Source organism: Barbatula barbatula, assembly GCF_947034865.1.
Source record: "Barbatula barbatula genome assembly, chromosome: 1".
NCBI classification, from domain to species: Eukaryota; Metazoa; Chordata; class Actinopteri; order Cypriniformes; family Nemacheilidae; genus Barbatula; species Barbatula barbatula.
The window spans coordinates 29,725,023-29,869,201 of NC_136766.1; the positions used below are offsets into that span (position 1 = coordinate 29,725,023).

The 144,179-nt window shown below is 39.3% G+C and overlaps 3 protein-coding genes across 4 annotated transcripts; 2 read left to right on the forward strand and 1 right to left on the reverse strand.

Annotated features, from left to right (window-relative positions):
- Positions 1-41,873: 41,873 nt before the first annotated feature.
- On the forward strand, positions 41,874-96,526 carry slc12a10.3 (solute carrier family 12 member 10, tandem duplicate 3). 2 transcript variants are annotated; one of them, XM_079464629.1, is made up of 26 exons: positions 41,874-42,333; positions 52,532-52,621; positions 60,372-60,447; positions 60,530-60,625; positions 64,338-64,477; positions 64,827-64,937; positions 65,054-65,165; positions 68,127-68,257; positions 73,633-73,717; positions 73,802-73,959; positions 77,204-77,311; positions 81,953-82,076; positions 82,177-82,278; positions 82,677-82,832; positions 83,074-83,173; positions 83,262-83,373; positions 88,530-88,664; positions 88,777-88,883; positions 88,966-89,048; positions 89,141-89,224; positions 91,163-91,261; positions 93,194-93,305; positions 93,406-93,492; positions 93,591-93,723; positions 93,938-94,005; positions 95,332-96,526. In XM_079464629.1, exons 1-26 carry the CDS (start codon positions 42,094-42,096, stop codon positions 95,468-95,470), a joined length of 2,988 nt encoding a protein of 995 aa, XP_079320755.1. In that variant the 5' UTR covers positions 41,874-42,093; the 3' UTR covers positions 95,471-96,526. The 2 variants fall into 2 exon arrangements, with proteins under 2 accessions (XP_079320755.1, XP_079320754.1); XM_079464628.1 differs by having other exon boundaries at positions 41,914-42,333; positions 89,135-89,224; positions 95,332-96,525.
- On the forward strand, positions 48,578-50,723 carry LOC306898826 (uncharacterized protein). The gene is made up of 2 exons (XM_079464647.1): positions 48,578-50,153; positions 50,541-50,723. Exon 1 carries the CDS (start codon positions 48,890-48,892, stop codon positions 49,937-49,939), a length of 1,050 nt encoding a protein of 349 aa, XP_079320773.1. The 5' UTR covers positions 48,578-48,889; the 3' UTR covers positions 49,940-50,153; positions 50,541-50,723.
- Positions 96,527-97,977: 1,451 nt separating the features above from the next.
- Positions 97,978-114,528, reverse strand: slc12a10.1 (solute carrier family 12 member 10, tandem duplicate 1; the record flags this gene model as incomplete). The annotated part of the gene is made up of 26 exons (XM_079469580.1): positions 97,978-98,116; positions 98,316-98,383; positions 98,470-98,605; positions 99,562-99,648; positions 100,250-100,361; positions 100,489-100,593; positions 100,675-100,740; positions 101,220-101,287; positions 101,383-101,489; positions 103,489-103,611; positions 103,684-103,795; positions 103,880-103,979; positions 105,797-105,952; positions 106,338-106,439; positions 106,925-107,048; positions 107,164-107,271; positions 109,220-109,377; positions 110,255-110,339; positions 110,654-110,784; positions 112,133-112,244; positions 112,387-112,497; positions 112,587-112,726; positions 113,411-113,506; positions 113,808-113,883; positions 113,969-114,112; positions 114,211-114,528. 26 exons carry the CDS (start codon positions 114,526-114,528, stop codon positions 97,978-97,980), a joined length of 3,084 nt encoding a protein of 1,027 aa, XP_079325706.1.
- Positions 114,529-144,179: the final 29,651 nt, after the last annotated feature.

A 144,179-nucleotide genomic window follows, 5' to 3' on the forward strand; every position in this document is an offset into this window, starting at 1 on the left:
CGGTTATGGCAGGTGCCCCTAGTGGTGTTAAGCAAATAATGGAAAATAACCCTGACATTCCAATTGCTAGTAACGAAATATGGGAAAGGCATTTAGTCCACCACACAGATAGGGCTGTAGAGAAAACAGGAAAAGAGGAAGAACAATTAGAAAAGATAAAAATAGAGTTGCTAAAACTACAGTTAGAACAAGCAAAAAATGAGGGAGGGACAAAAAAGAGTAAGCAAATGCCACAACAACCCTATCAGCCACCCCCTTACCAATATAACGGCCCACCCTATGGTACAGACGCCCATGCAGCAGGTGGGAGGGGAAATAGACAAAGGAGCAATTGGAGGGGTAGTAATAGAGGGAGGGGGTCTTATGGAGGGAGGCAGCAGGGCGGGGGAAATTGTTACGTGTGTGGTGAGGCAGGCCACTGGATGAGAGAGTGTCCACAGCTTTCAGGTCAGTTTAACGGACCACCTGCGGAGGGATGGGGTCCTCGAAGAGGTGGTGCCGGTGGTCGCGGCAGGGAACCACAAACCCCATACAACCCGGGGCAATACCCTCCACCACCCTCCAACCTACAGGTGCCGATGTTCCCGCCATCGGGCCCGGAGGATGGCGCGAGCGTTTATTGAAGGGGCCCCCAGAGAACCGAAATGAGGGCTAGGGCCGAACCTCTCATTTCGTTAATGGTAAACAACAAACCATTAAAAGCTCTGGTGGACACCGGAGCCACCTATTCGACTGTCACAGGCGGCATAAAACAATCTGATCTGAGTGACAAAATTGTGACAATAATCGGGTTCTCTGGGGGAAGTGAAAGCTTGAAAATGACACAACCATTCAAAGTAGAAGTGGCAAATCAATGTTTATCACACTCGTTCCTTTTCTCCAGCAATGCTCCCATTCCTCTTTTGGGTAGAGATTTATTAATAAAATTAGGGGCTAGCATTCTGTGCTCAGCAGAAGGGGTAATAGTTACATTTCCAGATGGTACAACCATTAACTGTTCCCTATCAGGTAATACGACAGACAGCCAGTGGATGCTGACCTCGTGTGGGGAGGAGGAGGCAGCTGATCTATACTGGGTAAAATTAGATGATGATACACAGTGGGGCACAGCAATGGAACTGTATAACAAATACCGTTCATGGATTTCAAATTTAGATATCTATTTACCCCCCATAGACCCATTGCATTGTACATTGTTTTATGACAGAAATGACATAACCATTTATGAAGACATGTTTCAGGAAGTGGAGGGAGACAGATGGGTGTTGGAGGGAGCTGGAATTTTTGTGAGTAAAGAAGGAGTGATGGCTCCAGTGAAGCTGACAGAAGAGCAGTTGAAGTGGTATGAGATGGCAGACACAGCAGCACCTCACATATCGTTAGCCTTACACCCAAGCCATGAAGCCAGGGAGCTAGGTAAGATTACAAAAACACTGTTAGCCACCCAGGATTGGGAGCCCACGGAAAAATCAGATGTTAAATATTCACCTAAACACAAAGCCTATTGGATAGAAGGTGCCACACGAGACACTGGAGCTCTAGAGCATGTGCAGGTTTCTAGATTCCATGGCAGGGAGCTGTCAGATAGTGTGGGAGCACCAGACATCATAAAAAATTTACCTGAGGATCTTTGGTCTCAGGGCCCAACAGATGTAGGTTTTTGTAACATGTCTCCAGTTTACTTTCAGTTAAGCACACCTGACCCCATCTGGATTCCACAATACCGCAACAAACCTGAGGCGGACGAGGGTGTGGCCGTAACAGTAAAAGGTCTCCTAGAGAGGGGTGTTATTACACCATACAAATCTAGGTGGAACACACCTATTTTTCCGGTGCCGAAACCAGGCACGAATAAGTACAGGTTGGTACATGATTTGAGAGCAATCAATGCTGTTGTGGCTACACCATCGTTAACAGTGCCTAATCCGTATACTGCACTCTCTGTGATAACACCTGAGCACAATTGGTTTACATGTATTGATTTGGCTAACGCATTTTTCTGTATCCCTTTAGCAGAGGAATGCAAGGCGTATGTGGCTTTTACATACAAAGGTTGTCAATATTCTTACAACAGATTACCCCAGGGGTTTGTTTTATCACCAGGAATTTTTAACCATGCATTAAAACAACAATTACAGGACTGTAGTTTGCCTGGAGACTGTGTGTTGATCATGTATGTTGATGACCTCCTTTTGGCAGCCAAAACAGAGCAAGGATGCCTGGAGGGGAGCGAAGCTGTGTTAAGACAATTACACAAAAGTGGCTTCAAGGTAAGCAAGGAAAAGCTGCAATTTTGCAGACCTTGTGTTACATTTCTAGGTCGCATGATCACCCCAGAGGGCTCCACGCTAACTGTAGCCCATAGACGAGGAATTTTGAGTCATCCAAAACCAACCACGGTTAAAGAGATGTTGTCATTTCTAGGCCTAACAGGGTATAGTAGACACTATATTCCAATGTATGTTTCATTAACAGCCCCTTTGAGAGATCTTGTAAAACAACAGGGTATGAAGAATTTGAGAGCAGACATTGAGTGGACACAGGAAGCTGAACGGACGTTCATTAACCTGAAACAACAGATGGCACATGCAGCTAATCTCAGCAGTGCTGATTACAGATCACCATTTCACTTAGACGTCTCTGAGACAGGGTCAAGTGCACATGGGGTACTTTATCAAAAAGACCAGGGGGGCAGAAAAGTGTTGATGTATGTTAGCATGTTGTTGGACAGTGTAGAACAAAGACAGCCACCATGCAGCAGGTTTGTCGCAGGATTGGCAAAGATAGTGAAGAAAGTGTCTCACATTGTTATGGGCCACCACCTAATTGTTTTAACAACGCATTCAATCGCATCTTTTGTTAATTCTGAATCATTCACATTTTCCCCTTTACGACAGCGACGCATTGCAGCAATTTTGCTCGCCGACCATATCATATATACACATGAGGGCATTAACATGGCAGATTTGGTGGAGGAGGGAGAACCACACGACTGTGCACCGATCACAGAGAGGGCATCGGTGGTCAGACCAGGTTTGTTTGCAAAACCATTGACTGGCCCTGAGCCAGTCATGATTTTGTTCACTGACGGGTGCTGTTTCAGGGCGGAGGACGGAAGTTTGAAAGCGGCTTATGCAGTGGTAGAGCAGGTAGGACATGAGATGATTACGAGGGATGCAGCAAGGTTAGAGGGGAAGCAGTCAGCACAGAGGGCAGAAATGATAGCAGTGATCAAAGCCTTGCGACATACTGGTGGACACCGTGTAAACATATATACTGACTCTGCTTATGTTGTTACAGCTGTACACGTAGAAATGCCGTTGTGGAAACGTTGTGGCTTTATCACTTCGTCAGGTCGACCAATAACACATGCATGTGAAGCCAGAGACCTTTTAGAGGCTCTGATGATCCCCTCAGAGGTGGCAGTGATTAAATGCGCTGGTCACTCTAAGGTGGATAGCTCTTTGAGCAGAGGCAATGACGCAGCAGACTTGGCGGCAAAAGCTGCTGCTGGTTATGTGTCCTCGCAGATGATGTGCACATCAGAAAGAACATCTAACGATTTATTGCCGAGATTCACAAGGGAATACCTTTGTAAAGAGCATCAGCGCTGTACCCCCGAAGAAGTCTCTGTGTGGGCACAACATGGAGCTGTTCGTGCCTCTGACGGACTGTGGCAAGCTCCGGATGGACGTCCGGCGCTCCCAGCGAGTCTGTGTCATTCCATCATGGTAGAGGTTCATGGAGTGAGCCATGTCGGGGACAAACAGATGATGAGAGCGCTTGAATATTGGTGGCATCCTTTTTTAAAAGCTATGGTCTCAGCACATGTGAGCACGTGTGAAGTTTGTCAGGGATATAACGTTAAACCCACGATTAAACCAACAAGGGGTTCGTTTCCTTTGACCGGTGGTCCAGGGGACGAAATCGTGATTGATTTCACAGATATGATCACGAGGATACAGGGTAAGCGTTATCTTCTGGTAATCGTAGACTATTTCACTGGATGGCCTGAAGCTTATCCTGTAGGCAGAGAAGACAGTACGGCGGTGATAAAATGTTTAATTAACCATTATATTCCGCGCTATGGTTTCGCCCGGCGTTTACGATCAGATAATGGCAGTCATTTCAAGAATGAACATTTGCGAGTCGTTGAAAAGGCCCTAGGCCTCAAACATGCATTTGGTGCAGTCTGGCATCCTGCCAGCCAAGGTAAGGTTGAACGAATGAATCTCACACTAAAACTCAAATTGGCTAAAATCTGTGCACAGACAAAACTAAATTGGTTGTCAGCTTTGCCATTGGCCTTAATGTCAGTAAGATCATCTGTTAACCGAATCACAGGATTCACCCCTTTTGAATTGTTTACAGGTCGGCAGTTTCCAGGGCCACGGAATGCACTGTCGGATGCCATTGTGACACCATTATCTCACACTGTCTATTTTGATAAACTGACTGCTCTCATTAAGACTTTTTCATGCCAGGTCAATCCATCTCCAGCAGCCGACCCCCCTCCAACGACGGTACAGTGGGTGAGGCTGAGGACGTTCAGGAGAAAGTGGAATGAGCCGAGGTGGTCGAAACCCTATAGGGTGACAGCGAGGACATCACATTGTGTTCGATTGCAGGGCAAGGGTGACACTTGGTTTCATTTAACTTCATGTGTAGCTTGTGACCCCCCCTCAAGGGATCTTGCAGAGACACGGGTGGACCTGCGTAGACAGGTCCAAGAGAGGGAAGGAGAATCGGAGGCTGAAGAAGCCACAGGTGAAATCACAACACCACCAGTACAATAACAATTGCAAATCATTCACAAGACAGGTGTTCCAGGTGAATGTGCTGTGACCAAAGAGAAGGACAGTAGAATCATTTTCCAGTGCAATAAATTTTGAGTGAATACTCACGGAGGTGGAAATACGTATTACCATATATTTTTTATAACCATATTATATATTGTTCTTATTGTGATTCTCATATTTATTATTTTCATATATCTATTGTTTTTCATATTTTTTTATATTTACTATTTTTTATACCTTTATATTGCTATTGTGATTTTTATATTGTCATTCTTTATCTTCTTTACCATTTTATTTTGTGTGATTTTAACCATATATATTTTTCCTTAATTGCATATTCCCATTAAGTATACTGTGTGTTTAACCATTTTAATTTCCAAGAGTGTGTTTATTATTCCTTTAAAGTCCAAGAGAGGGCAACAAAATGAAGCTGTGGGAAAACTGTAAGCTGTCGGGGATCCTATTAATAATTTCAGGAGTTATAGTAGGAATAATTTTTAGCCTAACTAAGGGTCAGGAAGGCAACAACACCATATCAAAATCGAGACACAAAAAAGCCATAGCCGATACGAGGTTACCGTGTGAACAACTCGTAATTAATTATGTTTGGGGTAAGACTACATCATTTACTTTCGACCTATGCGCTGTCATAAATTGTGGGGGAAAAAATAGTTCATGGAGGGGGTACAATATATATATATGCATGGATGGGAATATGGATAGTGTTTGTAAGGTGTCCCAGTCTAGGCAAACCTATAGGGGTGAATGGTGTCCATCATGGAATAAGGTAATCGCATATACAGGTGCTTGGACTCCGGAACAACCTAGCCTTTGGACCCGTACCTCGGCAAAATTTGATTTAAAAATGCAGAGAGATTACAGTGCAAGTCAAAATCCACTCACCCTTTCAATATCCACCAGAACGGGATCAGCCAATTATACAGGGGAGTTTTTCCTTATAATGGGGGTGCACAGCCCAGGAACAGATAAAAAAGCAGTAATAAAATTTGTTATAGACAGTTCACCTGAGGAGGAAAGAAATGAGACAATAGCTGAGCCATTATCGGTAGGACAAAAGAATGTAGTGGTGGAAATAGATTACACCATGTTAAAACCAGAAGATATGATAGAGAGAGCTACAGGATATGGGGAAAATAATTTGTGGCTGGAATGGATAATTACCACAGCCAGAGAACAGAGGTTAGATGATTGTGTTGGATGTGCTAATGCAAGACCTCATTTATATATTGAACCAGCCCCGTTGTACCAAAATGATACGTGGGGCTATGAGTGTATGCTGGCATTGACACGGATGGCCAGTCCAAAAAACTGTACCACATTGGCAGCAATATTCCCACCAATAACTAACCTTTCACGGGCAGGTCCATTTACACCAAAGAAAGCAAATTATACCTGTTTTGATATTAAACGTCTATCACCAACCAGCAACCTGGGGGAGATAAATAAGGAGTGGTGTGATCACATCATAGTGGATAATGGGACTGAAATAGGTACGTGGGCTAGAGCAGGTTTGTATTATTATTGTGGAGATCGAAGATTGTTTACTAGGATACCTGAGAAGGCAAAGGGAGTGTGTGCTTTGGTAAGACTGGGAGCCCCAATAACTCTGATAGGTGACAGAGCAGTCAGAACGGAAACCATAAATTCAGCAACATTGACAAGAAGACGTAGGAGACACATCATAAAACGGAGAGCAATAGGTTCAAGTGTAGATTTATCATTGAATAGTCCAACGTATATCGACGCGATTGGGATTCCACGAGGTGTGCCGGATGAGTATAAACTAGCAAACCAAGTGGCAGCAGGTTTTGAGAATATACCCATAATAGCTGCCCTTTTTCCAGTCACCCCAAACAAGAATGTAGATAGGATTAATTATGTGCATTATAATGTGATGAGGTTAGCGAATATGACAAGGGATGCCGTAGATGGTTTAGCGGAGCAGCTAGCACCAACTTCACTGATGGCTATACAGAACCGTATGGCTCTGGACATGCTGTTGGCAGAGAAGGGAGGAGTATGTGTAATGTTTGGTGATCTTTGTTGTACGTACATTCCCAATAATACTGCCCCAGATGGATCAGTGACGAGGGCATTGGAAGGTTTGAAAACTTTGTCTACAGAGATGAAGGAACATTCAGGAGTAAATAATCCTATTGGAGATTGGCTAGACAAAACATTGGGAAGATGGCAAGCAATAGTAATGTCTGTTGTGATGTCCATAGGGGTATTTGTAGCGATTTTGATTACGTGTGGTTGTTGTTGCATTCCTTGCCTTAGATCACTGTGTAATCGTTTAATAGTTTCAGCTATTGAGAGACCGGAAAGCCCCAAACCATTTAATATGCCATTGTTATCCAGCTATACTGACGACACGGAGGACCAAGAATTTTGACCTCTGTCGAGGTCAAGAGAGGGATTATTGGGATTATGATGTTTTATGTATTATAAATTCATGTTTACTGTTCTTTTACTGTTAAATATAATGATATGAGTATGTCCATGCTGTGCTGGGTTCTTTGTCTTGAAAGCTAGCTGGCAGAAGTGTGTAACATGAGCTCTGAGGAATGCAGAAGCAGGGTCTCAGATAACAAGTGTGTGAGTGTATGTGTGTGTGCGTCAATCGCATCTCTCGGCAGGACCGGCTATTTTCAAAATGTTTTGCAGGAGCCAATAGTTGGGGGAGAATGGAGTCAGATTTACATGTCCCGAGGTGATTGGTTCCGGAGGATTCAACGCCCGCCCGATGAAGGGGAGGAGCCCGAAGATAGAATCGACGTCACATACTTTATAAATACTTGTAACCCAGAAGTGTGGGTTCTGTTGTTTTGTCTCATATGTATGTTGAGAGAACAGCCCCAGCTGGAAGAAGCTTTTACATCTGATAATAAATTCTACTTAAACTTATTGGGAAAAACGATCTCTTTGACTTTTCTTCAAATTTTGAACACGCAGGACTCGAGATTCAAAAGTCCGATAATGAAGACCTGAAAAGTGGAGTGACAGGAGTGTCAGAAAAAATAAAATATGCCCACATGCTTTGTTTAACGCAAAAGAATGATTACATTTTTAAGACAAACACCTTCTGATTGAGACGAAGCTTCACTTCACTCCGCCTGAATCGGTTTGTTGTATCACTGCACTTGCACTTTCTTTAATATTAATGTAAGATCTTAAACAAAAAAACTCAGTGCCGTTAGCATAGCATACGCGTGCTAGCGGGCATTTTGTTAGATATCATACACTGCTAAATATCATATCGCCTTCTAGTTGTCTTGTGTGCTAACGGTTTTAAGCGTATATACTCAGATTCATCAAGCAACATTGGTAAGTTTGAATTACTCTTCAAACCCGGTGAGTTATGGCTTCTTCTCTTATTATTGTTACTTGCACCTCATGTCAAATGTTTAGCTTAGCCTTCTCTGTCAGCGGCGAGGGCTTTACATGCGATAAATGCAGGGAAATAGCTAGGCTGACAGAGAAGATCTCAGAATTAGAGTCTCACATCCAATCTTTATCTGAGGATACTAAGAGTGTAAGGACCTTAGAAAACACTTTTAGAAAAATGCGTGCAATATTAGCGTGCACAGTTCGGTTCCGGTTGAACAACCCCCGCAGCTGGGAAACTTTGTGACTGTGAGACGGCGTAGTCGCAGACCAAAACATCACTCAACCGTTCTAACTACAGTCTCGAACAGGTTTGCCCCACTCAGTGATGCACCGACTGAGAAACCTGCTGAAAGTGCCCTAGTTATCAGTGATTCTATTGTTCGGAACGTTAACATAGAGGCACCAGCCACCATAGTCAAAAGTGGGAGCCAGAGAGCCTGACATCAAGTCAAATTTAAATGTGCTGGCTAAGGCTAATCGTAAATTCGGTAAGATTGTTATTCACGTCGGCACAAATGATGTTCGACTCTGTCAATCGGAGATCACAAAAGATAATATTAAAGAGGTGTGTGAGCTCGCAAGCACGATGTCAGACACTGTAATATTCTCTGGCCCCTCCCTGCTTACCGTTGTGATGGAATACATAGCAGATTATCATATCTAAATGGCTGGTTGTCTGAGTGGTGCCTGCAGAATTATATTGTTTTTATAAATAACTGGAAGAGTTTTGAGGGCAGACCAAGGGCCTCATTTATAAACGTAGGGTACGCACAAAAGAAGGTGTACGCCGCTCTCTACGCAATAATTGGAATTTATAAAAAGCAAACTTGACGGGAAAATGTGCGTTCCTTCACGCAAGCTCTGACCTAGGCGTACGCACAAAAACGGGTGAAATGAGAAATGATGACACCGTCGGCAGATGGAAGAAACGTGTGAAAGTGTGTGAAACTGTAGACCGTTGTGTAAAAGAAATGCCAATACTGCCTCTCATAAATAACATGAAGACTTCACAAAGCAAGTCTTACAATTAACAGCCTACACGAACACCCGTTTGATCGATCTGCAGTGTAAAACAAACAAAATCAAACGAAAATTACAACAGAAATGCAAATTAACACATATTTGCGAAAAGAAAAGTGAAATATGTTCTGCAATAATCTTGGCATGTTATGCAATTCATCATCATATATAATATGGTAAACAGAACGAAATCATGTACAAAACTGATATTCTTGTCATTTGTCCATCTGGCGGAGCAGAGAGATTAATAGATAGACAGCCCACAGATAGATGTATTAATTGTCCACTGGGGAAAGTTGTTTTCATAGTAAAAATTTCTTCATCATCTACAGAATCATGGTATTCATGCATATGCCTTTAGTTTGTTTTATTTTTGATAAATAATGTATGACGTATGTCTCAACCATTCAGAAAGCTGCAAGAAATTACATTTGCACTTAACTCTTTCCCATTTCCCCCACCCGTGGCAGACATAATCTGGCGATGGAACGCTAGACACTTTTTTGCCTCGACTTTGATGTCCGACCATTTCTTTTTTATTTCGGCCACTGTTAGATTTATTTTTCCCATAGATTAATAAGTCCACATAAATGAATGACTAAGTGTAACCAGCTGCCTAAATGTGGAGGAAGGGAATTTATTCTTAACTAGAAACATTCATTGTCTGACATGCTGTTTTCTATACCTTGTTGGGTTGTAGCAGGTGTCTTAGTGTGCACTATATAAAGATGTTTCTTCCCTGAAATAAATGAGTTCAAAAGCTTGATGCCTCTCTGTGTCTTGTTTTTGTGCTCCCAGATCTGCAGAAGAATTCTCTTACAACATCCAACGTATTTATGATTTGAGATTTTAATGGTGATCCAAAACACAGAAAGTGTTAATGAGATTTAGTGTTCGAAAGGAACCTGAAATTTTACAGCCACGGTCCGAGGTTGTGAGGCTACAGCATTTACGGCGTCTGCAACCTTTTGCCACTCAAGTGCATTAGTAATGCCAACACTGTGCCCTCCAAACAACAGTTTTCTCCTCTTTTCCACCTCGCCAACGATAACTTCTACTTCACATTGATTGAAGTTAAGTTTTTTTAATTTCCTCTCTGTGTTTGCCATGATTTCGCAATCGATGAATATTAACTTGTGGGCGTTTCACTGACTATTTATGGGCAACTATGGGCGTGACATGAAGCCGCAAAAGCTGCGCTACATTTAGAATTGATTGTGATTTTTTTAAGGGAAAACTATGTAGGATGTGCGTGCGCACGGTTTTATAAATCTGAATATTTCCCTGCTTACGGACGTCCTATGTTTAATCCGTACGCCACTTCTGATGCGAATCCTACGCAAAGTTTTATAAATGAGGCCCCTGAAAAGTGACGGTTTCCACCCCTCCTGGGCTGGAGCTTTTCTTCTGTCTAGAAATATGGTGTTGCTACACTTTACTGTAACTCTTTTAGCATTTCCCAGAATCTAATCCTAAATACAATTCTTTTGAAGTCCTGGTACTTCATGTATCAACACCTAATACTAAGGATAAAACATCTTTAAAATGTATTCTGGTTATTGTATATAGGACTCCAGGTCCCCACACAGATTTTATTAAAGAATTTGGTGTTTGTTGTTGGTGACTTTAACATTCATGTAGATAATGATACAGATGCTTTAGGAATGGCTTTTAAAGACACTTTTAACTCCATGGGCATTAGAAATTTACATTTATTCATTTGGCAGAGGCTTTTATTCAAAGCAACTTACATTTACATTTATTCATTTGGGAGACACTTTTATCGAAAGCGACTTACAAGTTGTTTTTTGTTACAGTGGCACATTAGTGGAGAGCAATCATGGGTTAGGTGCCTTACTCAAGGGACCTTCAGTCATGACCTGCTGGCACTGAGATTAGAACCGGCAACCTTCTGATCACGAGCCCAACACTCTAACCATTAGACCACAGTTGATGTGGGTGCGAAGATACACAATTGTGCTCCACTCCTTACGCGTCTCATTGGTTAATGGGAGGGGTAATATTAAGGGCGGCTCTATGTGTCGTCTCACTCTGACCTCGCCTTATTGGTCAACGCAAGTAATGACGCTGATTCCTCAGTATGCATCACTTCCGCTATATCTAGCCTCACGGTGTGTATACGGTCTGTATTTGGGTAGTTTTTCAATAAGGTTTAACCATATAATGTATAATGAACTTGTTATTGATAAACAATTGAAGAGTTCAGATGCAAAACCCCCTTACAGTTTTTTTATTCGCTTTGGTACTATTTTCACAATTATGTGGTAAAACCTCACAACTGTTAGTACAAAACTCAAAGCAGATCATCAAAAAGTCTGTTTTTTCAAACATGTAATCACATGTTCAATTGACAAAGTACAATGCACAAAATGACACAATCACTTTTTCACCACACCTAATCAGTGTGTCATCAAAGAACTACCTTTCATTTGAAGTAATTGTCTTTCACAATGCAATGCCCATGATACTTTTGATATGCTTCTCATCTAATTTGGGTAAATACATTTGTCCAACACTTAATCCAACTGATCTAAATGGTTAATCACTGAACCGTTTGGTAAACCTATATATTTTCATTTCAGCAATAAACAGTATATCGATTTTGAGAACTTTTTTTTGTACAAATATATAAATTAAACACACATGATGAATACTCGTTATTGCTCATTGATTTCAGATAGGGGTAACCACAATTGGTCATTAGCTATAAAAGTGGGGGTGTAAACACTGGCCATTTCTTTCAACATGGAGCAGGATAGACAACAAGGAATAGGAAGAGCTCGTGGACAAGGGCTCCGTCAGAGAGGTGGGCATGGGCACCAACAGAGAGGTCAGAGAGGCGGGCATGGGGACCAACAGAGAGGTCAGAGAGGCGGGCATGGGCACCAACAGAGAGGTCAGAGAGGCGGGCATGGGCTCCAACAGAGAGGTCAAAGAGGTGGGCATGGGGCCCATCAAAGGGTTGGTCATGAGAGAGGGGGAGGCAGAACTGTTGTCTCTAATGAAGTCCGGGCCATCATCGTTGATCATGTGGTGAACCGAGGCCTTACTATGGCAGAAGCTGGCAGATTAGTTGATCCAAATCTAAAAAGATCAACCGTCAATTCTATCATCCGAACCTTTCGCCAAGAAAACCGGTAAGTGTGGAGGATGTATCATATTACATTCACAATCAATTGTATTGCATGTAAATTCATCAGACATGTTACAGTATTTATACAGTATGATCTATTGACAGTATACTCTGTTCTATGCTTAGAATTGACAGAAAACCCCATAGTGGTGGCCGTGGCCGTGTGCTGACCGACCAGCAAGAGTTGGCAGTGGTGGAAATGGTGAGGGCCAGGAATGATATACGGCTGTCAGAAATAAAGCAGGCAATTGAGGAGAACAATGACACCTTTGCCAATGTGGCATCCATCAGCCTACCAACAGTAGCCCGCCTTTTAAAGAGGCACCAGGTATCAATGAAACACATTTACCTGGTGCCTTTTGAGAGAAACAATGACCGGTGAAAAGACTAAGGGCTGAGTATGTTCAGGTACAGCACTATATATTGTATTACTGCTATTATTTGATGCATCACTTATGTCATGTATATTGGAACAGCACTGTAAAAGGAACTAACCAAAATATATTTTTTAGAGGGTTATGGTGCTTGACGCTGATGTGAACCATCATAAGTACATTTTTGTTGATGAAGCGGGCTTTAACCTTGCCAAAACTCGTCGCCGTGGACGGAACATCATCGGCCAACGGGCCACTGTCCAAGTGCCTGGACAACGTGGAGGAAACATCTCCATGTGCGCAGCTATCTCTGAAGATGGTGTCGTAGGACGTAGGCCATTACTTGGCTCCTATAATGCTGCACATCTTATTGAGTTTCTCAATGAAATTGAGCCGGCCTGTCAAGGTGAAGGGGTCACCTATGTAATTGTGTGGGACAATGTCAGCTTTCACCACGCAGAGGTAGTTCAAGCATGGTTTCAGGCACATCCTCGATTCATGACTCTCTACCTGCCTCCATACTCTCCTTTCCTCAACCCTATTGAGGAATTTTTTTCAGCCTGGAGGTGGAAGGTCTATGATCGCCAACCCCTTGAGCGTGCCACCCTCCTTCAGGCCATGGATGATGCATGTGATGACATCAATGTAGACCAATGTCAAGCATGGATTCGTCATGCAAAAAGGTTTTTTCCAAGGTGCTTGAACAATGATAACATTCATTGTGATGTGGATGAGAATCTATGGCCAAATGCTCAAGACAGGCTTGATCCAAATTAATGTAATGTGTGCACTAAATGTTTATGTTTTGTTCTCATTTTGTTACATTATAGAAAGTATACCTATGTTACAATTCTATCTGAAAAATAAAAACAAATTTGTACAAAAGATTGTAGAGGATGTGTTCATTGATCCTTCACTTGATTACACATAGGATGGATATTTTGGAAATTATAGATTATGTAAATGCAATATCAGTGTATTGCCTAATGTGAAACTGTGTAATCAGTTTTTTATAGTACTGTAGCATATTAATTTCAGCACTTCTAAGGATGATTTGAAACCTGTATCTTGCATTGTTTGCTGTTGGATGAACTGATTGTTAAAAGTACTAAACTGAAAGAAGATCATACTGTTGTGTTTCGGTGATTAAAACAAATGTTCCCATTACATATTACAATAATCTCGTGTTTGAAACCATGATTATGTGGACTGAAAACATGTGCAACTGACTGAAAGCATTCCATCAGGTTTTGAAAGAATGACTAGCTGCGTTACAAGTGTGAGAAGTTTGGATTTTTGTACTAAGAGTTTTGAAAATGTACACCTTACTTGTGAAAATAGTACCAAAGCGAATAAAAAAAACTGTAATGTCACATCAATTACTTGTGAGGCTTAATTATGGGTTCCCTTTGAAGTTAAGGAATGCAGCAAGTGCAACATTTTATTATTATTGTTGGCAATGGAAAACGGGATGACCTGCAAGGTTTTTATGACAGCATATAGAGGTTCCAGACAGCTGTTTTGTGTGTGTGTGTGATCGAAAACAAGTATACATACAAGAAAATGTATTTTATGTTGCTGACATATTGTTGTAGTGTATTTTAGGATAGCATTGTGTATGTAAATAAGTAGTATATATTTTTTTGTCTGTGAACAATATACATGCATTTACAATAATTAATAATTTGTTGTTATTGGAATAAAGTGAAACCATTTAAATATTTTCTTAGAAATGTTTTTTCTTCACTTAGAAAGAAAAATAACACATTTATATGAGACAGTAGTCATTTTTCTTTTATCTTTATATTTCTCTAAAATGTTCTCTTAGAACCTTCTGGTTCTAAAAATCCCCGGATTACACAACAGTAATAAAAGAAGTAGGCTAATAAATGATACATTAATTTTAATAATGATGCAATTATTAAATAAAGATGAACATACTACAGCAAAATTTCACCAAAACTGCAATTTCAATAATATAAACTGAGGTAAAAGCACTGAGTGGGCTCTCTTAACCCAGCCAGTTTACATAACATTATAAACACTACCTTGGCATTTGCGTTTCCACACATTCTGTGATCCGCTGTGTCCGTTTAAACTTGAAAACGCAGAGTGGATAGGTAACAAATGTGATTTGGTGGGTCGTTTTGGTGTTGCCTTGATACCTCAACTGTATAGTTAGAATAGTCGCAGAAAGGATACATTTATCGGCACAAACAGAACACAAACGATTGAGCCAATTTTGGATGAGTTTGGAACATGTCGGTGGGCTGAAGAGGTCATCGCCTATAATTTAATATCTAATATCTAAAAAATTAAAGCAGCAAAAACGCAACTTTTCGCAGCACAAACAAGAGGGACTATTTGCAGTGATTTTGGAGCATGTCAGGGTGACCTCCGAATAACCTATCATTATTCTTCTGTTATCTGAAAAACTCAAGCAGCGAATAATTCTTTTTTTACAGCACAAACCAGCTCAAACAATTGAGGCTATTTTGCAAATGTTTTGCATTGGGTGGGGGGTCAACTTCAAGGAGGTCAAACACCCGCAGGTGTGAGAGGATGTAGTCAAGACTGTTGGAAATGGTTTTGCGTGTCCTATTTGAGATGTATTTTCGCAAAGGGCTTGTATTGCGCGCACAGAAGATCTCTTTGCGTGTGCGAGGGTTTCAAATGTATGGAAAGCCGTTTGGGTCATATTTAGCCATCAATCAGACGCCTGGTGTTCAGAAGATGCCTGGTTTTACGGCGTTTAAACTATACAGACGCCCGCAAAGTACAGAGTTTTGTAGTGCATGCACCGTCAATAACTGCGTTTTTACTGTAGAAACAGTGTTTTAAATGCAATGTGAAATGCCGTTCATTTCGCCGTTTGGACTTCCATGGTACACTGTAAACGACGGCGCTTCAAGTGTAACAAAAACGCAGTAAAAAGCAGCGTTTTGTATAATATTCAAATCAGTCCCGCCTTTTCTACACAGTCCAGCTCCTCCAATGAACAGAAAGACCTGTGTAGTAGAATGTCGATCTGAATAACGTTTCCTGTTTTTAACTTTATTGCTAATGATGCTTAGACTTTCATTGTGATATTTTTCCATTTAGCACGTTTATCCTCCTTTTCGTTTATCATATGTTCACAAACGGCATATTTTTTAGTGTGTACATTCATGACGCTGTGCTCGTTTATGTTTTTAAAATGCACTGACTTCAGTTTTGCAAGTGTCAGCCTCAAAAGGATAAAAAAAGGATAGCTTATAGACTACGCATGGCCATCTTAAGCTAAATTGTCAAACAAAATTAAATAAATAAATTGATTAGGCTGTTTATTGCAAAATTTTCACATACAGTCGGCTACGTATATGCAACACAAAAGCACTGGATATTTAGGTTATAATACACTCTTCTGTTCAGGCCGGCTGCAGAGAAACGTGCTCCTCTGAGGCCTAACAAATACTGCCTTCTTTTAGAGGTTTCTTAGCGATCATGTTTGTTGAAACGTTTTGTATTTTGGGATCGTTATTTTGACGAGGCAGGCGAGGCCGCATTCACTTATCTCACACTGTGAAAAATGTTTTTAGCTATGGCTGCCAGTAAAATTCCATATAAAATACGGGAAAAGAACGTAAACAGCTTTGCAGTTAAAAACGTCAGGGCAAACACTTCAAACTAGGGATTTTCATTTCGGATAATTTTCTTAACCAACAACCGACACTCGTTAACCGAACATTAACGTTAACTGAGATTTTTATATAAATCGGAGTTTATTATGAAAGTGCAAACAGTAGCGTACAAAACGGATCAACAACGGTCACAAGATAACCTTGATAACAACGAACAAACATAATATTATTCACAATATAAATGAAGAATATAATTTAGAAAATAAATAAACTCTAAATAAACCTAAACTGAAAAAAAATCACATAAATTAAATAGTTAACAAATTAAGATTTTTAAATATTTAAAAAAGGAGCATATCCACATGCTGCAGGGATAATCTGGACCGCAGCCTGTTAACTGCTATGCCCGCGCTTGCGCAGCCGCATCATCCGACAGCGCTTGTTCATCTTCTGTAGTGGCCATTGCCAAAGATACACACATTTCTGTCGAAATGCTCTCACACATTACTTTTTTTCGCTCGCTTCATTTTGCGTTCTCAATGAAATGTCTGTTGGCACGTGTGGCTTCACGCACCGACGTCTTTCACGTGTTGACGTAAATTAACAAGTATTAGCACATCTTTCGTTGTCATGCAAAAAACATGAAAATCTATTATTTATTATCTGCATTGCAAAATTTTTTCTCTATTAAAAGAAATTAAACCGTTTAACTGATAGTAGAAGTCGGCGGAATGGTCAAAAATCTATTTCACGGAATGAGAAAATTATTTTACGGTAACAACACATTCATGAAATCTCGCTTTATAATGCTATATTTTACACCGAATGTTTCTTAGATTGATTTAACAAATTTATTTATTACAGTTTATTTAAATGCTCACCATAGTTCAAATGTAGGCAAGTTATGAAAATGTACTGAAGATATCAAATTAAGTTCTGACAATCAGATGTATTATTTATTCATATTTATATCATATCTATACAGTAGGAAGATAGACAGCATGTATAATAATGAAGTTTTAATATGCACAAACAATGAGAGTACAGTATTTGACTCGTGTTATAAACTGGTGTTCATGCGGTCTGTCCTGTAGGTGTTTATCGTTTTCACTCTCTATTAGATGAGCAATATTCGTGTTTTGCTCTCTGTCTTTAAGTTTGTTTATTCACTATGTTTACTCCTCACGCGTCTCCAAAAACTGGATGCGGCGATTTCAATGCAAGTTTCACCAATTTTATTAAAGCTATTAACAGCTTTACAAAACAACCTGACTTCTGCAATACGTGTTGAGAATGAGCTTTTTTCTATGCTGGAGCAGATCCGTGCATAGAAGAATCGCCGGACTGGAGCGGATCACTAAACTACAGACTGAAAGAAGGTCAAAAGAATGTTTGATAGGTAAAATTTTTTACGGGTGGATTAATTAATTTGTTTTTTCAGAATAGAGCCCAATTTGAAGAGCGGCGAGTTAAACACGCCCACTTATTTACATTCCGCGGAATACACGGAATAGAAAAATCTCGGAACAGAATATTCTGCCCAGCCCTAACTGATAATAGTAATCGGTCATAGGGTTTTACTATCGGTCAACGGTTAAACGATTAATATGAACATCCCTACTTCAAACTGTGTATTAACTTAATACATTTGAGTCTTTTATATTAAGAGTACTTAAGAAAACCCACATTGGACCCATCTACTACCGACAGTTACAGACCTGTCCCATTTATTGCTTAAACGCTTGAAAGGGCAGTTTTCAAACAGGTGTCTTCCTTCCTATCCCAGAACAAACTACTGGATGACAAGCAGTCTGGCTTCAAAACAAACCACTCCACTGAGACGGCACTGCTATCAGTAATAGAAGCACTAGCCGCTACCCAAGGCGGAATCTAAATCATCGGTCCTGATTCTGCTAGACCTATCTTCAGTGTTTGACACTGTCAATCACCAGATACTGCTAGCAACCCTGTCATCTCTAGGAATCTCAGGCTCCACTCTCCACTATCCTATCTCTCCTGCGGATCCTTCAGGGTGTCATGGAGGGGCTCACTGTCAACTGCTCACCAGTGAGCAGTGTTAGAAAACACCCACGGTGCAAACAATACCACTATCACTCTTTCCAAAACAGCCAGGAACCTCAGGGTCATATTTGATGAACAGCTGTCCTTCAATGATCACATTGCAAAGACACCGCGATCCTGCCAATATGCCTTATTCAACATTCGCAAGGTTAGAACCTATCTCAATGAGTAAGCAGCACCACTCCTTGTCCAGGCCCTGGTAATCTCAAGGTTGGACTACTGCAATGCTCTCCTTGCCGGACGTCATGCAAAGGCTATCAAACCACTCCAGCTAGTTCAAAACGAGCAGCGTCTTGTATTGCCTTCTCATAAGGGCAGTAAATCGCTTTCCCGCTCATTCTCCTTCACAACTCTTTCCTGATGGAACTTTCCTGGTGAAACAGTAATCGTCAAACTTGGAAACCTAGGCATCAACAACCCTACCTGCAACTGGATTATGGACTTCCTGACGAACAGGCCTCAGCTTGTTAGGTTAGGCCCCATCTGCTCCACCACCGCCACCCTCAACACTGGTGTACCACAGGGCTGCGTACTGAGCCCCTTTCTCTACTCCCTTTTCACACTCGACTGCAGGCCTGTGAACGGATCTTACTCCTTCATCAAGTTTGCAGATGATACAACAGTGATTGGTCTCATCAGCAACAATGATGAGACTGCATACAGGGAGGAGGTCCGGCACCTGGCCACATGGTGTGATGGCTGTTGAACGTGTTTCCAGTTTTAAGTTCCTGGGGACTCACATTTCGGAGGACCTGTCCTGGACCACCAACACCTCATGCCTGGTCAAGAAAGCTCACCAGCGTCTCTTCTTTCTGAGGACACTGAAGAAGAGCCAACTGTCTTCAACTATTCTGGTGAACTTCTATCGCTGCACGATAGAGAGCATCCTGACCAACTGTGTCACAGTCTGGTACGGGAACTGTTCTGTTGCTGAGCGCAAGGCACTGCAGCGGGTGGTGAAAACAGCCCAGCGCATCACAGGGACTACACTTTCTGCCATTGAGGACATCCAGAAGAAACGCTGTTTGCGTTGAGCTCGCAGCATTCTCAAGGACTCCTCTCACCCTGCTCATAAACTGTTTACTCTCCTGCCTTCCGGTAGGCGCTTCCGGTGCCTCCGGACAAGAACCAGCAGACTAAGAAACAGCTTTTTTCCCAGAGCTGTTTCATTATTGAACTCTGCCCCCCACTGACTCCACTACCTCTCTTACCTTTAACTCCAATGCTGCTATAACATTGTTTACATTGCACTACAGGGCTGCATGCATGACTGAACTGTACACACCAGTACTTCATGTTATCTGCTCTACTGGACTGTTTACACACACACAGCATCAGTGGCACTCTGTACTGCTCACTTGCACACCAGGAATATTTAACTGAATGCTCATTTGCACTAAGGGACCACTTCCATAACTGCACTAACCTATCTACTGCACTGTAATTCTATTAACTGCATCTACTCATCTATTGCACGGTAACTTTAATAACTCCATTAACTAATCTACTGCACGGTAACTATTAACTGCATCTACTCATCTATTGCACTGTAACCTCAATAACTGCATTAACTAATCTACTGCTCTGTAACCTATAAATTGCATTAACTCATCTTCTGGACTGCAAACTATTAACTGCATTATATCGTTATTGCACCGTAACTTTAATAACTGCATTAACTTCAACTACTGCATTAACTCACCTATTGCACTGCAATAATCTATGCATACCTTAGTCACTTGCACTATTTTAGTCTAAATTATTATCTGTTCATAGCCACCTGTACATTAATGTTCATAGTATATAGCCATCTGTATATATTGTTCATAGTATATACCTACTGTCATATTTTCATAGAAAATTCCTACTGCAAAATATTTTTATAGTCCATGCCCACTGTATTATTTTCTCCCATATTGTATTCTGTATTTATTCTAACTGTATATCCTGCACTTGCTAACTGCACTTCTGGTTAGACCTAAACTACATTTCGTTACACTGTACTTGTATATGTGTAATGACAATAAAGTTGAATCTAATCTAATCTAATTCTTCCTAATTTGGTCCGGTCAACCACATCTCTTACAACCTACCAAAAACTAGTTAAAACCCACCTCTTCTGTGAATACTTGACAGACAAATGAAAAAAAAAACTAACCCTCTCTCTTTCTCTCAACAGGTAGTGGTCTAGCTTTTGTTGAAACTACTAACTTTGTATTATCACCTAGTGCACCTATTGTATTACCGGCATTTGTGGTTGACATCCTGTTTTTATTCGTCCAATCAATTCACAGTGGAAAACATGAGCCACTCCCACTATTCATCTTGGAAATATGTCAAAATACTGAAGACAATCAACACTTCTGCTTCACAGGGACTGCAGCATAACATCCATGACTTGATGTTTTATAGTCACCATTATTGTGATCAGTGTTTGCCTTAGTTGGGCTCTTTCATCCTTCATTTGCTAAACAGTGAATATAGTTATTGTAGCAAATAAAAAAATAAAATTTTGAAAGATTCTTTATCAGTCACTCATCTGATGTTAATTAGTGTCTTATTAATATGGTCTGATTAAGCTTTCACTGGTGACTCGCACTTCTGTTATATCTTGTAAAAGGTCTGCATTTAATTTTGACTCAGACATCAGAATGTATATCTGAATAGTGTATTAATCTCAACAGAGGTGACCAACAAATGAAATACTTACTGCCGCAATGCATGCTTTTTTGGTTGTCACCCTTGTTGAGACGAACAGTTTTATTCTTAATGTCTGCTAGTCCATGTTTTTCATGTGAAAGATGTGTTGTTAAAGAAATAATTACACTGTAAAACTTTTCCCTGTAAATTTACAGTAAAATACTGGCAGCTGGGTTGCCAGCCACATTCTGTATTTTACAGAACCACAACTGTAAACAATATTTGCAGTGTTGTACTGTAGTTGCCAGATACAGTATCATGCTGTAATTGTATTTTTTTACAGTGTGCTGTAAATATTTACACTTTTAATTTACATTCTTTCAGCTGGGTTGCCAGCAAATTACTGTATTTTTACAGAACTATGACTGTATTAAGTATTATACTGTTATGCCATTTAATTTGACATATTACAAGGTGTTATATATTGCAATAAATTTTTTTCTACACAGAATATATTTTTCCTTAAATCAAGAATTAAATTTATTTTACTTCCATATCAGTAGTCTCAAATGGAAATAGAAAACAATAGTCTTATAATATAAAATGTTTATTTCTGATGCAAAGGCCAGAGAAATCCCATTTAAACACATTTTGGCTGAAATGTCAGCTGTACGAAATAAATTGACAGACCGTTTACAATTAGCAGAGCATTATCAATCAAGGTCATGCTACTATTTTTGTATTGCAATTAACAGTACATCATTAACAATGCCTTACTTCCTTTTAGTCCAATTACAGTGGATAGTGGAAGTGTCTAAACAAAGTTCCATTTAAAGTCTGTAAGTTCTCAGAAGAGAGGAAACCTGTGGGTGCACAGTAGTGTCCTTTTTTTGCACAACTTGGCCAGTCTTCTTCTAAGTCACTTTCCCCTTTTTTGGCTTTTGATCCACGCTCCGGGTTGATGTCAAGAAAGCGTCTACAAGAAAGAACAGAAACAAATTATTATGATGATTATGCCTATTTCTAGATATCTCGGTCTCTCTCGTTCTCAATCCGATGTCTTTCAAGAAATTGTCTGGATAATGTAATCACTCCAAAAGTAACAAGCTGCATGTGGTCAATTCCTGACCTGCAGTGAGGCAACAGGTTTCCAAGTGTCTTGTAAACAGCAAGAATTATGTGCTTTTTTTTGCCAGATCCAAGTGGGTTTAAAGTTAAAGCATTACCTATTAATTGCTCAGCAGATGTATTTGTGTCCCTCTTTTTGTGATCCCTGATCGAGCCTTAAAAGCAGCAAACTTTTTGAATCTTCTGGGGAAACCAGGAATACCACATTTATAATTAGCATTAGGAGCATGACTATGTATTTTCATGTGATGGCAGTATGATAAGATCGATTCAAATGGACAATCACAGAACTGACACCACATCATTGTTGTGAACAAGTGAATTATAACTTTAAGGCTAAGAACTTACGTTAGCACTCAGTGGATTTTCATCAGATGACTCCTGAAATTAAAAATGAATCGAAAATCAAACGCAGGTCGTGCGAATGGCATGATACATGTTTACCTTTCAAAATATTTCTCAAAGTTCATTGGTGAATAATTGAGAACAGATTGAACTATTCACTCGTGTTTTAACCTACGTGTAACGTTACATGGCTAAGCTAAATTGAATCACATCGCGCCGAATGACAGCAATTTATCTTGGGCGTTATAATTTCGATATCTTATGTTCAATCGTCAAAAGGATTAAAACAGGATTAACACACCGATACAAAATATTCTTGATTAATGTAACACTTTTGTTCCCAAAATCAGTCCACTCGTGCTAACAGTTCAGAAATCAAATCGAATAAAACAACTGTCTTACCGTGTCAATGCTCAGTCAAGGAATTATCCATCTGCTGCAACTTCATTTCTCTTCGACACAGACTAAATGTATTTTCCCCGTCTTCTTGCGGCATTATCCTCTCATTTTCACCGGTAGTCTCTCAAAGTTGTAATGTCACAGGCAGCTATAGATTAAAAGGCGAACTCGCTGATCAAATAAGAAAAAAGAATCACGACGAAACGACTAGCATGTATTCATACAGCAGCCTATGTAGCGTTAAGCTTATGTTGTTCATATGAATATCCCACTTACAAATTAAGTGCTTCAGCGGCAACAGATGTGTGCTCACATTTAAAAAAATTGAGCGCGAAGGAAATCAATTCCACAATGCAAAGCATTCACACTGTACATGATACTGTATTAAGAATTTTGCGTGCTGAAAACTGAATAATACTGTACAGTTACAGCCATTCTGTTAAATATACAGTCTCAAACTGTTTTATATAAATACAGTACAATACTGTTAGAAATTGCCTGTAAATTTACAGAAAAGTTTTACAGTGTAAGTTTTATAATGTTACATTAATGAGGATGACAAAATAACTTTATATCTGTGCCTAAACTCTAAAACATGTAATGACACTTCCAACAAAAATGAAGTAACATCAATTTAGCTTTTTTCCACCTGTTTTGGTGTCTGTTTCAACACAAACTAGAGAAAGTCTTGACATAAAAAGCAAAGGGTCAAGATCCCAACTAAAGCAAACACTCATCACCATAATTTTGACTCAACAAAAATCATAAACATGCAAACTTGTGTTAATTCTCAATTAGAACTTTTGAAGACGTTAAACAGAAATTAAGTGACAGTGGTGTCTAAGTGAAGGTGGTAAGTGTGGAGTTGAAAAACAATTTGTAAAAACAATGGAATTTCGCTGTTAATTTTACAGACAATTTTACAGTGTTTTCCGTATTTTTACGGCCGTTTTCTGACAAAAGTTTTTTTTCTGTGAAACCTACAGAATTTCACTGTTAATTTTACAGTGCGCTATACTTTTATCATGAAGGGAAAAACTTTTCGTTCCAATTGCACCATTGTTCTGTATTTACCAATAAATAAGTTATAAAAACAGGCCTTTTCCTTTAAAAATGGCTTATCTTGTCATCTTAAAAAATCTATATAATAGTAAGGCAACAATAGCTATTTTTGTCAGCATTTCCCTTATTGTTTATGTGAACAGTCTCCATAATTTTTAGATCGTCAAAAGCTTTTAGCGGATTATACCGAATGGAAGTCAGCATGTACAGTCTATATGTAAATAGAAAAACAAACGCGTTCGTATATGGGAAATAAACGGCTGGCTTGTTAATAAGCATTTCTTGTCATTTAAAAGTGTCCCAACATTTAAAAACATGACCCAATAAAAAAAATCAAAAGGAACGAAGAATATGGTCGGACCATGGAGTTGAACTCCTGTCATTAAAAGTTGTAGGCCTACTGTACTGCTCAAGCGCAAGCTGTCCACTACACGGGCGAGGCTGAGTGCCCAATGGAAAAATATCACATAGTGAAAGTCTAAGCATTATTTGCAATAACTTTAAAAACAGGAAAGGTTTTTCAGATCAACATTCTACAACACATGTCTTTCTGTTCATTGGAGGGGCGGAAGCCCAAACAGCAAAATGAGCTGTGTTTCGCACTGCATTTAAAAGCTTTTTTTAACGCCATTTTTACAGCTAAAATGCTGCATGTGCTACAAAATTTTGTACTTTGTCTGTATGGTCTATAAATGCCATAAAAAGCAGGTGCCTTCTGACCACCAGGTGCCTGGTTGATGGAGAAATATGACCCATTTGATACAAATTAGCGCTCGGAGCTCCAGTTTCATCGCATGTAGGTCAGTTATCTTAACGCGAAAGTAATCTGCTGTACACTCGGTTCTTATTGGCATTAAAATGCCATCATACGCTAGCTTCCTAATTTCTATGTTTACATGACCCATCATAATGTGATTAATGGCCTTACATTTGACAATATAAAGCCCTAAAGGCCAAATAGTCAACAATGTCAACATGCTTACTTACAACAATAAACATTATCATGTCTATAAAGTAATTTGACCTCTCTTAGCTTCTGTGGAAAAAGGTCGGATTACAGATTTCTGTCTAAACAAAAGGAAACTAAATGGTCCCTGCAATAATGTTTTGGATTACCCATCATATAGCATACCTAACTAAAATTAACACCTGCACTATAGATGAAACATTATTGCGTTTTAAGCTGACGTTTTAAATGTAATGCATCTTTAAATATAAATGATATAGAATATGAAATGTCATAAAAGCATGTAAATGTAACCTTTTTATACATGGCTACACATCATTACAACACTAATTTCCTTTTTTTTATTATATATAAATTGTTTGTGTTGCTTAAAAACTGTATTGCTTCAACCAGAATCAGGTTCTTATGGTGGCCCACTGTTGCACAACACAACGAAAATTAAAAAGCAAATATAAGTTCACAATGTAATAAAGCTTCATACAGCACACATTAAATGACTGATGACCAGCGCCGCCGCTCCCACCACGCGAATCACGCGCTGTGCGTAGGGCACCAAGTGCTGAGGGGGCACCAAAAATAGCCTAATGGAAAAAAAAATTAATCTAATATTATTTCATTAGGCTATAGAAAAATTATTAGGCAGGCACATTTTAGCCATGTATATGTAAAAAAAAAAAACGGCCGGACAATCCCATATCCACACCACCACCCGCCCGTGTACGGTCCGCGCGGCAGTGCCGGTTGATCGCGCGTGCGCCTGACGCAGTTTGGCAGACGGTAGCCTAGGCAACTTATTTGGAAATGGCCCCGAAAAGACAGCAGGAGTCAGAATAAGAGAAAAGAAAGAAGAAGAAACTGCGAGATGATGCCCGTGCATCACTTGCAGGTAAGTCCATGTTTAATCAATGATGTGCTGCTACTGATCGTAATGCGCGTTGAACTTGTGTAATGGAGGCCAGCTAGTGAAAAGCTATGCAGTGTGTAAACCTCACTCGCCCACCAACAGAGACGCTTTAGCCTCCTTGTTAGAGCGCCCGTCTCCCATCTGGACCGACGTTGGTTCGAAGCCTGTGCAGAGCGGGGCGAGTAACTTTAATTTCGGTGCAGCTTGCAATCTGAATTAAGATTTTACTGTTAAACATTGATAGTTTTTTGTTTTGCTATTCTGTTTACTGAAGAAAAGTTTGCACCTTTAAGGGGGGGGGGGGGGAATCATAATGGAATTATGTTTAGGGCACCAAAATGGCTAGTAGCAGCCCTGCTGATGACAATTGGACTTTCTGCTAAACCAACAAATCTATTGATGTACTGATATGCTGTAGATGAGCAAGCTTTGCATTATTTTCCCGTTGTGTTAGTCATAAAACCGCAATGCTCAATGCTCACGTTTTTTTTAATGCTTTAATTGTTTAGAGGTTATGCATGCATAATAAAGGTTAAATAAATTGGTAATGAAAACAATATTTAATAGAGTAATCTATTATTCCTAAAAGTAAAAATACCAATGCAGTTTTGCACAGACTAAGTCCAGAGCTTGCAAACATTTAAAGTTGAAAATTACCTAAATCAAAATAATTGTAAAAAATACAACGCATTTTGATCGCTTGATCAAAACATGATCGCTTAGCTATCTTTAAAAGAGTATGTTCTTCTGTACCCTTACACACACACATCGTAAACGATAGCTTTTATTATCGAATAAAAATTTATATTTAAGATGTCTTCAGAATCATGAAGAAAAACATTTTGTTCTATTTGCACCTGCTGCTTTGTACTTTTCTGCTTTTATAAATAAAAAAGCCTGTATTTTCCTCGAAAACAGTGGTAAGTTTTGTTGACCTAACAAATAGAAAACAAATACAGACATTTAAGATTGAAGATTTGCAAGTTAAAATACATGATACATGCAAAATGTCAAAGTAAACTGTGCCTAACATGAGCGTCATTAGTATTATTCATTTGACTGCATATTTAAAATATACATAAACTTAAGGCAGCTTATTGACCTTGAACGTCTGCCCAGAGACAAAACATTCAACACCCAGCAAAACATGCACCTCATACCTGGCATGACATAGCTTTTTTCATGCCGATAGTGCTCTCAGTGGTCGGTAACATTTCCGTTGTGTTGTGACATGATTCCATTGTGTTATGACTCGATCTGTTGTGTTCCATTGCTTGATTGCGTTGTGAACTTATATTTGCTTTTAAATTTTGTGTCCACAAGTGGGCCACCATAGGTTCTATCTGCGTTTGACCTATTCCAAAAAGTTCTTTACCTTTGGACAAAAAACACCTTGGGTGTCTCTTATCTATGTCGATATATTGTTGTTGTTTTTAATTACTTTGAGATGTTCTAAGAACAAGCTCATCCAAACTTGTTAAGTGTTGAAAGACACGTTCAATACATGAAAAATAATGCAACAGTAAGATGTCAGAGAGTTCCTTGAAACTTGTTGCATAAACTGTGGGAAAAGTTTGTTGTTTTCATTTGGCCTGTTTTAATTGTTTATTCAAGTTCTTTTTCAAATCTCAATTCTAAGAACAGATAGAAGCACTGGTTAACTAATCCCCTTTAAATTACATGCCCTTAGGCCACCCATGTTTTGCCCTTATCAAATGTTTTATGATACCAGTAAACACGACCTGCATACTGTAGATCTGATTGGTTAAAAGGTTGATGTGGGTGTGTTTACAAAATACCAATCTATGGAGTACTAGGAACAATAGAAAGAAAAGCTAGTGCATTTTCACACAGAGCATTCCTGTCAACTAATCATTTAATGTTGCCCATGCACTCACAAATTAAAAATATCAGACAAAAAGTCCCAAACATTAAAGGTGAGACTCTTTTTTCACTCAACTTAAAATCTGTTGACAGTTTGTCACTTTGTATAAATGGGGGTTAAACAGGCTAATGGTAAGTAAGAGCTGGCAGTGGGTTATGGAGAACAATGCAAAACCTGCTAAAACAATAAATAAATAAATATGTGTATAAATGCACATATTGCTGTTAAAATACATATAAAAAATATGTGTAAAAAGCTAACCAATAAAAGTAACCCTTTTCCCTTAATCGTTCATTTATTAACTTTAATGTAGTTTCGTATTTATTTTTCCTTAAAACAATATGCTAATGTTGTTTTGAGGACATCGATCATATATTGTCAGGCGGGTATTTCCTGTGCATGCACATTAACTAAAAAACGTCAAAAGTAGCTGTTCACTGTCCTAATTTGTGTAAACATGTATTAACTCTAAACAAAGCATACACATTCATCAAACCCAAGTTAATGTTCAACGCACAAGACCTGCCTACTGATGCATGATCAACACCTTCTTATTAGCCTGTTGCACTAAGGAAAAACAAACAAATGATTAAGGAAAGTAGTTATTATGAGTTTTACATAGTGTTAAATATTTTTATCAATTCCCCGACCATTTATAAAATTTCTTTAAATTATTTTTTTTACATTCAATTATTTTTATATGTATTTTCACAGATGTATACACATATTTATGTTTTTATTTCCACATTTATTTATTTATTGTTTTTTCAGGTTTGTCCTCCATAGTGGGTGTGACAAGAGTTCATAAATTATGAGATAAGCATTGCACACTGGGGACAGGGAGTGTGTTAATCTTAATGCTAATTGTGGTTCTGGAAAAAAGAGAATATTTTATATCAGGCCAAACGCTGCATCATGACTAAATAGGAAGTCTGTATTTAGTCTTATTTAAAACTGAGTCAGTCTCTAAATCACAAACATTGTCAAAAGGGTAATTCCAAAGACTGTAATTAAATACCCTACACCGAAAAGTTATTAAGTAGGATTTACTTGAAAAAAGCTTGGAAACAATATTCACCCAGAAAATGATACATTTACAAACATTTGCCAAATGCACCTTTCAAATCTATCGTGGTGAACCACTCCTCTGATCTGATTCTGGCCACCATAATAGGCACAGTGAGCATCTTGACTTTGAATATTTTCAGAGATATGTTGAGATGTCTCAGATCTAAATGGGCCACAGCTCTCCATCCTTCGGCACTCTGAACCCAGCAAGAACAAATTTGTTCCTCAGATGTTCATTAGATGTTTCTTAGACCACTCCAGTCCACCTGCCTTCCCACACAGAATGTTTTGGATGTCTCCCGAAATAACACATTAATAAGTTAATGAGTTAAATCAGGCTGAGTTAAGGAATAAATCATCACTTCGTTGTCATATTAATGATGAAGACCTGCTGTTAACAACTACAATCATTGAACTAAATCATGTTTATTTGAACAATAAGAAGTCACCCTAATAGTGTTTAGTGTTTCCTTTATTTGATCTCTAATGTTAAAGAATGTGCCGAATGCCTGTGATAGTGTAATTTATTTTAGCTGGAACTAGATGACGTTATCCTTATCTGTAAGATTGCTTGTTTCGGATTTGTTTGCAGTACAAGTAGTTTAATTTTGGTTACTCTTAACTGAATGTATTATTTACACTGTAAAAATCGAATTAGTTAACCTTACTTAAAAAAGAATGCAAACCATCCATTATGAATCAAACGTTCCAATAATCACATGTATAATTACACATAAATGAGTGACACGGTTCAATATTCCATTTAGATTTTTTTTAATTCTGTAAAACATTTACAGCCAAATTGTTTGCTGTTTTATAAACATAAAAGTATAAGTACAATTGTGAAGATTTCACAAAACCCTCAGTAATGTGTGGGTTAAGTTTATATTATTTTGTTTACATGTTTGTGTGGTTAATTTATTTGAAATGTTTTCTGTTCTTTTTCTAGTCTAAGGTGCACATTAGATTGGAAGAAAGACACCAGTCATTTTCATCTCTTTATTTAGAAGTTGTGTTAATTCTCATACCTTTGACTCTGGGTCAACATTATGACCAAACTTACAGACTAAACAACAGGTTGACAAGTGCAACAGATAACTCTGGCACACCTGTATTGTAAATAAAATAGCAGCATATATGGCCTGTAACACTTTTAGCAATATTACATTTGTCAGCTTGTTGGTTTTAAAGGTATAGTTCACCCAAAATTTAAAATTTAAAGTCATCATTCACTTGCCCCAAGTTGTTCCAAATTTGTATAAATGACTTGTTCTGTTGAACACGAAGAAAGATGTTAGCTATTTTCAGTTCCAGGATATCATTCACTACCATAGTAGAAATTCTGTATGTTTTCTATATGGTAGTGAATAATATGCCAGAACTGAAAATAGCTAATGTTCTTCAAAATATCTTCCTTTATTTTCAGCAGAGAAAAGTAATATAAACAGGATTTTAACAACTTGAGGGTGAGTAAATGACGACAGAATTTTCATTTTAGGGTGAATTAGCCTTTTAAATTAACCAAAAAACCTGAATCCACTGCCATAAACAGGAAGGAACTAATGCCAAACATTCTCACTCTTTTGCACATACTTTTTTCCCTCAACTTAACAAGAGATTTTTAAGAGATTACAGTTGTGGTGGTAGTTTGTTCTGTCCCAAGTCAAGCATCACTTTTTGAATACAATTTAAAGTGTTCTTCATGGTATTTGGAAAATCCATATGACAGCCCAAACAAAATGCACATTGCTTCAGGTTAGGAAGATAGTCCATTACAATACTTCCCTCAATAATTATGGCAGTAGACATAGGCTCTAGACAGTGAAGATTTGCGCAGAGGCTATTTGCATATGTCATGGAAACCCTGCCTCCAGAAACAAAGAGGTGTTGGATTGTACTATACCGTCGCTCTACGTTTTAAAGCTTCGTTTTACACCAAAATGCAGTACGAAAGTGCAATTCGCCTGGACTATGCGGAGCCCTTAACTGCTGATTGCCACCATTGTGGAGTTTAATACAGTGATTCTTGATGTCTGTGTTTCTCAACAAATCTTTTAATAACTTTATTTCATGTAATGGGTTAAGAAGTAGTTCTAAACATATCATCTTCCCCAACACTGCTCAGCCTCAAACTGCAAAATTGTGTAAAAATTGTAACCAGATCTAAAATCTGGATGTCTAGTTTCTGTAAGTGGGTTGTCACAGTATAAGAATGGTGTGACATCACTGTGATCATTACATTAACTCACATGTTAACTGGGCTTCATCGTATCAGGGCCACTTCCTATCTACCAACAAGGGAATGAAAAGTTCAGTAGACTATTTTCACTTAATCAATGGTTGATGTCATGGTGTATTGAACAGAAGCTGCTCTTTGTTAATAATTTTGATCTGTCTGGGAGCGACCTAGGCTCTTCCGCCCCCGACGGCCTGCATCACAGCAGCATCAGAGCGGATCTCCTGTCTGACAACATCTCAAAGGCGTTATGCACAAAGTCAAAACTTTAACCATGGTCTGTGTTCCTCCCACTCAACTGCTATAAATGTTTCTGGTTCCAAATAAATAGAGACTGTATCTGTCCCCCGAATAATACTACAAAATAATAATTTTGGCAAAAGTCAGAGAAAAAATCTGATTGTGATTAAACCTGGAGACAATGTAATAAACAACCAAAACCAATTCATAAAGTTCAGCCTACTTAATATTTGATCACTAAATTCAAAGGCAGTTATTGTAAATGAAATTATAACATTTGGCAGATGCTTTTATCCAAAGCGACTTACAAATAGTTTTTTTTACAGTGGCAGATTACTGCAGAGCAATAAGGGGTAAGGTACCTTGCTCAAGCACACATCAGTCATGACCTGTTGGCACTGAGATTCGAACTGGCAACCTTCTGATCACGAGCCCAACGCTGAAACCACTAGGCCTCATCTTTTACATTGAAATAGGAAACTATAGACCGATTTCAATTATCCCTTACCTGTCAAAAATACTAGAATGGTAGTGTCCACACTTTCTTAAAAGAAATAACATACACAAAAAAATTCAATCAGGTTTTACGCTGCATCATAGTATGAACTGCTCTCATTAAAATTAGTGGTTGTCCTGCATCGTCAATAAACAAACTACAACTAGTTCAGAATGCAGCTGCCAGAGTTCTAACCAGGTCCAGATAATACGATCACATAACCCCAATGTTATCAACCCTTCACTGGCTACCCATTAAGTATTGTATTGACTTTAAAGTATTTAAATCACTATTAAAGCTTTAACCGGTTTAGCCCCTACCTACATAAAAGAGTTTCTATCCCTCTACAACCCATCACACTCTCTAAAAACTATCTCAAAACTCAGGATTTTTGATAAAACATAGAACAGGGGTGCCCAAGACGTCAATTACAAGCTACCGGTCGACCGCAAAGGTAGTGTGGGTAGATCGCATGGCATTAACAAAGTAGACGTCAGCCCATCATCCGTCCTCACTATGAAATGGTGTTTACTGATCTGATTGCAAAAGAGGAGCCTTAAACAGTACTGCCCATGAAAGAACACATGCGAGGAGAGGACATATTTAAGTCTTTCAAAAAACTTTAAAGACAAAACCCAGCTATGAGATTTGGATTAGGTTGTAAAGGGGTATTCTTTTCAATGAAAATATACTTTGCCTTTGCATGAATTTTTTCATGCAATATAGTTTATAAGCAAACACACAATAATCATACAAATTTAAATGTATTCTTCTCAAAGAAAATATGCTTTGCATGAATATATTATCAAACACAAAATAATAATATGTAACTTTCTTTGATTTGATTTCATTTTCATTATTTCCACAAAAAAATCTATTTTTTATGTAAATAATAAAGAAAGCATACACTGTTAGCCCTTCCCAACCATTTCTACAGTAATATATTGGAAACACTGTTGCCAGCTAGTTACTGTGGGTGTTTTACATTAAGCCACTGCAATGATTGTTTGATAATACATCATTAAAATTCTATCATCATTTTAGTCCTGCTGAGTCTCTGCTCCTGGAGAGTTAAGCTTCAACCCACATCAAACACACCTGAAGCAGCTAATCAAGACTTTCAGGACCAGGGGTTTTCAACTCCAGTGCTCTGGTCCCCCCTGACAGAATGTTTTCGATGTGTCTCTATATCAAACACCTGATTCAACTCATCAGTCTGCTGACAGACAGTTTAAAATGTCTCCATAATGAACTAACTAACAAGCTGATGAGTTAAAAATAACAAGCTGATGAGGTGTTTCACATACACTGAAAACAATGTGGAGTAGGATTTATTACATTTTCACTCAGAAAATGAGAGTTTATTTTGAAGGACTAGAGCCAAACACAATGGGGCAGTTTCCCGGACAATGCTTAATACTTGTCCTAGACTAAAATAAATGTTAGAGCTGTTTAAACTAAAAACAGTTAGTAGTGGCACATCTTAAAATACATCAGTGCCTTTGTTTTGCACTAAAATGTTGTTTTTTGTAAGGCATGTTTGTAGAAATGACTTTCTACAAGAGTAGGCTGCGAGACGATGGCAATACTCCCCAAACACAGCTGGACCGGTAAGTCTGAGGATGTTAAATGTGGTAGTCTGAAAAACTTACAAACTAGTCCTATGTTTGGTAATAATAGGCAGTCAGGATGTGTTACCAGGTACAACAGATGGCCTATTATTATATGTCATGCATGCGGCCAAATGAGGCATAAAAAAGCTGATGAAACATGCAAATCCATGCCAGCAGGCATAGTAATGTGGGGCCCAGATGGGTTTGATTGCAGGCTGTGTATCTGGGTCTCAGCGGGTGTTGTCCGGCTCAGCCTGTGTTGTCTGGGGGTTCCATGTAGGCCCCACATGGGTTGGCCCAGATGAAATGAATAGTGTCCATACTACAGGCTTCTAAATGTGACATTGAATGTTAAAGATAATGAAGTGATAGCAAGCAGAATCAATGATGGACACAGAAACAACTACAACTGACTTCAACCACAGCTTTAGAAGGAATCAACTAAAGAAAAATAAAACATGAAATCTCTCGCCACATTAAACCCCACAAACATTTGGTCATCTTTAACTCTTAAAATTATTGAGAATCAATTTTTTTATTGTTAACGTTTTGTTGAAAATAATTGTCAGGTTTCACGTCACCAATATGGTGATCACTGTTTGCTCTAGTTGGGCAGTTTGACTTTTTAAACTTATTTTCTCTTGATAAGAAAATCAGGAGAAAATATGATTGATGCAGTTGATTGTTTGATACGTATCCAATCATCAGCTAGTTAGTTACATTGATACAATTTATAGTTTTTAAAAATTACAGTTTAGCTATATTATTATGAGTCTGGACAGAACTGCATGTAAAAGGAACAAGTTTAAAGTACATTAGAATCCTTTTACACTTGCTAGTGATGTTTCATTCTTGAACGAATCGTTCTTTTTGAACAAATCTTTAAAGTGAACGAATCGTATCCGTTCACTAAAGGCAATGACTCATAATTCTCGTTCATTGAAATCTCGCTCATTGGCATAAAAGAGTGTAACAAACCTAACAATTTATTATTTCAATAAAACTTCAAAAAATTCTGCTTAATCCAAATATTATAAAGAAGTAAAAATTATAATAGTGTTTGTGGACTTGTTGTGGCCAAAGTCAGTTGTGGTTCTTCTGTTTCTTTTCATTCGGTTCTTGTTATTTCTGTGTCCATCACTGATTCTGCTTGTTATCACTTCATTTTATCATTCACTCCAACATTCAATGTCACATTTAGCAGCCTGTAGGATCCAAACTGAGCAGTGTTAATTTCATCTGGGCTAACATAGGTGGGACCTACATGGAACCCGTGGACAATAGTTTCTGGGACCCAGATGACAACCCAGATCAAACCCATCTCTAACCCACATGACTTTGCTGGCAGGGATCGCTAATACACGCTTGTGTTATGAGATAAGAACATCAGGGAAATTAAACGAGATTGAACTGAATACCAATACAGTGATTGATGTGAAGATAAGAAGCACATTGTTTAAAGCATTGGTAGTTTCAGGTTTAAGTCAGATGTTGGTAAGACCAGGATGTTTGGAATGATTGAATATGCTTAGTGACAGCAAGTTAACAGTCTGTTGCATACATGGTGATGAAAAAGAGTACTCGAAAGCTGAAGTTGTGATTGCAATTAGAGGCCAGGCCTACAGTTTGACGGTCGGTTTTATCGACAAGTCACCTTATCCGGTGATACTGGGCAGAGATGTACCTTTGTTAGCGCATTTGTTACGTCGCTGAGGTGATGATTGTAACTCGAGCACAGGCAAAGCAGGAAGATGGCAATAAGTAATGTTTAAAAAACTTATAGTGTAATGTTGTGTCAAAAGACAGAAAGTCTAAGAGGCAGAAACTTTATGATAAAATGGTAGGTACACAAGTAATCGAAATGGTACCCAAACCGGTAGAAGATGATCTTGAACTAATTCCACATGATATCGTAGAGTTGCAAAGGCAAGATGAAAGCCTTAAAGCACTGTTTGAGAAATCTATGTCCAAGAACACAATGTCGACATTAGTCCTGAAAGATCGTTTGATGATTAAAGAGGATAAATTGTACCTGGTTAGTACTGAAAACGAGTGCTATAGATAGGGTCATTCAGTACCATAGGCAGGACAATTAGGCCAACAATTATTGTACTCTATACTGATGTAGTGGATTTTTGTAAATCATGCCCAGAATGTCAGTTGGTTAAACCATCTAAACCCTTGGTAAGCTTACCTATTCTTGACATAGCCTTTATCGCATTGCATTGGATATTGTAGGCCCATTGGAAAGTAATAGATCTGCTAATAGGTACGTTTTGATATTTGCTGATTATACCCTGAAGTTTTTCCTCTCTGAAACATTAAGACAATGCAGGTGATGAGTGGATTGATTAAACTATTCTCTAGAGTAGGTTTGCCGAGGGAACCTTTACCTCTAGGTTAATGAAAGTTTCCTCAATGTTATATATACATCCGAAACAGACCACCCCTTTCCACCCTCAGACCGATGGTATGGTGGAGAGATTTAATCAGACATTGATGTCAATGCTAAACATGTTTGTGTCTGATTCAGGTTCAGATTGGGACCAGTGGTTACCATATTTGATGTTCACATACCGAGAGGTTCCCCAGTCTTCAACTGGTTTCTCACCATTCAAATTGCTCTACGGACGACAAGTTAGGGGGCCTTCGGATGTTCTAAAGGAGGCATGGGAAGGAGGTTATGCACATGAGCAACACACATCTTGTCATATGTGATGAAGATACAAGAAAAGTTCAGTGTAATGACAGACCTGGAGAAGGATAATATGACAAAAGCCCAACAACAGCAGAAACTGTAGTATGATCAGTCGAGTAGGAAGAGTATGCTGACTGTAGGTTTGAAAGTGCTTTTGTCACTTCCTACATCTGAAAGTTCACTTTCTTTTGGCTAAGTGGCAAGGGCCATACGAAGTGCTTAGAAAGTTCCACAAATTATGAGACTTCTATGCCTGATCGTAGGAAAAAGACTCTGAACAGTCTGAACAGTTATGGGCAAGAACCGTGGAGGACGAAGAGGAATTGGAGGAACAATAAAGTCTACCTTCCCCGTAATTGATACCCTGTCTCCAGAACAGCAAAAAGACTTCCATGAAGTAGTACCAGATGGTCTCTTTTCTGATAAACCAGGAAAAACCAACCTGTTGTGTCATAATATTCATTTACAGGCATCAGAGCTGATTAGACAAACTCATTGTAGAATTCCAGCACCTATAATTCCATCGTTGAAAGGGGAGGTGCAAATGATGCTAGAAGCAGACATTATAGAACCATCAATAAGTGAATGGTGCAGTCCAGTAGTACTAGTGCCTAAGAAAGATGGTTCGTTAAGATTCTATGTGGACTTTTCAAAACTGAATGCAGTATCTGCTTTTGACCCTTAACCAAGTAGACAAGTTGATCAAACGGCTGGGCAAATCTAGGTACCTTATAACTTTAATTCTTTGTAAAGTGCCATTGACTGAGTCAGTGAATAACTTATCTGCTTTCCATGTCCCTTCAGGATTGTACCATTTCAAGTATATGCCATTCGGACTACACAGAGCAGTGGCGATCTTCTAACGCTTGGTGGAGTAAATGCTACAAGGTCTGGACAACTGTGCAGCAGCAGCATATCGATGATATCGTCATCTTCAGTGAGACATTTGATCAGCATCTAGTATAGCTGGCGGAGGTATTTAAAAGAATTCAATGAGCCGGACTGGTGGTGAATGCGAAAAAGTGTCAAATTGCCAAACAGGAAGTTTCTTTATTTTGTCATGTGTTGTCCCTTCAACGAAGAAAAGTGTCAGGTCATTTCTTGGTCTGATAGGCTGGTATAGAAGGTTCATACCAAACATTTCCAGCAGAGCGGCACCCTTGACCGATCTCACAAAGAAAATGAATTCATCCAAAGTTAAATGAACTGTTGAATATGATCAAGCTTTTCAGGACCTCAAGTCCTGTTTGTGTAAGGATCCGGTGTTACGGAGCCCAAACTTTGATCTTCCTTTTCTGGTGCAAACGGCCGCTTCTGAACAAGGACTAGGTGCTGTACTATTACAGGGTTCAGGAGAAAATTCCCATCCTGTACACTAGGGATGTGCACATCGATGCTATAGTATCGATATATCGATACTCGAAAGCTACTGTTTAGGTATAGATATTTCATAAAAAGTATCGATATCTTAATTAAGGCATGATAAAAAGGTAATCAAAGCTGTGCAGTGTTTACGTCAATCGGTGACGATATTTATAATGTTAAAACTTTCCAGCCGGCTGTGCGTGCGTGCAGTCTGTAGCGCGATGACGTAGTGGACTTTACCCATACGTAATGGATGTTATCCCGCAAGCACTGCGGGTGTATTTTGATGGTGCAGCGCGAGTTGTGTGGTCACGTGGACGACGCATTCATTTTAAACAGAGCGTCACGATGGCAGAGAGGAAACGTACAGTGGTGTGGTGCTATTTTTCTACATTTGAAAAGAGTATTGCACGATGCAATATATGTGATAAAAAAGTGGCACACAGCAATAATACTCGCAACCTTTTTAAACATTTACAAACGACACACCCTGAAACTTATAAAGAGGTTGAAAGAAACCAAGCTGCCCGTGCCCAGTCTTCCTCTGCCCAGTCTTCATCTGTCCGACAAAAGACGTTACAGGAGACTTTCCAGGGAGGCAAAAATTATCCAGGTACAAAGAGCTGGTCATTAGTTAACCTATTACGTCTAATCCCTTGTCACTTGGTACAAACAGGCAAATAAAAATAAGTGTGTTTGTGCGCGAACACAAATGAAAGTTTGCAATAGGAAACTTCAGTACAGTACAGTAATAGTTCTGTACAGTAAGTGTAACAGTTCAAGAAAAATGGCCTGTTTAAAATGACAGTGAAAAAATGCACAGTTAATGTTTTTAGGATTTACGTTATTTCATCATAATTTTTGGAAGAATGTGGTTTAAACATTTTTATTTTTTGTTAAATTAACCTTTTGTAATAAATATGTTATTAATGGCCAGTACAAGTCGTAATTTGTCTTTAATTGTAATTATATTCGATTATAAAAATGAAAAATTCTCGTACACTTTAAAAATGATAGCAGTGTCGGTATCGGTATCAGTATCGCTTAAATTTAAAGACAAAATATCGGTATCGTATCGCATCAAAAAAATGTTGTATCGCCCATCCCTACTGTACACTACATAAGCAGAAATATTTTCCCCCGATAGACTAAGTACTGCACTATTGAGAAAGAGGCTCTAGCCATCAAATGGGCCTTGGACACATTGTTCTTGAAACTTAGAGCTTTGCAATGGCTCAATAGAATTAGAGACACTAATGCTTGAATAACATGTTGGTATTTGTCCCTTCAACCTTTTAAATTTGAGATCAGGTATAGAGCAGGGGGTTTAAATGTTATGGCAGACTTCTTGTCACATCACTCCTGATGTTGTGACTAGTTAGAGGGAGGAGGGTAAGTGTGAAGATGAGCACAGATGTCATCATCACGTGAACGTTAGTTCACAGTACTAATGTACAGATATGTGTATGTGTAACTGAACTAAATGTACACTCTTTGTTAAAGAGTCATGAATGAGTTTTGTACTACGGTGATACCCAGCATGCATTGCAGCATGAAGCTTTCTTTTTTGTTGATTGTCACCATTATTGAGTTTCATATGCTGATTCTTCATATCTTAATTGGTTTAGGTGCAACTTCACAATATTGCCTTACAAGTAATGTTTTCCAACACAGATTAATTTTCATTCTGTATTTTACACAATTTTTAATTGAATGAATTCACAAACTCAAGCAACAATTCCGTTTGATAATGATTTAGAATCCCTAATAATATCGGAAACTTATTACATATCAGCATTCTTTGACTCATCAAATGTACATTAACATTTTCTTGAAAGAGTCAAAGAGCCCAACTAAATCTAGCACTGATCACAAAAATGTGTTTTTTCATGGTGGTTGCTTTCTATCAGGCTTACAAATGAAGAGTGAGTTAAAGTTACTTGAAATGTCAAAGTAATCTTTACCTGAGAATTTCTAATTATCATTTCAAAATGAACTCTTTGAAAGATTGAGTAAATCCTAAATAAAGTTAAATGATTCAACTCATCAGCTTGTTAGTTAGGTCATTACTCTGCAGGAGCAGAGACTCTGCAGGGGCGATTTTTGAAAACAAAAAGGAACCTTTCTTCCTCAATAAGCGCTTTTGTAGATGTGTGACCTACAGTAACTAGCTGTGTTGAAGATTACAGAACGGTAATGGCGTGTGCCAAAAAACAAATAAATCTTCTTTCATTTTGGCAGAAGACGAAGAAAGCGAACTTTAGTGTGCGAGAACATGCACGCAGATGGAAATGTATACCTAGGCGTAACTGATGATATAAAAATCCGGATTATCACAAACATGCCAGCACAGTTTTTTCGTGATTCTGCTATTTCTCCTCCTTCTCGGAACGTTGCTCTAATGTTAGTTTCTGGTTCCCAGAAAGGTTTTTAAGGTAGGTCTGCTGACCTCACACTGTTATTTTTTATGTTGTCGAGTAGCTCAGCTGGATGGTGATGTTCTACGATAGGTTGAAATCAGTCACGTGATATGTGTGTATATGTGTGTGTGTCAGACTTGGAGCGTTTTGGAGAGAAGCTGCAGTCAGTATCATGTACAACAGCATCAGCAACAAATTCTAAACAAACATTTTTTTCTTTCCTGTTATTAAATTTCCAGGCCAAAGCATTCAGGGCTAGCTGATAGGGATCGGTGGATCGATCCTAAAGTATCGATACTTTCGATACTAGCATTGTATCAAAAAGATCGATTCTCAATTAGAAGTATCGATCCTATCTGTTTTTTTGGGGGGATTTTGTGATACTTTAATAACAGTAGTACGCCGTATATTATTGAAATATTTACTTAAATAGGAACTGCAATGGGAACTACTTCCGTTGTATCTCCGCTTGTCAAGACAGTGTTCTGTTCGCTCACTCTGTTTAAGGCAAGCAAGCCTGTGTGACGCGAAGTTAAAGAGTGCGTGGCTACGGTCATCATGACTGAAAGAAAAAGAAGCATAATCTGGAGATCATAATCATAATCATAATCATAATCATAATCATAATCTAACCCTAACCCTAACCCTAAACAGGATGAAGAGGAATGTCAACATTTACTTGTTTCATCTCTAAAACCTATAAAGGGTAGAAAAAAGTTTGTGTGACGTGAATTTGTTATATAGCCTACAGTGTTATCTTTGTTTATTTAATTAATAATGTTCAGTATTTTTTAATAAATGTAAAAAAATGTCCATTGCAGTTTATTTAATATGAATGATGGCTATAAAACAACTATATAAAATCACTCACATAAAAACATTTCATTCTAGTATCGGTATCGACATCGACGATACTTGTCTTGTAAGTACTTGGTATCGGATCGGAAAGAAAATAATTGGTATCGCCCATCCCTACTAGCTGAGTAACAATCAGGGCAAGAGCTCATAAATAATAGTGCAAGCTACCCATGCACAGTACTATAAATTGTTACCAACAAACAAGTGTCAAAACGTAATAGTACAGATCCCAACTAAATGAAACACTGTTCACCATAATGGTGACTTCAAACAAAACATTTTTAATAAAATATAAACCTGTTAACTGTCAACAAGATCTTTTGTACACATATGAAATAATGTGAAGGTGGTGTCGGTAATAAGTGAAGATGTTAATGATATTTGTGTTTAATTCTCCTGAAATCGTGATAGATTTAATGTGTTCATCTGTTATTTACACTTGTTGTTTATCTAAAGCTGTGTGACTAAGTCAGTTGCAGATGTAGAACATTAAGCATTGTTTATTTACTCTGTAACTTAACTCAATCAAAGAACAAGATTCATCTTTTAAAAAGATTTGAAAGAGTCAAGTTGAGGGAACAAATCTTTTTCACAGTTCAGTTTCTCCTTTTATTCTCACAAAATGGGAAGTCATTCAATAATCTCTGGGCCCAATCCGGGCCATATACATTTTTCTACTCACAATAAATAACTGTGGCGGTGGACCAGATCTTGAGCAGGGACCTGGGCATTAAATTTAGCCACAACTGCACTCTGCTAATTGGGAAATGTCTATAATACAAGGTGAAAAAATAAATATAAGTTTTTAGGGCAAATACGAATTTAGTTGTGTTCTTGGTAGCGTGGGAATTATACAGGTTATTTAAATGGAATCAATGTCTCTATGTAATGAGACTTCTTTAAAAATCTCAGCAGGATGATTTTAAAAACCTTTCCGCCAATATTTCCAAACAAGATTTCTAAAATAGCTTATAAGAACACAATACAAAGAATTGCTAGTCATGGTTCTGCAAAAATGTTTGTGTACGCCTAATAATGGGTGCTTCTGCATACATGTGTATATGTACAGTTGTGTGGGTGTGTTTGTGTAGGCTCAATTAAAGTATAAATAAAAGGCTGCTCATTTCTTGACACCGAAGGACAGTCACTTCATATCTACACCAGTTATTGGCTTGGCAACACTGAATTTATAGAATACTAAGGGGGGTTGTGTGTCCATTATACTGTCTATGATTATTTGGATGTTGCAGATTTGTAGCTAATCACTTTTAAGTTTTAATTTCAGCGATCTACATTACTGATCAGAAAAATGTCAAAAATATCCACTTTATTTGCACGTCTAAAAAATAGAATTACAGGCAAGAGTGATTCTCCACCTCAAGATGTTACTGTAGAGACAGGAGATGACAATTATGGGAAGCAGGAAAAGAAAAAAATGTCTTTTTTCAACCCACTGGACCCGGCGCCAAAGTATGATTTTTATGCCAAGGACACATGGACGGGACGTGTGAAAAGTACCAGGCCATCTTTAGATGTTTTGCGCAAACCAGTAAGTAAAGCCTTTGTTTAATGAAAAACCGATATAAATTTTATTGACATTGAATCAAATGAACTGATTTTTGACAGTTTTTTGTTGATTGTTTAGGTGGCAGGATTTTGGATAAAAAACTTTTTTGCTCAATTTATAGGAACAAATCACTTTTATTTAACATGATTGTATCGGTTTCTAGCTCAAACTGAATAAGCTCTTTGGTTGGACATGATTAAATCTTGGACATTGGTTCCACATGTTTGAATCGTGTTTCTTAACATGAAATTGACATATCTTAAGAACATGAATGAACTCCTAAAAGAAACGTCACTAAAACTAGTTAAAATGCCAAGACAACAGAATACAAAACTCCAATAGTCTGATAGCAACATTTAATCAATGTTAATAATTATTGATTTTTATAATCGTTAAAATTTGCACTTGCAACTAATGTTGAGAAAATGTTGAAATTATGAAAACGATACAATGCTGCATACTTGTTTTCTTTCGCTTGCAGCTTGATTTACACCATTACAGAACTTTTTTGCAATTGCAAACTTATTTTATGCTTGCAATGTCATGTACGCTTTTACAAATGTTATCCTCCACAGGTAAATCTTTTAGGCATGATTTTACCTAAAAGTCTATTCACAGATCTTCACTCAGAGCGAGTTAACTCATCAAGCTCATTGCCTCACTCAGCAGATGGACAAGAGTTACAAGGTTTAGGCGTAAAAGACAAACGCTGTCTACAATATAAAAATGGCAAGAACTAAAATCCACAGGCCACTAATAATTATATAAAATTTTACCCATAAATACATAATTTAATCTAACGAGGGTTTAAATTTAAATTTGTTCTATGCATTCAATCAATGCTTTATTCCGTTTGAATCATTTTCAATATATAAGGAGTGTATGGATAGTTGTGGATTTTTAAATTTATTGCTGGGCTGCATACAAAGCTTTAATGTTTGTATTCGCTCTGTGTTTTGTGCAAATTGAGAAACACAGTGAGTAAGATTAGAGTGCCTGCATAGGCAAAACTTGTGTTTGCTCGTGTGTTTTGCGTCATTCATAAAAAACGGCAAACCCCAACTCTAACATAATTTTGCTTTATTTCCTTTAAAACCAAATGTGCTCTATAATATCGTAATTAGCATATATCCCCCATCAGGGCTGGACTGAGACAAAAAAAGGGCCCTGGCATTTTTACTCAGACCGGCCCACCACAATGGGTCGGACACAACCAACCAGTACACCATCCTTGCGGTCCCTGTAGATATGCATATCTACTGTTCCATTCCCCTAAAAACCCACAAAGCTGAGAACTAAGTGCCATGGACCAGTGTACCAGTGCAAGTGGACCAGTGTACTCACTCACTCACTCACTCACTCACTCACTCACTCACTCACTCACTCACTCACTCTCTTGACTGACTCCCTGGTGATAGACCTATACCTACTTGTGGTGTGATTCGCGCAAATTGAGCTTTGGTAAGGGAAGCCAAACAATCCAATAGTGGGATGAGACAATGGGGCATTACAGAGCTCGCGCCACGCTGACATGTCATCTGCGCGATTCAATTTCCTATCGCCAACCGATGGGCAGCGTGGCACCAACCAATCCGCTGCACTGACCACTTAAAACATATACAATGTTCATTTGGCGCCACTCATTTACATTTTACCCATAAACCTCTGCTATTATTAACATAAATAGTTGAGGTAAAATGGCTAAGCGCAAAACGTACTACAATAATAAAATAAATTACCTGAACATGTAAACTGTCCTATATAATTTCCAGGAGGTTGGCGTGCTCCTCAAGACTATGATATTGGAAGTCATTGAAGTTTCTGCTTTGTAAAGGTCTTTCCGTAGCCTCTATAGTATAGAGTCTATACGTATGTGTAGTTCTTCAAAGTATCGATGCAAAACACTACCGTTTACTTGTACACTATTAAAGATAATAATGTGTAAACGTAAACAAATGTAAATGTTTTTAAGGAATGAGGGGTTTCTTTATTGTACATTTGAGTGTACAGTTTGCGCTGTTTAAATAACGTGTGCGCTGACGAGGAGTCGGTTGGCTCAGCGATTGAATCGCGCAGATGACATGTCAGCGCGGCGCGAGCTCTGTAATACCCGCTGTCTCGTCCCACTTTTGAATTATTTGGCTTCCCATAGTTCGCGAAAGTTGAAAAATCTGATTTTTTGCGAAAATTTGCGCCACGTTTACGAACCAGGAGCTTGCTCTAGTAGGGACGTGATTATGACATAGCGAGCGGAGGCAGGAATCAGAAACAACAATGAAGTAAGGATTTGATGGACCCAGACATGGCGCAGAACGAGTCTACGTCGTTCTTCAGCCTTCCATAGCACATAATGCGCAGCTATCCTCTCAACTAAATCCATGTCCGCTATTTCGCAATTAGACAGGTGCCGCCTGACAGAAGCCCCTCCATGACGCGAATGAAGCGAGTAAAAGCAAAATGTTCAAGCGTCCAACTAGACGCTAATAGCACGATTTACTGCGTTTGGTGTGAACACTCTATAAGACACTGACTGCATCTGACACGAGAAACTGGGGGGGTGGAGTCTGTTAAGAGATGATTGGGCCAGCCCAGTGTCAGCATGGAAAATGAACCAATGGGCCGCTGTCCCTGCTTTATGGGCCGGTCGTTGGCCGATTAAAAAAATATAATATTATATTATATCGGCCCCCAAGTGCGTCGGCCAGATTACCAGTCCAGCACTGTCCCCCATGATATAAATAACACTGCCAACACAGCTGGGTTTGTCCAATGTTAACCCATGATTAAGCTTTAAACATTCACATAGGCCTATAAATATTGGTAGGCTACTTTCACATGCATTGGGGATATGGTGCCATAAATCAAGAAATGTCTCTGCTGTAAGCTTTTTCAAAGTTATTTTAAATGTGGCAGCTGCAGCTAGTGCATGTTCAGAGACAAGCCCCATTCACAAATTGCATTGTCCTGAAAGCATGGTCTATCAAAACATTAAAAATGAAACTATTAATCCATTTTACCAAATTGAAGCATGTTGTGAAATATATGCATTAAACAGGACGTGATGAGATCTTGGAACCGTGGGTTACATAGACATTGAAGAAATATTGTTCCCTATCGATACTTCACTCGTACTGCGTAGCAGGACGCTATGGGGAAAACTCCTTTTTCTCCGATGACTGAAGCAATTCAAAAGCGCAGTGAGAACTGCACGGCGATTGGTTGGAAAAAAGTAAAACTTTAAACCAATCATAGCGGAGCTGCCGGACCAATGGCGATGGCACCCGCCAAAATGGGCGGGGCTTATGGCTATATAAGCAGACACATCGCCACTGGTTCTTCAGATCTCTTCTCCTTCAGCGACGACCTGGTCTTCGCTTCCCGAGACTGACTGCTTCGCCGTCGAGAGAGCACCTGCAGCGGATTCGACCTCCTGCTCAGCGCCTTCGCTTCAGCGGATTCGTCAGCGGCTTCGCTCCGGCGGATTCTGTGGGCGGCTTCGCTAGCGAACGGTTCTCGCTTCAGCACGGTCTTTTCCCTGCCGCTATCCGGCGACGCTGAAAGAGCATAATTTCACACACACACTTTCTTTTCAGAGAGTGTTAGAGCAAATTTCCTGCGGTATTCGTGCAGATTTCACTGCGCTACAATGCCGCGTCGTCCCTGTCGCTCGTGTGGGGTTTTCCTACACGCTGTTGACGGGCACGACGAGTGCGTCTCATGTCTGGGTCTCTCCCACGCAGAGGACGCGCTTAAAGAGACGGAATGCTCTCACTGCGAGAGTATGAGTCTCTCCTCTCTGCGCTCGCGGATATCTTTCTTTTCAGAGAGTGACTCCGCCCCTCGATCCCCCCCCGCCTCTGCGCGCACAGGACTCTGTGCGAGCGAAGCAGTGGGGAAGAGGAGTAAAGCGCTCGGGGAAGCGCGAGCTCACGCCGGCTCGCCGTGCCTCGCCTTCCCCGCAGAGAGATGTTTCCCCGGTCTGTTTCACCCGGACAGATCAGCGTCCACTGGCGGCCGCCTGTGACATGATCTCGTTCGGTGGAAATGAACCGGAGGATGACGACGCCATGTCGTTAGCGGCTTCAGACGGGGAGGAGTTAGCGGGCTCTCTGGATGACCCCGCCCCCTCGCCGTCTCCAGAACCCAGCGGACACGCCCCCAGTGCGGACTCCGAGCTCTTCCGGGTCCTCACGAAGGCGGTTAACGAGCTGGGTTTAGAGTGGTCTCCCCCAGAGGAACCCACTCGCAGCCGCTTGGACGAGTGGTTCTTGCCGGCACCCCGTCAGAGAAACTCACCGTTCTTCCCAGAAGTTCACGGCGAACTCACGAAGTTGTGGCGCGCCCCCTATTCGGCCCGTCTTCGACCTTCTTCCTCCTCTGCGCTCACCTTCGTGGACGGTGCAGAGGAAAAAGGGTACGAGAAGCTACCCCCCCTCGATGAGTCTGTGGCCGCACATCTGTGTCCGCCCGCCGCCATCGGATGGAGGGCTAAAGCGTCTCATCCTTCAAAGCCGTGCAGGACCACCTCGGCCCTCGCTGGACGCGCATACTCGTCCTCAGGCCAGGCGGCTTCAGCGCTTCACTCCATGGCAGTGCTCCAGGTCTACCAGGCAAAGCTCCTCCAAGGCATGGATGAGTCCGACCCTGACCCTGCGCTCTTCAGAGAGCTACGGAGCGCGACGGATCTTGCTCTACGCGCCACCAAGGCCACGGCCCAGGCGATAGGCAGATCCATGGCCAGCTTAGTGGTGCTCGAGCGTCATCTATGGCTGACGCTGACGGAGATCAAGGATGCGGATAAGGTCCCCTTCCTGGATGCTCCTTTTTCCACGACCGGCCTCTTCGGACCGGCGGTGGAGGGTTTTGCAGAACGCTTCACGGCAGCGCAGAAGTCTTCGCAAGCCATGAGGCACTTTCTGCCTAAGAGACCCGGGTCTCGGCCGGCGGCGACCCATCCGAAGCCAGCCTCGACGCAACAGCCGGTAAGAACCCCTGCTGCTCAGAAGGCTCCGGGAGCTGACAGCCGTCAACGCTCGCGATCCGGACGGCGCTTCCCGCATCCTCAGCGACAAGGTCCCCGGCCTAAGATCACGCTGGACCCTGCGCCTCAGGCTCCGTCCTGAGCCCGATGCAAGGAAGAGGAAGGCTACAGGGCCCGTTCCAGCCGGCCCTCCTTCAAAGACTGCTCTCATGTCTGCCAGGTCACCCCGTTCAATTCCGGGTGCTGGCAAAAATGTCTTGATGATGTGCAATGTTGTAAGTGCGGGGCCTTTTCTAACGCCCACACCACATTCTGCAAAATGTTTAATAAAACTCAAACATTGTCAAAAAAAGAGCAAGCTTCCTCTTCCATTATCCTTGGGAGTCAAGCCCCCAAAAGGCGGCGTACCTCCTCTTTGCACCCAAACCCTTGCCGCCCGGGCCAAGGCCTGGAGGGCCATCCCCGGGGTGTCAGATTGGGTTCTGGAAATAATATCCCGAGGATATTCACTCCAGTTTGCTCGTCGACCCCCGCGCTTCCGCGGGGTCGTCCCCACCCGAGTGCAGGACTCAAATTCTCACGTTCTGCGCACGGAGTTGAGGAATTTACTGGGAAAAAGAGCCATAGAAATGGTTCCCCCAGATCAAATCGAGTCAGGCTTCTACAGCCTTCGGATGCGCCCCCTCCAGTACTGGCTGAAGCCCAGAGTTCCTCCACACGCTTGGCGTCTTGGACAACTGCGTGTTCTGGTGAATCAAGCCTGCATAACCGCCCTAGCCTCGTGGAAAGATCCCCTTTGGCTAGAGCAGGGTATGCCCATGGGCTCCACATCCAGCCGGAAAGTGGTCACAACAGACGCCTCCAACACGGGTTGGGGGGCTCTGTGCGATGGCGAACCGGCCTTCGGCCTCTGGTCGAACCAGGAAAGAAGCCTCCATATCAACTACCTCGAGATGCAGGCAGTATGGTTGGCTCTCCGCTACTTCCTACCGGTGCTAAAAGATTGTCACGTCTTAGTCCGATCAGACAGCATGACGGTGGTATCCTACATAAATCATCAGGGAGGCCTCTCCTCAAGACGCCTTTTTTCCCTAGTATCTCACCTCTTGGAATGGGCCCAGTCCAATCTGTGCTCACTGAGGGCAACTCATCTTCCAGGCAAACTGAACCGGGGAGCAGATATGCTATCTCGAGCAATGTTCCTTTGGACGAATGGACGCTCCACCCCATGTCGGTTCAGCAAATCTGGCAAATCTTCGGCAAGGCGGAAGTCGACCTTTTCGCCTCAGAAGACAATAATCATTGCCCGACGTACTTCTCGAAGGGCAAGGACGCCTTGGCCCACGCTTGGCCCAACCGGCTCCTCTATGCTTTTCCCCCAATCGCGCTCTTGCAGCAGACGATCAGGAGAATCAGGGATCAAGCGCACCAAGTGCTATTGGTAGCCCCCTTGTGGACGAACCAGCCTTGGGTCGCGGATCTCTCCCAGCTGCTAGTAGCAGCCCCGTGGCCCATTCCCCTGAGGCGGGACCTCCTCTCTCAGGCAGGGAACACGATATGGCACCCCCAGCCAGAGCTGTGGGCTCTGCACCTTTGGCCTCTCGACGGGAGCCTACGGACCTCCCAGAGAGCGTACTGAACACCATATCTCAGGCTAGAGCCCCGTCCACTAGACGTCTCTACGCCCTCAAATGGTCTGTCTTCGCCTCCTGGTGTGCAACACGTGGCGCTGACCCAGTGTCCTGTGACATATCGCTGATACTGTCATTTTTACAAGAGTTGTTGGATAACGGCCGTGCCCCGTCCACACTCAAAGTCTATGTGGCGGCTATTTCAGCCTCACATACCCTCATCGGAGGACAAGGAGTGGGCAAGAACGATCTTATCGTTCGTTTCCTGAAGGGCTCTAGGCGGCTACACCCCCCTCGCCCTCTTACAGTTCCCACGTGGGATCTGCCCACGGTCCTGAGGGCTTTAAAGGGTCCTCCCTTTGAGCCACTGCTATCTGCGGACCTCCGTTCATTAACGCTCAAGACCGCTCTGCTTCTCGCTTTAGCATCGGTGAAGCGTGTGGGGGACCTCCAGGCTCTCTCTGTGAGCCCATCCTGTCTGGAATTTGGGCCGAACGACGCCAGAGTCGTCCTCAAACCAAGGCATGGCTATGTACCTAAGGTGCTCTCTACTCTGTTCAGAGCACAGGTCATTTCGCTCTCTGCTCTCCCCTCCTCCGAGCGGGACCCAGAGCTTAGTCTGCTCTGCCCAGTCAGAGCATTAAAAATATACATTGAGCGCTCCGCCCTATTCAGACGGTCGGAACAGCTCTTTGTGTGCTTCGGCGACCGCACCAAAGGGTCCTCGGTCTCGAAACATAGACTATCGAAGTGGATAGTTGAGGCTATATCGCTGGCTTACTCTTCCTTGGGCCTTCAATGTCCCACGAGAGTTAGAGCCCATTCCACTAGAGGCGTTGCCTCTTCCTGGGCATGGTATAGTGGTGTCTCTATAAAAGATATCTGTGCGGCGGCCTGCTGGGCTTCGCCGTCCACTTTTACAAGATTTTACAATCTGGACGTTCCGGCCCTTCAGGCCCGGGTCCTTTCTGCTTGAATTAGGTCGCTGAGCCATGGCTTTGGCCACGCCAGCACTTAATTACTTTGGGACGATAACTGGTCTAGGCCACCTTCTAGCTTGGCCTTCGCCGCTTTCAGGGTTTCCCTGCTTTACCCCGTCTCCGAGCCAAGGCTCCGAGACTATCTATGTTTTTCGTTCCATCTGTAGCACGGCGTGATTATACTGGTTCCCCATAGCGTCCTGCTATGCAGTACGAGTGAAGTATCGATAGGGAACGTACTCGGTTACTTACGTAACCTCGGTTCCCTGAGATACGGGAACGAGTACTGCGTTCCTTGCCGTGCTACGAGCTGCATGGTCGTCGCTTCAGTCAAAGTAACCTGAAGAACCAGTGGCGATGTGTCTGCTTATATAGCCATAAGCCCCGCCCATTTTGGCGGGTGCCATCGCCATTGGTCCGGCAGCTCCGCTATGATTGGTTTAAAGTTTTACTTTTTTCCAACCAATCGCCGTGCAGTTCTCACTGCGCTTTTGAATTGCTTCAGTCATCGGAGAAAAAGGAGTTTTCCCCATAGCGTCCTGCTACACAGTACTCGTTCCCGTATCTCAGGGAACCGAGGTTACGTAAGTAACCGAGTACGTTCCTTTCTTTCTTTGTTTGAAGCCTTATGATTCTTATCATTCGTTTCACATTCAAAAATCATCTCTTTGGTTTAACATGATTCAATCATGGACAGTGGTTCCACATGTTTGAGTCATGTTTTCTCAACATGAAATTAACATGCAGTAAGAACATAAATGAATTAAGTAACCTCAACATAAAATAAACATGAAAAAGAAAAAGAAAAGAAATCACAATTATTGTGATCAGTGTTTGCTTTAGTTTGGCTCTTGACTCCTATTTTAATCCAAGATCATATTTTATATTTATTGCGGCAAAAAAACGTGCATTGCAGTTGACCTGTTTGTCAGAAATAGTTTGATGATTGCCACCATTGTTGAGGTTTGTGTGATTAGTGTTAAACGTTTTGATAGACTTTGGATTACTTTGTCCCTGAAATTGTGCATTTTTGTGACCACATTTACATTTAGTCATTTAGCAGATGCTTTTATCCAAAGCGACTTACAAAGTGTTTGGGGAGCAATAAGTGATATGTCATACAGTAACCAGAACATGTCAATCAATCATTAACCACATATCACTTAGTAAAAACTTAATGATGTTTTGTTGGCATTTTAAAGTGTTTTTGTGACATCTGTTTTAGGAGTTGTGCAGAAGAGCATCTTGTTGGGTTTACTTGATTCGGTCATGTTCACTTAACATGTTAATTCCATGTTGAGTTTACCTGATTCATGTTCTTACTGTATGTTAATTTCATGTTGAGAAAACATGACACAAACATGTGGAACCACTGATTGAATCATGTTAAACCAAAGAGCTTATTTTTTGTGCAAGCTTGAGCTAGAAACCTATACAAAAGCAGTGGTGGACAGTAACAAAGTAAATGTAATTCGTTACTGTTCTTAAGTAGTTCTTTTGTGTATCTGTACTTTACTCAAGTATTTCAATTTTGGGGCACTTTTACTTATTACTCTACTACATTTTCAAAATCAGTCGTTCCTTTTTATTTATAAGTCAGTAAAACTTAACTGGTAAAACGAGCCACCAATTACAGTACATCGCGTGCTTTGTTTTGAACTTGTTTTGTTTTGCCTCTGTTGTCGCCTTGGTAACGTTATCTACTTAGCACGAACATACGATTCAACATCACAAAAGATTCAGTGCAACTGTCTGCAACAGCATAACATTTTGACCGGCAATATCTTTATAGGTTAAATCATGGAAGAAACTACCGAATCTAACTTGCCACAACACCCATGGCCTTACGCAATTTTTTGGAAATTGTTGAAAAGAATAACGAGTCTTTCATTTGCCTTCTCTGAGTGAAAAGAATGAGAGAGGAGGAATATACCTGTCTCATTTATCAGGAATGAAGATGGGCTAGATACTTACATAACCAACAGTCTGCTTTCAAGAATTAAAGTTGGAGAAATGTCTAATTACTTAGGGAGAATGTGCTGTAATACGGTTCGGTGAATCCACTTAGATAAATACATATTTGTTTTTAAGATCCTTTTGTTCCATTGCAAGTTTAAATTTAAATAAAAACAGCTTACTGATTACTGTTACAAATAAATGTTAAACCTTGTTGCCTGCTCTCAAGTTGTGTTATTTAATTTTGTTCTAAAGGAAATTATTTGGCTTCAAGGTTTTGGGCATATGAAAATTTAAATAGACATCAGTGTCTGTCTGACTAATTAATGTAATTGTATTAATAGATTGGTGACATTAGAGTCTTGTGCCTAAAACACAAATGAAGAGCCCAACTAAAGAAAACACTGATCACAATTATGGTGATTTGATCTTCTACATGTTAATTTCATGTTCCACATCAAATATGTGGAACTACTGTCCATTATTGAATCATGTTCAACAAAAGTGCTATTTTTTTAGGGTACGGATTTGATTGTACAAAAGTATAATTCCTATCTGACACCAATGACAGCTTGTTAATTTTTATTTTACACCTTGTAAAATGTATATACCATGTCTTTTTGTTAACACAGCCAGGTGAAGAAGATCTCCCCCCCCCACCGGAGGATGATGGCAGACCTAATGTCAAACTTGTTCGCTTTGGATGGGTTCTGGGAGTTATGGTAAGATATATACAGACATATAGCAACAGTAAAGAAAAAACTACAATTTATCTATCGTATTGATTAAATAAATAGAAAGCAAATGACTAAAAGACCACTGTTATCTTTGCGTGTGAAGTTTGTTGTGACATATCAACTATGTCTTGTGCGAAGCAAGATGCCCAAGTCTTAAATTAATAGCAATTTTTATGTAAGCTTTGCCGACCACCACAATTTGTTTTACCAATGGCACAACTACTGTACTCCTGCTTCATAAAGACCATTCCAAGTTACCTTTGAAACTGGTAACCACACCATTTATTCGTAATGTATAGATCATTTTTTATTTATCCTACATAATTCTAGGAGGAACATCTGAAATAAAATATATGCGAAACTCTAAAACCAACAAGTTTTGAATAGGTAGCCACTAAAAAGTGTGTCTCAAATGGACACATCACTGTAATCAGGGGTTAAATTGGGATTTGTTATAGGATACAACTGTATCGGGCTCGACGTGGCCCGATAGAAACCTAGGTCCCTGGCCCAGACATGGTCCACACGCCATTGTTTGATTGTGAGTAGAAAAATGAATGTGGCCCGGATATGGCCCAGAGATTATTGAATGAAGAAGGACTTTGGCCCAGATGTGGCCCACTTTGTGAGTATTTAAGGAGAAACTGAACTGTGAAAAAGATTTGCTCACTCAATTTGACTCTGTTAAATAATCTGAGTTATCTTGATTCTTTGACTGAGTTAAGTTACAGAGTAAATGAACAATGCTCAATGTTCCACATCTACAACTGACTGAAAGTCAGACAGCTTTAGAATAACATCAGGTGTAAATAACAGATGAACACATTAAATGTGTCACAATCTCACCAGAGGTGAATTAAACACTAATAACGTTAGCAAATTCACCTATTAGAGGTACCATCTCCACTTTATTACATTTGTGCATAGAAAATCTTATTGAGAATTAACAGGTTTTGTTTTAAGTCATTATATACGCTCAGCTAAAGGATTATTAGGAACACCTGGTCAATTTCTCATTAATGCAATTATCTAATCAACCAATCACATGGCAGTTGCATCAAATTCATTTAGGGGTGTGGTCCTGGTCAAGACAATCTCCTTAACTCCAAACTGAATGTCAGAATGGGAAAGAAAGGTGATTTAAGCAATTTTGAGCGTGGCATGGTTGTTGGTGCCAGACGGGCAGGTCTGAGTATTTCACAATCTGCTCAGTTACTGGAATTTTCATGCACAACCATTTCTAGGGTTTACAAAGAATGGTGTGAAAAGGGAAAAACATCCAGTATGCCGCAGTCCTGTGGGCGAAAATGCCTTGTTGATGCTAGAGGTCAGAGGAGAATGGGCCGACTGATTCAAGCTGATAGAAGAGCAACTTTGACTGAAATATCCACTCGTTACAACCTAGGTATGCAGCAAAGTATTTGTGAAGCCACAACATGCACAACCTTGAGGCGGATGGGCTACAACAGCAGAAGACCCCACCGGGTACCACTCATCTCCACTTCAAATAGGAAAAAGAGGCTACAATTTGCACGAGCTCACCAAAATTGACATGGCTCCATCATGCCTTGTTACCACTGTGCTGGCTGGCTGGTGGTGTATTGGTGTGGGGGATGTGTTCTTGGTTTCGGCCTACCTGAGCTTTGTTTCTGACCATGTCCATCCCTTTATGACCACCATGTACCCGTCCTATGATGTCTACTTCCAGCAGGATAATGCACCATATCACAAAGCTCGAATCATTTCAAATTGGTTTCTTGAGTTCATGAGTTCACTGTATTAAAATGGCCCCCACGGTCACCAGATCTCATCTTTGGGATGTGGTGGAACGGGAGCTTTGTGCCCTGGATGTGCATCCCACAAATCTCCATCAACTGCAAGATGCTATCCTATCAATATGGGCCAACATTTCTAAAGAATGCTTTCAGCACCTTGTTGAATCAATGCCACGTAGAATTAAGGCAGTTCCGAAGGCAAAAGGGGGTCAAACACAGTATTAGTATGGTGTTCCTAATAATCCTTTAGGTGAGTGTATGTACATAGATAAATATCTCGATCTCACCACAGCCTTTGACGCCGTGAATTATGATGTCCTTTTTGGGCGTCTAGACCATTTCATTGAAAAATACCACTGTAGCAGCTCGCAAAACATCCTGCCTAGATGACATCTCAGCTTGGATGAAAGAGCATCACCTGCAGCTGAACCCGGCCAAGACAAAACTACTCGTGTTTCCGGCACACCCCACGGTCCAACACAATCTCACTATCCAGCTTTGCAAGTCCACTATCACTCCCTCCGAATCAGCCAGGTCATATTTGATAAGCAGCGGTCCTTCAATTATCACATTGCAAAGACAACGCGATCATGCCGATATGCCTTATTCCTTATTTCTATGCCTTAACATTCGCAAGGTTACACTGAACATGCGGCACAACTCCTTGTCCAGGCCCTGGTCATCTCAAGGTTTACTGCAATGCTCTCCTTGCTGGTCTTCCTGCAAAGGCTATCAAACCACTTAAGCTGGTTCAAAACACATTTCATCTCTCTCCACTGGCTACCGGTTGAAGCCCAGATCAGATTCAAGTCACTGATGTTTGCATACAGGACTATCACTGGATCTGCACCGGCATACTTTCACACCCTACCACACTCCATCAGCCCATCAAGAACCCTGCGTTCAGCAAACGAGCGGCGCCTTGTAATGCCTTCTCAGAAGGGCACTAAATCCCTTTCCCGCTCATTCTCCTTCACAACTCCTTCCTGGTGGAACATTCTTCCCAATGTGTTCCGGTCAACCACATCTCTCACAACCTTCAAAAAACTACTTAAAACACACCTCTTCGGCAAAAACTTGACAGAATACTTGACAGAATCTGATACGGGCTTCAAACGGTAGCCAGTGGAGACAGATGAAAAGGGGTGTCACATGAGCCTTTTTGTAAGACGAGGCGTGCTGCTGCGTTTTGAACCAGCTGAAGTGGAAAGTTAAAGTTTTAACCTTTATATGCGTCCACCGGGCAATATAAAGAGGAAACATAATGATTTGTATTAAGGAGCTTGGCAATAATTTCCGACTCAGTTTATTCCTATGTAAGAGACTTTTGTGTTATTTTAGACTCAGAATTGTTCCTAAGTAAAAAAATGACCTCTGCTGTTATTAAGACTTTTTATTAATTACGGACCATTTCTAAAATAATAACATTTCTGAAGAAGGTTTTTCATGCTTTTATTGACTCTCGATTAGACTATTGCAATTCACTGTACATGGGTCTCCCAGTCATCTTTAGGACGACTCTAGATGGTTCAAAATTCGGGGCAAGGCTATTGACCAGGGCAAGGAAATATGATCACACCACCCCTATTTAAGATTACCTCCTTTGCAGGGGTGTAGCTACATGGTGGACATGGGTGGCCACGGCTACCCCTGAGTGATGGATGGCCACCTTTCTGGCCACCTCTGTTGTGCGAATCAGTTTTAAGATGTGTGTCTGAGTTTACAGAGTGCTGCAGCGCAGATCATTTAGCATATGCAGTGAATTACTGTGAGACATTATCTCGTGTTAACATGATGTCATACGATGAACAAGTGATACACACAGTCTGAGTGCTATAGCTGAACAGTTTCTAATCGTTTAATCGTTAGTTACCACGTACCAGGGAGGTTCATTGTGAACCGAAGGATCAGGTCAGAAAAATCTGTCTTTTTAACTTGATCAACAAACTATGTTAATTGAAGAATTGGTGTAAATTAAAGTTGAAGTTAAATAATTTCTATCTGTAAGGATCTTTTGGTCACCCCAATAACATTGCTGGGTCTTACCTGGCCCCCTCTAAAAAAAAGTATTGGCTACGCCCCGGCTCCATTGGCTTCCGGTCCAGTTTAGGGTTCAGTTTAAGATTTAATTGTTTGTTTTAAAGCTCTTAATTATCAGGCTCCATCTTATCTTAAGGACCTTCTGAATCCACTGACATCCACTCGACATTTAAGATCCTCTGACAAGGCTCTCTTATCTGTCCCTCACTCCCGCCTTTTCGGTTGCTGCCCCATGTCTTTGGAATCAGCTGCCTCTGGACATCTGCCTTGCATCTTCCGTTCCAGCTTTTAAATCCAAACTGAAAACTCACCTTTACTCCCTGTTTTTTTTATTTATATATATATATATATATATATATATATATTGTTTTGCTATTTTATTTCTATATTCTTTTGATCTTAAGGCTTACTGTTTTCTGTGAATTCATTTTCTCATGTGTATAGTTGTTGTTGTTTTAGTTGACTCTGTGAAGCACTTTGGACAGCTCTGCTGTATATTTGATTTTTTTGATTTGATTCAATTTATTGTCATTACACACATACAAGTACAGTGCAACGAAATGTATTTTTAGAAGAAGATAAAGCATAACATGGGGAAGGTGGGGAGAAAAACATGTACACAATACACCAAAGACAAGACTTGCAACAGGGATAGGTAATCCAGTTCCGACAAGCAGCATCTGATTCTGCTGCCATGATGGCGCCGCATGCAGACCCACTTGTCAGGCTGGCGGGTCAAAGCGACGAAGGCATTGGATCTGGGTGTGAGTGGCCGCCCTCGAGTGCGGCCTATGTTTGTGTCTGTGTGGAAAAGTCTGTGTGTAATAGTCTATGCAGGTGTTTCAGTAGAAATTAGGGAGGGACAAGAGCGTCTCTCCGTACTGCTCTCCTCAGGGTTGAATTTCAGCAGCAGCCTTGGCCAAGGCTGATACGGGGGAGTCGAAAGAGATAAGATTGAATGTTTGGTCTTTGGGCGAGCAACCGCATTCCATTTAGACGGCTACTCTCTTTGTCCAAAATGGTCTCCAAGAGTATCAATTTTCCTTTGCAAAGTCGTGAGCTTCTCCGTGATAGAATCCATATTGCGGTTAATAGTCTCATTTCCAGAGCCGACCGCTCTTCCCACGACTTCCATCATAACGGGCAGCCTTGTGAGACTTTTGAGAGCTGTTACCGTTTTCTTAATTTCTCGATAACAAACGGCACAGCCTAATCCAATCAGCATAATACCTGTTATCATGGTTCCGAATAGGTAGACATCTTCAATGTCCTCCACGGAAAGAGGAGCCAGACACACGATCCGCCATCTCTCCCAGGCGTCCATCGTGTAGCCAGCTGCAAACGTTCCGTCAGGGCAGGCAGGTTCCCCCGAACCCAAGCTTCTCGTCGAGAAGATCGTGTCAATAGCGTTTAGAGACCATTTGATCAGATCCATAATTTCAGTTGTAGAGCAGTGCAGAGAAAATCTCTCAAAAGATGATACGAGACGAGACACAAGGTCAGCAGGAAAGTAAAGGGGAGGACGGGAGCAAGAGAAAATGCGACTGCCTCCGTTGAGAGAGCGAAGAGAAAATGTGCTATACAAATAAATTTTACTAAAGAAAAACACTGTGTCTTTGCTCCACGTTGCATTCTTATAATAATGCAGAAAGAACCTAAAAATGCCTTCAATTACACAGGTTGAGGTATCCAACATCTTTGTACCTGGATGCAGTAGCGGTTTTAGGCACGGGCGAACCGGGCAGTTGCCCGGGGCGCCATTTTATAAATATAAAGTTGCGTATCATCAGCATAACAGTGAAAGCTAACTCTGTGTCACTTTATTATATCTCCTAGAGGTATCATGTATAATGCGAGGAGCATAGGCCCTAAGACGGAGCCCTGTGGTACACTGTACTGGACTTGCGATTTGCCTGACACTTCATTGTTTATTGTTACATATTAAAAATGGTTGGATAAATAAGATCCAAACCTTTTCAAAGCTATTCCCTTATTGCCGACATAATTTTCAAAACTATGTAGGAGCGTGCTGTGGTCAATGGTGACGAATGCAGCACTAAGATCTAGCAGCACAAATAAGGAGATACAACCTTGGTCAGACGCCAACAGCAGATCATTTGTAACTCTGTACTGTGGTGTGCTCTGAATCCAGACTGGAAATCTTCATTGATGTCATTCCTTTGGAGGAACATAATTGAGTTGTGACTACTTTTTCAAGAACTTTAGATTTGAAAGGTAGATTCGATATAGGTCTGTAGTAAACTAGTTATCCAGGGTCAAGATAGGGTTTTTTGACAAGGGGCCTTATAACAGCTACCTTATATGCTTTAGGCACATGTCCTAGTGTCAGAGATGAGTTAATAATGCTAAGAAGAGTATCTATAATTTCTGGGAGCATCTCTTTCAGTAGATTTGTAGGTATATGGTCTAGCATGCATGTAGTTGATTCAGATGATCTAATGATTTTAGATAGTTCATCGTGATCTATGGTAGAACATAAGGCGTTGTTAGTTGTTTGTTCAGCGGGTTTCACTTCTGGTTGCATAGCTATAATGTTTTCTCTAATATCTTGGATTTGTTTTGTGAAATAATAATTTATGTAGTTCATGAATTCATCACTGCTATGTTGGTATACAAATTCAGATGTCGCTGACGATTTATTTTTGATTAATTTAGACACTGTGTTAAATAAAAACCTAGGGTTGTGCTGGTTTTCTTCTATTAGTGATGAAAGGTAGGCGGATTTAGACGTTTTAGTTCTAGTTCATAATGGTTTTAATCAATTAAATTAAATAAAAAAATATTATAAACTCATAATGTATATATATTTTACATATGTTTGGTAAAGTCATTACAGCTGCAATAATGGAAATTTCTCAGTAACAAGTTTCTCAGTTTCTTCTAGTGCTTTTCACCGCTGTTAAAATGATGAGCCTTACTCAACAAATTAGATTTTCCACGAAGATGTAATCTATAAACATTATACATGAGGTTACTCACCCTTTAAACATTCAAATCTTAAACTTAAAATCTCCACCAGGTCCACAAAGGCCAAAAATAGTTGTGAGCAAGCGAAGAAACCATCTTGAGTGAATACTAGGGGTGTGACGAGACACTTATCCCACGAGAAGAGACTCAAGACGAGAATGATTCCCAGGAGAAACAACACAGTGCCAAATCCACCGATGCATGATCTCTACCTGCTGCATGACCGTTTCACCAGCAAGTGGTCCAAGTCGGTTCTGACGAACACTAAAGCAAGAAATGCAGATACTTTTTATATGCTGGCTGTACAGTCCACTCATCCAGTCAATTAAGTGAATGTATTTGTTCTCAACATGCTTCTTTGCTTCAAAGACTAATGGCATTGAAATATTTCCATTCCTAACCTCATTATTTTCTCACCATGTTTTCACATTTGAGCTTAGCTCCCTTTTGCATAGCAAATAAGTTTGAAGGACCACATTAAAGAAAATTCAACTTTAAAGATTGAGGGTCAACAGCACAACTAAAAGAAAAACTGATCACCCGAATGATCATTTACAAAAAAAATTCAAACCTCACTAAGAGCTTTTGTAGATGCAACAGTGTTGCCAGTATATTACTGTAAAATGGCTGGTAAGGTCTAACAAGTGCATACACTAGATGAGGCGCAAACATGACACGGAGCAGAGCGAGACCGTCAGCCTATATGTCAGTGTGATGCCGGAAAAAGACTTCTGCCTAATTCTGACTCTCTCATTCCCCACTAACATTAGAGTTAGGATTAGGTGTGGGGCAGGTTGGGATAAACAGATTTTGCAGCAGAATCAATGAGGGGAGTCGTAATCTGGCGTGGAGTAAAAATTCGGAACAAGCCCGGATGGCCGCAGCCCAATTTAAACCCTCACTTGAATGAGTTTGCTGCTGTTGTGTTTCAGATACGCTGTATGTTGAACATCTGGGGAGTCATAATGTTTCTACGACTTCCATGGATCACATCTCAAGCTGGAATCAGTAAGTAAATCATTATCCATTTCTCTTATTGGAACATTTTCTTTCAAACAAACTTCTTTAAAATGACATATTGTACTTACAGTTCTCACCATGGTCATTATCGGTATGTCTGTTATCGTCACAACCATAACAGCAACGTCAGTGTCTGCAATCTCTACCAATGGAAAGGTCTACTCTGGTGAGTAACTCTAGTGGTCATCAACTGCACTGCAAAAACTTTTATAGTCAGTTTTTTTGTCTTGTTCTTCAGTATAAATATCAATATCAATATCAAGAAACCTGAAAGGGATAGTTCATAAACCGCGTATAAAGAAAAATTATACATAGAAATATACATATAAAAACATAACATATATGTTCATGTGTCAAGTCAAGTCAAGTCAGCTTTATTTATATAGCGCTTTTTACAATTTTCATTGTTACAAAGCAGCTGTACAAGAAAACTTTGACTATAAGTAAAACATAAAAGGTTATGGAAGTCAAAACACAGTTCAAATATCAGACACACAATAAATTACTATATGCAGAGTTAATTAAATAGGACTATCAAATTCTAGCAGCCCCCCCGGCCAGGCAAACAGTGCAAAACAGTATGCAAACGGTGGCGAGGAACCCAAAAGTCTATTGGAGGAGAAAAAAAACCTCAGAGGGACACCAGGCCTAACCAGGGGATTCCAGTTCCCCTCTGGCAAAAACTGCTGCCTCTTGCACAACAAGGCAAAATAAAAAACAAATTTAGATTTAAAATTATCATTAATAATCTAATAGCGACTGAAGTTTTGTAGAGTCGCCACGTCCTTTGTCCAACATTTGTCAGGTCTGGGAATGGATTGCGCCCTGCCCGCTCCGGTAGCCTTGGACTGCGTCCTGCCCGCTCTGGTAACCTTGGAACAATGAGACAAGACTGGCTGAGAGTAGAGTACTGTTCTGTACTCTTTGATGCAACAAATGCATCAGTTGTTATTGGAAGTGTCCCTGGTTCCCACAGATATAAAAATATATGTCAAATACTTGTCCTATATGCCACATATATTTAAAAATATTACAAAAATGTTTTCTTTTATATATGTCACAAATATTTGAAAGAAATATAGCTGCAAGCAGCAATTACGGGGATCAAGCTGTGGCCAAATTTCGTGTCAATATAAAAAAGTGTTGCAAAGTTCAAAAAAGTATGTTTACTAAATAATTCAAATTGGCGGACAGAAAGTATGGTGGAATATGACAACTGTGATATAAAACAACTCTGCTTCAGCCCACAAATATACTAATGTCAATTACCATTACCATTATGTTGATTGCTTCATATGTAATAAGCATTTGAAAAAAATTGCATTATAGCTCTTCTCTTTCATATAAGTCATTTCAGAACTTGACCTTGATGAACCATTCCAAGTTCCGTAGCGATACATTATTGCGTTCGTAAAATACATAATTGTATTACAAAATTTAAAATGGGCGACGCCCACAATGGATAAATGAGGAAGGGTTCGATTTACCATGCCTCAAGGAATCAAATAAGATCACTCTTATGATTTTACACTAACGTTTTCAAAAGTCGAATGCAAAATGAGCCATTTTTTATATCTAGACCAGTAGGTGATGCTGTGCCGAAACTTTGTATGTTACCTCATATTATGACTTCGATGACATGTACCATGTTTCGTATCGATACACAAAGGTTTGACGAAGATACAGCACCAAATAAATTCTGATTCGGAGATATTCTGATACCTTTTTGTCTGCTGTGTCTCTAGATGCTGCATACCAAATTTTTTGCAAATTGGGCAAACCGTCTAGGAAGAGTTTAAAATTGTATTTGTTTTTGAAAAATTCAAAATGGCTAGACAATTTTCATATTGGAATATGACATCATATATCGGCATGGGCCAAGGGTTCAAAGGGAAAAAATTATTCAAGGATGTACTGTTCAAAAGTTATAGACAAAAACGTATTGGGAAGTTTGGACTGTTGGTGGTGCTATGGAGTTTGGGTTAGAGACTACATATTTGCCATGGTAACAGTTCAGACTGTCCTCTGTGCGTGTGCCAAATTTCACAATTATCCCATTTACGGTTCTATGGGCTGCCATAGATTTCCATGGCAGAAGAAGAAGCGAAAGAATAATAATAACACTAACGGAAGCAATAGGTGTCACTTGACCCCTGATTACATGTTAATATGGATAAAGAATACCATTACAATTAGGGTGATCAGTATCTACTTTAGTTGGGCTGTTGAGTCTTGACATTAACTTGGTTTTCTCTCTTTGTTGTGGTGTTTTATAAAAAAAACATCCTAATACGTTGGTTAGATTCATATTTATATTTTGCTTATCCTCATGCCATCCCAAATGTATATTACTTTATTTGGTTTAACACAAACAAATAAATGATCTCCAGGGCTCAAAATGGCAAAGTTCAGAAAAAGCACATATTCAACATTAATGTAATGCAAATGTTGTCCAGTGGTGTAATATATGTTTCTGAAGTGAAGCACTTGTGAGAGAAATCAAATAATATTTTGAATTTATTTAATGCACTGTTAGCACTTACAAGCTATTTCTACGGTAATTTACTGGCAACCGACTGTTGACAGCTTGTTACTATAGGCATGTTAAAGTAAACTACTGCAATGAATGTTTTAAGATACATCATTAAAAAGATCTGTTAACTCACTTAAGTTATACTGTCTTAGACCATATTTTCATGATGAAAGACGGAAAAGTTTTAGCTTTTTGTTTTTTAAATGTTTCATGACAGCGTTTTCAAAATGGTCTCCATTTGCACAGATCTAGGAAAACGGCTAGAAAACAATGTAGTATGCACGCCAGGCCATTAGATGTTGTGTAAAGAAAAATGACCTGCCATAGTCGAGCAGTGAGAGCTCACGGTACGGGAAGCCGCCACATTACATCTATCAAGATATCACCAGATGAGAATCAAACACAAACAACATTAACATCTTCACTTATTACAGACACAACTTTCACTTTATTTCAGTCAGCTGTCTAAGATCTTATTGAGAATTAACAGAGATTCAACTCTAGTTCATAGTGGTTTCATTATGTTGTAAGTCACCATTTTGGTGATCAGACTTTTTTCCGCTTTTCTCTATTGGTAACTGCATTAGTGTTTTCTAATATAAATTTATTCAATAACATAAGATGTATTGGTATGGATTTCATACCAGTATTTACATTTATTCAACGCTTTTATCCAAAGCGACTTTTTACTATACATAGAGTATGCACATATATTTGCTCTAACATCTAATAGAAAATGTGTATGTGCAAGTCAAGAGCTCAACTAAAGCAAACACTGATCACAATAATGGTGATTTTTTGAAATATATAAATTGTTTTTTGAACCAAGCCATAAATATAATTTGAGAAAAAAATATTAAATTTTTTTGTAACAAGTTTATGTAATTTTTTGGTAAAAGCTTAATTTTTTTCAGTGTAATTAAATCTTTTGTCTCTATATTGTGACTTCAATGTTAGAAATTATAATGCAACTTTTTTTTCTCGTAATTCACTTTTGTCTGTCTCACACCACTTCATGATCATTTTCGCACCATATGTTCACTTTTGGGCTTGGCATCCTTTTGCAAAACACAGATATTTAAAGCACACGTTTATGTTTAGAAAGAATTCACCTTAAAAAGAATGAGAGCCAACAGCACACAATATCACTGAACTACTAACGGTGACATTTCTATGATTTTACATTTCAACCTCAATAAGAGCTTTTATGATGTATGACTTACAGTAACTAGCTGGAAACAGTGTTGCCAATACTGTAGAAATAGCTGGTAAGGGCTAACAGCGTGTGTAGTGTAAAGTTGTCATTAATAATTTTTGCAACTAATATGTTCCTATATTTATCCAGGTGGCACCTACTTTATGATTTCTCGAAGTCTGGGTCCTGAGCTGGGAGCACCTATTGGTCTGCTCTTTTCATTTGCCAATGCTCTTGCTTGCTCACTCAATACAGTGGGGTTTGCAGAGACTGTCAGAGATGTACTTAAAGTGAGACATACACAATAACATACGGTTGATGAATGTTCTTGTGGTGTTTTATTTATTCTTGTATATCTGCAAACTCAAATAAAAATGTACTTTTAAATGGGTAAAAATGTGGTTAAAGAGCGAGACAGGAATCGGCTTGAATGACTTGTTGCTGATGTTTTCATTTATTTTTAAAAGTAAACAATGGTGACAGGAATGTATACTACATAAAACAGAAAACAAAGACATTTTAGATAACTTCTATTATGTTAAATGCTATATTTAGACACTAGAATGGCATGTCATTGTTAACCACATATCCTCTCACGCTTGTTATACTTTAACTCTCATACAAAAAACATTCTCCCAGGACAACAATGCTGAGATGGTGGACCCTGTCAATGATGTGCGAATTGTAGGGGCAATTACTGTTGTTATTCTCCTCCTCATCACACTTGCTGGCATGAGTTGGGAGGCTAAGGTATTTCATACTCTGTTACTGTATCTTCCTGTCAGCACTGCACCTTTGATTTCCCACTAATGTCACTTTTATTGCCAATTCATGTGATGTTTTTCTTTGTTTTTCTCGGACCACAGGCTCAGATTCTATTCTTCATTGCACTCTTACTAGCCTTAGCAAACTATTTTGTTGGAATATTTATTCCTGCAAACAAAGAGAAGCAGTCTGTGGGATTCTTCAGCTTCAAAAGTGAGTATGCCGATGCAAACATGCAATCCTAAAATAATGCTGCCTTTAACCATGCTGCAAACAGCCAAATCTGTCATTGCCAAACATGGTGAAAGACCAGTTTGCTCACCAGATAAACAGTCAAAAATTTGATTTCACATTGATGTCACCATAAGCTTTCAAAATGCTCCTGATGTGGTCACAATGTAACCACACTCACTGTGTGCTCAAACTGTGTGCTTAGAGGTTTAGATGTTACCGTTTTGTTGATCAGTGTTTGTTAGGCAAAAATAGCCAATTTTCATATCTCTGGACCAATAGGTGAACTAAAGCATGTGCCAACAAAACACAGACAGTTTCACTTACCGCGTAATTTGCCATGTTATCAGATGAGGCATTCCTCTATGTGTATGACAAATTTCCAAACCTTCTATGGGCTGTCATAGACTCATAGACATAGGTGTTTGCTTTAGTTGAGCTCTTGCTCCCTGACTAGGGCTGCATGATTTGAGGATAATGTCACAATTAATGAGATTAAAATAGCGATGTGCGGTTACGATAAACTGGGTATAATGAGTCAACTTGGTTGCTATCAAGGACAATGCAAACACAGATAATTGAAAATGCAAAAGAGATATACAGTTCAAACTAGCAACAAGGACTAGAATTGCAATTTGAAGTTTTCAAATTAAAAATAAATGCTTTACTGAATTAAATTATCTTAAAAATATATATATTCTCAACAGTACAGGTAAATTAAACAAATAGAACAGAAATACGGTTGTACACATTTTTAGGAAATAATTCCAACAAACGGACATTTAAGCAGATTGTACTTTGTATGAACTCTTTTGAAAAAGAAACTGGATATAAATGTGTGGATCACTCTGTAAAACTTAAACCTCTATAATCTTTGTTGTTACTCAATCAACTGGTGAATCCTCAGTTTTGCAAATTCTGCCCAGTACCTCTCTCTGCTCATTGTCTGATATCCTGAAACCAAAATATCGCCAAATAACAGCATTTTTGTGAGTAGTGTTTGCTTTAGTTGAGCTCTTGATCCCTGACTAGGTAGCATTTTTTCTGGGCACTAGTTCGGTGACGGCCTACTCTGCATCCATTTCTCCCGTCTCCACACTGCGCCCCGCAAGTCATGTGACCAAGCAGACGCACCACCACCACTTTTTTTTTCTCGCATAGAAAATGGGCCTATATCTCTTAAAATGGATGTCTTGTCACATTCACGAATGCACTGTTTCTTTAATATAATCGCAACATTTTGCCGTCAATCGCATAGCCTGACATCACGATTGCGATAATATTAATCGTGCAGCACTATCCCTGACTCAAGTCAAGTTAAATATTTCTCTGTTTAAATTTGAGCTTTTGTGCACTAATAAAAGATAAAGGGTTGTTTTGATATTAAGTTTTTGTAGTGTTCATTAAGATTAAATTGTATTTATATGTCGACTTCAGTGTTTCTTTAACATGTCAATTCATAAGAGTTAATCAATTATTACAAAACAACAAAATGGGTCAATTTAAAAATACATACAAATTAATTTGGCTGTAGTCCACCACTGCCTATACAGCCCACCAAAGAATCACTGGTATAATGCAATGTAAGTCTTTTTACATTGCAACAGCACGCCTCGTCTTCCAACAGCCCAAAAGGGCTCATGTGACACCCCTTTTCATCTCTCTCCACTGGCTACCGGTTGAAGCCCGTATCAGATTCAAGTCACTGATGCTTGCTTACAGGACTATATCTGGATCTGCACCGGCATACTTTCACACACTTTTTGATGCAGCAAGTGAATCAGTTATTATGGGAAATATTCCTGGTTCCAGTTGATCTAACTAATGCAGCCTAAATCCTCAGAGGATTTATAATATAGTTTTCTATACAAAATTGAAAAGATGTGTATTTAATCTAGATTTAAACTGACAGAATGTGTCTGCCTCCTGGACAGTACAAAGAAGACTGTTCCAAAGTAGGCGCTAGACAGGAAAAGGATCTGCACTTGATTTTGAAATTTGAGGTATTACCAACTGACCTGAGGCCTGAGAATGTAGTGTACGTGAAGGACTGTAATAAAAGAGAAGCTCACTCAGGTATTTAGGAGGTTAACCATGTAGGGTTTTATAGGTAATCAGTAAGATTTATAAGTGTATGCGTTGCTTAATAGGTAACCAGTGCAACGATGATAGAACCGGGCTAATATGCTCATACTTTAAATTTGTGTAAGAACCTGAGCTGCTTTGTTTTGAACTAACTGGAGTTTTTGTTACAGGCCCATAGGGCAGCCACCTAATAGTGCGTTAAAATAATCTAGTCTTGACGTCATGAATGCATGAATTATCTTCTCTGCATCTGATAGTGACAGCATATGACGTAGTTTCTTAAAATGGAAAAAATTGGTTTTACAGGTGTTGGCAACATGGCTTTCAAATGACAGAGTCCTATCAAATAAAACAAAAAGGTTTTTATGGAACATCCATCAATTGTTAAACTGTATTCTCGGTGCTTCGTCTGATGGTTTTTCGTTCAATAAGTAACATTTCTGTTGTTACTCATGCTGATTTTTATATCGACTATGCATTCCATTATCATGTCAATATCAGGCATTCAGAAGACACAATATTCTGGCTCCTCAGGGGACGTATTTTCAACATCATCAATGACATAGAATATATGCATTTTGGACATGCCTTTGTTTGGTGGGATTATACCTGTTGAAAATCCACACTATTCAAAATCCAACACTTAATAAGCTTAAAAAGCAGGTCTTGGATCACTAAGCTAAAACAGAAATACCATTTTAAGCCTTGCTGAGAAACAAGACTATACTTATCACTTTACATTACCAGAACTAACAACAAAAAGGAAGGACCAGCAAGAGAATCTCTCAAACATTATTTTGTGACCATATTGCAGGTTGATTATTAACAGCCAAAATGACCACACTTTTGATTTTCCAGCTGAGATCTTCGTTGAGAATCTGCTGCCTTCATTTCGAGGAAAAGATGGTAATTTCTTCAGGATGTTTTCCATTTTCTTCCCAGCTGCCACAGGAATTCTGTCTGGGGTCAACATCTGTGGGGATCTCAAGGTATTTTTTCTATTTAAAGTATTACGTTTGCAGGAAAAAAATTATAAATACGTATTTATACAGTATACATGTATATATATTCAGTTCGCTAAAGTTGGGCTCTTAACTTTAGTGCTTATAATATTGTTCCAATAAAAACACTTTTGCATTAATAAAGAAAAACAATGTTTAAAGTTAAAGATGGGGTTTTACACACAGTTTCTGCAAATGTCATATTAATCTTGAGTACCTATACAGTAGTATTATATACAGTAGTCATATTCTCGAAGAGTTTTTAGTTTGATCAAATTTAGAAAAGAAGGATACAGACTGTACGATTATTGCATGGGGGACGGAACTACAGCACAAGCACACAATGCATATTCAAATTTGACCTTCGCGCTGTTTACATTATACACGTACGTGCCGATTGTCACAGACATATGACTTAATTTTACTTAGTGTGTGCAGTTGATGTCCTGCATCTTTTAGCGCTGGAATCACACCATCCATCAGTTTGAAACAATCTCCAAATCCAGCCTTATATTACCGTTAATATAACATTCATCACCAAAATTTAGCAACCAAACACTGCCGAGTGTAATAGCATTTATGGGTGTGCTGCTCTTTCTCACGCTGGCTGGTTGAGATGTGGACGTGGTCTTTCTCTCGCACGTGGGTGTGCTTTTTCGCTCAGTGAATGACTCGGGGGGGGGGGGTGCTTTTCTGGGATCCCTGTTAAGAAACAAAAAATGTATAAAAAACTTTCTGAAACAAGTTGCAATGCTGGGGGAGTGTATCGAGCACAGAAATGCTACATTATATATCCAACAAGTTGATTATGTTAAGCATGAGAAGCCAACACATTTAACAGTGTAAGAGGGCTTTCACACCTGACTCATTAAGTGACTCACTAGTTGCACTAGTGTTCGTTTTTCTTTTTGGCCGGTTTGTTTGGGCAGGTGTAAATGCAGCAATCGTACTCGAGTGCGGTCCAAAAGCGGACCAAATATGCATACCGAGACCTCCTTGAAGAGGTGGTCTAGGTACGCTTTCAAACAAACCCTGGAGAATGAGAGTCAGAAAGAGCTTTATTACCAAGTTTGCTTGGACACACAAGCCTCCAGTGCACATACAGGTTGAAAAAGTGACAAGGGACAGGTAACAAAACGTAAAAATAAATATGTGAGAGACAATACACATTTGACAATATTAGACAAAAAGACAGTAGGCAGTATATTGTAAGTACAGATGTGCTATATACAAATTATACTGTGTTATATACAAGTTATGCAGGGGAATGTGAATATTATATCAATAATATATATATATATATATATATAATAAATATGAGTATATACAGGGTAGTCAACTAGAATGCTTCCTATCGCTGTGTTGAGTGCCGCCGTTGGGGAAGTGTTGGAGTTTAAAAACATGTGAAACTAGTTTGCAAAATTTCCGCCAGGTGGAGCAAAGGAAGAGTTGGCACCTTAAGTACTTAATCACATGTAGCCTACTGTGAAACAATGAAATCCAATGTGATAAATTCCCTATTACCTGCCAGGAGGCAACGCAATAACGATTAAAACAAGAGTTATTCAGGTTTATAATCTAACAAAAAAGCGATATAGGCGGATAATTGAGCCAAATGCAGGACATTGTAAAGTAATCATTAAAAGAAAAATCATTAGATCAAATGTGTAATGATCACAGAGGTTCAAATAAGGATTTATTCTGCCATTTATTCATTTTTTTTCTGTCAGTCTAAAGTGACTGCATATTCCTGATAGATGTAAGAACACACTATTATAATAAAAAATAACCATGCACTGTCTTTTCTGTCCTTATACGAGCAAACTGTTGTGAGTTCCACAACCACAGTTTAATACGTCCCTATTCACAGGTAAGCTTTTATAATAAATGTATCTTTATTTAAGGATAATCTTATTTCCACCACAGTGAACATTTTGAATGCAACAGCGCGTTAAAAGCCAATGTGGGCAGAACCTTTAATGTACCGGAGAAAGTAAACTGCACAAGGCGAAAATATCTAACATAACATTATTATTAATGAGCTACACTGTGAAAAATGTTCCGTAGTTTTTACAGAAAAATACTGGCCGCTGTGGTTGCCAGTAAACTACTGTAAAATGTTTGTATTGTTCTTTAAAGTCACCTTTATTGTGATCAGAGTTTGCTTTATTTGGGATCTTTCATCCTTCATCTGTTAAACGGCATTTGTCTTTTGGCTGCATGGACAGTGTTTTGTATATTTAACTTTGCATATAGAAGTTTATAGTCTGTCTGATGTTTGACCTGTGTTTTGACTTGCATAACCTTATTGGTTTTTTGACATTTTTCTGGTGTTATTTACATTTAGTCATTTAGCAGACGCTTTTATCCAAAGCGACTTAAAAAGAGTTAGGGGAGCAATAAGCGATATGTCATACAAAGAGCAGTACAATAGGTGCTAATACAAAGTTACTAGTTTCAACAAAAGCTAGATTACTACCTGTTGAAAGAAGAGGGTTAGTGTACGTTTTTATTTTAATTTTATTTGTTGTCATTTGTCTGTCAAGTATTCGCCGAAGAGGTCTGTTTTCAGTACTTTTTTGAAGGTTGTGAGAGATATGGTTGACCGACCGCATTGGGAAGAATGTTCCACCAGGAAGGAGTTGTGAAGGAGAATGAGCAGGAAAGGGATTTAGTGCCCTTATGAGAAGGCATTACAATGCACTGCTCGTTTGCTGAACGCGGGGTTTTTGAGGGTGTGAAAGTATGCCAGCGCAGATCAAGTGATAGTCCTGTATGCAAACATCAGCGACTTGAATCTGATCCGGGCTTCAACCGGTAGCCAGTGGAGAGAGGTGAAGAGCGATTTCAGCAAGAGGTGGCAGTTGATGCAGTAACAAAGAGCTGAATATTTCTTGAGTGCAGGCTTAAGATAACTGGAAAGTATACCCTGGCAACATTAATTTCCAATATCACTGGCAAAATGGAAATTAATAATAATAAATATATTTCTGATCATTAATTAAACCTGACATCAATCAGGTTTAAACTGCACTAGAAATCCCTTTTAAACTTGCGAGAGCGCAGTCTCACATTGAGCCTTGCAATTCATTCAAGAACCGAAATATTTCGGCAAGTAGCAGTTTTAAAATGTATTCCAAATAAGATGTTCAACTTGGCAGAAGTTGAGCTACAAAACAAATTAACCATTTATGATATTTTGGCTTATGATGCGAAAAATATTCACACAGAAAGAAACTGGCTAAAGTCGCAAGTTTCTTGCCTAGCACCGCACTGGCCTAATTTTGCTTGGTCGTTTTAATATTATGATCAGTTTCTCATGAGACATAAGACTCATGAGGTGTCAAACAAAGAAAAAAAGAAATAATGTGTCTTCAATGTTTATGTAACCCCCGGTTCCGTTTTGATATGTTTTGACAGACCACGCTTTCAGGACAATGCAAGTCGTGAATGGGGCTTGTCTCTGAATGCACACTTGCTGCGGCTGCCACATTTAAAATAACTTTAAAAAGCCTGACATTATGAAAAGCTTACAGCAGAGAGATTTCTTGATTTATGACAACATATCCCCAATGTATGTGAGTGTAGCCTACCAATATTTATACGTGAATGTTTCTAACTTCATCCTGGGTTAACATCAGAGAAACCCAGCTGTTTTTCAGTGGTATTTATTCTATATGGTGCATATATGCTGATAATCCGATGATATTAAAGCGCACATTTGGTTTTAAAGGAAATAAAGCTAAATTATGTTAGAGTTGGGTTTTGCCATTTTTTATGAATGATGGGCATCGCAATACACAAGCAAACACGTGCAGAGTTTTGCACAGGCACTCTGATCTTGCTCGCTTTATTTCTCAATTTGCACAAAAAAACAGAGCGAAGAGACACTACCGGAGAGCTTATAAATTGTGATTTAAGAAATTTCATTGGTTGAGACTGTTTAGGTCTAAATTTATCTTATTTTGTGATCGATATCAGACAACAGAGCAATGTTATAAGCAGGGAAAATAGTAACAGTATAATGTAACTGAGTGCAGCTATAACTTAAAAAATGCTGTCATGTGATGTAAGTTTAGCATTAAATACTCAGTATTGTAAATTTAGCATTAATGTGACAAGTAGTCCGTCTTTGTTTTTGGTTGGGGATGGATTTGCCTGGGCTGGGATGGTCTGATGGTCACTTTGCTCTAGGGTGGGGATGGATGGATGGATGGATGGATGGATGGATGGATGGAAGGGAACGGAAGGGATGGAGATGGGAGCAGGCTCTCGAATAAGGATGGCACAGGATTTTCAGATGTAGCTGCCGTAATCTCTAGTTAGGGGTAGGCATATGATGTTTATTAGGGCCTGTCGTAATCTCTACCTACCTTGGGATGGACAGTGGTCCTTACAGAATGGTAACACTTTATTTGATGGTGCCCTTGTTACACATGTTACATGTATTAACTAAACTGTTAGCCCTTACCTTTCATTTCTACAGTAATATATTGTCATAACACTGTTGCCAGCTAGTTACTGTAGGTATTTTACAGTAAACAACTGCATTGATTCTTTGAAGATACATCATTAAAATAATATATTTACTTGCTTAAGTCACACGGTCTTAGATGAACGTCAAGTGTAAATAACAGATAAACACAATAAATCTGTCAATATTTCACCAGAGGAGAATTAGACATCATTAACGTCTTCTCTTAGTACAGACGCCTGAATGAAAGAGTATGAATCTCAAGAATGACAGTCAAATGTAAAGCTTCATGTTGCGATGCATCTCATTCAGGACTCCCTGCAAATGTAAACAATCTATTTTAGAGATGATGGACGATGATTGATGATGATGTCACCTCCCAAATTGTTCCACCGGCAATAACTTACACTATCACAGGTGACCAGACATACTTTAACATAAGAGCTCAACAAAAGGAAACAATATTGACTTTTTAGTGTTCTTGGTTTATTTCAGTGATTTTGGTGCAGGTGTTCATCATTAATATGATTATGAAGTGATTTCTTCCAAATTACCTTTAGCAAATACTTACATGAAAACATCTGCTTCGCCTCTCTGGTGGTTTTAAAAAGATGAATGTGTACGCGCAAACAGATAAGTGTGGCATCAGCTTGTGGTAGTGAGCCGGCCCAAAGCCGACGTAATGAAGAACTATAATGAGCTGGTAAAGAGCACTGACCTGTTAGACTTTATAGGTATGGGGGCCGTCGTTGCGCTTTTAGACCGGCCAGACGTACATGTGCTGTTGGGTTAACATTGTCAAATCAAAAATGTTATTAATTCAATGGTTGCTTGCTGTCAGGAAAACCTTTTGATCGGTAGTGTCTCTCAATCTAACATGTTCTTTCAGGACCCAACAGGTGCAATTCCTAAAGGCACACTGCTGGCCATATTCTGGACAACCGTGAGCTATGTGCTAATTTCAATCACAGTCGGTGAGACCAGATTATTGTTAATTACATCTCATAAACTGCCTATTTTGATATAATAAAATGTGGATTATGTCGTATCTTCTTCAGCTTCAACTGTTTTAAGGGATGCTTCTGGCAATCTAAACGATAGTTTAGCTATCAATTCTTCAATCCAGTGCAGCGGTTTAGGCTGTAAATTGGGCTGGAATTTTGACAGGTGTGAACAGAACCGTACCTGTGGCTTTGGACTTGCAAACAACTTTCAGGTGATTGCTGCTAAAAGACACAATTAGCTAGGGTTGGTCACAACAGACTTAGTTGTATTTACTTTTGAAGATGTTACATGTGAATATATATCAAGACAAATGTTGATGAATGCTTTACTGTTTTTTTACACAGACATTTTATTATAGTGGATCTAAAAGGCAAACTCTCCCACAAAGCAAAATCCCCAGAAAATTAAATTACCTCTGGTCAGAGAACATTTGGTCGCATTGTAAAGAGAGTTGTAGTAACTCTGAATCAGAGTTAAAGTTAATGAGATAATAACGTGATTAATTAAGTGATGATTGAGCATGATGATTATGAGCACAATCACTGAAGGAAAGACAAACACAAGAACTACAACTGACTTCAGCCACAGTTTTGGATTAAATCAACTGAAGATACAAGCACATGAACTCCAGGGGCCTGTACCATGAATGTAGCTGAACAAACTCAGGGTAATTGGATTAGTTTTGGGTTGACAAAACCAAACCAACGTGATCAAGCTTTGTTGGTACCATGAAGCAGCTCGTGGAGTTTCTTTGTCAACTCAAGCTTTGATCCTGAAGCTAAGATTAGTTTGCGCGCGCGTGCACATGAACGAGTGACGTCAGCATGGCTAAACCAATCGCATTATAAATGGATAAAGCGATTTCCACAATATGAACACAAAAATGAATTTCAGCCATGGAGTGATATGTTTCTGCTGTCTAAGCAAGAGAGAAGTGTTTCAGAAACACTGCTGATTGCGTTAATGCGCAAGTTAAACACTATATAGTACACACATTTACTGTAGTGCAAACAGGATCCGCGGGGTCCTCGGTGGAACTACAAGGGGTCCGTGTCCTTGCGGGAAACTTTTTTTATGTAAGGCATGGGTACAGAAATATTACAACAAATGTTAATTGAAGCTCCCGCATATTGCAATTTTAAACCTCTTGCGGACAAAAAACATCCATTCAGGCAGCAGAAGCAAGAAAGTTAACCTTACATCTGCTTCATCATTTCCCTTCCGAGTACACATGAGAGGAGTTGCGTGCAAATAAAGTTCATTCTCATATATTCTGAACTTCTGTACAAATTTGTTAAATGCTGTAAACGGCTAATTTGACAGGCAAATGACACCACAAGGCTTCTGCATTGTAAACTCTGACATCTTACGTGTTTAAAATCAATGAATGCGTGTCAAACAAGTTGCCCAAAAAATAACGCGGACTGGTGCATGTTGGTCTCCTTTTAGTCTGATATGATGCTCTGCAGGAAAAAAACTAGTTTATTTTTTTCCAGAAAGACAACGGAGCTCAGAATTATAAATAGCGGTGTGTTCTGCAACACAGAGAAGCGGAAGAAAATATAAGAATAACACTTAATAAAACGGCCTGCTTTTACAACAGAATGCATAAGCCTTTACCTTTAATAGACTAGTCTTTGCGCCATTAACCAGGGTCAGTCATTTCATTGAAGCCTTAATAAAAACTACGGTTCAGAAAAATGTCCTAATACAGTGAAACTGAAAGTGTTTCTAGATGTTCTGCACCACAGACAAGAATGTAAAAACTGCAATGCAAATACACGTGATACAATAAAAGTGGAATATAAGTAAGTAAATTGAATTTCATGTGAGTGTAAGGGAAAGCCAGCAAATCTGTAAAATCAGATTTTACCTATATAGTAAACAATATTTGATTTTATATTTGTAATATATATTTTTATATTATTTTATTAAACAGTATAAAAAATAACTAGCCATTCTAACACGCACTGTGAGTCAGTTACGTCACCTATATGTTTCTTTGCTCACAGCTGATTGGTCAAACTTTAGTCTGAGATCTCGAATCCAGAACATAATCTGCCCCGGAGCAGGTTAGCCGTGCAGCGTAAAACACCATGGCGACGAACACCGAATAAAGCCGAGCTACTCTCATGGTACCTAAAACCCAAGATTGGCACAAACTAAACTGAAACATAGCTGGCTAGCCACCTAAACCAGCTTCATGGTACAGGCCCCAGATCTCAGCCGAAGAGGATTAAGTAACAAACAGCATTACCAGCTTCACTTATTACTAACCAGATTGACTTTATTTCTGTCAGACCTCTACAGAAGCTCTTATGTAGAATTAAAAGAGGTCTGGATGTTGATCTTTTATTAAACATGTTTGGTCACTATTATGGTGATGATCAGTGTTTCCTTTAGTTGGGCATTTTGACTTTCACCAATTTATGTGAGTTTGTCTTTGTAAAAGCATTTACCAAAACATGTAATTTGATCAGTTGATGTAACTTTCTGAATAAAAAATAGAACAGTTCACTAATTTTATACCTGACCAAAAGTAGTTATTTATAATTAACAAATCACATCATATTCATAAATTCAGACATTGCTGGCAAACATAATTTTGATCAGATATAAAATAAGTGAACCATTATTATTTTAATTCAGAAAGTTGCATCACCCCATGAGCTTTGTTTCTGCCTTTCTTTCTAGCTTTTTCTTTGTTTTGGTAAACACTGTTAAATGTTATAAGTCAAACTGCCCAACTAAAGGCAACACTGATCACCATCATGGTGACCAAACATTTTTATAAAACATCAACATCTAAACCTCGGTTAATTCCCAATAAGAGCTTCTGTAGAGGTCTGACAGAAATTAGGTCAATCTGGTTAGTAATAAGTGAAGCTGGTAATGCTGTTTGTTGCTTAATCCTCTTCGGCTGAGTTCATGTGCTTGTATCTTCAGTTGATTTAATCCAAAACTGAAGTCAGTTGTAGTTCTTGTGCTTGTCTTTCCTTCAGTGATTCTGCTCATTATCATCATGCTCAATCATCACTTAATTAATCACATTATTATCTCAATAAATTTAACTCTGATTCAGGGTTACTTAAACTCTCTTTGGAATGGGACCAAATGTGCTCTGAGCAGAGGTAATTGTACTCTTGGCATTTTGCTGTGAACCCAACACAAACATTTTGAAGGCTGTATGGATTTTATTGTTACCTGAAATTTGGATGAATTTATCATTTATTAAACATCAAAAATCAGCCCTGGGGCTTTTACGGATTCGAGATGAGCATATTTAGATGCAGATGAAACACACGTTCATTGTGATTTCATAGATGTGCCACTTGCACAGATGTGAAGATGAAACACATGCTTATTGTGCTTGAATAGATGCAAATACAACCTTATTGGGAAGTCTTACCTATATAAGATGTTTTAGTTTCTTTTGCATTCTCTTGCATCTCTAGATACTTAGCATGGTTTCAGGATCTGGGCATTTGATCACAATTGGAATCTTTGCAGCAACCTTGTCATCAGCACTGGGTTTTTTGGTTTCTGCCCCGAAAATCTTTCAGGTAAACAGTGTAGCTGTATAACAATGATTAAACGAGTTCATTCAACATACAGTAACTGTTGTTCCCTATCGATACTTCACTCATACTGCGTAGCAGGACGCTATGGGGAAAAGTCATTTTTCTCCGATGACTGAAGCAATTCAATAGCGCAGTGAAAACTGCACGGTGATTGGTTGGAAAAAAGTAAAACTTTAAACCAATCGCAGCGGAGCTGCCAGACCAATGGCGATGGCACCCGCCAAAATGGGCTGGGCTTATGGCTATATAAGCAGACACATCGCCATAGGGTCTTCAGATCTCTTCTCCTTCAGCGACGACCTGATCTTCGCTTCCCGAGACTGACTGCTTCGCCGTCTAGAGAGCACCTGCAGCGGATTCGACCTCCTGCTCAGCGTCTTCGCTCAGCGGCTTCGTTCAGCGCTGTTCAACTCCGGCGGATTCTGTTGCCGGCTTCGCTAGCGAACGGTTCGCTACTCAGCTACGGTCTTTTCCCTGCCGCTATCCGGCGACGCTAAAAGAGTAAATTTCTGAGCAAATTTCCTGCGGTATTTACGTGCAGTTTTCACTGTGCTACAATGCCGCGTCGTCCCTGTTGCTCGTGTGGGGTCTTCCTACACGCCGCTGACGGGACGACGAGTGCGTCTCATGCCTGGGTCTCTCCCACGCAGAGAACGCGCTCAAAGAGACGGAATTCTCTCACTGCGAGAGTATGAGTCTCTCCTCTCTGCGCTCGCGGATAGCTTTCTTTTCAGAGAGTGACTCCGCCCCTCGATCACCACCGCCTCTGCCCGCACAGGCCACTGTGCGAATGAAGCAGCGAGGTAGAGGAACTAAGCGCTCGGGGAAGCGCGAGCTCACGCCGGCTCGCCGTGCCTCGCCTTCCCCGGAGAGAGAGCTTTCCCCGGTCTGTTTCACCCGGACAGATCAGCGTCCACTGGCGGCCACCTGTGACATGATCTCGTTCGGTGGAAATGAACTTGAGGAAGACGACACCATGTCGTTAGCGGCTTCAGACGGGGAGGAGTTAGCGGGCTTGGTAGATGACCCCGCCCCCTCGCCGTCTCCAGAACCCAGCGGACACGGCCCAAGTGCGGACTCCGAGCTCTTCCGGGTCCTCACGAAGGCAGTCAACGAACTGGGTCTAGAGTGGTCTCCCCCAGAGGAACCCACTCGCAGCCGCCTGGACGAATGGTTCTTGCCGGGGCGCCATCAGGCCCCTCGTCAAAGAACTTCACCGTTCTTTCCGGAAGTTCACGGCGAACTCACGAAGTCGTGGCGCGCCCCCTATTCGGCCCGTCTTCGACCTTCTTACTCCTCTGCTCTCACCTCCGTGGACGGCGCAGAGGAGAAAGGGTATGAGTGGCTGCCCCCCCCTCGATGAGTCAGTGGCCGCACATCAGACCAAATCGAGTCAGGCTTCTAAAGCCGGTACTTCCTCGTACCAAAGAAGGACGGCGGCATCCGCCCCATCCTCGATCTCAGACATCTGAATCGCGCCCTTATGAAACGGCGCTTCAGAATGCTCACGATGAAGCAGATCCTCTCGCAAATACGCCCAGAGGACTGGTTCTTCTCTCTGGACCTGGAAGATGCTTACTTCCACATTCAGATAGCCCCCCGTCACAGGCGATTCTTGAGATTCGCCTACGAGGGAATTGCTTATCAATACATGGTCCTTCCATTCGGACTCTCTCTAGCTCCCCGCACTTTCACAAATTGCATGGATGTGGCTCATTCCCCTCTCAGACAGAAGGGAATCCGCATTCTGAATTACCTCGACGACTGGCTTGTCCTAGCCCAGTCGGAGGACGAGCTAAGGTCCCACAGATCCCTCCTCCTCAGCCACCTGGAGTGCCTGGGACTCAGGATCAATCTTGCCAAGAGTGCACTGTCACCCAGCCAACGTATTTCGTTCCTGGGAACAGTCTTCGACTCAAAACGCATGACCGCCAGAATATCGCCAGAACGAGCTCTGGTCATTCGACGGCTTGCGGCCTCATTCACACCCAGGGTTTTACGCCCCCTCAGGGTTTTTCAGAAAATGCTGGGCCTTATGGCCTCCGCATCTCAAGTGCTGAGTCTGGGCATCCTCCGGATGCGCCCCCTCCAGTACTGGCTGAAGCCCAGAGTTCCTCGACACGCTTGGCGTCTTGGACGTCTGCGTGTTCTGGTGAACCAAGCCTGCGTAACCGCCCTAGCCTCGTGGAAAGATCCCCTTTGGCTAGAGCAGGGTATGCCCATGGGCTCCACATCCAGCCGGAAAGTGGTCACGACAGACGCCTCCAACACGGGTTGGGGGGCTCTGTGCGATGGCGAACCGGCCTTCGCCCTCTGGTCGAACCAGGAAAGAAGCCTCCATATCAACTACCTGGAAATGCAGGCAGTATGGTTGGCTCTACGCTACTTCCTACCGGTGCTAAAAGATCGTCACGTCTTAGTCTGATCAGACAGCATGACGGTGGTATCTTACATAAATCACCAGGGAGGCCTCTCCTCAAGACGCCTTTTTTCCCTAGTATTTCACCTCTTGGAATGGGCCCAGTCCAATCTGCGCTCACTGAGGGCAACTCATGTTCCAGGCAAACTGAACCGGGGAGCAGATATGCTATCTCCGAGCAATGTTCCTTCGGACGAATGGACACTCCACCCCATGTCGGTTCAGCAAATCTTCGGCTGGCAGAAATCAACCTTTTTGCCTCAGAAGACAATACTCATTGCCCGACGTACTTCTCGAAGGGAAAGGACGCCTTGGCCCACACTTGGCCCAACCGGCTCCTCTATGCTTTTCCCCCGATCGCGCTCTTGCAGCAGACAATCAGGAGAATCAGGGATCAAGCGCACCGAGTGCTATTGGTAGCCCCTCTGTGGACAAACCAGCCTTGGGTTGCAGATCTCTCCCAGCTGCTAGTAGTAGCCCCGTGGCCCATTCCCCTGAGGCGGGACCTCCTCTCTCAGGCAGGGAACACGATATGGCACCCCCAGCCAGAGCTGTGGGCTCTGCACCTTTGGCCTCTCGACGGGAGCCTTCGGACCTCCCTGAGAGCGTACTGAACACCATATCCCAGGCTAGAGCCACGTCCACTAGATGTCTCTATGCCCTCAAATGGTCTGTCTTCGCCTCCTGGTGTGCACCACGCGGCGCTGACCCGGTGTCCTGTGACATATCGCTGATACTGTCATTCTTACAAGAGTTGTTGGATAACGGCCGTGCCCCTTCCAAGCTCAAAGTCTATGTGGCAGCTATTTCAGCCTCACATACCCACATCGGAGGAAAAGGAGTGGGCAAGAACGACCTTATCGTTCGTTTCTTGAAGGGCTCCAGGCGGCTACACCCCCCTCGCCCTCTTACAGTTCCCACTTGGGATCTGCCTACAGTCCTGAGGGCTCTAAAGGGTCCTCCCTTTGAGCCTCTGCTATCTGCGGACCACCGTTCATTAACCCTCAAGACCGCTCTGCTTCTTGCTTTAGCATCGGTGAAGCGTGTGGGTGACCTACAGGCTCTCTCCGTGAGCCCATCCTGTCTTGAATTTGAGCCTAACGACGCCAGGGTCGTCCTCAAACCAAGGCATGGCTATGTACCTAAGGTGCTCTCTACTCAGAGCACAGGTTATTACGCTCTCTGCTCTCCCCTCCTCCGAGTGGGACCCAGAGCTTAGTCTGCTCTGCCCAGTCAGAGCATTAAAAATATACATTGAGCGCTCCGCCCTATTCAGACGGTCGGAACAACTCTTTGTGTGATTCGGTGAGCGCACCAGAGGGTCCTCGGTCTCGAAACATAGACTATCAAAGTGGATAGTTGAGGCTATATCGCTGGCGTACTCTTCCTTGGGCCTTCAATGTCCCACGAGAGTTAGAGCCCATTCCACTAGAGGCATTGCCTCTTCCTGGGCATGGTATAGCGGTGTCTCTATAAAAGATATCTGTGCGGCGGCCTGCTGGGCTTCGCCGTCCACTTTTACAAGATTTTACAATCTGGACATTCCGGCCCTTCAGGCCCGGGTCCTTTCTGCTTGAATTAGGTCGCTGAGCCCTGGCTCTATAGCCACGCCAGTGCCTAATAACTTTGGGATGATAACCGGACTAGGCCACCTACTAGCTTGGCCTTCTCCGCATTTCAGGGTTTCCCTGTTTTACCCTGTCTCCGAGCCAAGGCTCCGAGACTATCTGTGTTTTTCGTTCCATCTGTAGCACGGCGTGATTATACTGGTTCCCCATAGCGTCCTGCTACGCAGTACGAGTGAAGTATCGATAGGGAACGTACTCGGTTACTAACGTAACCTCGGTTCCCTGAGATACGGGAACGAGTACTGCGTTCCATGCCGTGCTACGAGTTGCTTTGTCTTCGCTTCAGTCGAAGTAACCTGAAGACCCTATGGCGATGTGTCTGATTATATAGCCATAAGCCCCGCCCATTTTGGCGGGTGCCTTCGCCATTGGTCTGGCAGCTCCGGTGCGATTGGTATAAAGTTTTACTTTTTTCCAACCAATAGCGCAGTTGTCACTGCGCTATTGAATTGCTTCAGTCATCGGAGAAAAAGGAGTTTTCCCCATAGCGTCCTGCTACGCAGTACTCGTTCCCGTATCTCAGGGAACCGAGGTTACGTTAGTAACCGAGTACGTTTTTTTACTCCAATGTCACAGTGTTTGTGTAAAGACAACATCTACCCCTATATTGCATTCTTTGGGAAAGGTTATGGGAAAAACAATGAGCCTCTACGTGGGTACATGCTGATGTTCACTATTGCATTGGCTTTCATCCTTATTGGTGAGTTCCAGATCATTTATAGCTGATCATTAGCCAAGGTCTTCTACTCCTTATTGTCTTTGTGCCTTATTAATGTGAGATATCATATTGTGCTTTTTAGGTGAGCTGAATACCATTGCTCCTCTGATCTCCAATTTCTTCCTCTGCTCCTATGGTCTCATTAACTTCAGCTGCTTCCATGCAACTATTGTCAAGTCTCCCGGTGAGAACTGCATTATCACAAAAAATACTTTTAACGCTATATGTTATGCCTGTGGCCTTTTTAAATAGTTAAAAACATATTTGTAGTTATTTTTTGAGCCTGGAATTTCATGACTTTTCTAAAAGGTCATGACTGGCCCTCATAAAGGGCCTAGTGATGCCTCTGATTTGCTCTCCCCTGGCAATCTCTTCATACCCCTTGAACTGGACCAACGACAGAAAACGTAGTTTTCTTGCAAATGTTTTAATTAGATAAATTGTGGGAACAAAACATTGAATATTTTTACACGCACTTTGTGTGAATGTACTGTATATCTGGAGCTTCTGTTCAATTTGTTTCACATTGTATCTCTGGCATAATTAAATGGAATGACAGGTTTATTCTCCGATTTCTTACAGGCTGGAGACCAGCATACCGTTACTACAACGCTTGGACTTCTCTTTTTGGTGCTTTTTTGTCTTTTCTCCTCATGTTTCTGTTCACCTGGTGGGCCGCTCTCGTTACTTTTACTATAGTCTTCTGCCTCTTAGGCTATGTTACATATAAAAAACCTAGTAAGTGGTCTCATTCTCTATCAATGATAATATATAGTCTTAAATTCAATTCTCATAATTATTTACACTATTTTTTATAATCAGCAGTAGATACAAGAAAAAATATATATCAGTAAAAATAGATGCAAAATAGACAAAAAGTTATTCAAATATATTATAAAAGTTTATACTGTATAATAAAAATAAAATTTCACATAACCAAATTGTTTGAAAAAGTGATATGTTTAATTTCTGTCTCTAGAGTTGAACTGGGGTTCATCTTACCAAGCCGGGATCTACAACATGGCTTTGTCTTTCTCTATGTCTTTGTCAAATTTGGATGATCACATTAAGAATTACAGGTGAGATTTGAAGGTTTAAAGCTAGCCAAATAACATGTCTGAATTGCTTGCAAATAATTGTGTAATGCTCACACAAATTCTCTTCTAGGCCACAGTGTCTTGTTCTGACTGGTCCACCAAATGCTCGTCCTGCTCTGGTGGACTTTGTGGGCACTTTTACTAAAGCCATCAGCCTGATGATCTGTGGAAACATTATAATGGTAAGAACTAGAGATGTGCCCGAAACTAAATACATTAGAAAAGCAGGGCTAATGGCTTTAAAATGAATAACAAATTAAATCGAATAACTGAAAAAAATATTCAGCAGACACGTGTAAATATAAAACTGTGTACATAATAAACCTCTAAAAGGGAACCTATTTCTCCCGAGCCTTTGTTACATTGCCAGATGATAAGCCATACAATTTCCAAAAGGGCAAATAAATAGTATAGCTGGTTGTAATTTGTTAGCAGGCAACATTGTAGTTTGGTCCCCTGAAGATCCTGCAAATGCTATGTTTTTTAGTCAGCTTGTTGACTATTCTGCAATATTGGTGAAATACAAGCTATTTTCACAGTGTATGAAACAACACGGTATGCTTCATATATGTAAATATGTACGAATTTGTCGACAAGGCAATTAATGCTGTTTAGGGAAAACGACATCTGTCACAGCAGAAATCCTTCTTCAATCATCCATGTTGATTGTGTAAGGCCCCCCATCTCGGGAACTCAAATATCAAAATTATTTCCCAACTTCCCATTGGGAAATGCAACATCAGAGGGCATTCATGTGCAATTTTTACCTAAGAAACTCATATTTCCGATAATTCTGAGAGCCTATGAAGGCACCATAAGAACCACTAGGTTGTTTTATGTTTGGTAAAACGGTGAAATGTGGTGTATGATATAGGTGTATCATAGAAACCTAATGAAATGGCTTTATACATATACATAATGGCCCCCTCATTTACAGACAGGCCCCCATAAAAAATTTATTCTGGCTACGCCACTGCAGTGTCTTTCTATGAACCAAATGAAGTCCTTACACAACGCTGTCAAGGTTCATGGAGGAATTTCAAATCTCGTTATATAAGTCTCTTGACCACGGATGAACAAACTACAAAGAAATTAGCAAGTTGCTAGTTATGTCTCATTCATGAGGTGTTGCGCAGGTTACGCTGACCGGTCTGAATATGACATCAAAGTTCTGCGAGAGCAGAGCTCTGTGTGCTTTCAAAAATGTATCGCGGTACTCTGACATTCACTGATCAGTCTGCAGCATTTCAAGAAGTCGAACATGCCTAATGCAAAGTCATTAGACACATATGCAGTATTAGTGAGTAACAGTACTATAGAAACGTGCACTTTTTTAAATCGTTATATGTTAGATATAATGAAGTTTAATTGAATGGACAAAGTTTTATTTTTTTGGATGCCCAGATGTATGCAATATTTTGTTTGTTTCACTGTTTTTGAGTTGTCTGTCGACACGTTATCTTATCGAAGGAAAATAACAATTGATCCCCACAGGGACCATACAGTGCATCCGGAAAGTATTCACAGCGCTTCACTTTTTCTACATTTTGTCATGTTACAACCTTATTCCAAAATGGATTCAATTTATTATTTTCCTCAAAATTCTACAAACTATACCCTATAATGGCAACATGAAAGAAGTTTGTTTGAAATCTTTCCAAGTTTATAAAAAAATAAAAAGCACATGAACATAAATATTCACAGCCTTTGCCATGACACTAAAAATTTAGCTCAGGTGATTTGGAAAGGCACACACCTGTCTATGGTCACACAGTTAACAGTGCATGTCAGAGCGCAAACAAAGCCATGAAATCCATGGAATTTGCTGTAGACCGCCGAGGCAGGATTGTATCGAGGAACAGATCTGGGGAAGTGTACAGAAAAATGTCTGCAGCATTTAAGGTCCCAATGAGCACAGTGGCCTCAATCATGGAAGAAGCTTGGAACCATCAGGATTCTTCTAGAGCTGGCCACCTGGACATACTAGATGAAAACCAGCTGCAGAGTGCTCTGGATCTCAGACTGGGGCGACGGTTCATCTTCCAATTGGACAATGACCCTAAGCACACAGCCAAGATAACAAAGGAGTGGCTACAGGACAACTCTGTGAATGTCCTTGAGTGGGCCAGCTAGAGCCCAGACTTGATCCCGTTGAACATCTCTGAAGAGATCTGAAAATGGCTGTACACTGAAAATGGTCTGTGGACACAAATAAAGTTATTAGTATTGGAGTCATTGAAATATGTTATACAGTATATATGAAATAGTAGTTTGCAATGGCTCTTTTGCAATTAGAAAAATGGCTCTTTGGTTAAAGTTTCCAGACCCCTGCTCTAAAATCACTACAAAACAATAGACGCTCCAGCCAACAAAGTGAGATGCCCTCAAACCATCTGAAGAAACTGCTTTTTGAGTCAACACTTATACACAAACTTCAGATGGGGTTCTCTATACTTTTTACAAATTAGGTAAGGTCCTGTTATCTCTTATTTTCTTTATCCAATCCCTTTAGTCCGCCACCCTTATTTCCTAAGCAACTGGGTATGGCTGACCAATCGTAACTTTGTTTTTTAAAATAAATTTACACACAATAGTTAGTATTCAAATGGTATGTCAGTCTCCGAATGTAAGAGAAAAACATGTTATACCAATATTAACTATGTGCAAGCTTTTGAACAAAGGTTGGTTCATTTTGTAGGCCTCAAAGCCTTAAACTCTAGGCCCCTTGAAACCTTAGACATTTCTGGTAGCTCAAGTTGCTCAAATGTGCTCAAATACGAATAATTTGTTAGATACACTAATTCCAATACCTTTAGTTATAATAAAACTTTAATATCATAAAATTTTAACAATTCGTTACCAAATGTGTGATTTAGGTATATTAGCTACGTTCCCTATGAATACTTCTTAGCTTAACATAATAACTGTGCATAACATAATTGTGGTGAGTGGAGATTATGGTGTGCTTTTAATTTATAGTGTGGTGGAAATCTAACATAAGTCCCTTAGAAATACACAATAATACACTCTCATTCACACAAGACACACCAAATATACAGCCTCACACACTCACATGAGACAGAAGGACATGTGCACACACACATGCTTAATCACACAGCGCACATGCACGAAAAACCCGGCACACACTCGTCGAACACACACAGCCACGATGATAGTATAATTATGGGTAAATGTTGATGAGAACAGTGTTGTGAGTCAAATGTGTGATAGTAGAGAGTGAGATTCAACAGTTTTGAGATATTATAAAGGTCTTCTAATTTAATTTCACACACAAACATTGCAACAACTTATTTGTTACAAGATGTTTTTTGCCTCCAGATTTCCCAAATCTTTTTGGACATCAAAATGCTTAAACTCGCAGATATTACAATTTCATTTTTAGGTTTAACAGCACAGCACTCAAACCTCATTGCCATAACAACAGTACATTGTATGCACAGCGTTAAAACACACAAAAATCGCTAATACATGCAAGAGACAAGAGCCCAACTAAAGGAAACACTGCCCACCAATCATGGTGACTTTTGTAAGCTGATAAAGTTCTTAAAACATTAAACGATTTCAAAAACATGAAAACCCTCTCAGGAGAGTTCTTATGACAGACATTTGTTGGCTGGGATGTGTCTATTTTTGATGAGTTTGTAAAATTAAACTAACTTTACTTAATTAAATGTCATTGAATGAGCCTGTTTTTATGAGTAGAAACTGCATGTATTTATTGGATGGAAATCCTGCAATCAAATAAATTGAGTTATTTTTTTTGAGTGAGACGTTGTCTATCAACATTGCATAACTACTCTGTGTATACAATCCCTCCATGAGAGTGGCAAGATCAGGCGTACCACCTGGGCTAGAAACCACACCAAGCAATATGTAAAGGCATATGATCCCATCCAGTAATGAAGCCTCCAGAAGCGCTCACAGCTGACCAATCAACAGCCAGTTTAGCTTTCAAAAAAAGGGAATAATGGATAATGTGCTTTGATCAGAAATCATTACATTGGTTTGAGCATTGATTATTATTAGAACCATGGGAAAATTTTGTTAAATTGCCAGTAACAAATTATATTTTTTGCCATTTGTTTAAAAGACCACAGTGGGGTTTAATAGTAATAGTTTAATAGTATAATTTTAATATTAGGTTATTCCAAAAAGATAAAATGGCGTATGGAATATATCATGGTTTTTCCTTTTTTGGTTAGATAAATATTATGATTAATTTAAAATTAAAGCCTGAACTAAAGCAAAAATATAATTTGAGAAAAAATATAATAAAATTGGTTGTAAGTAGGTCCAAGTAGGTTTAATTTTTTTCAGTGAAGTAGCAAAGTGCAGTGGTGGCCTGATACACGCTTATAGGTCCCCGGCCTAGATCTGGTCCACTGTTTGATAGTGAGAAGAAAAATGTATGTGGCCCAGATTTGGCCCAGAGGTTATTGAATGAAGGGCTGTGGCCCAGATGTGGGCCACTTTGTGAGAATTAAACGAGAAACTGAACTGTGAAAAAGATTAGTTCACTCAACTTGACCAATTTAAATCATCTGAAAAGAGTAATCTTGTTGCTTTATAGAGATGTTCGGATACCCTCTTTCCCCTTCCGATACCAGTACACCGTCATTTATTTCAGATACCACTCTCACTTTATTTCAGATGTGTACAAAAGATCTTTTTGAGAATTAACTGGTTTGAAGTCACCATTATGTTGATCAGTGTGTCATTTAGTTGGTTTCTTTATTCTTCTGACCATTTTAATAGTTTATTTAAACATATATTTCATTGCTTAATCATAAAAAAATTCATAACTGTATAATATTCTCTCATATTGTATTCTGTATTTATTCTAACTGTATATCCTGCACTTGCTAATTGCACTTCTGGTTAGACCTAAACTACATTTCGTTACACTGTACTTGTATATGTGTAATGACAATAAAGTCTAATCTAATCTAATCACAGTTAGATCTTGACAAGATGATTCTTAATCTGACTCAAGTTGAGTGAATGATTATTTTTCAGTAATTCTGTGTGTGGGCCAGATCTGGGCAGGAGACCCAGCCAGTACTATTGAGCCAGAAAATATACATGTTATGGCCCCCAGGTGAGCTAGAAGAATTTGGATTCGGGGCGATGCGACGTGACAAAAGACAATAAAACACATTTGAACCCACCGGTGTAGACACGGTGTAAATTTAGTGTGATGCCTCAGGGTTCGCTATAATTGAAAGCCATAAAATCCTATATCTTGTATTATTGTTTTAAATAGAATATCCCCTTTAACCATCTGTTACACTGAGAACACTCTCTCTTGTGCTCACAGGAGGATGAAAAGTCAACCATGCCCCAGCACAGTACAGATACGCTGGTTGATTGGCTGAATAAAAGGAAAGTCTGTGCATTCTACACATCCTTTACTGCCGACAGTCTGAAAGAAGGGGCAAATAATCTCATTCAGGTAACATCGCTAACTATTCTTGATATCAGCTTCCAATTCCTTCTCTCTCCTCATTGTGTCCATTTTTCAAAGTTTTTGCTCTTCTTAATTATCTTATCAATTGTTTTTCTAGGCATCAGGTCTTGGTAAATTGAAGCCGAATACCCTTGTTCTGGGATATAAGACAAAATGGCAGGAATGTAAACCTGAGAGTTTACATGACTATGTCAATACAATCTAGTTAGTGCAGTTGTTCTTTTTCCCCACAATCTTCATTTTTTACAATACAATTTTATACAATTTTATTTAATTTTCTTTTTAGCGTTGCGTTTGACAACAGCTTCAGCCTTGCTATTCTAAGAATGATGGATGGATTAGATGTGACAGATGATTTGCAGAATACAGGTGAATATGGGTTAATTCAGTATCTAGAAAATAATTTGATGCAGTTTTGATTGGATAATAAAGTTTGACATGAATCTGTTGTGGAGTGGCAGGTGGACCTTCCTCAGTTGTGAATCCAGCATTTGATGCAGAAGAAGCAACGCAAACAGAAAATTATGACACTGACCGAAATTCAGGTGACATAAACATCTCTTTCAAGTCAAGTCAACTTTATTTATATAGCACATTTTACAATTTTCATTGTTACAAAGCAGCTACACAAGAAACATATTGATTATAAGCAATGCATATAAGGTTATACAAGTAAAAACAAAAAAGGTAAAAACACAGAAGACAGATTCAAACACCCCCATACACAAAACACTTCACACAACAAGCACATGCACCAGCACACACATGCACGGGGGCATCGCCGAGAACCACACACCCAAGCTAAGGAGAGAGAAACACAGGTCAAATATTAAACAGACCTTAAGAGAAATCAGGCCCAACCAGGGGATTCCAGTTCCCCTCTGGCAAAAGTAGCAGCCTCTCCATTAGCACAACAGTGCTTGCACAACAATATTATATTTAAGATTATCGTTAATAATATAATTGCAGTTTAAATTTTGTAGTGAATACGTGTCAAGTCGCCGCGGCCTTATTTATGCAGCTCTATCATCTCAGCTCTTATCAGGTCTGCGCATATACATCTGATGTATCTGTTAGGTATGAAATGTCTTCGCTCTGCTGAAGAATTTTAACGTCATCCACATTTATACCGTAAGACAGTATTAAATCTAAAGTATGATAACATAGGTGAGTAGGTCCTGACTCATGTTATGTCTAACATCCATGGAGTTAAGAGTGTCTTTAAAAGCCATTCCTAAAGCATCTGTATCGTTATCTACATGGATGTTAAAGTCACCAATGACAAGGACTCTCGCGGCCAGTACTAGTTCTGATAAGAATCCACCAAATGTTTTATTAAAATCTGTGTGGTGCCCGGGGGCCTATATACAATAGGCAGAATACATTTAAAAAATGTTTTATCCTTAGTATTAGGTGAAGTACCATGACTTAAAAAATAAATTATTTGGAGTTAGACTTCTGGGAAATGCTAAAAGATTTATTGTAAAGTGCAGCAACACCTCCCCCTCTGCCTTTTAGACGAGGCTCATGTTTATAATAATAATCTTGGGGGACAGATTCATTTAAAGTAATATAATCATCTGGCTTTAGCCATGTTTCTGTCAGACTGAGCATGTCTATTTTATGATCTGTTATCATATCGTTAACAAAAAGTGCTTTATTAGAGAGAGATCTAATATTTAGCAATCTAAGTCGTAACAGTTGATTATCTGTATTTTGTTAATGTTTAATTTGTTTAACGTTAACAAGGATAGGGTCATTGAGATAAGTTAGCAACGACAGTGATAACTATAATACAATACTAAAACGAATATAAAAAACTAAGTGCAAGTGCAAGGATACAAACAAACCGCGGCAGCAATGCAGACAGGAACCATTTTCTTTGCACTTAGTTTGTATGTGAAACACAATTGGACTGCAGGTTGGGTGACTACAGGAGCTAATACATTGTATTAAGAGTCAAGAGTCCATCTGAAGCAAAAACTGATCAACATTAAGCTGACTTCAAATGACAAACCAGCCACATCTAAACAGCTAAGATCACAGTACAATAGTAAGATCACAGTTTGAGCACAAAGCGAGTTTGCTGTGCGGTTACACTCATCATGAGTATTCTGAAAGCTAATGGTGACATCAGTGTGACATCAAATTGTTGACTGGGGCCGGTTAATTCAGCTGCAGCAGCTATTCATGCTTTAAGAATTGAAGCTCTAGCTTTATTTATTCTGGCTGTTCACAGTTCTAACATCATTATATCACAAAACAGCAATAAGCAAGGTTGCTCGGATTTGTGCAATTATTCTATTCTTTCTGTAAATTCTAGATTTTACTTATGATTAGGATTTCTGTTGGCATTACTTTATCTTTAACCAAACTTCCCTAAACTTTCTTCTTGATTATAAGGGAATAAGTTACAGGGCAAGACACATTTATTTATTTTTAATGTGTTTGATTGCATCATGTCCTATTTTGCTCCTTCACAGATATTTCTGATGATTATCCCAATGAGCAGGTTAAGACAATTTTTCAGACAAAACAGGGGAGGAAGACCATAGACGTCTACTGGATCTGTGATGATGGAGGTGAGAAACAGATGCCTGAATAAAAATACTTCAAAGACAATTTTAATGAATGCCCATTATGATTTATGCTACGTTAGTGCATCATTTTTATAACGCTTGTTTAGTTGACACCTTACAATGGCAATGTTTGGTGCCATTGTATCTCCTCTCCAGCTTCAAGAAGACATTAAAGATTTAATAAATTATTCCACTCAACTTGTCCTGTATAGTCCAAGTGCTCTGAGGCATGCCAAAGGGTTTGGTAAAAAATTATGAATTAAAATCAATAATGTTTAAAGAATTTTGCCATGTTCCCCATCCGTATTCAGAAGAGTGCACACAAAACTTTCACATAGTTGTATCACAGCAATTACATTTTCTTCTGAAAAAAAATATTATTTGGTGATAAAAACTCAACAATTTGTTTTTACTGAGTCTCACTTGCACAGCATTACAGTTTTCTGTCTGTTCTCTCGAGAACATGCACAAATAGAAATGGCCAAGATTTTCTTTTAAAATATGTGGTGTCCTCAAGCTTGAAAACCGTTAGACACTATATATATATATATATATATATATGAACCTGGACCACAAATCCATAACCATAGTCATAAATTGTACAGGTTTATTTGTAGCAATAGCCAACAATACATTTTCAAAATGTCATCATTAGGAAAAATCATTAGGATATTAAGTAAAGATCATGTTCCATAAAGATATTTTGTAAATTTCCTATCGTAAATACATCAAAACTTATTTTATGTGAAAAGCTGAGAAAGCAAGTTTTGTTGTCATCATAATGCTAACTGTGGCTTACAGTTTGATCGAGCCTTACATATATGATCCAGAATCGGACCCCGAGTCTGTAGTAGAACAAGAACCACAGCAGCAACGATACAGATGGACGTCTTTATATGTTAAACATTGTTATACCTCGTTAGCTTTGCCGCTATTTTACAATCGTATAAATCACCATTCATAATGTTTAAATGCAGCATTACATAATCCCAAAGTGACTGGACATGTCTTATTCATACATACAAACATTTATGTTTTTATTTACTGTAACGCTCATATTGGGCATGTATCGCTTGTGAAAGCTCACGTAAAAGGTTACAACACAATTGAAATCCTGCGCTGTACCAGTATACATTGGTAAGACTTTAAAAAGCCATAATTTCGTATAACCTGAGACCGGTCCAAATGATCGTGTTGTTTACGTTACATGCACTGAGAAGCCGATTGCTAACAAAACAAAATTATATTTGAAAGTTACTTACTTACCGGCTGTGGTTTAGAGTACAAGATGGTCACCACGGCTTTTCCAGGAAGAAACCACACTGATGGGCGTGCCCTTCCGCTCGCTCTCTGGTTCATTCATGGGCGTGCTCTTCCAGGAGATTGGCTAATAAAACCATAGGATCCTTGTTTCGAACGAGGGATCCAGACTTATAAAAAACTTTCCGAAACAGGTTGTAGTGCTGGCGGACAGTATCGAGCACAGAAATATTACATCATGCGTCCTAATAGTCTTTTAACAAGTTTACCATGTTAAGGTTCAGGATGCAGCACGTTTAATAGTAAAAAGAAGGCACATAATGGATATAATAGCATGTTAGGCCTCCTTTAATATTGAGACCCCTGGTGTCAAATCATTGACACAACACAGAGTCAATAAAAGGTAATGGGTCCGCCCACTGTTCTGGGCAATTCCCTCAGCATGAATCCGAATACATGTATGCATGTTTTACAACCCAGCACTATGATTTCCTGAGCATGTACAAACAAGCATAATTTGTAATGCAGTTATGTATGAATTATAGATCACATTGCAATGACAGGAAGAGTGAAGAGTGGAAGATGAATACTTTAGCATGATACTTTAAAGTGATTTTGTAAAATTGTCTGAAACATGTAAGTCAACTTAGTTTCTTTAATAATTCTTTCCTTCAGGCCTGACCCTTTTACTGCCATATTTGTTGACAAGAAGAAACCGCTGGAAGAAGAGCAAAATCAGAGTGTTCCTCCTTGGAGACCAGGAGACAATTGACGAAGACCGAAAAGAGTGAGTTAATCTTTAGATCATCATCATCATCTTTTTGATTGGATCTGGTATTAGTTTCTTGTTTTGATATGCAAAAACTGATTCTTCCTTACTATTACAGCATGAAGATGCTGTTAAAAAAATTCCGTCTGGAAATTAAGGAAATTGTTGTGATAACAGATTTGGAAAAACAGCCACTTGCTAAAAAGTAAGAAACTTGTATAAACATGATACTTGCACATAGAAACAAATACACAAACATAAAAATACGTAAAAGTTACACCCGTTTTCTTTCTATGACTGTAGTTTGCAGCGATATGAGGACAGCATTTCACCCTTCAGGCTGAATGAAGAACAGACTTCAGGGGACATCCAGGAACTCAAAAGAATAAGTCCGTGGAAAGTTTCAAACAAAGACATTGAGTCAATTAAACCCAAGGTGTGTGTTTTTTTGTTTGTCTGTTTGGCTTTCTTGTAGGTGTTAAATGCGACAATACTTACATTTAATTTAAAGCATAGTCCAAAATCGACTGTCAAAGCACTCAAAGTATATATATTTTACATGGAGTAACCCTGGCCAAGCTGTACCGGAATGAACCGTTTTGGTGCATGTGCTTCTATAGTTCATATGTTTAACTTGATTAAATTTTTAGGTGGAGAGGACTTTGCGCCTAAATGAAATCATCAAGAAGAACTCCGTAAATGCTGCTCTGGTTGTGATGTGAGTATAGATGCTAACAAATACCCAGCCAGCATAGTCATGTGGGGCCCAGATGGGTTTGATGTGGGCTGTCTAACTGGGTTTCAGCCAGTTTTGTCCACGGGTTCCATGTAGGCCATGTAGGGTTAATGAAATTAACACTGCTTAGTGTGCATACTACAGGGTGGTAAATGTGACACCGAATGTTATTGAGATAATGATGTCATAACAAACAGAGTCACGGATGGACACAAAAACAACTTCAACCACAGCTTTCGGTGGAATTAACTGAAGTAAAAGAAAACAAGAAATCTCTCGCCAGATGAGGATTAAACTCCACAAACATTATGATCATATTGACGCAACATTAAATCAAATTGAAATTGTAAAACATTTTGGTCCCATATGTTTAATAAATTAATCTCAACGTGATGATCATGAAATTTGATACAAAACAATCAAATGCCTAAATGTCTTTGCACATACAGTCCGACATTTTCGTATAATGTATTTCCTATTTGTCATCCTAAAAATTCTTGTTCACTGAGTCTGATGAGTATTTATCAATACATTGCAATTGCAAAAAAATTGCAAAACAATACAAAATGGAGTCTTCAAGCAGTGAGGACGATTTTGTTGTCCTCTCTCTTCTTAAAGAGAGAAAAATAAAGAGGAAATATTGGGTCCATCCAGTCCTGAGGTTGCGTAATGAGGAAGGAGACTTCCACCTCCTTATCAAGGCACTGCAGGATTATCCTGACCAATTTAAAATGTACTTCAGGATGTCAGTTTCTCAGTTTAATGCTTTGCTAGCGATACTGAAGCCACATATTAAAAAGAAGACCAATTTCCGTGAAACAATTGAAACTGACAGTCTGTATAAGGTGTGGACACAAATGTATAGCAAAATACAACGGTCAATATCAGCTTTTTCCAAATGGTTTGTAATAAACGAAGATGTTTACAATTACACATTTAGCAGATGCTTTCATCCAAAGTGACTTGCATTGCATTATGCTATACATTTGTTATGTACAATCCCCTGCGTTCGGACCCAGGACATTGGCATTGCCAGTGCCGTGCTCTAAACACTTACCTTCAGGAAAGCTGTTTTTGTAAAGATGTTTGTGAAGTTTAATTAAATGTGGTTTGGGAAACTAATTCTCAAGGTCTTTGAGTGCTGTACATTCATTGTATTTTGCAACAGGCTACTTTCTCGGAAAAAAACATTACCTATAATGCTTGTTGTTATATACTTTTGCAATGACACTCTGGATTCAGGAAACACTGAAATATTGTTTTTATGTTACTATTGTGCTAGTTATTTATAATTAATGTTTTTTACAGTTCTATGCCAGTCCCTGAGGTTAATTGCCCCAGTTCCCTCTATATGGCTTGGTTGGATGTGTTGAGCTTTGGCATTCACTGTCCTGTCCTGCTCGTTCGAGGAAATCAAGAAAACGTCATGACATTCTACTGCCAGTAAAGCATACACACAAACTGCACTGAAAGCTGCTCTCACTCTTGAAGAAAAGACAACACACTTCTTTAAACACTGGACTGGTTTTGTCTGTGCTTGTGGATGGTAATCACAAATACACAATGAATGAGTGACACTAACCTTTCAAATGGTAATGCAAATGGAACTATAAGATTCATGTTATAAAGATCCTGAGTAATTTTTTTGCATATTCATTTTGCCTAAAATTGGTTAAAAAAATCCACCTGCTTCTTAAGGTCTCACCATCTATTCTGGGCTCTTCCATGTTAAAACTGTTGTAAAGAAATCAAATTATGGTTTTGATGAAAGAAACAAATGTTTTTGCACAATTTTGTTCTTGTCTACAGAAGTAGTTTCAGATATTTAAACACGCCTTCAGATCAGAAGGTTTGCATGGTCAAGAGAAGTATTTCCCTCAAGTGGCCCTAAAGTTTTAAATATTAATATAATGTAATGTATCGTATTTAACACCAAAACAGGTAAATGAAAGAGTTGGCTTACTATGCTGTTGTTTGAACATTATGCCTGACTCAGGTTCTTGGTCCCCCTGACTGGGTAATTAATGATACATACATGATAATCAATATTACAAAATTCAGGACTTAGAATGGTGGAGGAATACAAATTATATTGTGATCTTAATTTCATGATAAAATATGTAACTGTGTCACACAATTTCATAAAATTGTAATTAAAAAAGTAAGTAAGTAAAATTATTATTAAGAATAATAAAAAAAATCTTAACCTTTAAAAACTATAACTGAATAAATACTATATTCCTTTGTTTATTAATTACAGGTTTTGTTAATCTGCTTTTCAATGTGAAAAGTAATTAAATGCAATGAAGAATGTTTAAGTTTTATTGATTCTTATTAGGTACAGCAAGCATAAAATATACAAACAATAATAAAAAATAAACAACCAAAATGTATAGAATGTAATATATGCTGAAATAAATACAACAAATGGCATTTAATCTTAGTGTGTGGTTTTATGTGTGTAAGTGATCCTTGGCCTCATTAAAAATTATCATTTAAATTGAGAATTTACATTTATTTTACATGATCAATTACATGCAACTTCAACCCTTTAACATATACATTCTCTTAAAATTCAAACATCTCAGTTTAGCTTTACACTGGCTAAATTTACAATGGCTACATTGTTAGACCATACCAGACATTTTTACAGTATCATACTAATAAACTCTAATGCAGTTATACAGCTGAAGAATCTATTAAATTATATTGACTGAAGTCACAACATCAAGTGTAAATAACAGCTGAACATGTTAAATCTGTCAAGATGTCACCAGAGGAGAATTAAACAAACATCATTAATATCTTCACTTATTACAGACACCACTTTCACTTTATTTCTGTAATCTGATCATAGTGGTTTTAATATGTTTTAAGTCACCATTATGGTGATAAGTGTTTTATACCGTTGTACTCTTGACACTTGACTCGATTGAGAACGATTTGGCATGATGGTGGAAAAGTGCTCAAGGAGTCTTGTATTATATGCACTCAGCATGCATTGCAGGTTGAAGCATTTCCGTTGATTGTTACTGCACAGATTCATATGTGCATTACTGATATATCTGTGTCTGACTGATGCAGTGGTTAAATCTTTTGTGTATATATTGTGACAGCACTGCTGTAAATTAATAATGCTTTAGCACTAATATGTTAGGTCTAACAGTGTAACAAAATATCAAGGTTTATATCATTTTAAGAAATTTCTGGCACACTTTCAAATTGTTTGAGAACTTAATAGGGTTAATTAAAAAATATAGTGGTGTAGGGTTCAATAATATAGCAAAAAAATGAAGACGTAAATCCAGACAGTGTGTTAAACTGGCATTGTCCCAGATAGAGTCGCTAAGCACATTTAAAGACCTCAAATGGCTTTACTGGCCTTTACAAATGCCTTTACGTTGAATAGCATTATAAGCAAATTAAAAAGCAAATACATTTTTTGATTAAAAACCCCTTTGTCAATGATTTTACAATGTGGCAATTTTATTCTAGTCTATTCATTCTATGTCAGGAATTGATTTACTTTCATTAGACTTCAATGTAACTTAGAATAGAAAACACAGTATCTAGTAAAAACATCTTGAGAGGCCAATTGCTTAAATGCTATGTGTGTAATTTCTGCACCCATAGTGTCTGAAATAATGTTGCTGAAAAAACTGTTTTGCCCATCTTCCAAACAGATAGTCTGGCCCTGAACTCTATGCTATAAAGGCTGCGCGTCTTCTCTGGACAGAAAAAACTGGCTCAGAAAAGTTTAAGATCTGATCAAAGCATCTTGCAGATGACTTGGTTTGACTTAAATTGATCAAATAGGCTTAAAAAGTTTTATGCAAATGATAAACATTACAAACAACTTCTTAGTGTAGTTAACAATATACTTCAATGATTGAGACATTTATGTCCAAATAATAGGTAAATAAATAGGTATGTGTTATGACACTTATATGGGTTTTATTGACAGTAAAATGTCATAACATTTTGCTGGTTTCCTCTTATGAGAAGGACTGGACAGTGTAGACGCCAGCTCAGTGTTTCCAGCCAGGCCATATAGAGAGAACTAGGACAATCAGACTGGGGAACAGGGAGAGACCTATATAAAACACACACATTCATTAATTATTAACACCAATGTTTACCTTCAAATTAAAGTGTTATGTTTCAAACGTAAATGATTTATGAGACACAAAAATTATCAGATTTTGCTTTGTTTCTGTATGAATTACATATTGACCGACATCCTGTTTAAAAGATTGCCTGGTAATGATTTAGGTGTTATAGTCAATACTCACACTAGAACCAGCGCAGCATGCTTAGAATTCCTCCTTATGATCTCATTAAGCCTCACTTTTCTCTCTGACTATCAAAGTAGGAAAATGAACAAGAGTAAACAAAAAGACATGTTTGATTTAACTGTACCGAGACCTTAATGCCAAACACACACACCTTGAGTCTCAAAGCCTCTCTCTCTTTCTCCGTAACTTTCCATGGACATGCCTTTCTTTGCTGTTGTGCTATCTCCTCATCCACCTGTCCTTCGCTCACAGTGAAGGGGGTGATAGTGTCCTCAAAGCGTCTTATGCTACAAAATAAATATTTATATAAAAAACAGTTTTGCATTTGAAGTGGCCAGAAATGTACTTGTTAGTTCAATTAGTTCGTGTCAAGGGTGCAATATCCTTAAACCGTTGCCACGAGATCCTGTTTTGAGATAATCAAATCCTATTCTTAAATTTTTTTGTGTTTGTATAGGCACATTATTTTACTGCTCAATGAGTCAGTGTGATCACAAAGTTTGACTCCCGTGGTTCTATGGTTAAGACTTGGATAGGTATGGGGTTGTGCTTTACAAACAGGGACCAATCAAATTATTATGACTAGGATTACATTTACCATGGCATAACCTTTCTGTCAAAAGATGTAAAAAGCCTTACAATAGATATAGTGAATGCAGATTGAACATTGTTAAGCTAATGGATAAACCTAGTTTATTCTTTTTCTATGCGTCATTTCCAAGAAAATAATGTGATTTGTATAAGTGTTGTTTGCCTTTTCCCATAAAGGAAATTGTGACAACAAACCTTTTTTATGTTTTCAGTGTGACACCACAATTGTAAACCAAGGCCAAAGCTTCACATTGAGTAGACACAACATACACTCTAAAAATTGTTGCGTTATTTTCAACCCACCATTGTGTGAAAAAGCGATAGCCCATAGGTTGTAAATCAACCTATTCTGGCGTGTTTTAACCCTTCAAATATACATCTTTTTCTGGTTTATTTAACCCAGCTATTGGGTTTGTTCCGTTTTAACCCGATACTGGGTTGAAAATGGCAGAGTCAGAATCGTGTCCCCTCAATGACATGATCTTGTGGCCACATAATATGTTGCATCAACATGCTATGACATTTTAGCGGGTTAATATGTCGTGGTCAAGACACAAACAAGTGTATTGAATATATATTTTACTACCATAATGCCTCACTTTATTCACTTGAATCATATGTGAATGGTTTAAAACTTTTTTTGATCACTTACTTTTTGGCAAATGGTGGTTGTTCGCTGTCTGTCATAACAATAACATCGTGAACGTCCAAACGAAAATGCTGCAGCAGGGTCATCATTCTGAGCAAATTAACAAATGTCACTCAACTTCAGTGTTATGTGGATTTTGGCCTTCACTAAATATAATTTTAACAACTAATTTGCACAATTATTGCATGATTTTGTTTAAATTAAATGATTTATTTGTGGCTTCTACAATTTACAATATTTTACAGAGGCTGCATCACTGTACCTACAAAAGTATAAGCTTAAAAGAAGTCTAAAATTGCATCTCTGAAAAACTGTCAGAATAGGTGAAGTCACAAGTAAAAGAAGAGCAGTTTTAGAAGATTGCCGATTGCAAGGAATGTAGGATTTTGTCTGTGGAATGTTGAGTCAATATTGAATATAATGTACCAAGTACACTATACTTGGGCTTTAGTGTGCTACCTTGGCTCTCCTGTTTTTGCCAATTGGTTGTTGTCCTCAGGTCAACTAAATACGTCGCCGAAGGACATCAACCACTTCAGGTCAAAATCAAAAATCAGGTTGAGTGTAGGCCTACTAAGTAACCTGTACTTAGGCTTTAGTTATAAAATTGGGTTAGTGGACTCAGAACAAAGCATTTATATGCTACTAATAATTTAACAATCGATTTTGTCTCTTTTCAATATAAACTCACTCTTTGCGATCTTTCTCCATTGTTTGCTGTGTCCCAGTGATGAACACTCTGACTTTGCTGCGTCTCCAGCGTTTCCTTCTTGTTAACAGATATGGGACTAAAAGGGTCAGACCTGAGAGAGAGAAATGCAATGATAAATATCTGATGGACTCCAGTCGATTACTTCAATTCAACCATGACTAAAATCACAAAGACACATATAACAGCAAAGTATGTGCAAAAAGTTTTCAGTTTCTGACCTCCATCATCAGAGATCCAGTATATATCAATGGTCTTCTTCCCTTGCGTGGTTTGAAACACTGTTTTTATTTGATGGTTTGCAATGTTCTTTGTGTTGTCAATGTCTAATAATAAAGAATTAGAAGTAAGAGAGAACAGTCGATAGAATCTAGACAGAGTGAAGAACAAAGACAATGTTTATTTACCTAAATTGGCATCTGAATTTTGCTGTTCGGAGTCAATAGCTTCATCTGCCTCAAAGGTCAGGTTTACTGTCAGATAACGACAATAGCAGTACTTGAATTTTTTATACATACTGTACACCATTGTTGGGGATCAGCTAATGTCATAGCTGTAAATGTAAGCTGTGTCCAAAATAGTGTCACACTTTCAGTAACAAATATTCACTTTATATAAGTTTCAGTGTAGTGTTATCATTTGTAGTTTTAAGCAGTCTAATTATTTCAATCAACTGATTTGCTCATTGCTGATTTGATCTGGGTCTTTATTTTAAAACCTAAAGTTTAGTTTAATGCTGCAGTTTCACACATAATAATATAGGTACTCTTTGTATTTATTTATTTAGTAAAATTTAAGTTTAATTTAATGCTGTCGTCCTTATTTATATTGTAATTGATTTTAGTAAATTCTCTAGAGATTTAAAATATTTTTTGTATAACCACAACCCTATATCTTTGTTTTTACCATCCTCAATTGCATCAGTGTAGTGACTTTAGTGTAGCTGACATACCCTCAGTTTGTAACTCATCTCTAATGTCCAGCCCATCCATCATGCGTAGAACACAGAACGAAGAATCACTGTAACCCCAATTTCACAAATCATATCAGCTGAATAAATACCGCTTTATGTTTGCACAAGCTTTATTTGAGGAATTTGAAGGGTATTCACTTACTATATGGTTTTGATATAGTCATCTAATCCATGTGGCTCGCTCTCCTGCCAGTTTGTTTTGAAACCCATCACAAGTACATTAGACTTTAACTTTCCCAAGCCACATGCCTTTGAAGGAGAAATAAGAGTAATAAATAATCTGAAATATACAAAATATGTATACAAATATGTACATTTACATTTAGTCATTCAGCAAACGCTTTTATCCAAAGCGATTTACAAACATATTAAACATCATTTGCATTTATGGATGGAATTGAATCTGAATGCAGGGTAATGCCTACAGTGGCATGCGAAAGTTTAGGAACCTCTTGCAGAATCTGTGAAAATGTGAATAATTTTAACAAATAAGAAAGATCATACAAAATTCATGTTATCTTTTTGTACTGTCCTGAGTAAGAAATAATTTTACATATAGTCCACCAGACAAAGATTAGCATAAATTATTTAACCCTTGGTTTTAAATACAGTGTGTGGTTATTTGGATGACCTATTCTTTGTTATGTGATGGTTGCTCATTTAGTGTCTTGTTTGTATTGAACAGTTAAAATGACCACTGTTCTATTGAAAAATCCTTCAGGTCCTGCAGATTCATACGGCGCCGTGGAAGGGACATTGGCGGGAAAAAAAAGAAGGCGGATAAAAAAACAGAAGACTTTCTCGTGCGCACGCGAAAGTTTCTCGTGAGCACGCGAAAAGTATCTCGTGCGCACACGAAAGTTTCTCGTGCTCACGCATTACAATTTCCGATGTAGGTAAGGCTGTTTTGCTACTGTTGCAGATGTGATGGTAATTGCGTGTGTTTTGGATCTTCGTTCATAGACATCGATAAATTCGTGCACATCCATGCTTTCTCTCCTCTTCGTTTATCCAAAAAAGATGCCAGGAAACAAGGTACACTTAGGCCTGAAATTGTAATGCGTGCGCACGAGAAAGTCTTCTGTTTTTTTTATTCTTGAGTTTTCCAGCATCTTTTGCTTATCTGAACCCCTCCCTCCCAGCAGTGACTGCCTGATTTTGAGATCCATCTTTACAAAGAGGACAATTTAGAGTGTCAAACACACCTATAAAAGGGTAACAAAAACGAAAATTATCCATAAATTACTCACCCTCAAGAAGTTTAATATCTGCATGACCTCCATTTTCCCCAAAACACAAATTAAGTTTTGGAGGTTTTCTGACCTCCTTAGATTGCAACGCAACGCAGCCAAACACATACACATTGTTTCCGCACAAAAAGTATCCAAGTAGCTATTGCATTATATTAGTTTATACTGAACCACCGGAGTCGCATGGACAATTTTACGATGTCTTTACGCACTTTCAGCACTTTGAAGATTGGTTGCGCTGCAATCTAATCTTGCATTTTCCAAAAGTACCTTAATTTGCGTTTTTGGGAAAAACGGAGGTCATACAAATGTTAAACTACCTGAGGGTGAGTAATTAATGGTAGAATATTCATTTTTCGTCTGAATTACCCTTTCAAAAAAGGTTCAAACGTTCAAACGCTCCAAAAGGAAACAATGCATTAAGAGCCAGGGGTGAAAACCTTTTGAATTTGACAATCAAGGTCACTTGTACTTTAATTGTCTTCCGGGTATCAAGTATCTTATTTTGCTTCCAAAGGGCATTCTGTATGATCTTTCTTATTTTTTTTTTAAATGATTCAAATTTTCACTGATTCTGCAAGAGGTTCCCAAACTTTCGCATGGCACTGTATGCAACATATTGCATTCATTTGCAGCACTCTAATGCATATCTGTGGGAAGAAGGGAGGCTGAGGTTGCTGCAGCACCTTTTGGCGTCTAGCGAAAGAAAAATGTTGGCGATGTTAAAAATGTATTACAATTATTTACCAAATCTTAATTTAATTTTGTTAATTTGTCTATTCACTAATATTAATTGAAAACATTTATGACTTTACCAAAATGAAAACACAATTGTTGCATGAGGTCCGTTAGTAAAGGTCAAGTGTCACTAGCAGTCTTGTTGTCCAAATCGCAAAAACTCAAATTTTAGACTTTTATTTGAAGATGTAACTTGCAAATGTAACTTGATTATTATACTGTACATGTTGTACTCTCTTAGACATAAAATAAATTGAAACCTGCAGAAGCTGTTGTGTTCCTTCTCTTAGACTGGCTGACTTGATGGCTGTGTAGAAAGATCGAACTTTCCTCTGAGTAAGCCATTTGGCCATATTAGCTGTATGAGCTGTTTTTTCCTCCCCCTGAAGAAACATTTTTTTAAACACATATCCAAGAAAGGAAAAAGGACTATCAAAATCAAATACAGTGCACACCCAAAGAATGTTCCCACAGATCATCAGACTGACATTCTTAGTGAAAGATCCCACAAAGTCCACCAAAGCTGGACGTGTAGTAGGGGAACCAGTCAGAACCAGACACTGTGGCCTATTGAAAGAAAACAAACAGAGCAAGATCAGATAAGCAAATAGTGGATATCTGGAAGCAGTTTTAACTTCTTTTCTTTCTGACCTATAATTCTTTACATGGTCTTCAACCCCTGCTAGAGACAGCGAGTAAGACAGAGCCATGTTGTAGGTGCCTGCCTGTACAGACGAACCCCAGTTTACCTCTAGAGAAACAAAAACATCCAGAGAACATCATTACAAGAGCATACAGTATACATTGAGGAAAATAATAATTTGATCCCCTGCTGATTTTAAAGTGCGCTGCTTACAAATAAATTAAGGGTCTATAATTTCAATGGTAGGTTTATTTTAACTGATAAAAACCGAATATCAACCAAAATTCAGGGGAAAAATTTATCTGAAGGTTATGAATTAATTTGATATTCAGTCAGTGAAAAGTATTTGATCCCCCACCAACCAGCAAAAATTTGCCTCCACAGATTGGTTATGTGCCTATATGGACTACAGATTAGTCCGGTTTCTTAACAAAAGTAGTCCTAAATCAACTTGTTATGTGTATAAAGGATGCCTGCCAACAGAATCGGTATCTTTCATTTCAACCTCTCCCCCACCATGGTCAAGACCAAATAAGTTTCAAAGGATGTCAGGGACAAGATTCTAGTCCTGCACAAACCTTGAATAGGCTACAGACAGAAGCTTGGTGAGAAGGAGCAGTCGAGTACCGAATCAAAAACACTATGATGTTAACAGGACGGAATTTGTATAACTTGCGGAAGAATACTGGATATTAATAATTCATTTTTTAAAATTACTTTAACATAATAGGTCCCGAACATCGTGTAGCGTGATGATGCAAGTTTCCATATTGCCATGGCTATAAAAGAGCTATCCGTCTGTAGCGGAAAAAAACGCCAACGAACGCGAAGCAAAAAAACAATGTGTTTTTGGACCTTATCAAAGTCTTATTTAGTTTTACTGCAATACTGCAATCCACTGTATGTTTGCCCATGATAATATTTAATTATTTGAAAAAATACAATAAATACAAAATAGGTCTGGAGCTCCCTGGCAGATTTCCCCAATGGGGTAAAGATGATCGTGAGAAAGGATAAAGATCAACCCATAACTGCACAGAAGAAGCTTGTTAATGATTTCAAGACAGTTGGGACCACAGTTAGCAAGCAAACCATCAGTAACACACTATGCCACAATATCCTAAAGCACCCGCAAGGTCCTCCTGCCCAAGAAGGCTCGCCTGTCTCCTCTGAAGTTTGACAATGAACCTCAAAGTGATTCAGAAAAGGCTTTGGAGAAAGTGCTGTGAGACCAAAATTGACTGTTGTTTTTGGAGAGAGAGAAATGCTGGCTGTGACGCCAAGAACACCATCCCTACAGAGAAGCACAGTATTGGAAACATTATTCTTTAGGGCTTTTTCTCTGCTACGGGTACAGGATGACTTCATCGCATTGATGGGCTGAGGGACGGGCCCATGTACCATAACATCTTGGACGAGAACCTCCTCCCCTTAACTAGATCACTGAAGATGGGTTGTGGATGTGCCTTTAAGATGACAAAGACCCAAAACATATTGCCAAGACAACCAACGAGTGGCTTAAGGTGAAGCACATCAAATGTCCTAGCCAGTCTCTAGACCCTAGTCCTATAGAACATCTGTGAAGGAGGCTAAAACTCAAATTTGCTGAACGAGCCAAGAAACCATAAAGATATACAGAGTAGTAGAGTAAAATGTATCCTGACACATGTGCAAACCTGGTGACCAACTATCAGAAATGTCTTACCTCTGTACTTGCCAACAAGGGTTTCTCCACCAAGTACAAAGTTATGTTTTCCCCAGTTTTTGTCAGTTAAAATAAATTTACCATAAAAATTATAGACCCTTCATTTCTTTGTAAGCAAGCAAACTTACAAAATCAGTAGGGGATTAAATAATAATTTCCTCACTATATACCTTTCAAAGTAATCTTAAAGCTTGATGGAATATTAAAAACAACACATTACCTGGTTTCTTGTAAGCCACATAGCCAAACAAAAAGATGATTATAGCAAATGTGATGAGAGCTGCCCACCACGTGAGCAAGAACATCAGTATGACAGAAATAACAGCCCCAAACAGAGCAACCCAGGGACTGTAATACCGAAATAATGGCCTCCATCCTATAGTAAGGAACAATAATTTGTATTTAACATATAATATATAACGAGACATGATATATGAAAATACATATTTAACAAAAAGTCAAATATGACAATTCAAAACATGTTGATGCAATGGGTATGTATGTAAAATCATTTTGGAGTCAAAAATGTAAGCTTGCAGAACTTATTTGGCAAAAAATTATTTTAAACATTCTAAAATGTGTCAAGTTGAGGTAAAAGTAAATAGGACTGTAATATTGAAAAATAAGAGAATGTAGGAAAGAAGTTTAATAAATAAATAAATTTACACAAAAGCATGTTACACAGCAATGTACAATGTTAAACTGTGTTGGGTTGTACACTAAACTAAACAGATTATCACATTCATTCTTTTATAACTCACCGGGGGAGTTGGTGATAGAAGCGTGAAAGCAGCTAAAGTTGATAAGAGCATAAGCACAGAGGAAAAAGTTGGAGATAAGAGGAGCAATGGTGTTCAGTTCAGCTGCAAAGAAGAGATACACAATTGAAAATGCAAATAAAACTAAAAATGTAAGTAGTATTATAGTATAATCATGTTAGGATAGGTTTTAATTCCACTCAAATTTAAAATTAGAACACTGTTACTCTTGTAACAGATATGGGGCAAACAAGTTCAGTTCAGTGGAATTTCACTACTGTTTAACGATGCACTGAACAAAGACTGTGGGTGAAACTTTTATAGGACTTTCATAAGGTTATTCTTTGTCATCTTTAGTTTTATCAGCCTTCAAGCATTGAATTTTCCCTTTTGTAAAGGCAGGTTGTAACATGTTTTATACTGTATACTGCAGTATGACATTTTTGTTGGCCACTAAGGCATGTTGTCAGAAAATGCTTAAACAAAAGGTGACATTTAATCATTACTTTGAGAAATATTTACCAAATTAAATGTTTACCAGATATAAATAGCTAAGGTTGAGTATGGCAGTATACATTTCTTTGACTTACCAATCAAAATGAAGCACAGGGCAATGAAGTAACATAATGCATAGGCACGCAAGGGCTCACTGTTTTTTCCATAACCCTTTGCAAAGAAGCCAATGTACGGGTAGATATTGTCCTTACAGAGACACTGCATCAAGAATGGATGAGAAACTGTTTTTATCTTTGTATGTTATTGGATGAGTTTGAATTTGTTGATCAAGTTACACATTACCAAAGTATCTGCTGTGGGTGTAGCATTTTACCTGGAAAATTTTGGGAGCGGAGACAAGGAATGCAAGGGCAGATGACAAAGTGGCTGCAAATATGCCAGCATAGATCAATGGTCCAAACCCAGATACTTGGATCAGCACCTGGCAGAAAACCACAATAAAATAAATTATTTAAACGATTGGATTTATTATCCAGTACAGTATTACAATCCTAGTCTCAAGGACACACCGGGCTTCACCCCACTTTCGCGCTAAACAAAGGACTCTGTGATCTCTTCATGTTACACCCGCTGGCTCCAGCACATCACCTGTCCACCAACTCCTGGTAAACAAGAACTGTCATTGAGGCAGCAGAACGGGCCAACACTTTCGTCACCCACTTTAAAGAAGTCTTTGGCCGTCCGGAGGGAGATGCATCGGCTTCCGTACTCTCGCCACTGCAAGATGGAATGAGTATAAGATGACACCATTGTGATTGAGCACGTCATCCAACTCTCTATTTGTGTCACATGAAAACATGTATGGAAGGCCAAAAGGGACAAAACCTCTCTCTCCTCCGCCAGCCTGAGTTGTCCAGAACCCCACAACTAGTCATGGAGCCCATGCAGGTCGACAACACCCGCTTGTCTTCGACAAAACTTCAATTTCAGCTGAGCCAGGGTCTATTCTTCAGAATTGTCCCACTCGCCCTCCTCGTCCTGTGATGAGTGTGGTTGTTACTTCCTCAGTTCATGTACATCCACTTAACACTGTTTTATCACTTACTACCACTGATTTAGGCATATTAGTGGATGCCCTCCTCGACTCTGGGTCAGCCGTGAACTTCTTCTCAGCAAGGCTCTACAACCAGCTCCAACTCCAAACGAGACTCAGCGACACTTCTTACAAAGTCCAGTCTCTAACGGGAAGTCCCATAGGGAACCCCTAGGCCAAAGACATCCGTTTCTGCGTAGGCCCACTAAAACTCCAAGTTGGTCACCTTCATGTCATATCATTCTAGGGCCCCTGGTTAAGCAACCATGACCTGGACTCTCTCCTGGAAAACGGGGGGGGGAGTCCTGAAGTGGGGCAAGAATGGTTTCCACCGGTGTTTCCCATACCTACCGCAGCCTACTCAACCTAGCTCCACGATCTCCATTCAATCTACCTCCATGGAAAGTCCCCCAGAGCAACTCTCCGTGGAGATCCCTGACGAAAACACCCCTTCAGTGAGGTCTACTGCCCCCAGAGAGCCTCCAAACTTCCACCTTATCGATCATGGGTCTGTGCCATCGACCTCATTCAAGATGAACCAGTGCAAAATCTATTCACTCTCCGTTCCCAAACAGAAGTAGTATATGGAGTAGTATATCTCAGAGGCTCTCCAACAGGGATATATCTGCCCATCTGTGTCCCCTGCTGTATCCAGTTTCTTTGTGGCCAAAAAGGACAGAGGCTTGAGACCTGCATTGATTACCCCTCTCTCAACAAGATAACTATAAAATAATTGTTTTTCCTCTCATCCCTGCAGCCCTGTAACAGCTTCACAGAGCCTGGATATTCACGAAGCTGGACCTTAGGATGAAGTTACATATAAACTGAAACTATCACCCTAGTATCGGATTCATCCCACATTCCACGTTTCACTCCTTAAGCCTAATTGTTTTGTCTCGAGATGCACACCAGTTATGTATTCTAAGGCATTTTTATAAAAGTGCCATAAATATCAGACTAGGCATAGTCCTGGTTTAAGATAAACCGGGCCTATATGTTTTAATTATATTTAGAGATTATATTCAATATTTTCATTTCAAAATGTACTTTTAGCACATCACATGACAATTTAAATGAATTCTGGTTGTGCAACACTTCATCAAAGCTGTAATAAAATGCTGTTTATTTGACCTATGCCATCCACATTTATTTGAATTGCTTTAAACTTTTACTCTATGTAAATAATTATCTATTTTGTGTTTCCGTGAGAACTCTTAGACCCTTATAAACCTTTGAGAAACATCTGAAACAAAAGTTAATAATTAAATAAAACATAAAAAAACACCACTCATGAGCTTTGAAATGAAATAAATCTATTAAAACCGAAAAACCCCACCTGAAAGTTGTTGGCCAGGCCATAGGAGCAGTCACGACTTTGCTCACAATTGGTAAAGTTCCAGCCAAGACTGCAGCCCAGACCATAACAGTCTTCAGTAAAGTTCAACGGCAAGCTGTCATTCATGTTGCCAGACGCATCGCGCACCACACATGCACCTGTGGAATAAAAAGGTGGAATGTGAGAAATAATTAATTTACATACAGTAAGACAGTAAGAGAAAATGTGCACGTTAAGGAATCTTACCACTTATCATGGATACTAAATATTACATATCATGTAATGAGGGAGAGTGTGAAAAATAAATAAAATATGAAAAAGGTCCAAATGGGTAAGGTAGTATGTAAAGAAAAATATTAATATTGTTCTGGATCTGGAATCTGATTGGATGAGCAGTATTCAAAGCCTTTGTTACCTGCAGCTCCACAATATTGCTAAGTTGCTATACTTTACTTTTCAAACAAAACAGTCTGCTGTTAGGCAAGTTTTTCTGCTTTTGTAAATGACTGAAAATATGTAAAACCAGAGCAGTTGAAAAAAACAGCTATGACACCCAATCTCCCCTCCGTGCGGTCATGTGTTTCATGGAGCACTCAATAGTTCCAAATAAATCTGTGCTGTCAACCTACTTGAATGGATTTTAGCGGGACAGACGACAACAACAATGTATGCATAACGTTTGCTAAATATATTAACACATTGTGTACACTGAATACTACGTTGACTACATTTAGAGCAGCATTTTGTCTGGGGAGTGAAGTGAATATAAGATCTATGAATATGAGATATGTCCGGAAACTCATTAAAATGTATAAACATGTTGTTATTTCACCAACTGTACAGCAAATGTGTTTGGGAGACACTAAAATTAATGGGCTTCATTTTACTTTTTGGAACTATAGCCATAGTTTGGAACTATGATACGAGTTACTTCCATTCTTCCAACTGACGTCTATGCAAGTGTCATAACTCTGTTTTTCATCGCCTCTTGGTAAAACCATCAGATTATGTTGAATGCTTGAATTAAATACTCACCCACAGATGAAGATATGGCTAAATAGCTTATAGTGGTGCAGAATATGGCCAATAATGTTCCTTTTGGGATCGCAACCTCTGGCTCCTAAAAGTACAGCATTTTATTAATACATTGTTGTTTATCATGGGTTTAGTTTTATATTTTTATTTGTAAAATGTGTTATTTGGTAGGAGAATCACATACAACAAGGACTAAATAATTTCTATATATTTATATAACTTTGAATATTTGGCAGCCCCCTAGCTAAGGAGGTTTCATGAGGTTGTAACCATTGTATGCAAACAGACCATCCAGGTATTTATCACCTACTGGTCTAGACTTTCTAATCATTTTGCATGCTCCTTTTTTGTATACATATAAAGTAGTCAAGTTAGTCAAACATATTATGTTATTTTTACTTTCAGATCTCCTGAAATGTTAGCTCCAGCAAGAACTCCAATGGCAGATGGAAAGAAGATAGCAAACATTCTAAAGAAGCTACCATCTGGCCCTCTCCAGTCTGGAAACAGATTCTCCAAAAAAATCTCACCTAGAAAAAACAAACTGTTGTCAGAAGATTTTTGGGGAACAAGATACTGGTCCAGATTTACTAAACAGGGCAAGATTGCAATTTCAAAAAAGTGTAGATGGGAGTGGAAATGAATGCGGGTGATTTACTAACAATGCACACATTAAAATACAGACACAATATCTCATTCTCATAATGACCAGCGCAATCTCCTAAAGCAGCAGCGGTCCAGTGTATATTTTTTGGAATGATCTATTGATAGAAATGCAATATAATATACATCGCTACTGTATGTCTTCAGAGGTGTATAAAGAGCTTACTCAATAAAGCGTTATGTTTTTATTACCTTAGAATGAGCTATTTTGATCTAAATACACCACAGGTCACCTTGCAAAATTCACCATGTTCTGTCAGCGAAAGTGTTTTAAAAGGGAAGGGAGGGGTGGAGGGAGCGATTGGTTGCAAGATATTACTGACAGGACCTTTAAGACATCCTTTATTTGGGCGTTAAAGCTTAAAATACCAGTATTAAAGCTTGTCCACACTGGGACGATAATCAAAGCACTTATTGGTGACCTTTCAGACCTCATGACTAAACAAAGGCCGCCAATGTGAATATGCACACCGACGCGCAAAATGGCAAGCGGGAAAGCATAATTTAAAAAAAAAAGCCTCAGGCTCGACTTTTTGGTTTGATGCGCTACATTTAAAACTGGCTAACCAATGAGAGTTTTTGTTCACGTGCCTGGAGCTGCTTAAGTGACAGTAAATCACGACTTGGTGGCACTCAAGTACAAAACGGTCTTGCGTTTTAAGAGGAAGTAGATGAAAGATGCATCAAGGCAAGATAAAGGATGTGTCTGAAACCGCTCCCTATCTCATATATAGTGCACTATATTTGGTGCCTGACATTTTGTACTAGTGTTCAAAACCTGAGTGATTAGAATCAGCTGTAGGAGAGTGACCGTTAATGCCACGATTGCACGTTTATGCACTTGTATAATGCCACACTTTGTTCTTGTTGTTGACAGTTATTTTCGTGTTTTTGAGATGAACTGATTAAATTAATGTCATAGACAATGGTGCTTTATTTTAAATATATTAAATAATTTTATTAAACGTAATAAACATAAAAAATCATATTGTATGATTTAAAACATATCACATTGTTTAGTTTAACATATTGTTTAAAAGAAGTTGAGCATAAAACTGTCTAGAAAACAATAAGACACCTAGAAACATATCTAATTTAAAATGATTAGTTTCATTATAAGTTTGTATCACACCCTTACAAAACCTTTTACTAAATACAGATGAAATGTTAAACATGCTAAAAGCTACAAAGCATGATTAAATGGTTTACACTCACTGCGGTAGTTAAAGAAACCCATTGACTGTTTCTTGGGAGTTGCTGGAATAACAGTGCCGACAAAATAGTTGATGAAGGATACCATAAGCACTGAGAAAAATAGGATTTGAGCCTGTCAGATAGAAATAACGAAAAAAACATTAAATGTAAGAAAAAAACTTTCCAAATCCATGTTTATGTTGGAACATTGTACGTGAATAAAAATACATTGCATACAGTAATGTAAAAATGCATGTTTTTTCCCCAAAATATACCTTTGATTCCCATTCCATTCCAGCTAATGAGATGAGAAGAAGCACTGTGGCTGTAATGGACCCTATGATTCGGACATCATTGACAGGATCCACAATTTCTAGATTATATTCCTGTTGCATCATATTATAAAGACAAAAAAATGTCATGCAATTCCACATCAAAACAAGCAAACCTGTATATTCATTTTAATTGTTCTTACAATTAGAAGATCTCTGACAGTCTCTGCAAATCCCACTGTGTTGAGTGCACAAGCAAGTGCATTGGCGAAAGAAAACACAAGACCAATAGGCCCTCCCAACTCGGGACCCAGGGTGCGAGAGATCATGAAATATGTTCCCCCTAATGGGTAGAGAGATAATAAAAACTGTAAAGGAAATACAATAGAATTTTATCTTTTCTGAGGACTTTTGAAGATGTTGAAAAAATCTGAGTTATGCTTGCCCATTCAAGCATGCAAGGGTTTTTAAAGAGCCTGTCCTCCTCCAACATACAACCCTATAGGTAATTTGTTCAAGCAGCTTATGGCGACCCATAGTTGCATAGTTGCATTTTTTTATAATTAAATGGTTGTCCGGGTCAGTTGTGGCCTGGGGGTTAGAACGTTGGGCTTGTGATCAGAAGGTTGCAGGTTCAAATCTCAGTGCCAGCAGGTCATGACTGAAGTGCCCTTGAGCAAGGCACCTTACCCCTGATTGCTCTGCAGTAATGTGTCACTGTAAAAAACTACTTGGAAGTCGCTTTGGATAAAAGTGTCTGCCAAATGAATAAATGTAAATGTATGCTTCCTGAGCATAGGCTTCAGACAGGTTGATCTGTTGTTGTGTGGGGACCTGGGTTTGAGTCTGGTCTGGGATTTGCCATTATTATCGCTATGCACTCAGAATGTACAGGATTTTGACTCTTTTGACTTTTGAATATGTTGAAAAGTTCTGAGGCCACAGTCCGGCCTTAGTGACTATGATTAAATATCATAAGCAAGACAAATTGATTAGCTTGATGACATTCTTTTGCCAAGTAACTCACCAGAGGATATTCTCCCATTGGTAGAAATCGCAGACACAGACAATGCGGTTACAGAGGTCACAAGGACCGACATGAAAATGATCACCCAGGTAAGAACTAAAAGGAATGAAAAGAGAATAGAACATACTGACATTATCTGTAAATAATCCTCAAAGATGTATCCAAAACAGATAACACTTCTGAAAAGATACAGTAAGTTCTGAAAATGTTTTGCCATAAACCTTAATTGAGTAACATTAACATATAAACATTAATACATCTGGCAGACGCTTATAGTCTGTTGTTTATTGCATGACAAAGACAAACTTTTCCACTAACATGAGCATGTGGGAAAAAATAGCCATTTATTGACACATTAGTCAAAAAATATCATTAAAATTTGTATATATCTACTCACTGATTCCAGCTTGAGATGTAATCCAGGACAATCGTAGAAACAAAATGACTCCCCATATATTCAACATACAGCGAATCTAAAACACAGAATCAGTATGTGTCTTCACGTTTGCATCTTTGCATGCAGGTTGCGTGGTATGCTTATTTGGTCATGTGACTCACCAAAACCCCAGTGACCCATCCAAAGCGCACTGGTTGGTATGTGTTTCCTTCAGATCCACATTCATCTGACTCATTTCCCATTTCGTTCATCACTGAAAGACTGCCTGTACCCGAATCGGATATGTTACTGCCACATTCTCTATTCTAAATCAAGTGATAATAGGTACAAATGTATTAACAAAGATGGAGGTACATACAGTTCTAAGTCATCCAAAGGTATGGCTTAAAATACATCAGCTTACATCAAAAGCCTTACGAAGAGTCTCCAGTGATGGCCTGCTGCGTCTGATGCGGCCTGTGGCAGTGGCATTGGCATAAAACTCAAGATGAGGCATAGCATCCTTAGTGCTGTATATGGAAGGTCGTCTACTGTCCTGCCTTGAGTCCTGGACATCTGATGTTCTCCGCACCCTATCACCTGGCATTTCTATGGTAATACCTGACTCAGGGCTGGTGTTGTAAGTAGAATACTGGGGTAGCGTGTCTTCGCTCATTGAAAATTGACCTGATGTAAAGATCTCTGTGCCTGCCTGTCTGTTTTTAGAGATGCGGTGACCCATTTCGAAAAACGCTTTCCCTGTAAGAGAGGTGTCGAAGGTGTGAAACTATGTACCTAAAGAGCTCCAATAAATATACAAATCTATACTCTAAAAAAAGATTTTTTTAAACAAAAGGTTAGGTAAATATTATGGACAAAAATGATGCATTAATTGTAATTTCTACATATATTATGGCCATTCCATTTGAATGCCTGTTCCAACAAAAACAAAGCCCTTCTGTTGGGTGACTTCGTGTTGAAAATGTGAAAGACTGAGAGAAGGCCAAGACATGAATGCTGTGATTAAAATCTCAATATAATTTACATATTACTTAAATATAATTTACATTTGTCAGTACAAACACTAGTTTTAATATGTAATTTAGATATGTTTTTTTATTGCTCTTTATGTTGCAAAATAAATAAAAAACATGTTAAATACATGTTTAAGATGGTAACGCAAAACTGAAGCAAAGTGGTTATTCAAATGTTATTTTCCCTAAATCCATTAACATTAACCGGTTGAACATACCATGAACATACAAGTGTTTTTTACGTTGATCGGTAGCGTTTGTGCTGTACAGATACAGTGTATCTGGATTTCTGAATAGTCACCTAACAAACTGACCATTTCTGAATAATTGTGTGCAGATATTATGAAAAAAGATAATCTAAATACTGAATGTGTTAAGGATGAATAACTTGGTGATTATGAAACATTCAGCATAGCTCGCCACCTAATTAGGCAGATCATTCTCTACAAGTTGTTCTAGCAATGTAGTTCTTAGTTATATCATCTACAGACACGTAACAATCTTAAATCAATACAGATTAATGAGAAAACACTGCACCGTTGTACAATAGCACTACTCGCGGCCTTAAAAGAGAAAAACATAAACTAGAGCGCAAATGGAGGTCTTTAGAATTGCGTGGAGAGAGAGTGCAAACTGTTATAAAGAGGCACTATAAGCAGCAAAGGCTGAGCACCTCCGTAACCTCATAGAAACTAACAAAAACAATCCAAGGATTGTATTTAGTACAGTTGATAAATTAACAAATAAACAGACCTGACAAAACCTGATCTGGTTATTCCGGCGCACCTTGGTTGCATTGAAGTCATGAATTTTTTTACAGAGAAAATCGAAAACATACGAGACAAAATAGTAAAAACTCAACCTCCAAGTCTGTCCTATGAATTAGTACCAACCATTGCCCCAAAAGAAAGGCTTGGCTAGGTGTTATTCACCTACAAAACAGGAAGATTTAATTAAACTTATTGCAACATCTAAACCTACAATTTGCTTATTAGACCCCATACCAACTAAATTATTAAAAGAATTGCTACAAGCTGCAATTGAGCACATTTGTAACATTATCAACTCGTCAATTAATCTAGGTCATGTCCAAGAAACCAAACTTAGACCCCAATGAACTAGGAAACTATAGACCGATTTCAAATCTCCCTTACTTGTAAAAAAAACTAGAAAAAGTAGTGTTCGCAAGTAAGTTATGGATTACTTCAGGGATCGGCTAGGACCCTTGCTATTCTCCATATACAGGCTGACCATTGGAAACATTATTTAAAAAACATGGATTTAGCTTCCAATGTTATGCAGATGATACTCAGCTATAGATCTCATCAAGACCAGATGATTCCTCCCAGCTATGCAAATTGGCAGATTGCATCGAATATATAAAACGTTGGATGACTTGAAATTTCCTTCTTTCAAATTCTAATAAAACATAAATATTGCTTATCGGACCAAGACATGTAAACTGACTATTTCGCATTATAACCTGCAAATTAAAGGCTGCACTCCAAAAAACTCAAAAAAAAAACAGTTATATTAGACAGCAACCTGTCATTTGGAAACACATCTCAAATGAGAGGGGCGGCGCCAGCTCAAAATCCATTTTCAAGCATTCACATTTTGTAACACCCAATGCGCTGTGTATATGTTCAACCTGTTAATGCATTTAGGGAAAATAATATTTAAATTATCATTTTGCTAAAGTTTTGCTTGACTATCTTAAACATGAATAATCATTCCGGGGAATGCATTTTCAATTTGCAACTTAAAATAGCGTTAAAATGTCTATTTAAATTACATAATAAAACTGATGTAGGAACTGACAAATGTAAATTATATATTTTTATTTTACATTTTGCACCTTATGTTGCACATATGTTGTTTTAAATGTATATTTAAATACATAAATGCATTGTCATTTTACATACTGCAATGCCATTTTGCGTATTGCATTTTAAATTGAAATTTTCTCCCAATATGCTTCCATAATAGTAGGCATGCTTTAACATTTTTAACAACTTTTAAACATTAAGTCTATACCAGCTTGAGGGCAAATACGAGGCTAAATATTACATCCACTAGGGATATTTTATGTAATTTCTATAGTTCAATTGTATTCCAATATAATAAAAAAAAAACATTTGAATGAATTGTGTTAGACTTTTGGTCACCACTGTATCGCAACATTTCTCACTCAATGTTTAGACAAAAAATACTTCTTACTTATCTTATGCACTGGAATGTATGGTAGACAGTCTCCTCGTCCTTTGGAACTTCCTGTATTAAAAATGAGATCTCCTTAGTCTGCTTGGTTTTTCCTTGCAATATCATATGGTTTATTAATTTATACTACCAAGTTAGACCTTATCTCCTCCCATAAACAGTGACTGAAGCACCTTTTCAGCATCTAGGAGGGTGGATTTCTGGGAAAAGATGACATAAATGATGTTTTGTTCTCCCGCTTCTCTAAGGATCATCTTGATATAGATTTGTCAGTTGGTTCTGGTCATTCATTTACCACAATACAAAGCAAAGATCTAAGATAACATTATATATATATATATGGTATTTAGGTTAGCAAATGAAAACAATGAACTAAAAGTGTTTGATAGCATTGCAAGTATTGGCAAACTTTGTACAGTACCTTGTGCATACTACATATGTAGATTTCTGTCACATTTTGGTCTTTTAAAGAAACAAAATATACTGAACAGACCTCATGGCTGCCTTATGGCTTAACAAATGAATTCCTTTGTAAATAGTGGAATTTCAAAATGTATTTATAATAATTGGATTTACAAATTAAACTACAAATACAAGTTTTAATGAGTCATTTAAAAGATTAAAATACATTTCCCTGCAATGTATGACGATTTGCGATCCGATTAGGTTAGTCATTTAGCATTTATCAATGCAAATTAGCTATGGCGAGAGAGATGTAACAATCATGTTAATTACTTATGTTATTGTATTTGTATTTATGTTATTGTATAAGACTCATACTATGAGTGAGGGGAAAATTATGCAATACACTTTCAATAATCTAAGAACTCTCCATCTCAATAAAACATTCAGAGAAACAAATCAAACGGAATATACACAGCATGTGATGTGCTTTATGTTGAGAGGGGGAAATTATTGCATCGCTCTGTCAATGATTTTTTTCTGCTGACCAAAACCTCGTCGTCAGTCTTCATCATCAGGGGTTTTAATAACATTTACATGTACTGTATGTCGTGTGCTGAGGTATGTCAGATGAGCATAGTCATTATTTGTGGGTTGGATAGGTGGGGAGTTACAATTGCTTGCGGAAGGTGTGTCTTTTTTACGGGCAATAAAAGTCTAAAAGTGAGTTTGTCAGTCTGCAAACTACTCAACCATTTCAGTCCAAAAGTCTGCTTTATTCAGGAACTAACTACGGCTATCAGTATGTCAATCATAGCTATTTCCATATAGAATCCCGCCATGATATGCCGATGTAATTCCCGAACTTTGCAGCGTGAATGTGGACACTGGTTTTAGCACCATAAAAAACAAGTTTTATCCACAATTCTGAATGGATTATATATATCACATAAACGCACAACGAGCACTCCCCTCCATAATTACTAAAAAGCTGTAACTCATCTTCATCGAGATCTCTAGCACAAACCAGGCCTAATAATAATTTAGGCAAGGAATACAAAAGCCCCGACATGGAGTTGATAAATATAGTGGAAAGATATAGAGAGAGAAAATGACCCCTCTACCCGACTGCGAGTGGAGGTTTATTATTCTCCATTTTTTAGCTGAAGTTAGCTTCACCGGAATAATGCCAATCAAGGAGTCATGTCAACGATGTAATGCGCTTAGCAGTCTTTAGAAATGTGGCAGGGCATTTAAAATTTAAAGAGACATGACAAATAGCCCATAAACAAACTTAATATCATTTTTCAAGAATTAATTAAAAAAATTTAGACCAAATCCATCACATGAATTTAATCACATTTGTTATTATAATTTTTAGTCAAATATAATATTACTTCTTATGGGTGTCCCTAATGCCCCATTCCCAGTCCCCATTCAATTCGAGGACTGTCTAAAACTCGTGGAAAATGCAGTATCTACTTGCCATAGCGCTCATCATCCATTGCTCGCACTCGCTGTGAACATGACAAGTTTTCTTTTCGTCAGGCGCATCTATATACTACTCTACTGTATATTTGAATGCCCTGGCCGCGCATCTGCATAAAAAAACTTGATTACAAATTGATGTCAAGTTTTAGCATTAAGACTGTGCCATATTTCTAGACAGGAGGAAAGCACCAGCCCAGGAAGGATGGAGACCGTCACTTTTCAACAGGTCAGGTCTGCCCTCAAAACTCTTCCAGTTATTTATAAAAACTATATTCTGCAGGCACCACTCAGACAACCAGCCATTTAGAGATTATAATCTGCTATGTGTCTCATCACCACGATATGCAGGGAGTGGGCCAGAGAATATTACAGTGTCTGACATCGTGCTTGCAAGCTCACACACCTCTTTAATAATATCTTCTGTGATCTCCGATTGATGGAGTCAAACATCATATGTACCGACGTGATTAACAATCTTACTGAATTTACGATTAGCTTTAGCCAGCACATTTAAATTTGACTTGATGTCAGGCGCTCTGGCTCCCAGTAAACATTTGACTATGGTGGCTGGTGCCTCTATGTTAACGTTCTGAACAATAGATTCACAGATAACTAGGGCACCTTCAGCAGGTTTCTCAGTCAGTGCATCACTGAGTGGGACAAACTTGTATGAGACTCTAATCGGAAAAGTTGAGTGATGTTTTGACCTGCGACTACACCGTCTCATGCGAGACTCTAATTCTTAGATCTTCTCTGTCAGCCTAGCTATTTCCCTTCATGCATCGGATGTTAAGCCCTCGCTGCTGAAAGATAAGGCTAAGCTAAACATTTGATATGATGTGCACATAACAATAACAGGAGGAGCAGCCATAACTCACCGGGTTTGAAGGTCGCTCGACGAATCGTACTTTATACGCTCCAAAACAGTTAGCACACAAGACAACTAGAATTTGATTTAAAATTTAGCAAGAAAAGCTAATTATAAACTTTTTATTAAAAAAAAAGTCACCTTCATGGAATACTTTTATCATACTTAGAGAGTTTTTAGTTTACTGGGTAACAACTATGAATTATTTTAAGAGAAAATAAAATAATTTATTTGGAAGAAACCAAAACTCCTCCCACTCCAAGCCACTGAATCTGCCCTTCCATAAGCTTACACAAGCAGGTAAAGAAATCGTCTTGGTTACGTCTGTAACCTGATGGAGGGAACGAGACGTTGTGTAGAGAGACTGACTGGGGTTTGATCTTGAGAACCTACCTTCTCCGAGATAATTAATTATAAAACACCAATGGGCTTGGCGAATGGCACGCGCACGCCAGTATCCGCCCCATACATACAGGTATAAAGGAAGATGGCAGCGGTCATTCACTCACCCTTTGTACTGAGGAACTTGAGAGGCACTCCCGTTCACTGCAATGGTTCGGCGCAGCGTTGTTGCATGAAGACACGACGTTGTGTAGAGAGACTGACTGGGGATCTATCTATACGCCACAGCGCCTGCACCGTATCACGACCTCCAGCGGAGCGACCCTGACTAGGCTAGCGAGTCACAAGAGTGCTACCGCGAGATGTAATCTTCCAGTAACATAGTAGTGGTCATATATAGAAGCCTGTACTGACTGTAATCACAGACAGTGGCGTACGCCTCTAGTAGCGAAGGGCTGTCCGGAGCCGAATACTAGGAAAACACTGCTCAGGGTCTCTTCGTCCCGTCCAGGGGCCAGGCATGGAAGTTCCAGAGGCCCGGGTTGGGGTGCCAAACCATGCCCTTCCCCTAAGACAGAAGGTCCTCCGTCAGGGGAATGGGCCAGGGGGGGGGCGTCGTCAGATCTATCAGATCCGAGAGCCAGGTCTGATTGGGTCCGAACAGCCCAGCTTGTGCGATGGGCGCATCCAGAAGGCGGGCCTTCTGGGTGTCGCTCATCTGCGCAAGATTAAGCCACAGGTGCCTCTCTTGGACCACCATTGTGGACATCGACAGACCCAAGGCACGTGCCGCGGCCTTCATCGCCCGTATCGCGAGGTCTGTGGCAGTGCACAGCTCACTCATGCGAGTTGGGTCGGACTTCCCGCCGTCCAAATCCTTCAGGACTTTCGCCTGAAAAACTTGGAGGACCGCAAGGGCATGGAGAGCGGAGGCAGCTCGTCCAGCAGCACTGTAAGCCTTCGACACGAGTGTGGAAGAAAGCTTACATGCTCTGGACGGGAGTCTAGGTCGACCTCTCCGAAGTGGCAGCCGTCTGCGGGCACAAGTGGCCCGCGACCGCACGCTCCACCTGGGGGACATCAACATAGCCTCTAGCCGCCCCACCATCCAGGGAAGTTGGCGCATTCCAGGACTTGGTGAGCTCATCATGCTCCTCCGGGAAGAACAGTACCGGGGCAGGGAGTGTTTTTTGGCCGCGCCCCGACCCCAGAAACCATGCATCCAGCCGTGAGCGTTTCGGGGAGGTTGGTGCCACACACTGCAACCCGATGCACGCGGCTGCCCGAGAGAGCATGGACGACATCTCAGCGTCAGTCTCCTCCGGAGCTCGAATGCCTGACGACAGGAGATCAGAGGAGTCTTCCGCATCCGATGCCAGCAGGCAGCTGTCCGATGCAGCTACAGAAATGGAGTCATCATCCATTTAGGAAGTCTTGCCATTATGAGACGGCCGTCTGCCGGTCTTAGGGGACGAACCAGGTGAGCGTGAAGGGGTATGGACGGTCCGCGAGCGTGAAGCTAACTGAGCGACATCCATGGGAGTCCCCTAATCACCCCCGCTGCCCGCCAAAGCGGTCAACTTCGCCGAAACGGTGGCTGAACACGCCTGGGAAGCAGACGGGGTGGTGGCAGCGCTCCAAAAGAACGTGGCCAACCGTGACCGCAACACCCTGATTGCCATGTCCGCACACACGGGACATGCCGAATCAGTGAAACCTGCCTCAGCATGCTTGAGCCCCAAGCAAGTGACACAGGTATCATGGCCGTCAGACTCCAGGATGAGCCTGTCGAGACAGACTCGCAGCCGCAGGAACTTACCTCTTAAGGCCTGTAGCTTTCTGCCGAAACGCCCAGGGGAAGTCCACCGAAAGGAGAAGTCCGCTGCTCCGCGTCGTAAATCCAGCAGATAAAGTTCTCGAAGTTGAGTAAAGTATTTTAGCATACGCCAAACACACAGGTTCCGAAGAACAAAGGATGAGTGAATGACCGCCGCCATCTTCCTTTATACCCGTATGTACGGGGCGGAGACTGGCGTGTGCATGCCATTCGCCAAGCCCATTGGCGTTTTATAATTAATTATCTCAGAGAAGGTAGGTTCTCAAGATCAAAGCCCAGTCAGTCTCTCTACACAACGCCGAGAGACCGACTGAAGGGGAACTGAGATTTGTTGAGAGCTGATTGAACTTTTTTGTTTGACATACTACTAATAAGACAATGTTCAACAAACAAATTATTGTTGTCAAAAACAGGAGGAGAAATCAAATGACCTCTAGAACCCGAATTTACTAAAAAATGTACACAGTCTGGAATAGCCCTGAAAACAATATCATATTATTTTCGGGGAATTGGTAAGGAAAATACTTGCATAAAATAAGGGTAAGAAAGTGGGACACCTCTATCATCTAAAAGCTGACATACTAACAAAATATTTTTATCAACCACATTTTGAAAAAAAGAGATTCATTTTATATTTAAAACTTTTGTTGTTCCAAATAAAATAATTACATGGAGTAAAATTATATTTGTATATTATAGACCAACATAATATAACCTGTTTATAAAAGCTAGATAATGTTAAAGGTAATTTAGAAATGTAAAAGTTACAAAACCTGTAAACCACTAACGGAACTAAAAACATAATTATTTTTCCAAAAAGATAACTTTATCCATTTAACTTTAAAATAATTTTTGGCAGTAGAAAAATCTACTACATAGCTCTATCGGCAATCCTAATACTTTTGCCTAATTATGTGGGTTTTTGATTTCCACGCAAAGTCCACTATAATTCTATCCAAGATTTATCAAACTCCAAAGAGACATATATTACCATTGCAGGACTAATAACCTGAGATAAACCGTCCACTTAAGAAAGTAAAACTCTACCCGCTATGGAGAGATCACGCTGTAGCCACAAATTTAATTTACGTTTAATAAAAACATCAAGAGGTTAAAAATGTGGCATTAATCTCCCATTCTGATTTTTACAAACACTAATACCCAAAAAAAATCTGATGTGACGGGGATGCCACAAATATTAACTTCTGTTGAAGTTCACAGATAACAATTCTTACTTATGAATGTTAAGAGTTAAACCAGAAGCAGAAGATAATTAAATCTAAAGCTACAGGAATTAGATTTTTGTCCCTAAAAAACAAAGTTGTGTCATCCTCTACCTGACTTATTAAAAATCAGTTAAATTTTACTTAGGTAGCAATTTATTTGAGTGCAAAATTTCCTCACTTTAGATCCAACTAGACACATGCACTAATGCAACATCACTCTCGTAGTCGTTCACTGATAAAGGTTTTATAAGTATTTCTCAAATTGTATGGCTTGTTTCAAATTTAAATTAATATATTTCAACAAACCACCATTATTGCGATCAGTGTTTGCTTTAATTGGGCTCTTGACTATTGACAGTGTATTAAAATACATTTGTTGAGGCAATGAAAACAAAGATCCATGGGAATCACGTGATTGGAGACCATGGCAATCATTGTGTGGTTATTCAAATAATTGCTCAGGGGTGTGTTATTAATGTGTGAATATTGTGTGATCCTGCTGTGTGAGATTTAAACATTGGTACTTTTTAATTAATTGTTTGCTGACTCAATTAAACTTCAAGACTTAGTGTATGACTCAACAATTGTAAAAATACAAAAAAATACAATATAAAAAAAATCAACCAAAATAAATATTCATGTATCAATGCATGCTGGGTAACATCATAGGACAAAACTCTTTCATGACTCCAAGAGAATAATTTAATGGCACGACACAAAAATCTTTCTGCAGAAAGAAATACCAGACGAATCGAAATTGGATGGCTTCACTTCAGCCGTAATGGATACCAACAAGTGAGGACCAGTAACGGTGGTGGCACTAGACATGTAACAGTTCAAAAAAAGCCAACTGTTAAATAAATAATGGAAACGGGAAATAACTTTTTTTTCCCAAATGGGGAGTCACCAAAAGGTCCAGAAACCGATTTCACTTTTCAGGTTTGTGATTTTAAAAGAAATCAAATTCCATTTGGAAACCACTGTTGGAAAACTCTATGAAGAAACCAAACTAAAGTTGTTGAGATTTTACATTTGCACTAAACAAGAGGTGTGTTTATCTGATGAAGAGGAAAGTAATGGACACTCATTACTAATGGATGGATTAGACAGTGATACTGAGGGACCTGCTGCAAAATGGTCATTGCATGGATGTGACAGTGATTCTGAGGATTCGAGCAAACAATAATTGAATGACATGCTTTCTTTTAACAGAGGCAACAAGTGGAAGGTAAGTAAAATGAGGAAAACTTTGACCTTTACACTCTAAAATCATTGTTAAAACACATTTTGTGTTCACTTAAGAATAACACATTAAAGTCATGAATTACTCGCTTTCTAGTTCTTTTAAACCTGTGTACATTTACTAGTTTGGTTGAACACTGAGAAAGATATTTTGAAAAATGCTTGTTACCAAACAGTTCTTGGACCCCATTGACTACTATGGAATGAAAAAATACTTTATACTTTTTGTTTGGTTAAACACAGAGAAAGATATTTTGAAGAATGTAGGATGCCAATAAGTTCCGTTGCACCTTTGACAACTTTTGTAATTTTTCCTACTATAGTAGTCAATGGGGTCCAGCGACTTTTTGATTATAAACATTTGTCCAAATATATTTCTCTGTGTTAAACCATACAAAAAATGTACACAGGTTTAGAAAAACTACAGAGTGAGTGATTCATGACAGAATTTCTATATCGTTAATGTCAATTGTAATTTAATTTAAAATAACTTTGGAGTTAATCTTTAAATGTTATATTTGATGTTTTTTAGAAAAAAAGCTCAAGTGACGTTGACACTAATGAATCGTGGAATCAAAGCATGCATCAAACGAAGAGTCCACAGCCTTCACTCTGTGATATACCAAGAGACTATGCATATATTGACTTGACCAACCAGATTCCTCCACAACAAGACTTATTTGAAAATGTTGAATATGATGATATGGAAGACACAGTTGAGTGGAATGAAGGGGATGAACTTGGACAAACAGATGAAGACCAATCATACTAGTATTGCGGTCCTAATGGACTAAATGTATTTTCTTATTTTTTTTTACACCAGAAGCATTAAATGGGAATTATAAAATAATATTAAACTTGCAATGTACATGCTAATTATAATATATTTTTTTATGGTCAACTTTTAGGGTCATAGTGCATCCAATGAACCCTGCTTTGTACTTCTTAATATTTACTTTAGGAAACTGTTACATTATCAAAAGTGTGCTTCCATGTTTTTGTGACAATGATTCTAACTTTTATTTTTTGCATATATATGAATCCTCCAGAATACAGAGATAATAGAAGCCGGAACTGTGGTGCCATCACCGCCTTCAAGTGATCCTGTACATCTGGTAAGAGAGTCAAAAATATGTTTTACATTTTACCTTTATTAATTAAGCAGATCCTTTTATCCAAAACGACTTACAAGTAGGAGAGCATACATTTTTTATCAACACGCTAAACAGTACTGCTATTTTACAAAAACTGTTTTGCATGTGTATGCCCATTTAGATCATAGAAAATTGTCTTAAAATTTCTGCATTGTCAATTCGAAATACCTAGAATTGATTATTTTGGTAAAATATTTGGCTTTTGTTTGTTGAGTAAAACAATTTTAAAGATTACACAATTAGGAATAAACTAGGAACAAAGACAGTGTAAATCATATTAAAAATTTAAGGTATATAAGAAAAATACATTTTGCTTAATCAGGTGAAGTTATAATTAACAAAGTTCTTGATTGAGAGCCTTAAAATGTATCCTAACTGCCAGACAGTTTGTAATGGAAATTTTCTAGTCTAGCTTCTTGATGTGTCTATCTATATGTTTATGAAGTTTTTATCTATGTTTTCTTTTTTATGTTATCATGTTTTTCTCTATACGCGTCATACCACTCTACCTTTGCCCTCGAGCAGAGGCCAAGATGTTCTGTTTGGAATAACGGGCATCACTTCTCGTAAACCAGCTCGGGATTCTGGCTAGGGGGCAAAGGGAGGGGGTTTCACGTTTTAATATATAAACTCTGGGTGCAGGAGGAAAGAGCGCCTTCTCTCTGCACCATGCTTGTGATGCAGACTGAATGTCAATAAATATAAAATACCTTGCAAGGTAACTCATCCTCTCTGTGTGTTGCATTTGTCTAAAGTGTATCAAACTCACCTTGATTAAGGAATAAGAAAATTCCACAACAAGTTCTTAATAAAAAGTATGCTTAATTAAAATTGTTGTTCAACACCTGAAAGTCTTTTGTTGTAAAATACAAAAGCGGCACTTATAAAATATTTGGCTATGCGATTACAAAGAGTGTGTACTGAAACTGTATCTTACTGCATCTTAAGTCAATACTTCATTAATAACTCCATTTGGAAACTACAAAAAAAGTAAAAGAAATCAAACAAAACTATAAATTTTTATTTCAATAATGTGACTGTTTATTTTGTAATTTAGTTGATTAATTTGCAATTTGCCTAATTAAACATAAATGTGCTATTTTAGAGTAACCCAATTAAACTTAGTATGATGAAACAACAGTACGAGGGTGGAAAAAAAAATTTTAACAAAGAAAACTTTAAATAATTATTGTAAATTGTATTACTTTTTCTAGATTGATGGTGAATTACATTTACCACCAGAACATATGCCAGAGATTAAAGAAACCACCTTCCTCCTCCAATGTCATCTGGAAACTTAGTAAATCCAAAAGATGTGCATGCTTTTATACACAGAGTAAAGGTTGTAGAAGATCTTTTAGCTGTGTTCAAGGATAACAACATAATTCAATTATCTCTGAAGATGGAATTTGTCGATGAGAGTGCTGTAGATGATGCTGGAGTGTCCAGAGAAGTTTATTCTTCATTCTGGGATCAGTTCCTCGAACAGTGTGAAGGAGAAGATGAACGGATTCCTAGACTGAGGCCAGACTTCTCTGAAGCTGAGTGGGAAGCAGTAGGACGGATCTGGGTGAAAGGATTACTTGACCTCGGTGTACTACCAGTTAGACTTTCAAGAGCTTCCATTTTAGCATGCATGCATGGAATTGACTCACTCTGAGACAATGTCCTGATGTCATCTTTTCACAATTTCCTTTCTGTGACTGAGCGATCTGCTGTTGCAAAGGCTCGTCAAGGCACACTGGAGGAACAACATTTCAACACATGATAAGTAAACAGGATTTGTTTTCTTAAAAGACATTACTGCTGTCATTAATACAGAATTTTTTTTACAAAGAAAAAACATTTTACAATGTTGAGTAATGATCTTTAGACTACTCAAAGTTTTTGAATTTAAAATGTACTGTTGATGTTAAAAAATGGCTATGTTATGTTTTCCATTCTGTGCAGTACAACATAAATTGATAGAAAGGAAAGATCTCTGAATCTTCAACTTCTTTGTTTATTTCATAAAGTAAAACACAAAGTACATGGTGTTAAAGTTTCAAAAAATAAACTGAAATTGTCAGTAGTTTTCTGTCCAGTGATTAACCTTTGTTATCAATAAACAAGATGGTCAATAAACAAGTTTTAGTACATTTTACAGGCACATTTTAGTTTTATATTTTAAGGCTTAAATTATCACACATTGTTATATTTCTTAATAAAAGACAGTATTGGTCCTTATAGTAATGCCATAATCACATCTCTTAAATACATATACAAGTTCACAGCTTGATATGGGTCTTTTGGAGGGTCCAAACTAGACTCAGAAATTATAATGTTGCACAGTTCATTTATATCTGGATCACATGGTATTGGACGTCAGAAGGTGCACTCATTCTTGCAAGACTGAACCCTTTCAGTGTCAACGAATGTGAGCAAGTCTCTGGTATGGTAGAGTTCAGGCAGTGCATAAATCGCAGTGGGTCGGCCACTGGGGTTTCTCATGTTTTTTGATGGCCTGATATGTGCATTCCCAACCTTTGCAGTGTCATCCAGTTCATCCTGTAAAACATTACAATAATAATATAAGAAATTAGGCAAAACTTAATAAAATTTGTTAGCTCGAATGTAAAGTATGACCTTGGCTTGATTAAATCATGACTCATTACTTAAAAAATCTAAGGAAATCAAATAAGTTAAATTCTGCACTGAATTTCTAACTTAAGTCCCACCAAAAACACTTTTATATAATTGCAAGGTGGCATGCTATTAATAACAGAACGTCTCACACATACGCACACAGCATAATTTTTACTGAACTCACTTGGACGAGTCCCATGCAGCAGAACTGGAGCAAACCTTTGTCTAGGATCCTCCATTGAAGAGTCCGTTGTCTCTGAGGTCACCAAACAGGGAAATCCAAAATTCCATGCATTCCTTTTGCAAAAAACCCATATAAAGTCTTTAACATGACCATTTTCAGTACCAAAATCCCCCCTAACAACTCTTGGACATAAACTTCTAAACGCTCAATTGCTTCAATATAATAACCTCCTATTATCTTGGGATCGCTACTTGTTCTGTAGGCATTAAGCCAGATTATCTTCCTTGAAAAGCCATCAATGCAACCATTAATACAAAATCCATATGGTTTTAACTTGTCGTATGAGTCCAAATGCCAAAATAAGTTGGGTCCCTTTGCAAAGTAGTTGCGCCGTCTGAGACTTCTGGCTCCCTTGCTGAAACTCCTCTCAGATCGAGTTCCCTCAATACCAATACACCAATACACATCCTCTTTTCTTACACGTAGACCGTTATCTCTGCATTTCGCGTACATCCATCGGTACCCATGAAGTTGCCCAGAGTAATGTAGCTGATTACAAATAAAATCAACTAGGTCAACTAACCCGGTATAATTTATCCGTTGAGTCAATCCACTTGCACGTAATATCCCTTTAAGGTGTCTTACACTTAAAACCAAATCGTGCCTTAAACTAAGCACTTATCAAATTTCTTTATATTTCAGTCTGTCTGAGACTTCTGGCTCTCCTTGCTGAAACTCCTCTCGGATCGAGTTCCCTCAATACCAATACACCAATACACATCCTCTTTTCTTACACGCAGACCGTTATCTCTGCATTTCGCGTACATCCATCGGTACCCATGAAGTTGCCCAGAGTAATGTAACTGATTACAAATAAAATCAACTAGGTCAACTAACCCGGTATAATTTATCTGTTGAGTCAATCCTCTTGCACGTAATATCCCTTTAAGGTGTCTTACACTTAAATCCAAATCGTGCCTTAAACTAAGCACTTATCAAATTTCTTTATATTTCAGTCTGTCTGAGACTTCTGGCTCTCCTTGCTGAAACTCCTCTCGGATCGAGTTCCCTCAATACCAATACACATCCTCTTTTCTTACACGCAGACCGTTATCTCTGCATTTCGCGTACATCCATCGGTACCCATGAAGTTGCCCAGAGTAATGTAACTGATTACAAATAAAATCAACTAGGTCAACTAACCCGGTATAATTTATCTGTTGAGTCAATCCTCTTGCACGTAATATCCCTTTAAGGTGTCTTACACTTAAATCCAAATCGTGCCTTAAACTAAGCACTTATCAAATTTCTTTATATTTCAGTCTGTCTGAGACTTTTGGCTCTCCTTGCTGAAACTCCTCTCGGATCGAGTTCCCTCAATACCAATACACCAATACACATCCTCTTTTCTTACACGCAGACCGTTATCTCTGCATTTCGCGTACATCCATCGGTACCCATGAAGTTGCCCAGAGTAATGTAACTGATTACAAATAAAATCAACTAGGTCAACTAACCCGGTATAATTTATCTGTTGAGTCAATCCTCTTGCACGTAATATCCCTTTAAGGTGTCTTACACTTAAATCCAAATCGTGCCTTAAACTAAGCACTTATCAAATTTCTTTATATTTGAGTCCAAGATTAAAGTAAAACTCTATGAACTGCTCCATTGCAGCCTGTTTGAGTGCAGCCACTACCAGAGAAATCAGTAAGTGTTTGTTTGTTTTAAAATATTTTTTTCTTTCCTCTCATATTTTTTCCACCACCATGTCACTAAAGGGGCTCGTTATATTAAAGTTTGATAGACATCTAAAAAACGTAACTTTAAAGCATCTCTTCTTTTCTTATTAATGGACTAGTGTTCCTAATGAAGTACTATTGTAAACACTTAAAGAGAAAAGAGCCCAACTAAAGCAAAAACTGATCACAATAATGGTGGTTTGTTGAAATGTATACATTTAGATTTTAACTAAGCCATATAGTTTACTTTGCTACCTAATATATTTAAGTACAATTTTACTGATTTGCATGGGTAGTATGTATTCAGGTTAAACTGTCATTTCCAGGAGATTTATTAAATTACAAATTTTAAATTGTATTATAGATATCATTATCAATTCTTACCATTGTTATTGATTTTGCAAATACTGCCATTATCTAAAGAATTGAAAAATTACTCTATATTTTGTGGAGATTGTCTGAAACTGTCTTTGTTTGTTTGTTCTGTGTTTTGTCATTCTTCTTTAATAATGTTTACCAGAGATGCACTCCTTAGCCGGATTTTGAGTATTCTGACATTTTGTTGGACATTCTAGTCAGAGGTACAGCGCTGCTGTTCAAATGCGCTTACAAATGCAGAAGACGGAAGAGTGCTGGTCATCCCAAACATTCATCTTGCGAATGTCTGTTCCCTTCCTAACAAAACGAATGAACTACTTCTCATCACCCGCATCTACAAGGACATTTCAAACTCTGCTGCATTATGCTGCACTGAAACCTGGCTAAGTGAAGCCATTCCTGGCAACGCGCTTCACCTGCCAGGCATCCAGCTGCTCAGAACAGATCGCATTGCAGAGTTAACCGGGAAAACGAGAGGCAGTGGATTGTATTTCTCCATCATTGAAAGTTGGTGTTCAGATGTCACAACGCTGAAAACGGTAAGCTGTCCTGACTTAGAGGCACTGTAAACCTTAACAAAAGAGATCAGAGTCGCTAAAAAAGACTACTCTGTAAAGCTGAAAAAACTATTTTTGGACTGGTCTGAAGAACATCACCAAGTACAAGACACCAACCCCACAGTCTGTTGAGAATCAACAACTGGCTGAAGATCTGAATGTGTTTTTCTGCCGATTTGAAAAGAACAGATTCACACTTTCACCCATCCCAGTCAACCCCCCCTCCTGCCTCCCCCACCGTTCTACCTGCACTTAAGGAATGCGTAGAGAAGGTGAGCTGGGTCTGTGAGTGCACAGAACAATTGCACTGCAAAAGACTTCTGTCAAGCTCCTGAAATTTACAGATGACACTACCATCATCGGCCTCGTCCACAATGGAGACTCGTCTGCTTACAGATAGGAGATTTCAGAGCTGGCTGTATGGTGCAATCAAAACAACCTGGAGCTCAACACACTCAAAACAGTAGATATGATCGTGGACTTCAGGAGAACCCCCATGGACTCCCCCCACTCACTATCATGAGCAACACCGTGGCTGCAGTCGAGTCATTCAGGTTCCTCTCTCAGGACCTGAAGTGGGACACTCACATAGACTACATCGCTAAAAAGCCAAGCAGAGGTTGTAATTCCTTCGCAAGCTGAGGAAATGCAATATGCCACAGGAGCTGCTCACACAGTTTTACTAGGCCATCATCGAGTCTGTCCTGTGCTCATCCATAACTGTCTGGTTTGGTTCAGCTATAAAATCACATTGGACCCTACTATTACCGACAGTTACAGACCTGTCTCTCTCCTCCCTTTTATTGCGAAAACTCTTAAAAAGGGCAGTTTTCAACCAAGTTTCCTCATACCTACCTCAGAACAATCTACTGGATGACAAGCAGTCTGGCTTCAAAACAAACCACTCCACTGAGACTGCACTGCTATCGGTCACAGAATCACTGCCGCCAGCCAAGGCGGAATACAATCCTCTGTCCTAATTCTGCTAGACCTATCTGCAGCGTTTGACACAATCTATCACCAGATACTGCTAGCAACCCTGTCATCCTTAGGAATCTCTGGCTCCCCTCTCCGCTGGTTCCAATCCTACCTCTCCGGCAGATCATTCAAGGTGTCATGGAGGGGCTCACTGTCCACTGCTCACCATATTATCACTGGGGTCCCTCAGGGATCGGTGCTTGGACAGCTGCTTTTTTCCATCTACATCACATCCTTAGGACCCATCATACGGGGAAACGGCTTCTTGTATCACTGTTATGCTGATGACACCCAGATCTACATGTCGTTTCACCCAGAAGATACCACTGTAGCAGCTCGCATAACAGCCGGCCTAGATGACATCTCAGCTTGGATGAAAGAGCATCACCTGCAGCTGAACCTGGCCAAGACAGAACTACTGGTGTTTCCGGCACACCCCACGGTCCAACACAATCTCACCATCCAGCTTGGCAAGTCCACTATCACTCCCTCCGAATCAGCCAGGAACCATTTGATAAACAGCTGTCCTTAAATGATCACATTGCAAAGACAACGCGATCATGCCGATATGCCTTATTCAACATTCGCAAGGTTAGACCCTACCTCACTGAGCATGCGGCACAGCTCCTTGACCAGGCCCTGGTCATCTCAAGGTTGGACCACTGCAATTCTCTCCTTGCTGGTCTTCCTGCAAAGGCTATCAAACCACTTCAGCTGGTTCAAAATGCAGCAGCATGCCTCATCTTCCAACAGCCCAAAAGGAGTCATGTGACACCCCCTTTTCACTGGATCTGCGCCGGCATACTTTCACACCCTACTACACTCCTACACCCAATCAAGAACCCTGCGTTCAGCAAACGAGCGGCGCCTTGTAATGCCTTCTCATAAGGGCACTCAATCCCTTTCCCGCTCATTCTCCTTCACAACTCCTTCCTGGTGGAACATTCTTCCCAATGCGGTCCGGTCAACCACATCTCTCACAAACTTTAGAAAATATTATATGTTGTTTTTTGTCTATATTCTTTCACTTTTTGTATTTTATTTAATTCAAATTTTTTCTATCTTTTTTCTATCTCAATGAATATTTGCACTATGTTTGAACAAGAACCCAGACGCAGGCAGCAGTGCAAAACAACAAATAAACTTTTAATGTGAACCAAAAACAGGCTTGGCTGCCGGCTGGCATGCAGGCAGAACTGGACAAGGTGCCGGACTGGAGGCAGGGCTAGGTGCTGGCTGCATAACCGTCTGGAATAGGATCCAAGGGGGTTTTGTAGAGTCAAGACGTGCTGAGACCCTGGGTGGATCCCGATTATTGTTGTGTAACAAACGAGATCAGTGAAGTCCAGGGATTACTTTCATCCTCACTGAAGCAGCATCGCTCTGCTGCCTCTCAAAAATTAGTTGGCGAACCTCCAAACGTCCGAGTCTCTCTGGCGGAGGCCAAAGAGGAGGCGTGCCTCACTAGCACGGCCCCCCATGTCCATTCTTCTTGCTGAGTTCAATGCTGGCGTATTCGTTCTTTCAGGATTGGCAGGAGTTCTTCTGCACTTGCTTCTGTCGCAGTCAAATTCCTTGTGTGTGTAATAAAGCTCCTTCTAATTCTGAGCAATAAAGGTCATTATAAAAATAATTGCAAATTTCTTTATGATTATTTAAAAGCACACCATCTACTAACAGACTATTAACAGAGTTACGATTATTTCGTTGTTTCTCTCATTTAAAAAAATAGCTAGAATTACTTCTCGACCTTACAAAAGCACCATTTGCTTTACGTATATATAAGTTATCTAATGAATTATGAAGTTCAGCCAATTCAGATTTTGGGTAGTTAATACATTTTCAGGAAGAATACATGAGAGGCAGACAATCTTTTAATAATATCAACCTCCTCTAATTAATTTTGTTTTACTTTTTGAGAGCTAGCTTTAATCAACATTAAACTTACATCATATTTCAACAGCTCCCAGTTAGGCGCAAAAACCCCTTCAGATTGGGCTTTACTAAAATAATGTTGAATTCACAGATTGGCAAATTTCCTCATCCTCTAATGAGGATGAATGTTACTTGTATTATACACTCTGAAGTACTAGCCCAAAATCAATTTGTGACCTCCGTGAACCAGAGCTATTAGTAACTGTGTAGCAAAATTGCTTTTATAAAAAAACATATAAAACTAGATTCTAAGTTCACTTTACTCAAATATCAAATACACATTACTTATCTGTTTCGGTAACTTTAAAATGTTTAAGTACACTCAACTTTTACAGTGCGAGTATATACTCGCTCCACTTTCCCTTTGACCTTAATCTCTTCGGTCAGAAATTCTACAGACATCTTCACATCCTTGATGCCTTTGTTGAGAATGTCAGCTCTTTCATTGATGACGGACTTGCGTGACGTTATTATTATACTGGTTAAAGGAGTTTGCAGGTTTTCATCTTTGCCGCCACCGTCGTCATCTGTACCGTTTTTAGTCAAAGGCTCTTTTTTTGGAGATTCGGGTAGTGTAAGAAGAGTAGAAGATTCCGTGTCAAGATCCACTTTAACACATGCACCAAGATCTAAAGAATTTTCCATCGCTTTAGATTCCATCGTTTTGTCTTTTGCCATATTTCATTGCCGAGTTGCTGACCAGAAAGAGAGACTGATGATTGCTAGCAGTATAAGCTAGCAATTAGCTAACAAATAGTTAATTCAATAAAAAACAAAACAATAAATAAGAAAAAAGCACCCCAACTGATTATAAAAGTATTATATCTCAATATGATATATTACGCTCTTCAACAAAAAGACAAAGTATACATTTTCAAGAACAGCAACACAGGGAAATTCTTAATAGAGAGGCTTATAGGAAAAGCTAAATGACTAAACGATTAGCAAATCGTAAAAGGAAATGCAGGTGGAAAATGCAAATGATAAAACTCGTATTCATAGTTTAATTTGTAAATCCAATAATGTATTTGTGGTGAGGAAGGCGGGACGAGAGCCGTGACGCGGGAGTGATAAGTGCAATCAGCTGTGCGCGCACCGGTCCCGCATCTTATCACGGAGGAGATTGGGAGCTTAAATGGATGTTCGTCAGGACTGTTGACGAGAGAGGACCGGGCCCGGAAATGTGTTTAGTTTATGTATGTTTTATGGCCGGCAGTCTACCGTGAGGTGGCTGCCGGTTTGTTCATTGTTTATTGTTTATTTAATTAAAGTTTTAGTATTTGAATGTTCGCCGGTTCCCGCTTCCTTCCTTCCCTTCTTACGAACTTTGCTACAGTATTCCTTTTTTTAAATAACATTTTCAAATAAATTTTGATTAACAAAAGAATTCATTAATGCACTTTTAATTTGAAGTACTTATTGATGGATTCCTATTTCATTTAATACTTATTTTTATAATCATGCTTTTTATTGCCCATTAAAACAATAAATAATGAATGAATATCATTTCGCCTATTTATATTTGGATACATAAATGAAGTTTTAAACAAATGTATTAATTCCTATTTTTATTGTAGAATTAGTTATTAAATAAAGAAATGCTTCATTACAGTACACACGACTCTTCCGGTCCTCCATAGGTCTAGAACTGTAAAACAGGTGTTATAGTTTAACAACATAACTGTTACCAAAGGTTAACAGTGTTACCAAACACTAATTACAATTATGGTTACAGGTTACAAAAATAACCGTTCCAGGAATTAAAGAGAGCTTTGAATTTATTACCCAAGATTGATGTTTTGCAGAATTCATTTTTATTGCATTCAAAGAGGTTTATTAAGAGCTTTTTAAAACATGGACATCTGTGTTTATTGCAGGTTGTTGTCTTACTGACAGTCATACTGCATAACCGAATTTTAATAGTAGCCTTAAGGTTGGGACAGTTGCAAGAATGTACTGCATTGTTATTGATGTGACAATAAAAGATATATACTTTTTAAATTACTTTTTACCTCTTTATTTAAAGAGATTGTAACGGGACACAGACAGATGTAGCCAAACAGGTAAGTATATTAACAGCAGTGGTATCAAACAACAGCAGGTGAGTAAGTATATCAAATAGAGTCTTTGGACATGGAACTGATGAAGCTGAGTCTTTGTTTCACTTGCTAAACAAAACAACAATCAATAACACCAACAATTATAATAACATAACAAATTTGTAGCTACAATTTCTGGACAATGAACGCTTATTTAAATGTTGCAGATTGTGCAAAAACAATACCACAGAACATTTGAAAGAATTGTGAAAAAGCAATTCAGATTTTGGGTAGTTGATACATTTTCAGGAAGAATACATGAGAGGCAGACAATCTTTTAATAATATCAACCTCCTCTAATTTATTTTGTTTTGCTTTTTGAGAGCCAGCTTTAATCAACAATACACTAACATCATATTTCAACAGCTCTCAGTTAGACGCAAAAACCCTTCAGACTGGGCTTTACTAAAATATGTCATGAATCTGCCTTCATGTCATGTCTATTCTTGGTCTTGAGGCAGATTCATGACAAAGTCTTATGTTTTATGTGAGAGAGAGATGTTGGTTCGATCGGCTTTCTTGCTCTCTCTCTGGTCCGTGTCTTTGTTCCCGCCATCTCGTTTCCTCGTTAACCTTCCCTGAGTGTTTTAGTACCCGCACCTGACCCTTGTTAATTATCCTCTGTCTGTCTCCCTTTAAAACATCCTCGTGTTCATTGTCCTGTGCTCGTTCGTTGTACGTGTGCGTGTGCGTGTGCGTGTGCGTGTGCGTGTGCGTGTGCGTGTGCGTGTGCGTGTGCGTGTGCGTGTGCGTGTGCGTGTGCGTGTGCGTGTGCGTGCCTGTGCCTGTGCCTGTGACCTTCCTTGAATGTTAGAGTTCCTAGTTCCCTTGGTCTTGGTTTTGATAGTCTGTCTCTGTGTTAAGTTAGTAGTTTGTTTTTGCCCCCCATGTGGGAAGTGTTTGTTTTCAGTTTTGTATTCTAGTTAATTTAGTGTTTGTCCCCATTGTGGGGGTTTGTTTTGTTATTTATTATTAAAAGTCTTGTTAACCCCTTCATGCCTGCATTTGGGTTCTTCCACCACGTTTACCCTCGTTCCTGACAAAAATAATGTTGAATTCACAGATTGGCAAATTTCCTTATCCTCTAATGAGGATGAATTTTACTTGTATTATACACCTAAATGATTATTAGGAACACCATACTAATACTGTGTTTGACTCCCTTTCGCGTTCAGAACTGCCTTAATTCTACATGGCATTGATTCAACAAGGTGCTGGAAGCATTCTTTAGAAATGTTGGCCCATATTGAGAGGATAGCATCTTGCAGTTGATGAAGATTTGTGAGATGCACATCCAGGGCACGAAGCTCCCGTTCCACCACATCCCAAAGATGCTCTATTGGGTTGAGATCTGGTGACTGTGGGGGCCATTTTAGTACAGTGAACTCATTGTCATGTTCAAGAGACTGATTTGAAATGCATTATCCTGCTGGAAGTAGTCATAAGGATGGGTACATGGTGGTCATAAAGGGATGGACATGGTCAGAAACAATGCTCAGGTAGGCCGTGGCATTTAAACGATGCCCGATTGGCACTAAGGGGCCTAAAGTGTGCCAAAGAAAACATCCCCCACACCAGACCAGGCAACATTTTTCCAGTCTTCAACTGTCCAATTTTGGTGAGCTCTATTTTCCTATTTGTAGTGGAGATCAGTGGTACCCGTTGGGGTCTTCTGCTGTTGTAGCCCATCCGCCTCAAGGTTGTGCGTGTTCTGGCTTCACAAATGCTTTGCTGCATACCTCGGTTGTAAAGAGTGGATATTACAGTCAAAGTTGCTCTTCTATCAGCTTGAATCAGTCGGCCCATTCTCCTCTGACCTCTAGCATCAACAAGGCATTTTCGCCCACAGGACTGCCGCATTCTGGATTTTTTTCCCTTTTCACACCATTCTTTGTAAACCCTAGAAATTGTTGTGTGTGAAAATCCCAGTAACTGAGCAGATTGTGAAATGCTCAGACCGGCCCGTCTGGCACCAACAACCATGCCACAACCATGCCACGCTTGTCATGCTGGAAGAACGGAGTGAGGCCCAAGTGCGGTGAAAACAGATAGTTTTATTAACTCTGCCCACAGGGGACACAAGAGAGCATACAAAACCCAGAAGGGAGAGACTAATAACCCAGAAGGGAGAACTCTCAGAAGATCCTCTAGCGAAAGCGTCTGCAGCACATTAGGGTGTCACACCCGGAGAATCCGGGTTCTAGACGGTGGCTGTGGAGCGCAACGGTTGAGGCAGGGTCTGTTGATAGGCAGAGTATGCCCCCAGGGGTCCCAGACGGTGTGGCTGGGCAAGGTCCCGGGAACTGGTGGGAGAGCTTTGTGAGCAGCAGTTGCGTAGGGTAACTGGAGCGCCAGCGGGGAACTAGCGGGCAGATGAAGACAAAAATAATAGGAAGAACACAAATCTAACTAGGGAAATAAACTAAACTAGAAAAACAAAACTAGACTAGACTAGGAAAATAACACTACTGGAAGATAAAGCAATATGCTAGCAGCACAGGACACGACTGGACTGGACAAGAAGTCAGCTTAAGGCAGTACTAGCGTACACACACAACGGACTGACAAAGAACAAGAGCACACGAGGGAATGAAATAGGAAACCTCTCAATATCATTATGAGCAATAGCTGCGTAGCGCAACCCCTGAGCGGGAAGCGCTAGCGAAACTCGCTACAGGTGACCGGGTGATCAGCGGTACGTGAGGGAAACCCAGTGAGGGAGACATGCTCAAAATTGCTTAAATCACCTTTGTTTCCCATTCTGACGTTCAGGAGATTGTCTTGACCAGAACCACACCCCTAAATGCATTGAAGCAGCTGCCATGTCATTGGTTGATTAGATAATTGCATTAAGGAGAAATTGAACAGGTGTTCCTAATAATCTTTTAGGTGAGTGTACATTCTGAAGTATAAAACGAAAGATAAAACAATAGATTTATGATCAGATAATGGAGATGGCAAAATATCTACCTTAGAAACATAGATACTAGCCCAAAATCAATTTGTGACCTTCGTGAACTGGCGCTTTTAGTAACTGTGTAGCAAAATTGCTTTTTCAAAGACTCCTCAGCTTCATCAGTTCCATGTCCAAAGACTCTTATTTGAAATACTTACTCACCTGCTGTTAATATACTTACCTGTTTGGCTACATCTGTCTGTGTTCCGATTCCACATACCATTACAATCTCTTTAAATAAAGAGGTAAAAAGTATATATCTTTTATTGCCACACCAATAAAAATGCAGTACATTCTTGCAACATTGAAAAAGCAATACTATGAGGGGCACCAGTAAGTGTGTCTCTTGTCACAGTTCTTTCTCTTACCTGCCATACCCCATCTCTGTCTCTTGTATTATGATACAGAATGATCTGCTTAACATTCTGTGGCCCGGATGCATTTTGGCACAGCGTTTAAGAGGGAAAGAAATAACATATTGAATAACATATGCTAACAAAAAAACAAGGATTGTTCAAGAATTTTTACGACATTTCACACTGACCTCAAAAAGTTTCCCAATGCACTAAAAATCTTTTAAAGGGATAGTTCAACCAAGAGTAAAGATTGTATTATCATTTACTCACCCTCTTGTCGTTTCCAATCTGTGTGACTTTCTTACTTCTGCAGAACACAAAAGAAGATATTTTTTGAAGAATGTTGGCAACCGAACAGCGGCGGCACCGACTTCCATTGTATGGACACAAAACCAATGCCAAGTCAATGGGTGCAGATTACCAGCATTCTCCAAAATATCTTCTGTGCTCTGTATGCTCAAGTCATACAGGTTTGAAATGACAAGAGGGTGAGTAAATGATGACAGAATTATTATTATTTTGGTTGAACTACATATCCATTAAAGGCACGCAGGAACAATTGTTACGATATTCCATCGTCTGAGCATAAAAAACTAACCCAAAAACCAATTTTGGTTTGTTTTCCTCAATATCGGTTTAAATAGCAAAAATAAAATAAATGTAGGCCTACATATGGTTGGCTTACGACACTGCAACTGATATATGTCTTTAAAGATAGCGGCCTTACGTTTAACATGCCCCTATACCAGCACTGATTAGCTGAACTTCTGGTTAACTAAAGCGCGCTTGTTCATAAAAATACTTTCTTTTTGAATCATGACAATATGCTCATGAATACGATGGATTATGTCAAAAATGATCCTAACCTCATCATAAGATTGTAAAAAAAGTTACAAATAATTAAATATTATGGCAATAGTATGGCTAATACTCCGTATACAGTATTACTGATTTAAAAATTACCCCAATCTCCATACTGCGGTCAGTACAGTATAACAATTCATGTAAAGCAGTGTTTTATGGATGTAGTGACACTTATAACATAATTTTAAAAATGCATATTTTAGAAAAAATACAATATTATGTGACACAATGTGTGACACGTATGACGTATGCTGTATTGCTCATAATGTATTTTCCCTTTTCTGAAAACAAACTTTGACATTTACCTAACAACAAAATATGTTGATGTGTTTCAGATTGATTGCAATGTTGCCAGACTTTTGATGAAAAAGAATTGTCAAAGTATATTCCTCGATATGGCGACAGGGTGTATGCAAAGAATTGGGAGGAGTTAAATAGAGCAGAACACAATAAAGAAGACAGAAAACAAAAACTGATTAACAGATTAAGGGAAAAACTTACTCCCAGAAGCCAACAAACATGAGACATTCTTTGAAAATCGTAGAAATGTAACCAAGTTGAACAGGTGTAGTTCGCAGAGTTCACTGTGTAAATGATATGATTAAAGCTTTCTCAGACAAAACCATACTAAATGCCAATGTAACAATTAAACGTCTACTCAAAAATGGTGAATAGGAAGCAGGCAGTTGGAGTTTTCCAAGACTGTCTAACTGAATTCTGGGACACATTCTTTTGCAACAAGAACTTTTCATTTCTGAAAGAAGCACAGCCCATTCCTTTACCAGAATCCAGTCTAATGGATGTGTTTTTCAATTACATAAGCCCAGCAGAGAAAGATGTTTTAATTGAAGCACTTCAAGACTTCCAAAATGCTGACATGGATGAAGTCTACTTAGCAGTCACAACTGCTCAGTGCTTCCAAATGAAAACAATGTCCAGACAATACTTGAAGAAATTGCACACAAAGAGATGGTGCAGCAACCAGCCTACTTAATAAACTGCTGGCAACCAATTCTGCAATCTATTGGAGAAACCATGACTGCAGAAAAACTGGACAAGATTACTGAAAATGTACAACCAAAGGCAAGAAATGTGGCAAAATCTATTAAGTTCCCATGAACAATGTCTCCATCTGAAACAGTTGTGTCGAATCATCTCCTGCGATTCATTAGGGAAAGAGGCCAGAAGGAGCTTGGTCTTTTTCTCAGATACTTTTTCTGAACAAGTTATAGTAATGTTTTAAATATCAGAAAGTTGTATTAAAAAAACATTATTGGTATATAGTATAGTTTTTGCAGTTGTGCTATTCTGTTTCTCAACAAAGTATGTGTACACAACAGGTAATCTTTTTTCCCCATTTATTCATACAACAGGTCTCAATGATCTGTTATGTAAGCAATAGCCTACATGTGCACCTGAATTGTTAATTTTCTCAGATGATTTATAATGTTGTACAAAATTGTATAAATTTTTATTATTTAAGTTCTTAAATTCACCTTTTGTTTGAATTTCTTTGCCACTTATTTCATTGGGTGTCAATGTTTTTTTAAATATAAGAGAAGTTTACATTTTAGAACTGTGCTATCAAAATAAAAAAGTGTGCGCGCGCACATACACACAGACACAAATTAAATATTTGTTTTATGGAATACATGCATAATCTATATACCTAAAAGTTCCCTAATCAAAAAAGCCTCTGTGGCTGTTGCACTTAGCTGTAGGCCTAGATTATTTTCCTCCATAACAAGAAGACAGAGGTCAAAGGTCGCGATCACATGGTATGTCTGATTTCAACAGGCCGACATTTTCAGAGAGTCAGGAAAGTGTTAAACTTGTACAATTTAATAAAGGTTAAAACTGTCAGCATTTGGGACTGCTGTTTCCATGTTGAGATGGATCCCAAGAAGGTCGAGGCAGTCTTGAAATGGCCCACTCCTACGACAGTCAACGAAGTTCAACACTTCATCGGTTTTGCTAACTTCTACAGGAGGTTTATCAAGAACTTCAGCTCAGTGGCTGCACCCTTAACTGCACTGACTAGGTATTACCAAGATCTGTTGGTGCTCAGAGGCAGAAGGAGCCTTCCGTGACCTCAAGCGCCGCTTCACATCGGCACCTATACGCTCAGTTCCTGATCCTGAAAGACCTTTTGTAGTAGAGGTGGATGCATCGGATGTGGGAGTTGGGGCCATCCTTTCTCAGAGGGGGAGGACTTTAGGATGCACCCTTGCGCTTTCATGTCTCGTCTGGGATCGGGAACTTCTTGGGGTGAAGCTCGCCTTGCAAGAGCTGTGGCCTAATGGTTAGAGCGTTGGGCTTGTGATCAGAAGGTTGCCGGTTCTAATCTCAGTGCCAGCAGGTCATGACTGAAGGGCCCTTGAGCAAGGCACCTTACCCCTGATTGCTCTGCAGTAATGTGCCACTGTATAAAAAAACTACTTGTAAGTCGCTTTGGATAAAAGCGTCTGCCAAATGAATAAATGTAAATGTAAATGTAAGAGTAGCATCACTGGCTTGAGGGGGCTCAACACCCTTTCCAGGTACCTGAAGCAGGCCAAGCATTTCAATCCTCGCCAAGCTCGATGGTCTGTATTTTTTAATCGTTTCAGTTCCTCCTGTCCTACAGGCCCGGCACTAAGAACGTCAAGCCGGATGCCTTGTCCCGAGTTTACACTCTTGGGTCACAAGAAAAGTGAGTAGTGAAAATTGGTCGGGTCATCTGCCAGCTTGTCATCTGGGTTCCATCCTGAGTCTAATGGCCAGACAGAACGGGTCAACCAGGACCTCGAGACCGCCCTGCGCAGCATGGTGGCCACCAACCCCACCTCATGGTCCACCTTCATCGTGTGGGCAGAATATGAACACATCACCCTCTGATCATCTGCAACGGGGCTCACCTTCACTGTCTTCTGAGGAAGAGGCACAGGTTGGTGTCCCATCAGCCCAACACTTCGTCCGACGCTGCCAGTCAACCTGGAAGAGGGTTAGACGTGCGCTTATCCAGACCTCCATGTGGTACCAGCATCAGGCTAACCGTCATCGACAGAGGACTCCCAGCTTCCGTGCCGGCCAACAGGTCTGGCTAGCTACCAAGAACTTACCTCTTCGGGTTGAGTCTAAGAAACTTGCCCAAAAGTTAATTGGTCCTTTCCGTATTGCCAGGAAAGTAAACCCTGTGTCTTACCGTTTGTCCCTTCCTCGTTCCCTTAGAGTTAACCCCACCTTTCTTGTGTCTTTGTTAAAACCTGTTTTGTCTTCTCCTTTTGCCCCCCCATGCAGGCCCCCTCCGCCTCCCAGAATCATTGACGGCCAGCCAGCCTTCACAGTCCGCTGGATAATGGACTCGCGAAGAGTCCAGAACTCTCTGCAGTATCTAGTGGACTGGGAGGGTTATGGGCCAGAGGAACGCTACTGGGTTCCGACCAAGGACATCCTGGACCGCAGCTTGATCGAGGAATTTCGTGTCCGGAGACCGGGGTGTTCTGGAAGGAACGTCAGGAGCCATTCCTAGGAAGGGGGTACCGTCAGCATTTGGGGCTGCTGTTTTCTTAGTTCTGCCACTAGAGGTCATGTCACTCAACTGTGGTCTCTCGTTTGTGTAATCATCTTCACCTGTACCTTGTTTCCCCTTGTGTATTTAAGTTCTGTCTTTGTTCTCCCTTGTTACTTGGTCTTTGTATGAGATGTCTGCCTGGCGCCCTGAGTTTGTAAGGATTTTGTGTTTAAGTTATTAAAAGAAGTTATCCTGCATCAGTCTATGTTTTCTCCCCTTGTGGAGCTTTTGTTTTTTCCCTTCTGTTGATATACCTCAATTTTGAGAAGAACCTTGGTTGGAGTTTTTGTTATCATCTTTCCTTTCATAAACCATTTTACCTGAGACCTCGTATCCTGTGTTTCAATTAG

Excerpts from the sequence above, each read along its gene's own strand:
- slc12a10.3 (XM_079464628.1), top strand. The coding sequence starts at position 42,094 with ATGTCAAAAATATCCACTTTATTTGCACGTCTAAAAAATAGAATTACA. Across the intron at positions 93,493-93,590 it reads AAACAGCCACTTGCTAAAAA|TTTGCAGCGATATGAGGACA; the intron begins GTAAGAAACTTG and ends CTATGACTGTAG. Across the intron at positions 93,724-93,937 it reads TTGAGTCAATTAAACCCAAG|GTGGAGAGGACTTTGCGCCT; the intron begins GTGTGTGTTTTT and ends TTAAATTTTTAG.
- LOC306898826 (XM_079464647.1), top strand. The coding sequence starts at position 48,890 with ATGGCACCCCCAGCCAGAGCTGTGGGCTCTGCACCTTTGGCCTCTCGA.